At 41.1% G+C, this 144,179-nt stretch overlaps 1 pseudogene across 1 annotated transcript; it reads right to left on the reverse strand.

The window, feature by feature from the left end:
- Positions 1-4,802: 4,802 nt before the first annotated feature.
- LOC306649307 (heterogeneous nuclear ribonucleoprotein A1-like) lies at positions 4,803-5,894 on the reverse strand (annotated as a pseudogene). Its single transcript has one exon. The product of its transcript is annotated as a heterogeneous nuclear ribonucleoprotein A1-like (transcript).
- Positions 5,895-144,179: the final 138,285 nt, after the last annotated feature.

Below are 144,179 nucleotides of genomic sequence, written 5' to 3' on the forward strand. Positions count from 1 at the left end.
TCTCTGATGTGAGTAGGGAAGGCTCTCTGCGGGGTGCAGGGAAGGTTCTCTGAGGTGTGTAGGGAAAGCTCTCTGAAGTGTGTAGGGAATGTTCTCTGAGGTGTGTAGGGAAGGCTCTCTGAGGTGAGTAGGGAAGGTTCTCTGAGGTGTGTAGGGAAGGCTCTCTGAAGTGTATAGGGATGGCTCTCTGAGGCTGTTTGGAAGGCTCTCTGAGGTGAGTATGGAAGGTTCTCTGAGTGAGTAGGGAAGGTTCTATGAGTTGAGTAAGGAAGGCTCTCTGAGGAGAGTATGGTAGGCTCTCTGAGATGAGTAGGGAACGTCCTCTGAGGTTAGTAGGGAAGGTTCTCTGAGGTGAGTAAGGAAGGCTCTCTGAGTTGAGTAGAGAAGGCTCTCTGAGCTTGTAGGGAAGGTTCTCTGAGGTGAGTAGGGAAGGTTCTCTGAGGTGTTTCGGATCGTTCTCTGACGGTGTATGGAAGGCTCCCTGAGGTGACTAGGGAAGGTTCTCTGAAGGGTGTAGTGAAGGTTCTCTGAGGTGAGTAGGGAAGGTTCTCTGAGGTGTGTAGGGAAGGCTCTCTGAGGTGTGTCCAGAAGGTTCTCTGAGGTGTGTAGTTAAGGCTCTCTGAGGTGAGTAGGGAAGGTTCTCTGAGGTGTGTAGGGAAGGCTCTCTGAGGTTAGTAGGGGAGGCTCTCTGAGGTGAGTCGGGAAGGTTCTCCGAGGTGTGTTGGGAAGGCTCTCTAGGTGTGTAGGGAAGGTTCTCTGAAGTGTGTAGGGAAGGCTCTCTGAGCTGAGTAGGGAAGGTTCACTGAGGGATGTAGGGAAGGCTCTCTTAGGTGAGTAGAGTAGGCTCTCTGAGGTGAGTATGGTAGGCTCTCTGAGATGAGTAGAGAAAGCTCTCTGAGGTGAGTAGGGATGGCTCTCTGAGGGGTGTAGGGAAGGCTCTCTGAGGTGTGTAGGGAAGGCTCTCTGAGGTGTTTTGGGAAGGCTCTCTGAGGTGTGTAGGGAAGGTTCTCTGAGGTGAGTAGGGCAGGTTCTCTGATTTGAGCAGGGAGGGTTCTCTGAGGTGTGTAGGGAAGGCTCTCTGAGGTGAGTAGGAAGGTTCTCTGAGGTGAGTAGGGAAGGTTCTCTGAGGTGTGTTGGTAAGACTTTCTGATTTGTGTAGGGAAGGCTCTTTGAGGTGTGTAGGGATGGCTCTCTGAGGGGTGTAGTGAAGGCTCTCTGAGGTGGGTCGTGAGGTCTCTCTGAGGCTGTCGGGAAGGTTCTCTCAAGTGTGTAAGCAAGGTTCTCTGAGGTGTGTAGGGAATGTTCTCTGAGATGGGTGGTGATGACTTTCTGAGATGATCAGGGAGAGCACACTTCGGTGAGTAGGGAGGACACATTGATGTGGGTGGTGAGGGCTCTCTGAGGTTGTAGGGTAGCACTCTGAAATGTTTAGGGAGTGCTCTTTGAAGTATGCTGGGATGGTGCTTACTGAGCTGTGCAGGCGGCTCTTTGACATTTGTGGGTAAGTACGTAGGCCCTACCTCAGGCAAATAGGTCGAACTCTCTGAGCTGTAGAGGGAGGACATCTGAGGTGAGTATAAAGGGACCAGAGGTGAGTGGGGAGGATGCACTGAAGTGTGAAGGAAGGCTACCTTGTGTGAAGGGAGGTCTCTGAGACATGTCGAGAGTGCTTTCAATGTGTGGGAGCGTTGTCTCAGGTGTGTAGGGAGGACACTGCATGTGTCATGAGGGCTCAGTGAAGTGTGAGGGCCCTCTGAGTGAAAGTCCTCCCTGGCCTGAGTTGAGGGGCTTTCTCAGTGCATCTGGAGGGAGGGTGCTCTGAGGTGAGTGTCAAGGGCTCTCGAGGTGTATAATGAGGGGTCTCTGCAGTGAGTAGGAGGACTCTGAGAGGGCTTAGGGAGGGCACCCAAGGGAGTACATTGAGGACCCCTGAGGTGTGTAGGGAGGACTCTCTGAGGTATGTAGGCAAGGCTCTCTGAGGTGTGTGCTTAGGACACTGAGGTGTGTAGGAAATGCTCTCCAAGGTGTGCATGGGGTGCCCTTAGAGCTGCATATGGAGGTCTCTGAGTGTGAAGTAGGTTGCTAGGAGGTGGCTAGGAGGGTTCCATGTTGTGTATGACAGATCTCCCTGTGGTGGAAGGCAGGGCTCACTGAGGTATGTGGGAAACTCTCTAATATGTATAGCGTGTGCTTTTTGAGGTGAGTAGGGAGAGCACACTGTGGTGTTAATTTGACTGTCAACTTGATGGATTAAGAGATGCCGATGATTAAGAGGCTTCTGGGTGTGTCCATGAGGGCGTGTCACAGAATGACTGGCATATGGGACAGTGAATTGAAATGGAGACCCTCCCGATGTGTGGATAGCACCACCAATAGGATGGTGGCTTGGAAGGAATGAGTTGGAAAAACAGGAAGCAGATGCAGATGCAAGGCAGACTCTTCTTGAACGGGTTCTTGATTGCCGCTTGGATCGTCTGAGCATATTGGACTCTCACTTCTTCACTCTTCCAGAGTGGACTCTGCCAGTGATTCTCCATGTAGTTTCCAGAAGCCTTGGTTTTGGATTAGGTAAGCACTGTTGATCCTCCTTGTTCTTGGGCTTCCATCTCGTGGACTGAGCAGTTACTGACTCTCTTAAGGGTGCGGGGTGGGTTCCCTGAGGTGCATAGAAGGACTCTGTGGAGTTTAGTGAGGGCTCACTAAGGAGTATAGTGTGGTCTCACTGGGGTTTGTAGGGCATCTCTCTGAAGTGTGTAGGTAGGTCTCTCTAGGGTGAGTATGGAGGGCTATTCATGGTTTCTAGGAAGACCTCTCAGATGTGTTGTTAGGGCTCACTGAGTTGGGTAGGGAGGAATCTTGGAGGTGTGTTGGTAGGACTCTGAGCTGTGTAGGTAAGATGCTCCAGTGATTATGTAGGACACTCTGAATAGGGAGGCCTATTCAAGGTGTGTATGGAAGGCTTTCTGAGGACTGTAAGGAGTGCTCTCAGAGGTGTGGATGGGGGGCTCTCTAAGGAGTTTAGGGGGGCTTTCTGAAGTGTGCAATAGGGCTCAGTGAGGTATTTATTAAGGGCTCACAGAGGAGAGAAGGACTCACTCTCTGAGGTGTGTAGGGAGTACTATCTGAAGTTTGGAGGGGGTACTCTATGGTGATTTGGGAGGGTTCTCTGAGGTGTGCAAGAGGGCTCTGTGAGAATTGTAGGGAGGGCTCTCAAAGGTGATTAGAAGGACTCTGATGTGAAGTGCTGTCTCTCTGAGGTGCATAGGCAGGGCTCTTTAATGTGTTTAGTGAGGGCTATCTGAGTTGCATAGTGAGGGTTGGCTGAGGTATGTAGGAAGGGCATATTGGGGAGCTTAGGGAGAGGTATCTGAGGTGTTTAGATAGGGATCTCTGAGTTGTGTTGGGAGGGCCCTCTGATAAATGTAGGAGGGCCTCTGAGGTGTGTATGGAGGACTCTGAGGTGTGGAGGAGGGCTCCATGACCTGTGCATGATGGCTCCCTAAGGTGTAGTAGAGGGTTATCTTAGGTTTGTAGGGAGGGCTCTCTGAGATGATTAGTGTGGGATATCTGAGGTGTGTAGTGAGGACTCTGTGGTGAGTTGGGAAGGCATTCTGGGGTATGTAGGGAGCATTGTCTGAGGTGTGTAAGAGGGCTCCAGGATCTGTAGGAGGGCTCTCTGTGGTTTGTAGGGAGTAGATAGGGCACATAGAGGTGTGTAGGGAGGGCTCTATTAAGTTGGCAGGGAAAGCAGTCTGCGGTGGATAGGGAGGGACCTGTGAGGTGTTTGGTGTATTGGGAGTTCTATATAGGGTGAGTAGAAGGACATTTGGAGGATATATGAAAAACTCTCTGAGGTGTGTAAGGAGGATTCTTTGAGGTGAGTTGGGAGAACTTTCTGAGGTGTTTAGGGAAAGTTTTCTGAGTTGTGTAGGGAGGGAAATCTGAGGTGTATATGCAGGGCTCTCTGGGCGTGTAGGGAGGCCTTTCTGAGGTGTTTGGAAGGGCTCTCTGTGATGTCTAAGGAGGGTCTTGCCAATTGTTTAGGGAGGTCTAGGAGGTGTGTAGGTGGGCTTCCTGAAGTGTGTAGAGAGGGCTGGGTGAGATGATATGGAGGGTCACCTGAGGTGTGTATAGAGGGCTTTGTTGGATGCGTATGAAAGTGTCTTTGAAGTGTATATGAAGGGCTTTCTGAGATATGAGGGGGGACTCATTGAGGTTTGTAGGGAAAGGCCTCTGAGCTGTGTAGGGTGGGCTCTATGAGGTGTGTACTAGTGTCCTATGAGGTGTGTCAGAGGGCTCCTTGACGTGTGTTGGAGGGCCCTCTGAGATGAATAGGGAGTGCTCATTGAGGTGTGTAGGGAGGGTGCTCTGGGGTGAGTATAAAGGGTTCAGTGAGTTGCGTATGGAGGGACTTCTGAGGTGAGTAGGGAGAGTTCTCTGAGGTGAGTAGGGAGGACATAATAATGTTCAAGGAAGGGTTCTCTGAAGTGTGGGGGGACAGCTTTCTGCAGTGTGTAGGTACGTGAGTAGTGAAGGCTATCTGAGATGTCTAGGTAGTGTTTTCTGAGGTGTGTAGGAAGGGCATTCTTTTTATTTTTTTAAGACAGTTATTCAGCATCATGATCAGACTATAACATTTAGCAATCAACAGCAAGGGTGCAAAAAAACAAGAAGTCTACATTAAAACCCTTTGTTGGAATGCTTTGCACTTTCCACAGAACAGAAACTAAAATAACCTGCTATACAATTAGTCACAAATACAGTCCTTGAGTTTTTTGCCCTTACACATGAGCATTGTCTAAACCATGTCTTCTTTGTAGCAGCCAGGCCCTGCCACCACTGTGCTGGCTGAGTTCACAAATCTGTTGTAACCTGTAGCTTCCCTGTCACTTCTCTGGCTCTCCTTTCCTACTAAGCTTTGTTTCCTGGCAATATTAAAACCTTCTGCCACTGCCATAGCTACTGCTGCTGCTGGAACCGCCACAGCCACCTTGGTTTTGTGGTTTGGCAAAGTACTGGCCTCCACCACCGTAAGGTCCAGAGCTTCTGCCTCCAAAGTTTCCACCCTTCATGGGTCCAAAATTTGATGACTAATTGTTGTAATTGCCAAAATCATTGTAGCTTCCACCACCTCCGAAATTGCTTCCATCATTACCAAATCCATTGCAGCCATCCTGCTGCCACCATATCCACCACCACCATAGCTGCCACCAAAGCCACCACGACCACTGAAGTTTCCTCCATGACCAAAATTGTCATTTCCACCAAAACCACCTCTGGGACCACCACCAAAGTTTCCAGAACCACTTCGACCTCTTTGACTAGATGAGGCACTGGCCATCTCTTGCTTTGACAGGGCTTCCTCACTTCACCGTTGTGGCCTTTCACAGGATGGTATTTCTGAATGACAGTCTTATCCACAGAGTCATGGTCGTCAAAAGTTATGAAAGCAAAGCCCCGCTTCTTTCCACTGCCTCTGTCAGTCATGATTTCAATAACTTCAATTTCCCCGTACTGTTCAAAATAATCTCGTAGATGATGTTCTTCAGTGTCTTCTTTAATGGCACCAACAAAGATCTTTTTCACAGTTAAGTGGGCCCCTGGTCTCTGAGAATCTTCTCTTGAGACAGCTCTCTTTGGTTCCACAGCTCTTCCATCCACCTTGTGAGGTCTTGCATTCATGGCTGCATCCACTTCCTCCACAGTGGCGTAAGTGACAAACCCAAAGCCCGTGGAGCACTTGGTGTTTGGGTCTCTCATTACCACACAGTCTGTGAGTGTCCCCATTGCTCAGAATGGCTTCTCAGACTCTCATCAGTTGTTTCAAAGCTCGACCCTCCGATGAATAGTTTCCACAGCTGTTCGGGCTCTTTAGGGGGCTCTGATTTAGACATGACGGCAGCAGGAACAGAGACTTCAACGATGCTTTCTCGGTGGTGTCCATGGGCAGAAAGGAGTAAGCTAACGAACATATCCCAGAAGGGTATTCTGAGGTTTGTATTAAAGGCTCTGTGAGATGGGTAGGGAGGTCTCTCTGGGGTGTGTAGGGAGGATTCTCTGGGGTGCCCAGGGAGCATGTTCTGAGGTGAGTGGAAAGGGCTCTCTGAGGTGCACAGGGAGGGTGCGCTTAGGTGAATAGTGTGATCTCTCTGAGATGAGCAGGGAGAACACACTGATGTAGGAGGGAGGGCTCTCTGAATTGTGGAGGGAGGACTCTCTAAGGTGTATAGGGAGGACACACCAAGATAAGCAGAAAGGACAAAATGAGGTCTATGGGGATGGCACTATAATGTGAGAGTGAGAGGTCTTTGAGATGAGTAGGGACAACACATGAGGTGTTAAAGGAGGGCTCTCTGAGGTATGTGGGGAGGACTCTGGGGTGTAAATGAAGGGCTTTCTGAGGTGTTTGGGGATCGCTCAATGAACTGCAGAGGACCCACTCTAAGGTCTGTATGGATGCCCTTTCTAGGTGTTAGAAGGGCTCTTGATGTGAGTAAAAGGGGTTTCTTAGGTATGTAGGGAGGTGTACTTGAGGTGTATAGGAGGAGATGTCTGAGGTGCGAAGGGAGGGTGCTCAGGTTTGGAGAGAGAGCCATCTGAAATCTGTAGGAGGACGTTATGATGTGTGGGAGGCCTACTTGTCATGGGTTCGAGTGCTCACTTAGAGGAGTAAGGAGGGCTCTTCGATGTGTATCAGGAAGGCCTCTTTGATGAGTCTAAAGGGCTCTTTGTGTGATGAGGACTTTCTGAGGTCAGTAGATGGAGCCCTTAGGTGTTTAGAGAAGGCTTGCAAAGCAGGATAGAGTATTCACTGAGATGTGTATGGACAACCCTCTGAGGTAAGGATCCCCTGAGGTGAGCAGTGAGAGCTTTCTGAGGTATAAGGACCGTCTGAGGTGAGTAGGGGGACGCTCTGAGCTTTGTGGGGAGAGGATCTGAGTGGTGCAGGAGGGCTCTGTGAGGTGTGCAGGAGAACTGTGACAGTGTCCGAGGGCTTCCTGACATTTGTGGGAGGGCCCCCTAAGTTAGTAGGGAGAGTTAACTGAGGTGTACAGGGCGCATGCTCTGAGACGGGTGGAAAGGGCTAGTGAGTCCGGTATGGAGGACTGTACGAGGGGAGCAGGGAGGGCTTTCTGAAATGCACAAGGAGGGCACTCCGAGTTGCACAGGCAGGGCTTCCTTAGGTCTGTATGGTGGGCTCTCTGAGGTGTGTAGGCGTGCAGGTGGGATCTATGAGGGGTGTAGGTGGGCTTTTGATTGGGTAAGAAGCTGTCTTCCTAAGTGAGTCATGAGATCTTTCTGATGTAAGGAGAACAATCTGAGGTGTGAGGGGAGGGTCTTCTCGGGGAGTGAAAGGAGTCTCTTAAGTGCTAAGGGGAGGCACTCTTGGGAGGGCTCTGAGGTGTGCAGGCACTTCCCCTGGGGGTACGTAGGGAGGGCCACCTGAGATGTGCAGGGATGGTTTTCTGAGGTGTGCGGCATGGGCAACCTGAGGTTTGACATGAACACTTTCTGGTGTGTGTAGGGGTGGCTGTCTGGAGTGTGTAGTGAGGGCTTTCTAAAGAGCTAGGGGTCACACAACGAGGTGTGGAGGAAGTGTTGCTAAGGTGTGTACAGAAGACCACTTAAGGTGTGTGGGGAGGGCTCTTGAATGAGCAGGCAGGGGTTTCTCAGGTGTGTAGGAAGGTGTCTGAGGTGTGTAGGGATGAGACTCTAAGGTGTGCAGGAGGGGCTCTCTGAGGTGTAAAGGGAAGGCTTTCTGAGGTGGTCGCAGGGCTACTTGTGAGTGAGAGTGCTCATTTAAGAGTAAGGAGGGTATTTGAAGTGTAAAGGGAGGTCTCTGTGATGCGTCTGAAGGGCTCTCTGAGTTGTGTATCGAGAGCTCTTTGAGATTAGTAGACGGGCTCTCTGAGGTGTTCAGAGAAGACTTGCAGAAGAGTCGAGTTTGTGCTCAATGAAGTATGTAGAAGCACGTCTGAGGTGTGGAGGGACCGCACTTGAGGCGAGTAGGGAGGGCTTTCTGAGACGTGTAATGGGAGCCCTCTGATCTGTGTAGGGAGGGCTCATTTGGTGTGAAGAAGGCACTGTGAGGTCTGTCAGAGGGTTCCTTGGTGTGAGGGGGTGCACCCGAGGCGCACAGGGAGGAATCACGAGGTGTATAGCAGGTGCGTCCTGGGGTGCATACAAAGACTCTGAGTCGCGTCCTCAAGGCCACCTGATGTGAGCAGTGAGCTCCCTGAGACGCGTAGGGTGATACACTGGTGTTGAAGGCAGGGCTTTCTGTGGAATGTGCTAGTGCTCTCTGAGGCGATTGGCAGGTTTTCTGGCTTCGTAGTATAAGTACTCAGCGTGTAGGTAAGCCTTTCGAGGTGGTGGGGATGGCTGTCTGAGGCATGGGAGGAGGGCTGTCTGAAGTGCAGGAGGTGTCTATGAGGGGTGAGGAGGGAGTTTTGGACTGGGAATGAGTGCCCTGTCAGTTGTGTAGGGAGGGCCCTCTGCAGTGACCGATGTCTCCGAGGTGAGTAGGGAAACACACTGAGCTGCAATGGGAGGGTTCCTTGAGGAGAGTAGGAGAAATCTCTGAGGTGTTCAGGAAGGACACGCAAAGGATCACTGCAAGGGCTCTGACTCACGTAGGTTTGGTCTCAGAGCTGTGGACGGGGGATGGACTATCAGATGTATAGGTAGGGTTTTCTGTGGTGTGCAGTAAGGGCATCTGAGGTTTGTATGGAAGGCTCTCTTAGATATGAAGGGAGGACTCCCTTGGGTTGTAGGGAGGAATCTTTGGGGTGTGTGAGGAGGACTCTCAGGTGTATACTGAGGGTGCTCTGTAGTGAGTAGAAAGGACTCACAGCCTTCTAGTGTGAGTAGCGAGAGATCTCTTTGACAAGTAGGTAGAGCACGACGACTGAAAGAGGGCGCTATGGTATGTGCATAGGTCTCTGTAGTGTGAAGGCAGTTCTCCGAGGTGGTTAGAGAGGGTGTGTGCAATGTGAAGTGAGGGCTCTCTGAGGTGATAGGAAAGGCATCCTGAGATGTGAAGCAATTGCTCAATGAGGTGTGGAAAAGAATGTCTCTAGGGTGTGTGTGGACTGCCCTCTGAGGCATCTAAAGAGGGCTTGATGTGAATAGGGAGGGTATGAGGTATGTAGGGAGGTGTGTTCGAGGTATGTAGGAAGGTGATTTTGAGGTGTGGAGGGGTGTGTAGGAAGAGCTCTCTGAGGTGTATAGTGTGGGCCCTCTGAGGTGTGTAGGAGGGCTTTTTTTTGGCAACATTTACTATCTTTAAAAATATTTTATTTTTACAAACACATTTTGATTCATTGTATACAAATGGGGTACAAATTATTTTCATTTCTATGGTTGTACATAATGTAGATTCACACCATTCATGTAATCATATATATATATATGTTAGTAATACTGTGTGTTTCATTCTATTGTTTTTTCATTCTCACCCCCTCCCACCCCTTTTCCTCTACACCCTCCAAAGTTCCTTCATTCTTCTCTTCCCTCCACCACCCCCTATCATTATATAGTGTCAATGCACTTATCAGAGAAAACATTCGACCTTTGGTTTTTTGGGCTTGGCCTATTTCACTTAGCATGATATTTTCCAACTTCATACATTTACCAGCAAATGTCATAATTTTACTCTTCTTTATGGCTGAGTAATATTCCATTGTGTATATATACCACAGTTTCTTTATCCATTCATCAATTGAAGGGCATCTACGTTGGTTCCACAATCTAGCAATTGTGAATTGAGCTGCTATGAACATTGATGTGCCTGCATCACTGTAGTATGCTGATTTTAAGTCCTTTGGGTATAAACCAAGGAGTGGGATAGCTGGGTCAAATGGTGGGTCCATTCCAAGCTTTCTGAGGAATCTCCATACTGATTTCCAGAGTGGCTGTACCAGTTTGCAATTCCACCAGCAATGTATGAGTGCCGTTTTCCCCACATCCATGCCAACACTTATTTTTGCTTGTGTTCTTGGTAATAGCCATTCTAATTGCAGTTGGATGAAATCTTAGGTTGGTTTTAATTTGCACTTCTCTAATTACTAGGGATGCTGAGCACTTTTTCATATATTTGTTGATCACCTGTATATCTTCTTCTGTGAAGTGTCTGCCCATTTCCTTAGTTCATTTATTGATTGGGTTCTTTGTATTTTGGGTGTAAAGTTTTTTGAGTTCTTTATAAACTTTGGAGATGAGTGCTCTGTGTGTGTGGAAAAGATTTTCTCCCACTCTGTAGGCTGTCTTTTCACATTATTGATTGTTTCCTGTGCTGAGAAAAACTTTTAGTTTGACTCTATCCCATTTCTTGATTCTTGCTTTTATTTCTTGCGCTATGGGGGTCTTGTTAAGGAAGTCTGGTCCTAAGCCAACGTGATGGAGATTCAGGTCTACTTTTTCTTCTATTTGGTGAAGAGTCTCAGGTCTAATTCCTAGATTCTTGATCCATTTTGAATTGAGTTTTGCGCAGGGTGAGAGATAGGGGTTTAGTTTCATTTTACTGCATATGGATTTCCAGTTTTGACAGCACCATTTGTTGAACAGGCTATCTTTTCTCCATTGTAAGGTTTTGGCACCCTTGTCTAGTATGAGGTTACTGTACTTATGTGGGTATGTCTCTGTCTTCTATCCTGTCCCATTGATTGTAGGAGGGCTTTATTAGGTGTGAAGTAGGGCTTCTTGACATGTGTGGGAGTGCTCCCTTAGGTGAAAGGAGTCACCTGCACACTATATGAGATGTGTGGGGAAGGTCTCTGGTGAGTAGAAGGGCTCTCTGAAGTGTTTAGTGAGGGCTTTCAAAGGAGTATGGTGAGGACTCACTGAGGGATGTAGGGAATGCTCCTGTAGTTAGTAGTGAGGGCTTTCTGAGATGTCTAACAGTTCACTCTGAGTGTGTAGGAAGGGGTCTCAAATTTGTAGGGAGGTGCTGCTGAACTTTGCAGGGAAGGTTCTATGATCTGTGTCAGAGGTTTCCTTGATGTGCGTTGGGAGGATCTCCTGAGGTGAGTAGGGTGGGCTGACTGAGTTCCAAATGGAGGGCACTCTAAGATCAGTAGAATGGGCTCAGTGAGTTGTGTATGGACAGTCATCAGAGGTAAACAGTGAGGGTTCTCTAAGAGACTGGGGAGGACACACTGATGTTGATGGGAGGACTCTCTGAGTTTTGTAGTATAGGTCTCTGAGGTGTGTAGGTAGGTCCCTCTAAAGTTTGCAGGGTGGTCTCTATGAGGAGTGTAGGAGGACTTTTTTGTCAGGGTCTTAAGCCCCCCTGCTCTTCTCGACCAGCAACAAGGGAAGGGAACACTTCCCAACAAGGCCAGACCAGGAAAGGTAAGGCCGACTGACCGCCCGCTCCCAGCCCTCCGGGCGGAGGACAATCAGACGCGACAGGGAGACCAGTCACAGGAGGAACTCGTTTATTGAGGAAGTCACACACTTTTATGTAGGGTAGGGGCTAGGCGGGAACCAATCAGCTTAAAGGTTCATGCAGGTGAGAGTCCCATAGGACTATATGGCAAGCACGAGCTGATCACGTTCGTGGAACTGTTGTTAACCAATCCCTGACGGTGGTCCGATTTATCATCATTAACTTTTGAGACCGCCTTTGAGGCCTTGATCTTGCTCACCTGCCAGGGAGTAAGGAGTCAGACTGAGTTAGTTAGCGTGTCATTAGTCTCAACACTTTTTGTCTAAGTAGTAGTGCTATTTCAGGTGTGTACAGATGGCCCTATGAAGTGAATAGTGAGATACCTTTGGGATGAGCAGGGACAACACAGTCAGGTGTGACGTTGGGGTTCTTTGAGTAGAGTAGAAGTCATCTCTGAGGTGTTAGGGAGGGCACTCAAAGTACCACTTCGAGGTCTGCCTGAGTTGTGTAGGTATGGCCCTTGGAGGTGTGTAGCGAGAACTTTTGCAGTGAGTAATGAGGGCTATCTGAGATGTGCAGGTAGGGTTTTTGAGGTATGTAGAGAGTTCTGAGATCTGTATGAAAAGCTCTTTGATTCATAGGGAGAACTCTCAGTGTTGTGTAGGGCAGACTCTGGGGTGTATAGGGAGGGTGCATTGAGGTGAGTAGAAGTGCTCTGTGAGTCGTGTATGGAGGGCCTTCTGGGCTGAGTAGTGAGAGCTCTCTGAGACGAGTAGGGAGTCCACTGATTTTGAAGGGAGGGCTCTCTGAGTTGTGGATAGATTGCTTTCTGTGGTGTTTAGGTATGACTCTGAGATGATGTGCAGGCCGGCACTTCAAGGTGTGTAGGAGGTGGCCATGACCAGTGTGGGAGGCTCCCTGGGCTGAGTAGGGACCTCTCTCTCTCATGTATGGAGGCAAAGATCTCTGAGGCATGCAGGGAGGGCACTGTGAGGAGGAAAGGAAGGGCTCACAGACTTTGTAGGGAGGGCTCTCTGAGGTGAGCACAGGTACTCCTAAGGTGGATCATGAGGACACACTGATGTGGGAAGTGAGGGTCTCTGAGGTGAGTCGGGAGGGTTTCTGAAGTGTGTTTGGAGGGCACTCTATTTGTAGGAAGGACTCTTTCAGGTGTAGGATGATTTCTCCGAGGTGAGTAGAGAGGGCCATCTGAGTTGTGTAGGAAGGGTTGTCTGAGGTGTGTAGGGAGAGCAGTATGAGGTGTGTTTGGGGTCTCTAGGTGTGTGCAAAGTCTCTCTGAGATTTGTAGGGAGGGCACTATTAGGTGTGCAAGTGGGCTCTCTATGAGGTGGGTTGGGGGCTCCATGATGTAGTGGGATGACTCCTTTTGGTGATTAGGGAGGTCATTCTGAGGTGTGTAGAAAAGACCCCCTGAGATGTGTAGTGAGCACTATCAGTGGCGAGTAGTGAGGACTTTCTGGGGTGTGTAGGAAATGCACTCTGGTGGTTATTTAGGGCACTCTATTGTGTCTAGGGAGGTCTCTGAAGGCTGTAGTGTGGGAACGCAGAGGTGTGCAGGGAGGGCTCTCTAAGGTGCTTATGGAGGGATCTCAGAGGTGTGAAAGAAAGCATTCTAAGTGTATAGTGGGTGTTCTCTGAGGGGTGTGATGTGGGCTCCCTGAGGTGTGTAGGAACAGCTCTCAGCTACGTGGGTAGTGCTCTTGTGTGAGGAGTGAGGGCTTTCTGAGATGTATAGGGGGGCACTCTGAGTTGTGCAGGGAGAGCGCAATGAGGACTCACTGCAGGACTCCTTGTGGTATGTGGGAGCTGTGCATGGTGACGGTAGCAGGGCTCCCTGAAGTGAGCAGGGATTGGGCTCTGAGGTATGTAGGGAAAGCTCTCTGAGGTATGTAGGAAGGGTTTCCTGAGGTTTCATGTAGGGTGCTACCAGGAGAGAAGGAAGGGCAGACAGTTGTAGGTAGGGTTCTATGAAATGAGTAGGGAGAGCTGTCTAAAGTGAGAAGGCAGGACAAAGTGAGTTGGGGAGGGAGAGCTCTATGAGGTACATAGAAAAGGTTTTCTGAGGTGAGTCAGAAGGGCCTTCAGAGGTGTATGTAGGGCTTTCTGAGATGTGTAGGGAGGGTTCCTGCAGTTTGCAGCGAGGGCTCTGTGAGTTATGTAGGAGGGCACCATGAAGTGTTTAGGAAGGCTCCATGATGTGGGGCTGTTTGAGAGATATAGAGAGTGCTCTCTGAGGTGTTTAGGTAGGGCTCTGAGGTGTAGGGAGGGCTCTCTGAGGTGTGCAAGAGGGTCCTACCATGTGTAGGAGTGCTCTCTGAGGTGAGTAGGGAGGGCTATCAGGTATACAGTTGGGACTCTGACACGAGTGGGGAGGTGTGAAGGGAGTGCTCACTGAGGTGTGTAGGATGGCCTCCTGGAGGTGATTAGAATAGGTTCCTTTGCCACAAACTGCATGGCTGATCCCTAAAGACAGATGGGGCAATGTGTGATTAAGAAAGACCCACAATCATTTACAAAGAGAAAACTGGGATCAAGTGGGACATTGACTTACTAGAGGAACAGTGTCCCAGAGTTAGCACAGCATGTTTGTTACATTGGATTTATCATAAAAAGATTATTTGTGGGAAAGTTTCTGCAAAGCAGGCAGGCTTGAAGTTCACAGACATTGTGAGATTTTGTTGTATCTTGTTATGCTCAGAATTCTGTATCCACAGCAGCTGGTGTCTGAGCTCAAGGTCAAGATTGTTATTGTTCCACACCTTTGCACAGAACTTCCTCCTGCAGGATATTACCACAGCTCCTGGGCAATCTCACCCTACACCTTTGCTCCAAAGTTCCCAGGGCAAAGCACAGTCACAGCTATGAAGCAGTCAAAGACCATGGTCCACTCTTCACATCTCCCCTTTAAAATTTTTAAATGTTTAAAATGCAACCAATGCATGTCTACCCTGAAGTGCTGGAACTGGGTTCAGATGAGCTTGCTGCTGAGTATGAGAAAACAACACAAAATTAAGAGTAAGGAAATAAGTCCTAAGAGATACCATCCAGTATGTCTTAGCATATTCCAAGGATTAAAACCAGTCACGTCATCCAACAGCTTTCCCACAAAACTGGCATGAGATAACATGGAATTCTGGCTTTCCTGCATATCTTGGAGGTGATGGTGTAGTTGCAAGATATCTAAACTAACATTGTTATGATTCCAAATTCCTAATAGATTCATCTTTATCTTTTCCCTCTTCCCATTGGGAGTTATTGTATGGAACAGATGTTATACAAATAAACTGATAAGTGACATGGCATCATAATCATCTTTCCTTAAGACATTGTATTGGATCACCCTAGCCCACTCTAAGGCATTCAACTTAGCCTTAAGTTTATTATCAGTAGCCTTATCTTGGAGCCAAAGCAATGGTTTTGGGGAGTGTTATGTACCCATTTCCCTTTCTCTGTTAATTGGCTATGTGCCCTTTGGCCTGGCCTCATTCCCTGCTCTAATTAAGCAAACCCTTACTGCTCTAAGGGGAAATGGGTAATGACTGCTCTGGCTGCTCCAGGCCAAGAGGGTGCCATGTATGGAAAGCAGTTTGGGTATTCCTTTTAGAATGTTTTGTGTTAGTCAAGTGGTCCATCATAAAAGTGGTTCAGAAAGAACAGGTTATCAAGTCATCTGGCAGGTGGGTGCTTATAGGAGAAAACAAGACACGACTATGGGAATGAGATTAAAACAAAATAAATGCATATGTTGATGATAATAGGGACCAGAAAGTTTTTCACCAGGAGGTGCAGGAAGCCATCCTTATTTAGCAGAATCAGACTAGGTTGAGCCATGTGATGCAGAGGCCTGGCTTCCAGGAACTGCTGGGAAGTATGTGGCACTGTGTGGGAGTGGTTTTCTGTCTCTTTCTAGAATTTTCCTCCTAAGAGGATGGTTTCCCTAACTCTACCCTATTCTGTCCATCAAAGAAGAAACTCCTCCTGGTCCTTGCCCCTTTTACCTATCTGTCTATAAATAAGAGTTGGGTGACTCATTGTTGTAAGAGGCCAGAGTTGGTATGGCCCAGACCTGCCACACCCCCTCACATAAAAAGAGTATTAGCTCTTGTGTGTTTATTGAGTAGGTAAGTTTTTTGAGTAACAGACAGAAAAACAGCCAACATCCTCCTCCAGCAGTCAACCCTTTCCTCCTCCATGTGGGACATAGCAGAGAGAACCCCAACAAGGAGGTATAAGAACTTAGAAGTTGTTTCCATGATAAGGCTGGTGAAGACAGGGCCTTGATTTGGAAATGTAAATTTAAATGGTGTTAGTTACATTGTCAGAGGTATCAACATGTAAAAACAAAACTTAGTTTTTATAATTCACAGATACCCACATAAGATGTAGTTAAGATATCTAATGTCATTTGATTTTTGTAAAATGCCTTTTAATGAGCATATCCTCTGTGTTTAGAAAAGTTTTCTTTATTTTTGTCACTTAGGGCTAGATAATCATACTAAACACAGATTAAGTCTGCCTATGTAGCAGGTTAAGAGGATTCGTAGGCCTTAAATGAACTAAAATATAAATTAACTTAAATTGACTTAAATTTGACTCTGATAGACTTTTGATATTTATCAGGCACCTCTAAGAATCCCTGTTTCATAGCCTCCAGTTTTATTTACTTTTGGTGGGGCTGACACAAGTGTTCATCTTAAGTTACATTAAAAGAACTATTGTCTTTTCTGTTAAGTACACAGGTGTGGCACTGTTTTGGCTACAAATTGTTTTGTTAGGTGTTTAAGACCAAACTGGTAAAAATGACCTTGTTCTTATCTACAAGTCAGTTGAGCTTTCTCAGGGGTTCACCCTTGGGGATTTGAGAGAAGCCTCTTAGATCCTCTAATGCCATCTACTAGAATAGGTCAGGGTCTTCATGACCACGTGGCTTCTCTTGGAAGCATCAGGGACATTTTTCTCCATGATAACCCTCCTCTTGGCAGCTTGCACACTGGTTGGCTTTCTGTTCTCCCGGGTGTCATTGATCCCCATGATCAGGAGTTCATTTGGCCCATAGTTGCAAAGCCCTCAGAGAAGTCCCCTTGTTCCCTGGGTTCAAGCTGACTCAGGACAAGAGCCAAATATTGGCTCTTTTCTTCCTTTTACTTCCTTAATTTTAGTCTCCAAGTTTGGATGTTAAACATCCAGCAAGCCAGTTTCACCAATCTGAAAATAGGAGTACTGGGGTTTTAACTTTAATGTCTAGGACTTTACAATTATTTACCCCCACCATTTAATTTGGGTAAGTATTGGTACTAGAAGTTAGCCCTACATCTTGTGTCCTGTAAGTGATGACCTATTCTTTCAAATTAACTCAGATTTTATTTCAGAAGTTGTACATTGTAAGGCAGTAACAGACAATAAAGTTTACAAGAAAAATACAAAATGAAATTAACAAGCATAGGAACATATTGAGTTTGTATCAGCTATGAACCAAGAAACATAATTTTTATAATCCCAAATCTTTACTTCACATTTTAGTTTGGAGAACACTATCTTGACAAAATGTTCTTCTAAACCTTATATTTTAAAAGATTAGTACTTGGAAGATATACATCCAGTATACAAAGAAGCCAGAAACAGCACCACAATTACACCAATGTTCTTATAAAAACCAAGTTTGACCTTTTAAAAAAATTGCAATCTGAAGTGAAGTATACTAGTCTAAAACAAGTTGCTGTTTAGCTAGAATTGTACAAACCCTAGTTTCTTTAAGGATAGTTTCTCTAAATTACCACTCTTCTAGGATTAAGCTGGACAACTTGTCATTATGTAGAGTGTAATAAGGCAGCGTTTCGAAGGAGCAGGTTTTCCAAGTGGTTTGTCCTGCTGCACAAGCATTTTCTGGAGCCAATTACTCCCTAGAGGGTCAGATGTGGAGTCATATGTTCCAAACTACTATGCATAACTTCAGTGCTCTAAAAAAATAAATTAATTAAAATAAAATTCACAAAAAATGAAATCTTTATTACTTTAGCACATAGTGGATTAAAGTTTGGTTTTTATCACTCAGGAAGGGCATTACCATAGCTCCTGGGCAATATCATCCTGCATCTTTGCAGGGCAAAGCACCGTCATAACTGCAAGGCAGTCAAGGGCCATGCTTCAAGTCACTCCACACTCACTGAGGTGTGTAAGGAGTGCTCTCCTAGGTGAGCAGGGAGAACTCTCTGAGATCTACAGGGAGGGCTCCCTTTATGAGGGTACTCTGAGGTGTGTAGGCAAGACTTTTGAAGTGTCTAACTGTGGACATGGGTGTGTAGGATGGGCTTTCTGAGGTGTGTAGGGAGGGTTCTCTGATGTGTGTATGGAGTGCTCTTTTTTGTGTGTATGTGGTCTTTGTGATATGTGCAGAAGGGATCTGTGGGTGTAGGGAGGAATATCAAATGCGAGCATGGAGGATTGTGTGAAGTGTGTCTGAGATCTGTTATGCATGTAGAAGGGCTATCTGAAGTGTTTAGGGAGGACGCCCTGAGGTGTATGCAAGAGAGCTCTGTGGTGTGTAAGAGGTTCCCACAACAAATCTGGGATGGTTCTCTTAGGTGAGCACGGAGTGGATTTGGAGGTGTGTAGGGAGGTCTCTCTGAGGTGTGTACAGAAGGCTCACAGAGCTCTTAGAAAGGCTCTTGAGAGTGTGTAGGAGGGTTCTCTGAGGAGTGAAGAAAGGGCTCCGTGGGTTATATAATATGAAGGTCCTTCGAGGTGCATAGGAGGGCTCTATGAGGTGTATAGGGGTACTCCCTGAGCTGAGGGCGAGTGCTTCATATGTCGAGTAAGGAGGGAATTTGAGGTGTAGAGGGAGGGTGCACTGCGGTGTACACAAAGATCTCTCTCTCTCCACAGATAGTGAGGGCTATCTGAGGTGAGTAAAGGGCACACTGAGGTGTTTAGGTAGGAGTATACCAGCAAAGCAGTATAGTGAGGGTTCTCTGAAATGTGTAGTGACGGTACTATGAGGTTTGGGGTGAGGACCCTTGAGGTGAGTAGGGATGGCACTCTGAGATATGTAGGGAAGGCACTCTGGTTTGTTTAGGGAGGGATCTCTGAGTTGTGTAGGGAGGGCCCCCTAAGCTGTGTAGGGTAGGCCCTATGTGTTGTGTCAGAACTCTCCTACATAATATTTTAACTTGGCCTCTGACACTAACATAATATGCTCACTGTGACCCTGAAACTCATATAATACCCTCACCGTGGCCTCTGACATTCACAAAATATCCTACTGTGGTCTCTGACACTCACATAATACTCTCACTGTGGTCTCTGACACTCATAGAAATACCCTAAGTGTGATCTCAGATACTCATATAATACCATAACCGTGACCAGAGACATCCACAAAATATCCTACTGTGGCCTCTGGCACTCACATAATATCCTACATTGGCTTCTGACACCAATATAATATCCTCATTGTGACCTTTGATATTCACATAATACTCTCAGTGTGACCTCAGAAACTCACATAATATCCTCTTATAGTCCCTGACATTCACATAATACCAACATTGTTTTCTCAATATAACCTCTAACACTCAGTAACACACTGTGGTCTCTGACACTCACAAAATACCCTCACTATGCCCTCTGACATTCAAAATCTATCCTCATTCTGGCCTTGAACTCTCACATAAGACCCTCACTGTGGTCTCTGACACTGACATAACACCCTACTGACATAATAGCTTCACTTGTCCACTGACACTAATACAATAACTCACTGTAACTCTAGACAATCATGTGGTACACACACAGTGGCCTCTCATACTGACATAATATACTCACATGGCCTATTACATTCATACAATCTTCAATATGGCCACTGACACTCACATAATATCCTCACTGTGTCCTCTGACACTTATATAAATCCTCACTGAGAATTTGACACTCAAATAAAACCCTTACTGTGTCCTATGACACTCACATAATAAAAACGTGGTGGCCAGTCAGGTACAGTGACACATGCCTGTAATCCCAGCAGTTCAGGAGGCTGAGGCAGGAAGATTGCAAGTTCAAAGTCAGCCTCAGCAAAAGGGAGGCACTAAGCATTGCATAATACACTCCCGTAGCCTATACATGAACGTAATACCCTCACTGCGGCCTCTGTCACTCACATGATATCCTCATCAGACCTTTAAAAGTGGCATAATGTCTTCACTGTGACCTCTGAAACTCATACTGTGCTCACTGTGGCTTGTGACACTCACATAATACCCTCACTGTGGCCTCTGACACTGACATAATGCCCTCAGTGTGACTTCAGACACTTACATAATACCTTACTGAGGCTTCTGGAACTCACATAATATCCTCACTGTGGCTTCTGACCCACTCATAATGCTATCCTATGGCTTCTGACACTCACATAATACCCTCACTGTGGCCTCTATACTAGCACAATACTCTCACTGTAAAATCTTACACTAATATCCTTTAACTGTGGCCTTGGTCAATCACCAAGTGACTACTGACGCTGACATAAACCTTCACTGTGACTCTGACACTCATATAATACCCTCACAGTTGCCTCTGACATTCATAAAATATCACTGTGACTCTGACATTCACATAATACCCTTATTGAGGTCTCTGACACTCACATAATATCCTTACTCTGTCCTCTCCCAGTCACATGATATTCCATTTTGGCCTCTGGCACTCACATATTACTCTCACTGTCCTCTGATATTCACATGATGTTCTCACCGTAACCTCTGATATTCACATAATATTCTCACTTAGACCTCTGGCACTTAATACCCTCACTGGGGCCTCTAACACTGGCATAATACTCTCCCTATGGACGTGGGTATTGACATAATACCCTCAACTTGGCTTCTGACATTCACAAAATATTCTTACTGTGGCCTCTGACACACACATAATATCCTCAGAGGGTCTGTGACATTGACATAATATCTGCACTCTGACATCTGACTCTCACATAACAACTTCAGTTGGCCTTTGACACTGACATAATACCCTCACTGTGGCCCATGGCACTCAGCATGCTCACTGTGGCCTCTGACACTCACATACCATCAGCATGACCTCTGACACTCACATAATATACATACTTTGACCTCTGACACTCACATGATACACTAAAATTGGCCTCTGACATTCATAAAATATCCTACCTTGACCTCTAACACTGGCGTACTATCCTGTGACATCTGATACTCGCATGATACAATCACTGTGGCCTCTGACAGTCACATCATATCCTCACCTGACATCTGACACTTGTATAATTTGCACTATGTTTAAGTTTTGGAATAAGTTTAGCATTTTAAAAGAATTTGTATGAGAATATTCATAAATATATTCATGAATTTTTATGTGAATACATGTAAAATTATGTTCAGAGTTAGGGTTAGTGTTAAAGTTAGTTTCAGGTTCAGGGTTGGATAATGTATGCGTGTTTGTCAGTGTTTTTGCTGCTATGACTAAATGACCTGACCAGCACAGTTATAGAGGAGAAAAGATTTATTTGAGGGCTCATGGTTTCAGAGGTTTTAGTTTATATAAGGCTGGCTCCATTCCTTGGGGTTCAAGGTGAGGCTGAACATCATGGCAGAAGAGTGTGGCAGAGGGAAGCAGCTGGCATCATCAGAAAATAGACTGTACTCTCCAGATACAAAATATATACCCCACAACCACATCCCAATTCCCACCTCCTCCACCCATACCCCACCACTTCAATTAATCACTTAAGGGATTAACTCACTGATTGGGTTAAGACTCTTACAACCCAATTGCTTCTTCTCTGAGCCTTCCTGCATTGTCTCACATGTGAGTTTTTTGGGGACACCTCACATCTGAGCCATAACAATGAGTATGTAAAAATATATACATAAATGAACATGATTGGAAACATGTATGTATTTATTACTATGTATGAAAATACAAATGAATATATATATACACATATATTTATAAACATACATAAGTATATGGTTATGTTTAGGACTAATTGTAGAATTAACATTATTTGTCCTTTGGGTTTAGAAATGTTTGAGTAAAGAATGTATAGGCATAGGTGTATTGTATATATAGGTATATATTGTTAAGAAGTATGGTTAGATTTAGGATTTAGATAGAATTAGAGCAGCTTTAAGTCTTTGTATAATATTTTGAATTAAGCACCTAGAGTTATAGTTGTGAATTTGGGTTGAAGTCATAGGGATTAAGTTTTATTGTTTAATATTAGGAATATTGGAGTTATGGTAATAGTAAATATGAATATATAAAAATATGGATAGATATTTATGTATGTGTATATAAATATATATATAAAAGAATGATAAATTTATAAATATACAGGAGTATGTTTAGGGTTTTCAGTTGCTTTACAGTTTGATTTAGAAGTAAGATTTGGGTTTCTTGTAACAATAGGATTATGGGTAATGTTAGAGTCATAAATACATATATATACACAAATGTATATAATGATATATTTGGATACATATGTTAAAATATATATGGATATTCAAAGTAATATTTATAGTTTATACATAAAAGTTTTTGGTTGGGTAGTGTAAGGTTTAATTCTGAATTACAGACTAGCATTGGGGTTAGAGTTATGGATTGAATATATATCCAAATATATAAATATAAATATGAATATATAAGTAAAATTATTTGTGAAAATATATAACTATATGTGTTTTTATCTATGGTTATGTTGATGGTAAGGGGGATTGTTAGGTTTTGTTAAAGATAGGGTATGCCTATAGAAATGAACATATATGAATGTATATATATATTTGTATGTGAATTTATAAATATATATCTCATAATGTATAGGAATATTTATGAAAACTATTCTGGTTTATATGTAAAGAAATTTCTGTTTAGGGTGTTAGTAGGGATAGAACTGTGTTTAGATATAGGGTTAGGGTTAGTGTTAGGTTTTGTACATTTATATCCATACAAATATAAATATATACATGTAAAAAATACATAAAACATAAAAATGTACATGGTTTTGTACATCTTTATTTTTATGTTCAATGGGTGTTTACAATTTGGTTCCAAGTTAGGTTATAAATAAGTTAATAAATGTACATCAAAATACATAAATATTATGAAGTGAATATATAAATATATGTATGGATGTTCATATAAATACAGGTGATATTACCCATGAATATTTTCTAGATAGGGGCAGTGATATGTTTAGGAGTATATTTAACTCTTAGATTAAGTTTAGGGTTTATAATATGTGTATAAATGTACATGGATATATTTGTGAAGGTATATATATATGATTATATACAAGATTATATATATAAATGTGCTGCAACCATTGAGACTGAACTCTTGGGTCCAGTGAAGGGCTAAGGGAGATTTGAAAATAAAGATTCACAAACACAGATTTTGAAGATTAAGCTGGGATCAGGTGGACCTCTGCTCTCTGATGGAGATGAAGATCTAAAGAGTTATGTCAGAAATCTTTATTTATATATGTCTCATTATTAGGATGAAGACTATGCGATGATTATTCTTTGTATTCAGAAGGTTACAGAAACTAGGACATCTATGTAGCTTTTCCACAGTTGCAATACACAGTTGCAAAGTGCAATGTGAGGAGCTTTGTGTAGCTCTCAAGAAAGTCCACTGTTAAAAGTTACTGTAAAGCAGGCAGAAACCAGAGAAGGGGAGCTGGTGAAACATTGTGGTTGTCTAGCACAAGAGTTCCCTCCTTCCTAGGAGCTGTGTGCCTAAGATCAAGGTCAGAGGTGATAGGACTTTTGTACAGGCATTGCCACAGCAGTTAAGCATCCTGTGCCCTTGCACAGGAACATCCCCAGGTACTGGGCATGCCACAGCAATAAGATATTAGAGATCCCCCAGTCTCAGTAACTGCTGTCCCATCCTCTGTCCCCACTCTCCATGTCTCTTGCTTTTATGCTTTTTAAATGCAAGTGATGGGTTAAGACTTGGAGTCACTGGATTTCTCCACAGATTTGTCATCCTATTGTTGCAACAGAGAAGAGAATTAGTAGCAAAGGTATAATTCCAAAAATGTACCATGCTGTATGTTTTAACATATTCCAGAAATTAAAGTCATTTTAATCATTAAGTATTTGTTTGGCAAGCCATGTGGGATCCACAGAATCAATTTGACTTTCCTGAATGTCCTGGATATGATTATGTGACTCCATAAGATCCAGGCTAGCATTATTTCTCTTCCAAATGCCCATTAAATGATTTTTAACTTTCTCTCAATCCCATTGAGAAGCATTATACTTTGCTGCTGTGACACAAACACATCTGTAGTTGGCATGGCAGTGGAGCTTTTGTCTAAATTTAAGAATGGCAAGTTTATTTCCAAATGCTTCTAAAGCATTTAATTCTGGCTATAACATTATTAATATTTGCATGATTCTGTAAAACTTTAGAAGTATTCTGAGCAAATTATTAATAAATTGATCATTTTGTATACTTTTGGATAAAGCTATAGTAGTGGTCATAACAAAAACTAAAGTGGATACCAAGACTACTCCAATTATAACAAGGTCAAGAGCATGATGATGTCTACCTACCAGGGCATGAATCTGCTGTAGAACTTGAACTGCAGTATCAGAATACCAGGGCTCTGAAATATTAGCTGAAGTCACAATAAAAGGAGGTTGTCTTGGCACACGTTTTGCTTGTCTTCTATTACACCTAGTAATATAATTGGTCAAATTACAGTTACAACAAGTTACATGATACTTTCCTCTTATCCTTATGTTTACTTTTATATTTCCAATAATTAAAACATAAGGGGATTGTTCACAGGCTCATAAGCCATAATGAGAAGCCACTATACAATTCTTATTTACAAGATCAGGTAAGGGAGTACTAGTAAAGTTAACAAAATCTAAGGCCACTATCAAATGCCAAGGATCTCTTTGTATGCCACCCCTACTGAAGATCAAAAAATTACTTATAAATCCTCTAGGGGTCATAGATTTTTGACACAAGTGCCTCTCATCAGCTTTATGAGACCAATCCAAAATGTATGAATTACTGCCATAGATATTATGACATACTGGCCAATTGTTGGCGCACTTCATCCATTTAGGAAAGGCACCCAACCTTGTAGTAGTAATGCAGTAAGGTATTGGTGGATATTGGTATTCTGTGGAAGACACGGTTATGTTTTTGGGTAGTCCCAATCTCAGCCACTGCTGTCCCATCCTCTGTCACCACTCTCCACATAAGTGTATCTGATTATAGATAGAAATATTTCAGAATTAGGGTTATTGTTGATGATAGTTTCAGGTGTAGGGTGTGATAATGGATAGGTGAATGGGAACTATAATGCATTTTTTTATTAAAATATTTTTTATTTTTACAGACACATTTTGATTCATTGTACACAAATTGGGCACAATTTTTCATTTCTATGGTTGTACACAATGTAGATTCACACCATTCATGTAATCATACATATACATAGGGTAATGCTGTCTGTTTCATTCTACTGTTTTTCCATCCCCACCCGCTTCCACCCCTTTTTCCTCTGCACCATCCAAAGTTCCTTCATTCTTCTCTTCCCACTGCTACCCCCTATCATTATATATTGTCATGCACTTAGTAGAGAAAACATTCAGCCTGTGGTTTTTTGGGCTTGACTTATTTCACTTAGCATGATATTTTCCAACTTCATACATTTACCAGTAAATGCCATAATTTTATTTTTCTTTATGGCTGAGTAATATTCCATTGTGTATATATACCAAAGTTTCTTTATCCATTCATCAGTTGAAGGGCATCTAGGCTGGTTGCATAATCTAGCAATTGTGAATTGAGCTGCTATGAACATTGATGTGCCTGCATCATTGTAGTATGCTGATTTTAAGTCCTTTGGATATAAACCAAGGAGTGGGATAGCTGGGTCAAATGGTGGGTCCATTCCAAGCTTTCTGAGGAATCTCCATACTGCTTTCCAAGTGGCTGTACCAATTTGCAACTCTACCAGCAATGTATGAGTGTGCCTTTTTCCCCACATCCATGCCGACACTTATTATTGCTTGCGTTCTTGATGACAGTCACTCTAATTGGAATTAGATGAAATCTTAGGGTGGTTTTAATTTGCATTTCTCTAATTACCAGGGATGCTGAGCACTTTTTCATATATTTGTTGATCACCTGTATATCTTCTTCTGTGAAGTGTCTGCCCATTTCCTTAGCCCATTTATTGATTGGGTTCTTTGTATTTTGGGTGTAAAGTTTTTTAAGTTCTTTATAAACTTTGGAGATGTGTACTCTGTCTGAAGTGTGTGTAGAAGAGATTTTCTCCCACTCTGTAGGCTCTTGATTGTTTCTTGTGCTGAGAAAAAACTTTTTAGTTTGACTCTATCCCATTTCTTGATTCTTGCTTTTATTTCTTGCACTATGGGGGTCTTGTTAAGGAAGTCTGATCCTAAGCCAACATGATGGAGATTCAGGTCTACTTTTTCTTCTATTTGGTGAAGGGTCTCAGGTCTAATTCCTAGATTCTTGATCCATTTTGAGTTGAGTTTTGCGCAGGGTGAGAGATAGGGGTTTAGTTTGATTTTACTGCATATGGATTTCCAGTTTTGACAGCACCATTTGTTGAAGAGGCTATCTTTTGTCCATTGTAAGTTTTGGCACCCTTGTCTAGTATGAGGTTACTGTACTTATGTGGGTATGTCTCTCTGACTTCTAGCCTGTACTATCGTTCTACTTGTCTATTTTGGTACCAATACCATGCTGTTTTTGATACTATTGCTCTATAGTAGAGTTTAAGATCTGGTATAGTGATACCTCCTGCATCACTCTTCCTGCCCAGGATTGCTTTGGCTATTCTGGGTCTTTTTTCCTCCAGATAAATTTCAAAATTGCTTTTTATGTTTCTATGAGTAATGTCATAGGGATTTTAATTGGAATTTCATTAAATCTCTATATCGCCTTTGGAAGTATGGCCATTTTAATAATATTGATTCAGCCTATCCAAACATGTGAGATCTTTCCATCTTCTAAGGTCCTTCTCAATTTCTTTCTTCAATGTTTTGTAGTTTTCATTGTAGAAATCTTTTACCTCTTTGGTTAGATTGATTCCCAAGTTTTTTTTTTTTTTTTTGAGGCTATTGGGAATGGAGTTGTTTTCCTCATTTCCCTTTCAGATGTTTCATTGCTTGTGTATAAAAATACTTTAGATTTATGTGTGTTGATTTTATAGTCTGCTATTTTGCTGAATTCATTAATGAGGTCTAGAAGTTTTCTGCAGGGGTTTTGGATCCTCTAAATAGAGAATCATATCATCAGCAAATTGTGGCAACTTAAGTTCCTCTTTTCCTATTTGTATCCCTTTAATTTCTTTAGTCTGTCTAATTGCTCTGGCTACTATTTCAAGGACAATGTTGAAAAGAAGTGGTGAAAGAGAGCATCCCTGTATTGTTCCCATTTTTAAAGGGAATGGTTTCAGTTTTTCTCCATTAAGAATGATGTTGACAATGGGCTTGGCATAAATAGCCTTTACAATTTCAGGTGTGTTCCTACTATTCCTATTTTTTCTAGTGTTTTGAGCATGAAGGGGTGTTGTATTTTGTTGAACGCTTTTTCTGCATCAATTGAAATAACCATATGATTCTTATCCTTAAGTCTATTGACATGATGGATTATGCTTTTTGATTTATGGGTGTTAAACCATCTTTGCATTCCAGGGATGAACCCTACTTGATCATGGTGCACAATTTTCTTGATATGTTTTTGGATACAGTTTGCCAGTATTTTGTTAAGGATCTTTGCATCTATATTCATCAAGGATATTGGTCTAAAATTTTCATTCCTTGATGTGTCTTTTCCTGGTTTGGGTATGAGGGTGATATTAGCTTCATAGAATGAATTTGGTAGGGTACCCTCCTTTTCTATTTCCTGGAATACTTTGAGAAGTATTGGAATGAGTTCTCCTTTGAGGGTTTTGTATAACTCAGTTGAGAATTCATCTGGTCCTGGGCTTTTCTTGGATGGTAGGCTTTTGATGGCTTCTTCTATTTCATTGCTTGATATTGATCTGTTTAAATCGTGTATGTCCTCCTGGTTCAGTTTGGGAGGAGCATATGTCTCTAGAAATTTGTTGATGTCTTTGGTATTTTCTATTTTTTTGGAATATAGACTTTCAAAGTAGTTTCTCATTATGTTATGTATCTCAGTGGTGTCTGTCATGATATTTCCTTTTTCATCACAAATTTTAGTAATTTGAGTTTTCTCTCTTCTTCTCTTTGTTAGTGTGGCTAAGGGTTTGTCTATTTTGTTTACTTGACAAAGAACCAACATTTTGTTTTGTCAATTTTTTGAATTGTTTCTTTTGCTTCAATTTCCCTGATTTCAGCTCTGATTTTAATTATTTCCTGTCTTCTACTACTTTTGCTGTTATTCTGTTCTTCTTTTTCTAGGGCTTTGAGCTGTAATGTTAGGTCATTTAGTTGTTGATTTCTTATTCTGTTCTTGAATGCGCTCCATGCAATTAATTTTCCTGTAAGTACTGCTTTCATAGTATCCGAGTGATTTTGATATGTTGTATCATTGTTCTCTTTGACTTCTAAGAATTTTTTATCTCCTCCCTGATGTTTTCTGTTATCCATGTTTCATTCAATAGCATATTATTTAGTCTCCAGGTGTTGGAGTAATTTCTGTTTTTTATTTTGTCATTGATTTCTAATTTCATTCCATTATGATCTGATAGAACAAAGGCAGTATCTCTATTTTTTTGCATTTCCTAAGGGCTGCTTTGTGGGATAACATATGGTCTATTTTTGAGAAGGTTCCATGTGCTGCTGAGAAGAAAGTGAATTTGCTCGTCGATGGATGGAATATTCTATATATGTCTATTAAGTCTAGGTTATTGATTGTGTTATTGAGTTGTATGGTTTCTTTGTTTAGTTTTTGTTTGGAAGGTCTATCCAGTGGTGACAACAGGTGTTAAAATAACCCAGAATTATGGTGTTATGGTCTATTTGATTCCTGGAATTGAGAAGGATTTGTTTGATGTATATGGATGCACTGTTGTTTGGGGCATAAATATTTACGATTGTTATGTCTTCCTGATTTATGGTTCCCTTAAGCAGTATGAAATGTCCTTCTTTATCCCTTCTGACTAACTTTGGCTTGAAGACTACTTTATCTGAAATATGGATGGAAACCCCCACTTTTATATTGAGTCCATGTGCATGGTAGGTTTTTCCCATCCTTTCACCTTTAGTCTGTGGATGTCTTTTTCTATGAGATGAGTCTCTTGCAGGCAGCATATTGTTGGGTCTTTCTTTTTAATCGATTCTGCCAGTCTATGTCTTTTGATTGATGAGTTTAGGCCATTAACATTCAGGGTTATTATTGAAATATGATTTGTATTCCCAGTCATTTCGGCTTATTTTTGGTTTTTAACTTGGCTTGGTTTCTCCTTTGAATGGATTTTTCTTTAAGGTAGTTCCTCCCTATGCTGACCTCCATTGTTGTTTTTCATTTCCTCCTCATGGAATATTTTGTTGAGAATATTCTAGCATAGGCTTTCTATTTGTAAATTCTTTTAAGTTTTGTTTATCATGGAAGGATTTTATTTCATCTTCAAATCTGAAGATTAGTTTTGCTGGATATAGGATTCTTGGTTGGCAACCATGTTCTTTCAGAGCTTGGAATATGTTGTCCAGGCCCTTCTAGCTTTTAGAGTCTGGGTTGAGAAGGCTGCTGATATCCATATTGGTTTCCCCCTATATGTAATCTGATGCTTTTCTCTCACTGCCTTAAAAATCCTATCTTTATTTTGTACATTCGGCATTTTCATTATAATGTGCCTTGGTGTGGATCTGCTATGATTTTGTGCATTTAGTGTTCTGTAAGCCTCTTGTAATTGATTTTCCTTTTTATCCTTCAGGCTTGGGAAATTTTCTGATATTATTTTATTGAATAGGTTGTTCGTTCCTCTGGTTTGTATCTCTGTGCCTTCCTCAATCCCAATAATTCTTAAATTTGGTCTTTTCATGATGTCCCATAGTTCTTGGAGATTCTGTTCATAATTTCTTACCCTCTTCTCTGTTTGGGCAACTTTATTGTCAAGATTAAATATTTTGTCTTCATTGTCTGAGGTTCTGTCTTCCAAGTGGTTTAGTTTTTTGGTGATGCTTTCCATTGAGTTTTTTATTTGGTTTATTGTTTCCTTCATTTCAAGGATTTCCTTTGTATTTTTTTTTTTTTTGAGAATATCTATCTCTTTGTTGAAATGATCTTTTGCTTCCTGCTGTTGCTCTTTATGATCATTCATTGCCTGCATTTGCTCTCTTGTCTCATCCTTTGCTTCACAAATCATCTTAATCACGTATAATCTGAAGTCCTTTTCTGACATTTCTCCTACCATAGTGTCATTGGATTTTATTAATATAGAATCTAGATTTGTTTGGATCATTTTTTTCCCTTGCATTTTGATGTTGTTCATGTATCTTCCCCTGTAGCAGTGCAGATCTGGGGTATTGCAGATTCCCACCTCTAGGCTATAGAGACTGTATAGGTTTCCAAATATTTTCTTTAAGGGGCAGATCAATATTAGCAGTGCCCAGTTCAGACAGTATACAATCCTAGACCAAATAGCCCCTATGAGAACATTAACAATATTGTCATAATAAACAGAATGAGTTCAATTATTATCTTCAATATAACAAAGTGATTTGCAATAAGGTCTGCAGTTTCTAATGGCGGACAAAGAGGATGCAGAGAGATGTAGGATGTAGCTGTTAATGGGATAAGAAAAGAATATACAGAAGTTCTAGGTAATAGAAAGGGTGAGATTATAATAAAAAGAAATTGAATGTTAGCATGCAAAAAGGTAGAAAGTTACTCTCTCTGAGGGAACAGGTAAACAAAAGGAAAAGAGAGCAAGAAAAGTAAAGAAATAAAAACTTAAAATTGTTCAATAAGGAGAAAAAAGAAAATCTACACTATAACAGTCATATAGTATTCAAACCTCCCAGTGTTCAGTAGCCTGATGCATGAGAGGTACCTGACAATGAACTTCAAGTCTCCAACACGTGTCTCAGGATGGGATTTGCCCTACCTAAAGACTGGAGCTACGGCTTCGAGGATTATCCAAGATGGCCACTGTGGCTTCCAAATGTGTTGGCAAATGGGGAGCTGCATCTCAGGGTGTGGGCATGGATCACTGGAGGTCCTCATGGTGGGACGTAGTTGGTCAGGCAGGGGTTCTGGAGGTGGGGTGTGTTCAGTCTGGTTGCAGGATCCCGGAGGCCGGGTGTAATCAGTCAGTCTGGGGATCCTGGTGATAGGGCGCAGTCAGTTGGTCTGGGGGTCCTGGTGGCAGGGAGCAGTCAATTGATATGAGAGTCTCAGAGGCAGGGAGTGATCGGTCAGGCTGAGAGATCCTGGAGATGGGGCTCAGACAGTCCAGCCTGGGGTCCTATGGGGCCTGGCTGTTGTCTCAAAATGGCGGCAACCATGTGTAACCAAACCTGCAGGTACTGTAACAGTGAACTTCTAGGCAACAGCCGGCAGCTGGCACTCCACTGACAGTCAGTTGCCAGTTTGCTGACTGCTGTCAGATGATCAGGAGTTGACCCTCAGGTGGTGGATGATGGATAGGTGAAAGGCAGGCGATGAACAGGCAAGAGGCAGGCCAATAGGTGGATGATAGGTGCCTGACAGTGAGCAATCTGCACTCAAAAAGATGTCAATATGTTGGCTGACTGCAGGTGATCACAGCAGACAAATGGGGTAACAGAAGTGAATTGATAAGCAGCAGAAACTGCCTCATTAAGAAACAGATATCCTCTGCTTGAAACCTGAGTTATGGAGCAACAAGGAATGCAGCCTCCCTCTAGTCTGCTATCTTGGATCCCTTACATTTCTCATCTTATATGCATGAAAATACTAATGAATATATATGTACATATTTATAAATATGTATAATTTTATGGTTATGTTTATGGGAAATTATAGAGTTAATATTAATTTTCTTTGTATAAATATATTAGTGTAAATGAATATATGCATTCATTTGTTGATTGTAGTGTTAGATTTAGAGTAGGGGTAAAATTAGAATAGCTTTTAAGTCTTTGTATTACTTTAAGAATTTAGCATCTAAAATTAGGGTAGTGAAATTGGAGTTTAGTCATAGGAATTTAATCTTGGTGTTTAAGATTAGATCTCATGGTAGTAATTTGTATATACTTATGAATGTATATGTATATATATGAGTGTTTATGAATGTGTATAAAATATTTATTAAGAGTATTTTTTAAAATTTATAAATATACACCGGTATTGTCAGTGTATTAACTTGTATTAGGGTATGGTTTTGAATTAATATTTGGTTTCATTTAGGGGTAGAAAAATGGTTACCATTCATGTGCATATAATCCTATGAATTATACGAAGAAATATATGAACGAAGTTTAAAAATATTGTTATGGTTTGATGTGGTGTCCCCCAAAATCTCACATGTGAGACCATGAGAGGTTTGGAGGAGGAAGGATTGGGCTATAGCCTTAAACTAATCAATGAATTAATCCCTAATGAGGTTAACTGAGTGGTAACTGGAGGCAGTGGAGTGTGACTGGAGGAAGTGGTTCATTGAGGGCGTGACTACCGGGTATATATTTTGTCTCTGGAGAGTGGAGACCTCTCTCTCTCTCCTTCCTGATCATCCTGAGAGCTGCTTCCCTCTGCCACACTCTTCTGCCATGTTGTTCAGCCTCACCTTGAGCCCCTAGGAATGGAACTGGCCTTCCATGGACTAAAACCTCTGAAACTATGAACCCACAAATACATTTTTTTCCTAAAATTGTTCTAGTCAAATCTTTTAGTCGCAGCAGTGAAAAAGCTGACTAAAAAAAAATATATGCAGATATTTGAAGAAATATATAATTTATCTATAAAGGATGTAATTTATCTATAAAAGTCTTAAAGTTAGGTATAGTATTAGGATTATTTGTGAGTTATGAAATAGGTTTCAGTTTACTGTTTCAACATATATATCTATATATATGTACAAATATATATAAAAATATATAAATATTAGCCTTAATATATGGACTGGATTATGGGAAGGGGGAATGTTGTGTTTTGTGTTAAAGATAGGGTGTGCATACAGAAATAAACATACCTGAATGTATACCTGGATTTGCATATGTATTTATAAATATATATCTCATAATGTATAGGAATATTGATGAAAACTATTATGGTTTACATGAAAAGAGATTTCTGTTTAGGTGTGTTTGTAGGGATAGGACTGTGTTAATATATAGGGATAGGGTCAGGGTTAGGGTCAGGGTTAGGGTCAGGGTCAGGGTTAGGGTTAGGGTTAGGGTCAGGGTCAGGGTCAGGGTCAGGGTTAGGATTAGGGTCAGGGTTAGGGTTAGGGCTTGGGTCAGGGTTCTGCCTTGAAGCTCTCACTCTGGAAAGCATATTGACCTTGAGCTGAGAGGATGGCATATGCCAGGGGTCATCTCACCAGGCCCCAACTTGCCCCTTAAGTCTGCATAGCATCTGGGGCCCACTGTGTGACCATACCTGGTAGGCTTCCCCTCAGCCCGGCTGGTGTCCCTGTAGTGGGTGCAACTTCCCTGGGTACCTGCCAGGAGAGCCCAGGAGGGGCTGGGTGGATGATTGGGGCACCGAGCTTCCATGGCTGCAAATTCTCTGCTGTGAGGGTGAATAGGCAGGACACTAGGCTACATTGCCCATAATTCTTGGGGGCCTGACTCTCCCAGAGGCCATCATGGTGAGGGCTGCATGGGCAGAGCACTGGACTGCACTTTCAGAATCCCTGGGGACACCCAGGGGAATGTGCCTCCTGTGGCTCCTAGGGACCAGTGGTGAGGGTTATGTTGGTCGACACTGAAGTATAATATCCAGGAGCCTTGGGGTCAGGAGGAATTGGTGGACATAAAGACAGAATATATTCCTGAGAATCACTAGAGGACGGTTTCCGGGTGATGTGAGGGCTGTAATGGTAGAACACCAGAGTACACTACCCAGAGTCCCCAGGGGTCAGCAGCTTCCAGAGACCACCACAGTGAGGACTGCATGGGCAGAACATTGGACAACCACTACTACTGTCCAGGAGCTGTGGGGATGCCCAGGAGGGTGTGCCCCTGTGTCTCCTGGAGGCCTCTGTGGCGTGGACTACATTGGCAGAGCACCGAGGCATACTACCCAGCTTCCTTAGGTTTGCACAGCTCCTAGGAGACTTTGGGGTGAGGGTGGGAGGAGGCATTGGTGGGCAGAACATCCCCTGTGGGGGCAGGGTCCAGATTAATGTGAGGGCTGCATTGGTAGAACGCCAGACTGCTCTACCCAGAATCCCCAGGCCCACAGCTCCCTGGAACCTTTGGAGTGAGGGGGGCAGTGATGTGTAGAACTGCATTACCCAGAACCCTCAGGGGCCTACCGAAACCAGGACCATTTGCAGTGAAGTAGGAGGCAGTCACAGGCAGGGCGGACTGTACTCCCCAGGACCCCTGAGGCACAGGGAGGGAAAACATGTAGCCCTCAGCTCCCAGAGGCTTCTGGGTGCAGGTTCTCCTCACCTTAACAGTGGCCACTGTTGACTGCCATACCCTGAGGAGGCAGTCCTTGGCAAATTAACTCTGTCTCAAAGACTACACTTTCCAGAGGCTTCTGTGGCAGCTTTGTTTCTGGTCTGTGGCCCAGTCGTTTTGGGTGCACAGAAGACAAGTGCATGGCACCCCGTGGACTGGACAATCAGTCCAGTGCATCTGCTGAATGTGGTTTCTCTGCCTTCCTGCTCCACATGCTGCAGCTGTGCTGGAATGACTGAGTCAGAGGATGGAGCTCAGGGAGGTGGTCTCTATGGAGCTCAGGGAGGTGGTCTCTATGGAGCTCAGGGAGGTGGTCTCTTGACTCCCTTTGTCCTCTCCTGAATGTCCACTTGCAGTGATGTCACAGATAAATACAACAAGGTATCAGGTAAAGCAGTGGGAACAGATTTTATTTGTCGTGATCTGTGTAGAGGTGATTTGAGCATTTTAAAGGGGAAAGGAGGGAGAGGGAAGAGTATGAGTTTGGGAGTCAGTAAAGTAAAAAATAGTTGGTCATCGTAAATGTGATTAGGCCAGCTGTGTTTTTGGCAGTTGTCTAAGGATTCTGCCTTCCCACAGAGACTGCTCGATGATTATATTTCAGGGAATGGCTCGCAGGTTCTGAGAGAGGCCCTTCTGAGTTGTAAGAGATGCATATTGCCAATTGTGAGCCCTTTCTATTAAATGCTTATAGACAGGAAGGTCAGGGGCCTGTTATCAGGTGTTGGTTAGGACGTAGCGCGTCTTCCTGGCAGCCTCGAGATTTCCTCAGGCAGTTGTTTTAATGGAGGTGGTGGAGGTGGGGGTGCTGCACATAAGGCACAAACTATGCTGAGTCCCTGAGCTCAGGGGATTTCCTCAGGCTGTTTTAATGGAGGTGGTGGAGGTGGGGGTGCTGCACATAAGGCATAAACTATGCTGAGTCCGTGAGCTCAGGGGATTTGCTTCCAGCAGGATGTGTGTACTGGGGGAACAACCATCTGCCTACCTGCCTCAGGAGGACTGGTCCCATGCATCTCCCACCAGGAAGGCTCCTCCAGACTCAAAGGGGCAGAGGCTGTGACTGCTGTGCCTTGGTTTGCTATGGGGAGTGCCAACTGTCAGCCTCTGAGGAAACGCGCACAGTGCTGTACCATCCCTGTCTTGGCCTGTGGCCTTTTCTGTAACCAGAAGGGCCTGGAGTCCTGGAGAGCAAGGAGATGCCCATAAGGAAGACACAGTGGAGGCAGGAGCTGCATGGAGGCGTTTTCTTCCTTGTATGCTTAACAGGGAGTGTGCTAGTCCCGAAAGACAGCATCCTGATTTAGCCAGCTGGATCATGCCCACTTTGGTTAAAATGGACCGAAGTCTCTGAAGCTGACCCTTGGCTAGGACTGGCCCTCCTGAGAAGGGGTGCTTGTGCAATTATCAGAGGCCCTGGATGGAGGCAGGAGGTCCCTCCTCAGCCCCTGCACTCAGCTCTTGTGGGTGGAGATATCCACCCTCAGCATCCTGACAACCAGCCTCCCTCCCTTCCCCCTTCCCCTTTCTGGCTTTGTTCAGGCTTCCCGAGAAGAGGAGTTTGACTCCCAACCTGTTCTACCCTCATTCCCTTAAAGGGCCAGTTGGGCCCAGTGGACACAGGTGAGATGACTTGACCAGATGCACATCTTCTTCTACGCCTTTCTGAGGGACCCTCCCTGCTGAGGTTAACAGGAACATTCTGGCTGTTCCAAACTGTGGATAGCTGAGAGGGGGGCTGGAGAAGATGTGAGGAATGGTTTGTCCAGTTCTGGGCTTTCTGGACTCCAGGACTTTGGGAACTTGAAATGTGGAAGGCAAACATTCAAGCCATAGCATCATCCTTTCAGATCAAGGCATGGGATGGTGGGCTGTATTTCAGCTTAAATGTGCAAACTTATGTCATAGAATAACCAGAACAGTGAATTTCAGAGGTTATGCATCAGGACTAGGCAGTTGCCCAGCTCTCTGCAATGCCAAAGAAACAAAATCCTGTTCAGCATGCAGTTACTGCTTGTGGAAATACAGACAAAAGTTGTGTTGGAGGAATCAGGTGCAGTGCAAGGTCCCCCACGCTGATCAGAGGTGGGTCCTAGGAGCTGCCTTCAGATTCTACTTGGCAGATATGGCTCTGTGGGCCTCCTGCCATTGCCTCCAGGTCTGGGTGTCCTTCCCCAGCAAGTTCCTATGGCAAAGCTGCAGACCTAGGTCTTTGTTCCTGCATTCTCCTGATTTTATCATCTGTGTCTACAGGTGTTTCCATATGGAACACACTTTGCCCCACTATGAAACACAGGGTATGGGCAAGCCAGGTAGCCCAGGTGTGGACCATACCAGAGGCCTGGGGGAGCTCAGAGACCCCAGGCCTCCATGGCATGAATGTTCTGCAGTTCTGTTATTCACTCACCTATTGAAGCACATCCTGATTCCTGAAGCACTTGGTCATTGTGAGCAGAACCACTGTGTGTAACTGCACGCTGCATTACACATATATTTTCAGACCTATGTTTTTGAGACAGTTGTGTCAATTGTTAGGATAATGAATGTTGAGTCCTATTGTAAGATCACATTTAACTCTGGAAAACCGCTAAGCTCTTTCTTAAGTGGTGAACTACTGTACCCTCCAGCAGAAATACACACGAATTCCTATTTTTCACACAATTGATATTGCATCATGAAGACTTTATTCATTGAAAGGTATCTTCGTTACCTTGTTCTTGCATCATTTCCTATGCTGCTTTGCCATCTGTGTATCTTCTCTGGTGGAATGTCCCTCCAGACCTTCACCCATTTCTAAATGGAGTGCTCGTTTTGTTGTTATTAAATTTTTACTCTATTTCACATAGAAGTCTTTTTTAGTTATGTACTTTCCAAATGTTTCTTTTTCTTTCCTGAGTGTGACTTTTTCACCAAGTAAACATTTTTATAAAGTTCACATTATCAGTTTTCTTTCTGGTGCTTTGAATCTGTACCTAAAAACTCATCATGAAATGTGTAGTCAGGCATGTTTTCTTCTGGAATTTTTAGTTTCACACTTTAAATTTAAGTCTATGGACTGTTTGAATAAGGTTTTGTGTAATTTGTAGCTCACCCTTGTCCATTTCCCCACGTTGTTTCCAGTTGTCCCATCACTATCTGTGGAACAGAAATTTCTTGCTCCATCAGAGGCCTTTGTCCCTTTAACCAAAAACGACACATACATCTACACCTGATGTTTGAGTTTTGATCCATCAACTTTTCTACATTTTTCAAGTACCTTAACACTGAAGAAAATGAGCCCATTGAACAGTATGTGGGTGGGTGTGTTTGTGCTCTCCGTTAGTTTCCGTTCCTCTCTGTCTCTTCCTTCACAGCAGAACATTTTCTCCAGTGCGTCAGCTCTCTGACTGGTTCTGGGATCCAGGTGTGGAGTCTCGGGCTTGTCCTCTTGCACTCAGTGTCATCCGTTCTGGGCTTAGAGAGTCTTCTGGGAAGTGGGTATCGCACTGAACGTGCAGATCAAGCCTGACAGAATTTCATCTACATTGAGTCCAACATCCTGATCAAGGAGCATCTGTGCACTTATTTATATTTAAGTTTATTTCTTTCTATTGTGTTTCAAGTTTTTATGAAAGAACATTTGTACTTTATATTTAAGGACTTCAGGTTGGGGGATTCTCTTATAAGTGGAATTGCTTTAAAATTTTCTTATTCTAGTTTTCAAAGTCAATTTCCTATGCATTATTGCTGATACATAGAAAAGCAAAGGATTTTTGTCTATTGGCATCATACTTTGATTCTCACTGTCTCCATTCATTCTGATGAAAGGTGGGCTATATTTCTGCTTGATTTCTAAAATTATGACCTGCAGTAATCATAAGAGTGACTTCCAGAGCTTCACGGGAACTGCCACAGGGGGCGTAGGGTAACCAAGTGTCCTGCAGTGCCCACAGTGGCCAGCAGGAAGCAACTGGAGCCACTTTTCCTGACCCCCTTGAACCTCCCTCTTACCAGGGTTGTGGATAATGTAGTCCAGGATTAGGACTGGAGATAATGCAGTCCCAGGGTTTGCCTGCATATTGTGGGGGACCCAGGAGCTTCACCCCCATAGAGTTGTCAGTAGTGCAGTCCCATAGATTGCCCAGTTTGTTTTGTCTGGAGTCACATGGAATCTGCTTGCCCCAGTACCCTGAGGATTCTGAGCAGTGTTAGGGATAGGGTTAGGATTAGGGTTAGGGTTAGGCTAGGATTAAGGTTAGCAATTTGCCTGCTGTCTGCTGGGGATCCTGACAGTTTCTGCCACATAGAATTGTAGGCAATGTACTCCTGCGTTTTTCCTGCTAACCTAGGGGGACTCTGAGGACTTCTGTTCCTTGGCATTGTGGGTAACAGTTCTGAGTTTTGCTGACCCACCTTTTTTTGGAGTCCCGTGGAACCTGAAGGTCATATGCTTACCCTGGTAATGAGGATTCTCAGCAGTGCTAGGGTTAGGATTAATATTAGGACAAAGCCTAAGGCAGGGTTAACATTTTGCCAGCTCTCTGTTGGGGGTACTGTCAGCTTCTGCCTATAGGGTTCCGGTAATGTAGTTCTGAGTTTTGCCCACTCAGTTCTGCCAGGAGTTCCACGGAAGCTGAAGGCCACATGTGTACCCCAACATCCTGAGGATTCTGAGTAGTGTTAGCGTCAGGGCAAAGGTTATGGTAGGGTCAGCGTTTGGCATGTTGTCTGCTGGGATCCTGGTGGCTTCTGCCATTTAGTATTGTGGGTAACATAGTCCTGTGATTAGCCCACTCACTGAGGATGATCCTAGGAGATTCTTTGCCCTTGGGAATGGGGGTAATATCCTTTGAGGAATTAAATGCCAGGAAGAGGCTGCTGGGACTAGGGTGATCTCAGGAAAGAGATGAGCCCTGCACACCATCTGAAGGATGGGTTACCCACATTTGCTCTGATGTTTGGGGATTTTTTTTTTTATTTGAGGGCAAACTGCTATTTTTGAAAGAGGGAGGCTGGAGGGACTATTAGAGCTTTCAGAATCTGAGGAAAAGATTTCGTGTGTATATTCTGAGATGGCAAGTCTATAAATTGGGCAATATGCAACCTCACGTTCTGCAGAAATTCTAGTCTAGGCCTATGACTCTTGCGGCCTTTCTCTGGATAGCATGAATCAGGAGGCTGTGGTGGGAGATCTGTCACCAGGAAGCTGCCCAATACTACCAGTTCACCACTTGGGCCTGGATCCTCCTCCAGGCACACTCTGGTGATTGCCGCCACATGGGTGGGTAAATCCTGCAAGCAAAGAAATTCCTTAACCCACTGGAGGGAGGAGAGAGAACAGTCCACATGTGGTACAACTCAGCTTCAAGTAGGAAAGCAGATACCAATCCAGCTGGCTTGGGCCACCTGAGCCATGTTCATCACCCCTGTGCCTCAGCCTTGCTCTCTGCACCCTGGTCTTCAACTAAGGAAGGAGTGGAACTGAGCAGGTGAGAGGGCCCTACTGCCTGAGGGGATGAGAGCACCTGGCAGCCTCCAGATTGTGTCTTCTCCAGGAGACTTTTGCTGTAAATGCTATAGGTCTGAGGACTGTGGCTCTGTAGAGTATAATTTTGGGGTCATCTAACATTAGTGATTGTGGTTGAGACAGGTTTAGTTGGCTCTAATGGGTCAGCAATGAGTGGGTTTGGGGACAATGACCAAACCAGAGGGTAACAGCAGACATCCTTGTCTTGTTTTGATCCTGAAGGGAAGAGGCTTTATCTCGTTCATCCAAATCTCCTTTATTGGGAAAGGGGGTCCTTGGTCAATAGTTCCCTGTGCAGCGTTTAGCTGAAGTGCAGCTGGCCCCCTTGTCACTCACTCACTACATGGTAAGAGCACCCAGGACCCTGCTTCTCCTCAGCTTAATGGCCTCCCTTGCCTAACCCTGGTTCAGTTCCTCTGTCCTCTCTTGACCACTGAACTGAGCTTGCCCCAAAGCAACACTTCCTGTGGTCCGACCTGACCCTGATTATCAGCCTTGCACTCTCCTTGCACCTTGAGGCCACCCTCAATCTCTCCTAACCGCCCAGTGGGCGCCTGCACTCAGCCTCCCTCAGTCCCTCTTCACCCTTTACTCTCCTTGCACCATAATGCCAGGTAGCATCCAAAGCTACCAGGATCCCCCTCAATAAAGAGGCACATGACAGACAACATTCCCCACAATCTGAAGTGCAAACCCTGTCCCTTGCACTAATCCTGGTCCTAACCCTAACACTGCTCAGAATCCTCAGGGCACCAGCGTAAACATGTGACCTTGAGCTTCAGGTGACTACTAGCAGACATGTGGGGGTAAAACTCAGAACTGTGTTAACCATCATGCTAAAGGATAGAAGTTACCAAGGTCCTAACCCCCATAGTGAGTGGGCAGAATGTGGAACTACATTATCCACATTTCCAAAGGGGGAGAATCTCCTAGGTTATCCACAGTGAGTGGGTTAATTATAGGACTACATTATCCATGATACTAAGTGGCAAAAACCACCAGGATTCCCAACAGACGATCGGCAAAACTCTAAACCTTGGTGTACACCTGTAATTCCCAGCAGCTTAGGAGGCTGAGGCTGGAGGATCACAAATTCAAAACTGGCCTCAACAACTTAGCAAGGTCCTAAGGAACTGAACAATGCCCTGCCTCCAAATAAAAAAAAATAAGATATGGTTCGTGGTTAAGTAACCTTGGATTGAATCTCCAGTACCCAAACAAACAAACACTAAACCTACATAGCCCTAATCCTGACTCTGACACTACTCAGAATCCTCAGAGCACCAGGGTATGTGGCTTTCAGCTTCCGTGGGACTGCTGGCAGAGGTGAGGGGGACAAACTCAGAACTACGTTACCCACGATGCCAAAAGGTGGAAGCCACCAGGGTTTTCCCCTCCTTGAGCAGAGAGCTGACAGAATTTGGGCATGTGAAGGTGGGCTCTATTTCAGCTTAAATGTCCAAATGTTGTTGTGGAATAACCAGAATATTTCACCAGGACTTGGCAGCGGCACAGCACTCTCCGCAACACCAAACAGGCTAATTCACAAAATCCAAGCTCAGGATGCAGTTGTTACCTGTGGAAAGAGATGAAATCAATAGTTGGGATGGGAGTATAAAGCTGCTGCATAGGGGCCTCCAAGGTGATCAGAGATAGCTCACAGGGTCCTGAGAGTAGCTGTTAGGAAAAATGAAAGAATGCAAAAATGCAGCACCAGATGTTAGGGGCAGTTGTGGCTCGCCGATAGCTCCCAGAAGAACGCTCCACAGACACGAGGTCTCACACAAGGGACTTTATTTAGCGGCCCGCTCAGGTAGGAAAGAAGGGGCGAAAGAGAGAGATGGCGCGTGGCTTCTCCCAGATATTGGAATCTTGCGGGCTCGGAGGAACCAATAGCATGTTAAGACATAACATGGGAGGCAGGAAGATGGCGACAGCTGAAGCTGGAAATTCCTGTAACGGAAAAGGCGGGCGGAGTGCAGATTGACAAGTGGTAGGGAGGCGGGAAATTCCTGTAACGGGAGAGGTGGCAGCTTTATACCTTACAGTAGCCAGTCCAGGTTCTCTCTGGCCCCTGTGGTCTTGAGGGGCTCCTGGAGTTGCTGCCATGTCTGGCTCTTTCTCCAGGAGGCCTCTGTGGGCAAAGATGCAGACCTGGGTTGTTGCACCTGAATTTCCCTGAGATTATCAACTGTATCTACAACTTAAAAAAAAATCTCTTGATAGGCAGCAACTGCATCCTGAGCCCAAGCTTTTCAACTTCATCTACAGGTGTTTCCACACAGAACTCACTTTGTCCCAGATTGGAAAAAAAGATCCTAACCCACATATGGAGGGTGAGGGCTCGGGAGTTAGCAAGATGAGGAGTTAGGAAACTCCTTAATTTTTAGGGTTCAGTTTTTTTTTTTGCAGTGCATTGAACCCAGGATCTTCTGTATGCAAGGCAGGAACTCTACCAACTGAGCTACACCTCCAGCCCCAGGGTTGAGGTCTTGAAGCCGAGGGGGTTGCTAAAGATGTTCAGGTGTGAAGTGTGGCTATCACTGCACCGAGCTGTAGGAGGATGTAAGCACTCACTGGCATTGAGAGGTTCAAGTTTAGGAAAATCACCACACTGGCATCACCAGGCAAGACAGGGGTTTGCGTAGAAGGGGTGTGTCTGCAAAATTACTAAAACAAAATGGAAGGCTGATCTGGCAGGCTTTAGGGTATGAGATTTGAAATTGCTAACACACTCTGAAAAGCTCAGAACATATGCTGCCGTAATTGACTTCTAAATGATTTTCAAACTCATTTCTCCGTTTTACAAATGAGAATGATAGCACAACTTCTACAAAATACTACATGGTAATAAATTACCTAGTGAGGACTTGAACTTACTTGGCAAGCATAATGGAAGATACACAAATATGAGATTAAGTTGCAATACCTGTAAGCAAGACTGTTAGGGCCTTAATTGTGTTCAACAATTGATGTGTTGTGCTTTGATTAACCTGCAGGGAATGGTTCCCAGTGTCTCTGTGAAGCCAATACTGGGGACAGGCAGTTAGTGTAGAAATAGGGGATCGGGTCAAATCGAGGTCATGAAGGCCATGAAAACTATCTGCATCTGGAACTTGGAGATGAGACTGCCCCTGGGAGAATGGAATGTCAAGGATCTCCAGAGCCCCTTGATTACCAAATTCACCTGTCCTTGTCAAGGACTGCAGGCAGGGAGCTGCTAATTAATGCATCCTGGGCCCTTACCTGCCTGAATCAATTTGGCCCTCCCCCTGCCATCTGCTGCTCACATTTTTTGCTATGTCACAGGCAACTCCTGGGTCTTGTCAGGTAGGCAGGAAGGAGAGAGAAGGTGGGGTGGGGGGGAGAGAATTGGAGAACAAAAAGAGACCTTAACCTATAAAAGATGTAGGGTGCGCTCACTTCTTGGGAATCTAGAACATCAGCCATGGCCCTCTTCTCCCTCCTGGGAGAAGTCTGTATTATTACCTTTAAATAAAACCTGCTTAATATGCTTGCCTTGGTGTGCTTCTCTAGTGTTCAAACTTCAACATTTGAGGAAGCAGAACTGTCACCGGTAATCGGCGGTATCATCTGCATGGGTTCATCTCCCAGCCCACCCTTGATTGCGGTTTAGAATGCTTTCTAAACCAGGAGGGGTGTGGAAGAGGCTGCCGCCGCTTTTGCAGCGCACAGCACCTCCCCAAAGTGGGCCCATTCCATTGTCTACACAACTCGGCCAGATCGATTCCTTCCTCCATAATCTCCAACCGTAGGAGACAGCCGGGCCACTTCTTCCTTTAGTTTTCCAGAGTCCACTTGGCCGTGCAACACAGGCCCCTAGGCGGCTCACCTACGTAATCAGGCTGCGGAACTGCGCAGAGCGCGACCTGGACAGAAAGCCCGCCCTGCGCCTGGTGGAGAGGGAAGGATGCGGGTGTGGGGCGAGGCCATGCGTGCGCAGTGTCCTGGCAGAGCGAGGTAGGCGCGCTCGTCCTGCCTGTCTGGCGCTGACCGTCCTGTTCCCGCGTGCACCTTTCACTCCACTGGGATGCTGCGGTCCTGTCAGCTGTCACCTGTGAGCGTCTCCACCCAGGTGAGCGCGGGCTCCCCGAGAGCGCTTGGGAAGCAACTCGAGGCTGCGGAGCGCGGGCTGGCCGAGCGCTGCGACCGCGGGGCTGCGGGTCACTGGGCTCTTGCGGCTGCAAACCCAGGATGGAGGCGCGCTCGGACGCGCCGTCTATGGCCAGCTTCGTAGCCTGGCTCGGGTTGAGCGCGGCGGGTCCCACCGTGGAGGGAGGGCGGAGAACTACAGCTCCAGCCTGACCGCAGGCGGCCGGTCGCCTCCTTAACGCAGAGGGGTCAGCGCTGCCCGGAGCCCGCGGCTTAGGGATCAATGCCGGAATTAGCCGGAGGGACCCTCGGTGGCTGAGAACACCTCGGAGCAAGATCTTCTTCCTCTACAAAGGCAGAGTTGTCGTCGAGGGAGCTTGAACTGGTACTTGATTGAGGAAGGACAGACGTTGTGACCTTGTGCTCATTTCTGAGATTAGCCTAGGGATCCGTGTCTCCAGGCACTGGGGCGAGCCTGGGCGCCCAAGTTGTGTTTTGTTTATTGTTTTCTCTTTTTAAAATTTTGCATAGCTCTCGAAGTAACTTTCTAAAATTGAAAATAAGAAACTTATTTCCATTACTCAGGGTTTTCAGGAAATTGTCTTTTTTGTAGAATGTTATATTGGAGATATATGACCCCCAAGTTTGCTGGGTTCTATGTGGAGCTCCGAGAGTTTCTGTGGTGATAGGACTTCCAGTGTTTCTGGGTCCCTTATGAAATTTGGCGATTTTTTACTCTCTGATGGAAGGACTTCCAGGTTTATTTGACTGTATCTGGAGTGCCAGGGAATTTGATTTCTATGCTATGACTGTATGCAGTGCTGCTGAGCTCTGTGCAGACATCAGGAATGCAGAGCCTAGAATGACTGGATACACTGGGCTGGTGGACACTGTGGAACAGCAGAGAACGAGGTTCTGTATGGTGGGACTCACAAGGGTGCTGACCTGTAGATGAAGAGAGGGCCCAGATGTTAAGGATGGGGGACTCCCAGGGCTGCTGGGCTCTACCAGGAGTGCCAGGAAAGTGGATTTCTGTGATAACAGTACTCAGTTTTGTTGACCTCTACGCGATCGTCAGGGAGCTGGACTGTATGGTCACCAGATATACTGGGTCGTTGAAAGAATGGGGTTTTTATGGTGGTGGGTTTTGCAATCCTGAGGGTATGCAGAGAGTGAAGGAACTGGATGTCAGTCGTTTCAGGACTCCCAAGCTGCTGGGATTCACGTGGAGGTTCCAGGGAACTGGTGTTCCATGAATTCAGGAATCACAGCTTTTCTCTACTCTTTGAGGAGAGAAAGGGAACTGGATGGTCACCACTTCTGGGATCCAGGAAGAGAACCAGGGAACATTATTTCTTTGGATGGCAGAATTTCCAGGGCATGTGGACTGTACTCAGAAAACCATGGAAGACAGGTACTTTGGATTTTGGGATTCATGGGGCTGCTGAACTGTATGAAAGGTGGAATGTAAATGGTGTTTTAAGATGACAGAATGCCCAGGTCTGCTTAGCCCTATGTGGAAAGTCAAAGTTCTTGGATTCTGTGATTACAGAATTCCAAGGGCTACAGTAATCTACATGGAGAATCAGGAAAATGGGGTTCTATAATGACAGAACACACAGGAATCCTGGTCTGTATGTATGGTGACAGGGAAATATGTTTTTATGGTAACAGGACACTGAGAGCTGGTGATCTCTGCATTCCGAGCTGTAAACTGGAGTTCTATGATATCAGGTCTCACAGGATGCTGGGCTCTTGGTGGAGAGATGGGGATTCTAATGAATGTGCAAGGATGTTGAGTTCTTTGTGGAGTTCCATTGGACTAATGTTCTATGCTTGCAGGAGTCACAGGGCTGCTTGGCTCTACATGGTGAATCAGGATGCTGGAAGTTTATTATGGTTTGATACTCTCAGATTGCCAGAGAACCGGGGAGCTGTTAATTCAGGACACCCAAGGCTACTGGAGTCTCTTTAGAGATCCAAGGAGCTGGGATTTTATGACAGGACAGAGTAATCTGCTAGGCTTTATATGAAAAATCAGGGAACTGACTTTTTAAAGTTGCAGAAGTTATAGAAATGCTGAACTTTTTGTGTAGAGACAGAAAAATCCAGTGTCTAAATTGGAAGGAAACAGAAGGCTGGACTCTGTGAAAAGACAGGATATTGGTTTTCTATTGATGGCAATATTCACAGGGATCTGTACTTTTTTGAGTCAGGGAAATGGAGCTTTATGATGCAGGACAAGCAGTGCTGAGATTTATATGGAGAGAAGGGAATCGCTGTCTCTAATCTCAAGACACCTAAGCCTGCTTTATCTAGATGTAGAGTCAGAATATTTGTGTTCCATAATGGAAAGAATCACAGCTCTTCAGACTTTGTGCGGACAGCCAGAAAACTGAGATTCTACCATGGCAAGTCTCCCAGTTCTGCTGGAATAATGTTGAATGCCAGGGAAATAGAGTCTATGATGTCAGGACTCACATGTTGCAGGGTGTTTTATGCATTTCCATGGAACTGAGATTCTATGATGGCAGGACGTGCTGGGCTGCTGAGTTCTATGTGCAGAGGATGGATATGGATATCTATGATAGAAGGACATTCAAAACTGCCAGACTTTGCATTTAGATGCAGGGGTTTATAATCCTATAATGCAAAGACTGCCATGGATGCTGCTTTCTGTGTGGAAAGCAAGGAACTGGATTTTTCGGTTAGCTGAACTTTCAGAGCTGCTGGATTTATGTGGAAATTTCTGGGAACTCTGAATCTCAGACGGCAGGATATGCAATGCTACTAGACTTTTATGTTCAAGCAAGGAAACTATGGTTCTATTGTTGGCAGGACTCACAGGCTGCTGGACTCTATGTAGAGATCCAGGAAAGTGGGCTTCAATGATGGCAGGATGTGAAGTGCCACTGGTATCTACATGGAAGATCCAGGGAGCTAGTGTTCTAAAATGGCAGAATTCACAGTGTTCCTGGACTCTATGTGGAGTCTAAGGAAAATTAGTTTTATGAATGGGGCTCTTCCTGGACTCTGTGCAGAGTCCCAGGTAACTTGGATTCTATGGATTGATGACAGAACTTATAGGGCTGCTGAATTCTATGTCAGGAGCAGTAAAGTGGGGTTCTATGATGGCAGGATACCCAGGGCTTCTAGGCTTTACATGGATAGTCAAGGAATTGGGTTTCTGTTTTGTCAGGACTCCATGGGATGCTAAGATTTATGTGGAACTCCCAGGGAACTGGGCTGTATGATGTCAGGATTGACAGTGTTGTTGATCTCTTGGTGGAGAGCCAGGGAACTGGAGTTCTATAATTGCTAGACCCACAGTGCTGATGAACTCTATTTGGAAACAATTTGGTTTCTAGTAATGGTAGAATCCAAGGGCAGTCAGGTTCTACTTAGACACAGAATAAGGGTTCTATGGATGGAAAGATATGTAGGACTGCTGAAGTCAACAGGCAGAGTCACAGAGTCACATAATTGGCATTCAGTGATGGTAGCTGTCCCAGTGGGGCTGCACTCTATCTGGAGAGATAGGGAACTGGAGTTCTATGATGGAAAGACATAGTGTGGCTGCACTATTTGGAGAGCCAGGGAACTAGATTTTCATGATGACAGGGAAACTAGGACTGCTGGGGTACATGTGGGAAGTCAGAAAACGGAACTTCTATGATGAAAAGTCTCCAAGGACTGCTGGTCTCTACATGGAGAGTATGGGAGGGTAACTGGAGTCTAACTGCAGGAATCCCAGGGCTGTAGGACTTTGGATATTGAACGAGTGAAATGGGGGTTCTATGATGGCAGGATCTGCCGGACTCTTGGGCTATGTGTGCAGAGTCAGAGAACTTGAGTTTTATGATGGAAGGAGTTCCAGGACTGCCTATGTCTTCTTTTAAAACCAGAGAACTGAAATCTATGAGCACTGGATTCCCAGAGCTGATAGGCTGTTTGTGGAGAGTAGGGAAGTGGGGCTCTATCATAGCAGTGCTCACAGGTCTTCTGGACTTCATGTGGAGAATTGGAGAACTGTGGTTATTGTGAGGTTAAGGTTCTCCAAGTTGTAAGCGAGGGCACTTGAGTGTTGATGGCAGGGTTTGTAGACTTTTTGGCCCATGGGCTGACAGTCAGGGAACTTGAGTTCTATGATGGCAGGACATACAGTACTGTTGGGCTCCACCTGAAGAACTTGGAAATTGGGGTCTACGATGGTTATACAAACAAGGTTGATGGGTTCTTTGTTGAGAGCCAGGGAAATTGGGTTCTATTGATGGCACAACGGACTGTGTGTGGAGAGCAGGGGAACTGGTGTTCTATTGTTGTCAGAACTCCCAGGGCAGAAAAGCTTTACATGGATGGCCAGGAATCTAAACTCTTTGATGGCATGTCTAACAGGGTTTCTGAGCTTTACATGGACAGCCAGTGACCTTGGGTTTTATGCTTTTAGGATTTGCAAGTCTGCCAGGCCTTTGGGAAATAGTCAGGGATCTGTGGTGTTATAGACATCAGGTCTCATGACTGATAGGATCTATATGAAGAGTCTTGGAACTAGAGTTCTATTGATGCAGGAGTTGCACAATTGCTTGGCTTTTGGTGGAGAGCAAAACTGGGTTTCTATGATGAAAGGACTTTTAGGATTGCTGTGCTCTATGTGGAGCACAGTTCTATGAAGGGAGGGCTACCAGAACTGCTAATCTCTACATGTATCTGGCTATTTTGAGTGTAGGACTCCCAGGTCTGCTGGGCATTATTGGAGAGATCTAGGGTATCTTGTTCTGCAATGGCAGGTCATTCAGTTCCACAGTTCATTATGTGGAAAGCCAGGAAACTTGTGTTCTTTGATGGCAGGATATATAAGGATGCTGTTCTTTTGGTGGAGAGCCCATTAACTGGTCAATGGTTGATTGATGGTGGGTTTCAGAAGGCTACTGGACTCTGAAGGATCTGTGAACTGGACTTTTATTTATGGTAGCGGGCCACCATGCTCATAATGGAGAGAGAAGAACCTGGGGTTCTATGATGAAATGGTATCAGGACTGTCGGGTTCTATTTGGAGAGCCAGGAAACTGGAGTTGTATTCATTTCACCAGTCTCAGGGATCCTGGGTTCTACGTGTAGAAACAGGAACCATGGTACTATGATGGCAGAACTTTCAGGGGTGCTGAACTTTATATGGAGTGCCTGAGAACTCAGGTTTAATGATGACAGGGCACACAGGGTTGCTATAGCATGCGTGGTGATCCATGAAACTGGGATTATATGATAATAGATTTCCCAAGACTTATGGTCTCTGCATAGTGAGCTGGGGCTTCTGAGTTCTGTTGCTGGCAGCACACATAGAGCTTTTGAGTCATGCATGGAGAGCAAGAGACTTGGGTTATATTGATGTCAGTATTGGAGGATTGCTAGAATCTATGTGAAGAGAGGGGTTACTGGATTTTGCTAGAATCTATGTGAAGAGAGAGGTTACTGGATTTCTATGATGTAAGGACTCTCAGAACTGCTTTTCTACAGGTGTGGATCCAGGTTATATGATGGCAGTACTGAAAATCTGATGGACTTTAGGTGGAGAACCAGGGACCTGTGGTTCTTTTTGATGGCAGGGCTGCTGTGCACTCTGTGGAGCAATAGGGAACTGGAATCTATGATGACAGGGCTCAAAGTGTTTCTGGGCTCTGTGTTGAGAGACAGGGTACAGAGGTTCATGATTCAAGGATATGCATGACTGCTGGACATTTTATGGAGAACTAGAAACTGAGTTATATTGATTTCAGTGTTCATAGTGCTACAGGACTCTTAGTGGAGAGCCACAGAATTGGAGTCTATAATGGTAGGAATCACAGAAGTACTGAGTACTATGTGGAGGGTCAGGGGACTTGGTTCTATTGATGACATGATTGCAAGTCTGCTGGGGTCTATAATTGTCAGGGAAATGAAGTCTATGGAAGGTCATGTTGAATTGGTACCCTTTATATTGAAAAGAATTTGGTTCTGTGATAGCAAAAATTGCAGGGCCACTCAGCTATATGTGGAGATCTACGAAACTGGGATTATATGAAAATGTAGAACTACAGTGCTTCTATAATCTATGTGGAGAGCCAGGTTACTTAGATTGTATGATGGAAGGACTTGTAAGGCTCCTCAGCTCTAAATGAAGAGTAGAAGATTAGTAGTTTTATGAGGATTGGACACACAGAGCTGCTAGACTGTACATGGAGAACCAGTGAGCTACAGTTCTATTATGGGAGGATTCCAAATTCTGCTGGTCTCTCCTTGGAGAATCATGGAAATGGAATTTCATGAAGGCCTTCTTCTAAGGGCTTTTGCCAACTATGTGGAGAGGCAAGGTGGGTTTATTGTTGGAAGATCATACAGAGGTTCTGGATTATATATGGAAAGCAAAGGAAGTAGTATTTTACTGCTTGAATCACTTGCAGTGCCCCTGACCTCTACATGGAGACAGGGATCTGGGTTTATGACGGACTGGATCTCAGAAGTGCTCAGAAGTGTGGAGAGTCTCTGATGGCAGGACTTAGAGAACCACTGCAATTTACAAGGGAACAAGAGAATTGGTGTTTTATGATGGCAAGTTTTGCAGGATTGTTGTGCTCTACATGGAGAGCCTTGGGACTGGAATCCATGATGGTTGGATTTAAGGGCTGCTGAGTTCTATCTGGAAAACCAGGGGACTATGCCTTATGATGGTAGGACTCCCAGGGCTGCCAGGCTTTATATGGTGAGCCAGTAACCTAGTGTTCTCTTGATGGGCCTATACCCAGTGCACGTGGACTCCATATGGAGAGCGAATTAACTGACTTTATATGATTGGACTTGCAGGACAGCTAGTTTATGGATGGAGAGCCAACAAATTGTAATTCTTTGATGGTAGGTTTCTCTGAGCTGTTGGGCTCAACACAGAGAGCCATGAAAGTTGAGTTCTACTGATGACAGAATATGCAGGGATCCAGTGCTCCACATGGAGAGTCACAGAAATGAAGTATATGATGGCAGAGCTGCTCACCTCTATGTGGTGAGCCAGGGGACTGGGTCTCTATGATGTCAGGATGCCCAGAACTGTTTGTATTTACATGGAAGTCAATAAAGTGAGTGTGGTTATTTCAGTGCAGGACACTCAGGGCTGTTGGTCTCTATGTGGAGAGTGAGGCGACTTGTGTTCTGTGATGGCAGAATGCCCAGGGCTGCTCTTCTCTAAATGTAGAGCCAAGAACCTGGGGTTTCATTGATGTCGGGATGTGCAGGGCTGATGGATTCTACCTGGAGAACAGGGAAAATAAGTTCTGTAATGGAAGGTCTTCTGGAGCAGCAGCAGGGAGTTACATGGAGAGACGTGGAGGTGGAGTATGTGATGTTATGCTTCACAAGTGATGATCTCTACCTGAGAAGGCAGAGAAATGGAGCTCTATTGTAGGACTCCAGGGCTGATGAGCTCTACAAGGACAGCCAGGGAACTAGTCTCTATGGTGACAGGACTCGGACAGGACATGTAGGTCTGCTAGACTCTATTTGGAGAGTCAGAATACTTTGGTTCAATGATGGAATGAGTCTACTTCTGATGGGATTTAGACGGGGAGAAAACGAACTGGGGCTTTTTGACATGGGGACATCTCGAGATAAAGGGCCATGGACTCGATTTCAGTGATGGAAGAACTGGAATCAGGGATGCTTGTGTGTACGTGGAGAGACAGGCAACTTGTGTCCTATGATGCCAGCTCTCCAAGTGAGCTGGAGGTTGTGTGGAGAGCCAGGGAACTGGGTTTCTATAATGTCAGAACTGCTAGGGATGCTTTTCTGTACATGGAAAGATAGCTAACGGGAGCTCTGTCAGGGACAGGATGTGTAGAGGTACTAGTCTCCACTGGAAAACCTAGAAAGTGGTTCTAAAATGGCAGCATTCACAAAGCTACTAACAGCTATTTGTAGAGTTAAGGTACCAAGGTTCTATGATGACTAAACATACAGGCCACTGGTTTCTATGGAGAAAGCCAGAAAACTGAGATTTAATGATTCTAGCAATAGAAGTCTTCTTGGCTGTATGTGGAGAGTGGGGGAAATTAGACTCTGTGAAAACCAAACTCAGGGGCTGCTGGGCCCCTGGCTTACTAAGATGGTAGGACTCCAATGGCTGTGGCTTCTCATGTGGAGTCATGTAATTGGGATTCAGTGATGGCAGAAGCCAACGCTTTTGGACTGTATGTGGATTTCGAGGACTTTCCCAGTGCTTCCGGGTGCTTCCTGGAGAAGCACACAACTGAAGTCCGTGATGGAGTGCTCTTTTCACAATAGCTGGGAACTGTTTGTTGCTGTCAGGACTCTCGCAGCTCTTGACCTCTGTGAATACCAAGGCATTTGGGGATCTAGCATGGCAGGAATCACAAGGCTGATGCTATTTTGTGCAAATAGAACACATTTTCCCAGGACTTTCTACGAATTCAGAGTTGCTGGTGGAGAGCCAGAGAACTGAGTCTGTGTTGGTTGGACCCCCAGCACTGATGGCCTCTGGGATGATGAACGTGGAGCTTGGTTTCTGCTGACTGCACTGTACCCAGGGCAGATTGGTTCTGCTTGGAGAGCTGCAGTAGAGCTTCTGTGCATGAGGTGATTGCAGGACTGTGGAACTCAATAGGAAGAGCCTCGTAATTGATGTTCTGTGATGGCAGTACTTCCAGTTGTTGAGCTCTAAGTGAAGAGCAGGGGTGTGATGGCAGGACACAGGACCTGTTGGAGTGCATGCTGAGAGCCAGGGAACTAGTGGTATTTGATGGGACAAATGTAAGACTTCTGGGCTGTACTTGAGAGCTAGGCAAAGGAGTTTCTGTAATAAGAGGAATCAAAGAGTTTTCTGGTCTCTGTGCAGAGATCAAGGGAGCTGAGGTCTTGTGATGGTAGGACTCCGTGATCCTTTGCTCTGTCCAATAGCAGGTAAATGAAATGGAACTGGCATTTGGGATGGAAGGAATGACAGAGATTCTGGGATCTAGGTGGAGAGTCAGGAAATTGGGATTGTATGATGTTAGGTCTCACAGTGCAGTTGGTGTCTGTGTTGAGAGCAAGGAACCTGTGTTTATGTGATTGTAGGACTACCAGGGTTGGTTGTCCATACGTTCAAACCAGACATCCGGGTTTCTTTGATGGTAGCCTGTGGTCTGGGATTCTAGAACGGCTGGACGAGCGGGCTTCTGGACTCTGTGAGTTGACCATAGAACTGGTGTGTTTTCTATGTACACACAGTGATAAAACACAGGGAATTCCCACATTGTGTACGACAACAGGGCCAGGACCCTAATTAGAATAAGATATTCTTTTTTTTATTGTTTTATTTTTTTTTAATTTTATTGTAAACAAATGGGATACATGTTGTTTCCTGTTTGTACATGGCGTAAAGGCATACCATTTGTGTAATCATAAATTTACATAGAGTAATGTTGTTCGATTCATTCTGTTATTTTTTCCCTTTCCCCCACCCCTCCCACCCCTCTTTTCCCTCTATACAGTGCTTCCTTCCTCCATACTTGCCCCCTCCCTAACACTAACTCTAACCCTAACACTAACCCTTCCCTCCCCCCCATTATGTGTCATCATCCACTTATTAGCGATATCATTCGTCTTTTGGCTTTTTGAGATTGGCTTATCTCACTTAACATGATATTCTCCAATTTCATCCATTTGCCTGCAAATGCCATAATTTTATCATTCTTTATGGCTGAGTAATATTCCATTGTATATATATATACCACAGTTTCTTTATCCACTCATCAATTGAAGGGCATCTAGGTTGGTTCCACAGTCTGGCTATTGTGAATTGAGCAGCTATGAATATTGATGTGGCTGTGTCTCTGTAGTATGCTGATTTTAAGTCCTTTGGGTATAGGCCAAGGAGTGGGATACCTGGGTCAGATGGTATTTCCATTCCAAATTTTCTAAGGAATCTCCACACTGCTTTCCAGAGTGGCTGCACTGATTTGCAGCCCCACCAGCAATGTATGAGTGTACCTTTCTCCCCACATCCTTGCCAACACCTGTGGTTGCTCGTATTCTTGATAATCGCCATTCTAAATGGGGTGAGATGGAATCTTAGGGTGGTTTTGATTTGCATTTCTCTTATTACTAGAGATGTTGAACATTTTTCCATATGTTTGTTGATTGCTTGTAGATCTTCTGTGAAGTGTCTATTCATTTCCTTAGCCCATTTGTCGACTGGATTATTTGTATTCTTGGTGTAGAGTTTTTTGAGTTCTTTATAGATTCTGGAGATTAGTGCTCTATCTGAAGTATGATTGGCAAAGATATTCTCCCACTCTGTAGGCTCTTTCTTCGCATTGCTGATAGTTTCCTTTGCTGAGAGAAAGCTTTTTAGTTTGAATCTATCCCAGTTATTGATTCTTGCTTTTATTTCTTGTGCTATGGGAGTCCTGTTGAGGAAGTCTGGTCCTAAGCCGACATGTTGAAGATCTGGACCTACTTTTTCTTCTATAATTTGCAGGGTCTCTGGTCTGATTCCGAGGTCCTTAATCCATTTTGAGTTTAGTTTCGTGCATGGTGAGAGATATGGGTTTAGTTTCATTCTGTTGCATATGGATTTCCAGTTTTCCCAGCACCATTTGTTGAAGAGGCTATCTTTTCTCCATTGCATATTTTGGCACCTTTGTCTAGTATGAGAAAATTGTATTTATTTGGGTTTGTGTCCATGTCCTCTATTCTGTACCATTGATCAACATTTCTATTTTGGTACCAATACCATGCCGTTTTTGTTACTATTGCTTTGTAGTAGAGTTGAAGATCTGGTATTGCAATACCCCCTGTTTCACTCTTCCTGCTGAGGATTGCTTTAGCTATTCTGGGTTTCTTATTCTTCCAGATGAATTTCATAATTGCTTGCTCTATTTCTGTAAGGTACGTCATTGGGTTTTTAATTGGAATTGCATTGAATTTGTATAGCACTTTAGGTAGTATGGCCATTTTGACAATATTAATTCTTCCTATCCAAGAACATGGAAGAACTTTCCATCTTCTAAGGTGTTCTTTAATTTCTTTCTTTAGTGTTGTATAGTTCTCATTGTAGAGGTCTTTCACCTCTTTTGTGAGATTGATTCCCAAGTATTTTATTTTTTCGATGCTATTGTGAATGGGATAGTTTTCCTAATTTCTCTTTCTGAAGATTCATCACTTATGTATAAAAATGCGTTGGATTTATGGGCATTGATCTTGTAACCTGCTACTTTACTGAATTCACTTATGAGTTCTAAGAGTTTTCTGGTGGAATTTCCAGATTCCTCTAAATACATAATCATGTCATCAGCGAACAGGGATAGTTTGAGTTCTTCTTTTCCTATTCGTATCCCTTTAATTTCTTTGGTTTGTCTAATTGCTCTGGCCAGAGTCTCAAGAACGATGTTGAATAGAAGTGGTGAAAGAGGGCATCCCTGCCTTGTTCCATTTTTTAGGGGGAATGCTTTCAGTTTTTCACCATTTAGAATGATATTAGCCATGAGCTTGACATAAATGGCCTTTACAATGTTAAGGAATGTTCCCACTATCCCTATTTTTTCTAGTGTTTTGAGCATGAAGGGGTGCTGTATTTTATCAAATGCTTTTTCTGCATCTATTGAAATAATCATGTGATTCTTGACTTTAAGTCTATTGATATGGTGAATTACGTTTATTGATTTCCTGATGTTGAACCAACCTTGCATCCCTGGGATGAAACCCACTTGATCATGGTGCGCTATATTTTTAATATGTTTTTGTATGCGATTTGCTAAAATTTTGTTGAGAATTTTTGCATCGATGTTCATTAAGGATATTGGTCTGAAATTTTCTTTCCTTGATGTGTCTCTGTCTGGTTTAGGTATCAGGGTGATATTGGCTTCATAGAATGAGTTTGGGAGGGTACCCTCCTCTTCTATTTTATGGAATACTTTGAGAAGTATTGGAATGAGCTCTTCTTTAAAGGTTTTGTAGAACTCGGCTGAGAACCCATCTGGTCCCGGACTTTTCTTTGTTGGTAGGCTTTTGATGACTTCTTCTATTTCAGTACTTGAAATTGGTCTATTTAAATTGTTTATGTCCTCCTCGTTCAGTTTAGGCAATTCATATGTCTCTAGAAACCTGTTGATGTCTTCGAAATTTTCTATTTTGTTGGAGTATAGATTTTCAAAATAGCTTCTAATTATGTTTTGTATTTCAATCCTGTCTGTTGTGATATTTCCTTGTTCATTCTGAATTTTAGTGATTTGGGTTTTCTGTCGTCTTCTCTTTGTTAGTGTGGCTAAAGGTTTATCAATTTTGTTTATTTTTTCAAAGAACCAACTATTTATTTTGTCAATTTTTTGTATTGTTTCTTTTGTTTCAATTTCATTGATTTCAGCTCTGAGTTTAACTATTTCCTGTCTTCTACTACTTTTGGTGCTCGTCTGTTCTTCTTTTTCTAGGGCTTTGAGCTGTAGTGTTAGGTCGTTTATTTGTTGATTTTTACTTCTTTTATTGAATGCGCTCCATGAAATAAATTTCCCTCTAAGTACTGCTTTCATAGTGTCCCAGAGATTTTGACATGATGTTTCTTTGTTCTCATTTACCTCTAAGAATTTTTTAATTTCCTTCCTAATATCTTCTGCTATCCATTCATCATATAATAGCATATTGTTTAATCTCCAGATGTTGGAATAGTTTCTGTGTTTTACTCTTTCATTTATTTCTAACTTCAATCCATTATGATCTGATAGAATACATGCTAGTGTCTCTATCTTCTTGTATTTGCTAACATTAGCTTTGTGGCATAATACATGGTCTATTTTAGAGAAGGATCCATGTGCTGCTGAGAAGAAAGTGTATTCGCTCTTGGTTGGATGGTATATTTTATAAATGTCCATTAAGTCTAAATTATTGATTGTGTCATTGAGATCTATGGTTTCTTTGTTCAATTTTTGTTGGAAGATCTGTCCAGTGGTGAGAGAGGCGTGTTAAAATCACCTAGTATTATTGTGTTATGGTCTATTTGGTTTCTGAAATTGAGAAGGATTTGTTTGACATATATGGATGAGCCACTGTTTGGGGCATAGATGTTTATGATTGCTATATCTTGCTGATTTATGCTTCCCTTAAGCAGTATGAAATGACCTTCTTTATCCCTTCTGACTAACTTTGGCTTGAAGTCCACATTATCAGAAATGAGGATGGACACTCCAGCTTTTTTGCTGAGTCCATGTGCATGGTATGTTTTCCCCATCCTTTCACCTTTAGTCTATGGGTATCTTTTTCTATGAGGTGAGTCTCTTGTAGGCAACATATTGTTGGGTCTTTCTTTTTAATCCAATCTGCCAGTCTATGTCTTTTGATTGATGAATTCAGGCCATTAACATTCAGGGTTATTATAGAGATATGATTTGGTTTCCCGGTCATATGGTTAATTTTTTAAATTTTATTTATTTATTTATTTGACACTACTTTGTTCCTCCTTTATTTGACAATTCCTTTAGGATAATCCCTCCCTTTGCTGATTTGCTTCTTTGTTTTTCATCTCTTCCTCATGGAATATTTTGCTGAGAATATTCTGTAATGCTGGCTTTCTTTTTGTAAATTCTTTTATCTTTTGTTTATCATGGAAGGATTTTATTTCGTCAAATTTGAAGGTAAGTTTTGCTGGGTATAAGATTCTTGGTTGGCATCCATTTTCTTTCAGGGCTTGAAAAATGTTGTTCCAGGCCCTTCTAGCTTTTAGGGTTTGAATTGAAAAATCTGCTGATATCCGTATTGGTTTCCCCCTGAATGTAATTTGGTTGTTTTCTCTCACAGCCTTTAAAATTCTGTCTTTATTTTGTATGTTAGGTATTTTCATTGTAATGTGCCTTGGTGTGGGTCTGTTGTGATTTTGTGTATTTGGAGTCCTATAAGCCTCTTGAACTTGATTTTCCATTTCATTCTTCAGATTTGGGAAATTTTCTGATATTATTTCATTGAATAGATTGTTCATTCCTTTGGTTTGTTTCTCTAGGCCTTCCTCAATCCCAATAATTCTTAAATTTGGCCTTTTCATGATGTCCCATAGTTCTTGTAGATTCTGTTCATGATTTCTTACCATCTTCTCTGTTTGGTCAACTTTGTTTTCAAGGTTAAACATTTTGTCTTCAATGTCTGAGGTTCTGTCTTCCAGGTGTTCTATCCTATTGGATATGCTTTATATGGAGTTCTTAATTTGGTTTATTGTTTCCTTCATGTCAAGGATTTCTGTTTGTTTTTTTTTCAATGTCTCTAACTCTTTATTGAAATGATCTTTTGCTTCCTGTATTTGCTCTTTTAATTGTCGATTGGTGCGATCATTCAATGCCTGCATTTGCTCTTTCATCTCATCATTCAGTGTGTGCATTTGCTTTTTCATCTCATTGTTTGCTTCCCTGATCATTTTAATTATGTACATTCTGTCATTTCTGTCATTTCTTCTGCCATGCTGTCATTTCTTCTGCCATGCTGTCATTGGGTTTGATTGATGTAACATCTAGATTTGTTTGCGGCATTTTCTTTCCTTGTTTTCTCATATTGTTCAGGTATCAGAGGACCGCTGAGATATTGCAGATTTCCTCTATTGACTTACAATGTCCGTGAAGATTTCTATATATATCCCCCCTTAGCCTTCAGTAGGCTGAAGTCTTGGAGGAAGTTGATAGTGCGGTGCTCCACAAGGAAGCTGCCTCTCTAGGAGTGGTGGCCTTCAGGTGGGGTATAATCCCTGCTAGTGGGCAGAGGTGCCTCCACTTGTTGACCAATGGTCATCCAAAGGGGACCTAGGCTGCGGGCTGAGGCAAGGCCTGTTTGGGCCTGAGTCTCTGGTTTTACCGTCCTTGTGGGCAAACCTCACCCAGCAGGGAAGACTCACCCGGTGTGGAGGTCTCGCTGGTCAGTTCCCTCCTAGAGGTTCCCCTCAATTTACAGCTACCGCCTGGGCTGGGCTGCCTTCCTCTGCAAAGTTCCCAGGGTCCCGGCCCTACCTCCTGGGCCTGGGAGCCTCACCCTTTGCAGATGAATCTCCTTAGGCTGCCCCTCCTCAGAGGATCTGCCTGCAGTCCTGGAATCTTCGCTCCGCCCTAAGCCTGTCTCTGTGTGGCTCTTCCACCCAGAAGCCTCCTAGATCCTGGGACCCTGCTCTGCACCTAATCGCCTGGCTATGCGGCCCCTCCTCTGAGCAGCCACCTGGGGCCCCATACAATCACTCTGAGTCCCAGAGACTCACCACATGCCTCTTCCTCCAGACAGCCGCCCAGTATTCCAGTGCGGTCACTAGGAGTCCAAGCAACTCACTGCGTGCCTCCTCCTCCCACCAACCACCCGTAGCCCGGGGCAATCAATCACTCCGAGTCGAAGTGACCCTCCCTGTTCCTCCTCCTACTCCAGATAACCCCCCGGGTGTTCAGGAGCGGTCGCTCTGAGTGGCTCTGAATCCACGTGACCTGCTGCACGCGTCCTCTGGCCAACTGCCCGCAGCTCTGGTGCGGCCACTCAAGACCAAGCGACCCACCGCGCTTCTCCTCCAGGCAGCCCACTTGTGTTCAGGAGCTGTCACTTTAAGTACAAACAACTCACCAATCGCCTTCTCCTCTGAGCAGCCGCCTGGAGCGCTAATGCAGTCACTGCGAGTCCAAAGGACCCGCCGCGCTCCTCCTCCTCCTCCTCCTCCTCCTCCTCCTCCTCAGGGCAGGCCCCGGTGTTCTGAGTCCACACAGCTCTCCTCGCCACTCCTCCCCTGGGCAGCCACCGGAGCCCCAGTGGTTGCTCCGAGTCCCAGCACTGTGCCGAGCGGCCTCCTTTACGGCGCTCCCAGTTGTCTGAGTTCACTGCTCCAGCGGGGGGAGGGGTGTCTCGCTGGCAGCTCTTCTTCACAAATGTCCCTGCGTTTCGGGACCACCGTCCCATCCGGGACGCCTCCCCAATGGGAGAGACTCACCCGGGTGCTTTGAGTTGGTCCCAAGTCTCTCAATATCTCCTCTTTTGAATCCTGAGTCCTGGAGCAACATGAAATGCAGCCACCCTCTAGGCCGCCATCTTGAAACGCCCAAGATATTCTTCATGTTTGTACAAATATGTCAAAATATGTGTGTCCTGAATAACTAAAAAGAACAAATAAAACACATAGAACCAGTCAATGATAATTTTCTGAAGTGGAATTAACAAAATTATTTAAAAAGAGACCCTTATACCTTCTAGGTAAGATAGCTCTCTGCAAACTACAAAAATGCTGACAGATCTAACGAATTACATTTTAATATTCCATGTCCAAAAATAACTAAAGTATTTAAAATACTCTTCTGTTACCTGGGATTCAACCCAGGGGCAATGTTCACCTAGGCCATAGCCCCAATTGTTTGTTTCTTTAGTTGAGGATGGGGTCCTTCTGAATTGCAGGGACTGGACTCATTCTTAGGATTCTTTTGTCTTGTTTTCCTGAGTCACTGAAATTATAGGCTTGTGCCATCACGCACACCAAAAGGTCTTCTGAGATAAAAGCAAACTGAGATGAGGGTGTTGAAATAGACACTGAACAAACATTTTAACCACGATTGTAATGAAAATATGAAGCAATATTTATATTAACTGAATAATTTTTAATAATAATATTGGGTGTTGCATAGGAAGGAACACAATAGATGAGACTAGGAATCACAATTATAATAGGCTATGAGATGGCATTTGTTCTTTCCATGTTTGTGAAGAGGGAAATTGGAATGTCAAACAGAATGAGTGGGGATAATCATCTCTTTGTTATTTGGGATTTATATACTAAGTTTCAACCGTTGAAAATCTTTTTTCCATATACATTGAAGGTCACATTATCTATTTTAGCTGATTCTATGGAATCTACATTATCTGACTTATTTGTGTGAAAAACTGATTTAATTTGAACTTGTTTTTGTTTTCGCACGTCTCTTCCTCTTATAGCTATTTCATGGCAATGAATATTATGCCTATGGAAATTTAAGATGTTGTTGCTGAAAGAAAGTGTGCCCAATAAAGAAAATTTTATTTAATGTTATGCTTTTTTCATTTAGTCACTCTTTTTTACAATACTGTAAATTGAGCCCATAGACTTTAAAACTGATCTACATCCCCAGTTATTTTGATTTGATATTTTGTGACAGCAACTTGCTCAGTTACTGAAACTAGCATCAAACTTGTGATTCCTCTATATCAGATTCCTGCATCACTGGGATTACAGGTACTTGACACTGTACATGACTCTTTTAGTAGCATTTTTAAAATTAGCGTTTACAGAATAGTGTTGGTGGCATATGATTTTAATCTCAGCAACTCTGAAGGCTACCCCAGCAATTTAGCAAGATCATGACTCAAAATAAAAATAAAAAGGTCCGTGGATGTAAGTCAGTGGAAAAGCACCCCCTAGATTTAGTGCCAAGGGAAAAACTATCTTTGTATTTACAAGTTTGTGTCTAGTGGTACACACAGTCATAATTGCTATTTGAGTCACATTTTGATTACATTGGTGAAACTTTGTAACACAAGATAAGGTTAATTTCCAACTTATTCTGTATAGTCACAAAATCTAATTAGTGCTCTTTTAACTTATTATTATGTAATTTTTAAGGTAAAACTTGAACTGCAATCTAAGCAAAAATATAGATCTCTAAAGACTGTGTGTATATATAACTTGATTTATTCTGTGTATATATGGGTTTTTATGAAGAGGTCCAATTATTTTTCCTTTTTTCTTCTTTTCTTCTTGTTTCAGTATTTTGACCACCTGAAGCCAGCGTTTAGTTCTTTTTCTATTTGATAACTCATGGTGTGGACCATGTTGAGGGTGACAGGAAATGTAAATGTGGAGCATATACATTTGCTAGGATTACCATAATAAAACATCACAGAGAGGGTCATGTAAAACACAGAATTTTATTTCTTACATTTATGGAAGTCAAGTTTCAAGATTAAAGTAGTAGCATGATGGTTTCCCTTTGGTATCTCATCTTGACTCCTGGAGAGGCCCCTTCTTGATTCATCCTCACATGATCTTTCCTCTGTCTGTGTGCATCTCTGGAATCTCTCCTTACTAAGACATCAGTCAATTTGGATTAGGGCCAAAACCTTAAGATCTCTTTTGACTTTTATTACCTCCTTAAAGATCCCTTCTCCAAATTTCTTCACATTGTTGGCAAGGAATTCAATATGTAAATTTTGGGAAATATAATAAAATGAGAAAGTGTCATTTGGTCTTCACTAGCAGTCATGTCTGAGAAGAGCTAATTTTTTGAAGTAAGGGTCAAGATTCCACAAAGTATTATTTTTGATGATATCTTTGTCCAATATATTCAATCACCTGTGTGCACACACACAAGTACATGCATACACATACAAATCTAGAATGAAAATGTGTGAGAGTAATATAAAGAACAATCAATAGTTAAACAAACCAAAAACACAGAAGAAAAAATTAGAAAATAAGATTATGATAAATGCAAAAATGTTTTATAAATTTTAAAACCATTGTGAAACAAAACAAAGTCATGGAAATTATTTTATAACATATGGCAGTTATTTTATCTAAAATGTGAAAAATTAATTCCAAGAAACAAAACTCATAGCAATAGAGAGTGCTCAACATGAATTTTGTTTTACTAAAATTCTTGCAAAGTTTATGTTGCTACCCAAGAATAGAACTTGGCCTTATCTGGCATATTGGAAAGAAGATTCCCAGAAAGCATAAATCCACTAATACTATATTAACAATTTCATTTCATGCTTATTTTTATTTTCTCACCATTATCTAACAAATTAATTTTATAGCTAATGGCAGTTTTTATTCAACTCTTATTATATTATATAATATTAAACAGTTCTGATTTATCTTGAGGTTCATCTTTCAACACTTACATTAATTGTACCCAGGTAATAAATATGTGGTGACTATTAAAGTATTTAAAATAAAATCATTAAATATAGTGACAAAAGTAGTGTTAGAATCTTCAAAGATTCTAATATACATAAGAAGTGTGACTCTATTACAGGATACTGACAACTGGAATTTCATGTTTTCTAATGTGTTATTACTATGTGATAATTACAAATAATTTAAAAGCCACTCAGTCATTTATAATTTCTAGAGAGACTTATGGCTTTACATGTTGAGCAACTTTATTAAACCACACATTATATTGAACAAAAATATTCTGAAATCAAACAAAGAAAACCACTGAAATTCTTTCTATGGACTAAAGGCATAGCTCAGTGGAAGAGCACTTGACTAAAATGCTTGAGGCCATTGCTTCAATTCTCAGAACTGTAAACATAATAATATACAGATAAACAAAATAGTTGTTGTATGTAAATGGTTCCAAGGATTTACAGCCAATTAAGAAAATCCACTACTGTAGAGTAAAAATTTTAAGATTCATTAGTATTTAAATTAAGGTCTGCTTCCTCCCTTTATCATCCTACTCAGTAAAATGGGACCATCACACCAAGAACCCTGAGCTTCATCTCCTGCCAGCTACCAGTTGGAAAAGTATATTCCTGATGTAGCAAAATATAATTTTCCCCATAACCCTCGGTCCCCATTCCTGGGCCTATGTTCTGTGTCCATATATTTGAGAGGTAGGACTCCAATTCCTGCAGCTTGGAGTCTGTCATACTTTGGGATGGTGCTGCTGAGAACTTTTAGACTCCATCATTTATCATATGTAAAGCCAGAACAGAAAAAAATCTATAGAAACTGAGAGCAGCCAATTTCCATTTGAGTGCGTACTGTTAGGGAGAGAGGGTCAAAGTACATGTTTCTTTAAATAACAAAAATTTTCATTAAGTGATATGTGATGGTTTCACAATGAATATTTGAGTTGAACAGTACAACCTTAATTTTTGAACTTTAGAATAATTGAATTATATCTTAATGAAGCTATTTAAGATGTTCATATTCAGTCAAGTTTTGTGTCATATTTTTGATTCTGTTTTCAAAACTGTCATCTACATAAAATTTGACTTTCCTCATGCATGATGCAATATAAATATGCCAACATAGATATAAATGGAGGGAAATGTCTGAAGCATATTAACTGGATGAATAATGATGGTAACTCACAGGAATGAACTTCAGAAGTTTATGGAGAAAGGTGAAAAATATATACATATCTTTTTGAAGGACATTAATTAAATCAATACAAAAATCATAGATATCACAATATTCTATTATATATCTTAATACACAGAAGACTAACCTTGAGGCTCAAACCTTGCAGAATTCTAATTTTGACTTGCTTCTAATGCTTTTATTGTTATCACAGGGACTCTATTACATCAAGTGTTCAATACAAATTAACATTTGGGAGTCCTGTCACTGAATAGGTGCTCAAAATTATGGTCACTCCATGCACAGAATATGTAAGACTCAGAGAGAAAATGCGTTTTTTAAGGTTATTCAAAAATAAATTGGTATATTATCCCCACTGCATTTTCTCAGGAGTATACTCCTCACGATGTCAACATCTCCAATCTCAGTATAAATATTTCCTTTTGGTAGAGCTATGTATACTTTCATCCCAGTGGTAATCAGTACAGTAACAACAATTTGTGGAAAAGATATGATGAGAGGCTAAAACAGTGTACCAACCTAGTTCCTTTATTCTTACAGACATTTTTTCCCCCAGGAATATGACCTGGAGACCTGTATATGAATAACACAATTTCTTCTGTGTCCTGGGATGGAGGTACTTATGTAAGATCAAGGCTGAGGTTACTTGATTGGCAAAATAATGTCACTAATATATCAAATTTTCTTATACATTTATGTGCTGAGGTGCACCTAGGTTCATTTCATTCATATTTTGAATTGAATTTCTATAAATATTGATGTGGCTGCATTAATGTAGTATGCACATTTTAAGTACTTTTTATATATAACTAAGCATGGGATAATTAGATCAAATGATGGATCCATTACAAATTTTCTAAGAACTCTCCCTACTGCTTTCCACAGTGGTTGCACCAAATTGTAGTCCCACTAGCAATGTATGATTGTAAATTTTCTCCACATACTTTGTTCTGTTGTCCCTGACAATCTTAAGTGTTACTTGTGTTCTTTATAACTGGACAATGGGTCATTGATTTTGGAATCCTAGTCCCAGAATACTGAGAAAAATACATTGTATTATTATAAATTGCAAGACCTGTGACCGACAGTTATAGTAGCACAAATGGACTGAGACAGACCCTGAACAAAGAAAACTTTAAACAGAGCAGAGCTGAAAACATCAGACTTCCTGATTTCAATATATATTACAAAGCTATAGGAATTAAAACGTATATCTCTGAAATAGAAAGCAACATGCAAACTAATGCACATCAAGGAGAACACGGATAGGCCCAGACATATGCTGTCAGCTCCTCTTTGACCAGGGGCCACTAATATACATTAAAGAAAGGATAACCTGTTAAAGAAATGTTGCTGAGAACACTGCATATCCATGTGCAGAAGAAAGAAATCAGAACCTTATCTTACACCGTACGAAAGCATCAGCACAACAGCAATTAAAAACATAAATATGGGATGGAATCTATAAAATTCCTAGAAGAAAATATTGGAGTCCCATTTACCAAACTCTGCCCATCCTCCTAAGATGACTAATATAATCTTCACTCTGATTTGATCACCACATAGTACTACATGTATCAAAATAGCACGCTATACCCCATAAGCAGGTGAAGTTATTATGTTTCAATATAAAATAAAGGAAGAAATAATAAACTTGTGAGGAAAATATAAAAAGGAAAACCACACGAAAACCTTCACAAGATTGCTTTAGGAATGTTTTCGTGGCTGACACTGAAAGAACAGGGAACAAAATCATAAATAGGCGAAACTTCATTAACCAAAAGCTTTTGCACTGCAAAGTAAAGTGTAAGCAGAGAAAAGATTTAACAGACAGACTGGGAGAAAGTTCTTAAACATCAACTGAGAAGAGAAAAATGTCCAAAATATATAAATAATCTCTAGCACTCTATAATAATAGCTAATTAAAAATTAGCAAAGGAGCTGTATGCCGTAGCTCTTGCTTGTAATCCTAATGCCTCAGAAGTCTGTTCCAGTAGTATCCTAGGTTCTAGGCCGTCCTCAGCAACTTAGTGAGACTGAAATCAACGTGTTGAGACCCTTTATCAAAATAAAAATAAACAGGGTTGATTATATGGCTTAGTGTTTAAGCACCTTAAGTTCAAGAGCTGGTTCCAAAAATAAACAAAAACAGCAAAAGATCTCAAAAGACATGTCTCCAATGAAGACAAACAAATTCTCCACAGGCATTGACAGATTCTCTTTATAAACTAATCATCATAGAAATGCACGTTAAATATATGAATGTAGATATCGATCAAATTGATTCAGTAAAATCACTTTGTATTGGAAAATTAAATGCTTCCTGCTGATGATTCTGACAGCTCTAATTTGTCCATGAGAAACACTAGAAAGAAAACCAGTTCAAGGTATCACTACTCTCCTGTTAGAATGGTGATTATAAACAAAAGAGGAAAAAGAACTGCTGTAGAAATATGGAGAAACTGCTGTTCTCGTATGTTAGTGGTGGGAATGTGAAATGGTACAGCAATTAAGGACACCATCATGAAATCTGCACAAAAAATTAAAATCAGAATGATCATACGTCACCACCATCTCTCTTCAGGTTATACAAATTGAAATCAGGATTTCTAGGAGATATTACCACTTGCATGCCTATAACAGCATCATGGACAAGAGCCAAGGTATAGAAACAATTTATATTCAAATCAGCTGAAGAATTAAAGGAGTATATTATTTGGCCCTTAGAAATATTTGAAACCTGGCATTCGAGACAACATTGAGAAGACCAGAATTATGGTGGTTGGAAGTCAAATACTGTGTAATACCACTTACATTAGGTATTTAAAAGTGTCAAAATCATGGAAACACCCTAGCAACTGGAGAGGCTGAGTCAGAAGTATCATGAGTTTGAGGTCAGCCTCAAGAAATTATCAAGTTCCTGAACAACTCAGTTGAGGCTCTGTCATTAAATACAAAAAATTCTGGGAATATGGCTTAGTCATTGTCACTAGGTACTGTCTCTGGCACACACACACAAAAATCATGGAAACACAAAGTAGCCATGTTGGTTGCCTTGGTATTGGGTTAGGGTGAAGTGGGGTGCTGGTCTTCAATGGATATGCATTTCAATTATATAAGATAAAGGACTTCTAGATATTTTCCATATAATTCTTTGCTTATAGTTTATAATACTGTAATGTGCACTTATAAATGTTTTTGAGTAAAGAGATCCTATTAATATTCTTAATTCTATGGAAGGAAGGGAAGGAAGGAGGGATGGAGAGAATAAGAGAGAGAGGAGGAGGAAGAGGATGAGGAGGTAGAAGGTAGGCAAAGGAGGACTAACCCCACAGTGTTCCTCCTACACAGTCTGGGTCCTTGCTCAGAGTGGCCCTGTCCATCCATGAATAGCTGGCTACTGCTATTATAAAATTTTATTGATTGTATCTTTTTGCTTATGTTTCATGAGTGAATTCCAAGAACATAATGGGCCACATGAATGAACATAGCACATACATGTAACCACATGTGAAGGATCATGGAAAGTAATATTCCTATAAAACAGCTCCCCAACAAAAATGGACGGATGGTGTGACTTGGAATGAGGGAGGAGAAAATTGTTCAGTGTGTTCTCTCCTGATAACAATGGGTCTGGGGGTAAAGGGCAGACACTGAGTGCTGGGCCCTAAACCTTAACCTTCTGCCATGGCCAACGAGTCCTCTATGACTAGGGACAAGATGTAAGTACTCATCATCAGGGTCTGGTTTTAAGCTGTCTAACTAGCCCCTGACAGTCAAAACTGCATGTGCATGGTTTCCAATGGTTGCATCATCCTAATTTTACCCTATAAAACCAAAATCCCCTCTGTAACTGATGGTCATTTTTTCTCACCTGGCAAATGGGCCCTGAGAGCATCCGAGTCTATGAAGGAATAAAGCCTTCTCTGAATCTGTTGAGGTCTGCTTCCTTTTGCACTTACATCATGTTTACTGCATCGGGCCTCCTTGTTGGGGGCTATGCCATGTGGACTACTCCAAGAGGCGCCTGGCAGCCAGCCAGAAGTTGTTTTGATCACATGGGCAGTGAGGAAGTCGGTTGGCGTAAACACACTCAGGTGCTTTATCATTGGCGGTATTCAAGTGAGTCCACGCACACAACGGGTGCACATGTGTTCCCGAGTGCTCCTGCTTGTGCCTGCTTGTTTTGACCTTTGCCATGATTGGGCAGCTGGCTCCTCGCCTGATCTTTGCTTAACTGGCGTGGCACTACCCTCCGCCTCCTGGAGGAAATATAAGCCGGCAGAAGGCAGATGGCAGATGGCAGATTGCAGAGCGGAGGACTAAGAACACACCTCTAGGTCATAGATCACAGATCGCAGTATGTGTGACGCACCACAAAGAAGCACCTCTGATAGACAGCACCTTTAGCATGCACCTCTAGCATGCACCTTTAGTTCGCAGGATGCAGGACGCACCTCTAAGAAGCAGCAGCAGAACTCTAAGAAGAAGTAGATCTCTGAAAGCGTAGCAAGCCTCTTTCTCTAAAACTCCCTCTCAAAGCCTCTCTTCCTCTAAAATCAAGCAAGCCTGTCTTCCTCTATAAGCTAGAAAATAAGCAAGCAAGCAAGGAAGCAGCTCAGGAATAGAAGTAGTTTATTTCCAGTCCACCTCCGATAAATACCCGCGCGATTGTTGTAACAAATACCCGCGGGATTGTTGCTGCAGGCGGCAACACTCCTCATGCATATTAAGGAGTTTTAATTTCCATCAGTACAGAAGTCCAGTTGGTCCAAAACTATGGGAGCAGAGAGGGAATGGGGGTATAAGATAGGTGTGTTCCATCTTCCAATAAATACACATGGGAAGGTACTGAATCCCAGAAAGGCCATACTGTGGGGTCCGATGAGAACTAGATTCAAATGCACAAGTAAAGCAGTGTATTCTTCACCAAGAACCAGGAACCCTGTCTTCTCCTTTGACACTCACAGTACTTAATTGTGTCAGCCCATCTCTCCAGTTGAGGATGTGAAGGGAAAGGGAATGCAGGTCAGCCTTCAGTCAGGTTCCTTTCAGTTCTTTCCAACTCACTAACATATCAGTGGTAGAAATTGTGAGCAGTCACCAATGTGTAGTGAAAACTATTGCATTTGTTTGTGTTTCATTTTCACTTTTCAGGAATGAATAAACTCAACATGGGTGTGCAGTCTATAAAATATGCCTTCTTGTAATTTTCCATTTACAATTGACATTGCATAATAAATGATGTTAAAAGTCTTACTAAAAAAAGTATAATGCTGTTATTTCTGTAATGATAAGTTCAATAAAGGAAAAATAAAATGCACCATGACATATGAGGAGATCTCAGAATCCCTCTGTAAATTGGGGGGGTCATCTTTACACCCAGAAAATTGGTCCTCCCATGCCTGATCAATGGACCTTGCTGCAGAATAAAGGAAAGCTTGCTGATCCAAGGTTTGTTTACAGTCCTGCCTCTGTCATTTATGGGTTATGAGCTTATAGTAATGACAGTTCCTTTCTTAGTTGGAGAATAATTTTATTAATAAAATTAATTAAGAGTTTAAAGAAAGTATAGGCTTCTTGCAAAACCAGTACTGAAAGTCTCTCTAGTATTGAAAATTTCCATTAACCAAGCCAGCAGACAGATGGGCAGATACTGTTGGACTCTAGAAAAAGTCAAAGTATAGTTCTACCATGCTCTAGCCTCTAATTAGGAATTAGTACTTCTTACAAGGGAAAAACAGAGCTGTGTACTGGTGGAGTGAGAGAGATGCCCTGGAAATATCTGAGATAAATGGAGAGATGCTACTGGAGAAGTAGGTGAGGGCCAGTTTCTGAAGGAGGCCTTTATCTCACAGGTAGGAAGGATTGGGGGCAGCTAAGTGACATGATGAGGGTGTTATAGAATAACTGAGCAGGGTGAACATTGCTATGGATGGTGACATGAGGTCAGACCCCTAAGGGGGTCATGATGCTGAAGCCAGAATTGGGGACAGGCAGTTAGCGTAGAAATGGGGGATCGGTCAAATCGAGGAAATGAAGCCATGAAGCCATCTGCCTCTGGAAGTTGGAGACTGCCCCTGGAAGAGTGGAATGTCAAGGATCTCCGGAGCCCATTGATTATCAAATTTACCTGCCTTTATCAAGGACTGCAAGCCAGGAGCTGCTAATTAATGCCCCCTTGGCCCTTACCTGCCTGAATCACCTTGGCCCTCCCCCTGCCCATGGCTTCTCACTTAATACAAAACCAGGCCTAGTCACGTAGGCAGGAAGGAGAGATAATGGGGAGAGAACTGGAGAACAAAAGAATTTAACCTATAAAAGATGTAGGGTGCGCTCACTTCTTGGGACTTTAGAACATCAGCCACGGCCCCCTTCTTCCTGCCGGGAGAAGCCTGTATTATTACCTTTAAATAAAACCTGCTTAATGTGCTTGCCTTGGCTGCTTCTCTAGTGTTCAATCTTCAACATTAGAGGGAGCAGAACTGGTCACTGTTAAACGGCGGTATCAATGCAAGCATTCAACATAGGCAGTCAGTGTAGATAGGTGATGAGGTTCTATCAGGAAAGATGTTGAAGTCACTCTCAGAGCTATTGAATTGTCAATGCCTCCAGAGTCCTTCCCCCACCCTTACCAAGATAACCTGCCCCTTCTCAACCTGTTGCTAAGATAACCTGTCCTAAGAATTGTTCCTTATTGCAGGGAATTGTAAAACTTGCTAAATAATGCCTTTGGGGCAGCTATTTCCTGGGTTACTCTACCTTGGCCCTTCAAGCCCATCTGCTTCTCAGCTTTTGACCATCACACCTGCATTTCCTCAATCTACAGAGGAAGGAAAGAGATACGGGGTAAGAGAGTTGGAGAGCACAGAAAACCAAAATATTTAAAAGCAGCAAGATGTTCTCACTTCTGGGGATACCAGGACATCAGCTATGGCCCACTTCTCCCTCTTGGGGGAAGTCTATGTTACTATTACTTAAATAAACTTTGCTTTCTACACTTGCCTTGGTGAGCTTCTCTAATGTTCAAACTTGCACATTTGAGGAAGCACAAGAGCTCACTGATAACTGGGGTTTCATCAGTGCTCTGTGCCTTTTAGTGTCTTAATTCTTGTGCACACCAGTGGAACAGCAGCCCTCACAAGGATTGAAGCAGGAATCACTGAACATTTTGTTCACATCTGTCCTCCATTTCTAGAACAGAGCCCTATCCATAAGAGTTTTATTTTAAAAGACAAAGTGATAAGTTTCCATATGGAAAACTAAATGTTAAGAGTCATAATGCAGATTCCCTACCTACCCATTCCAAACTTTTAGAGATTTACAAAACTGGAACTTGGCCTTACACCAGCCTCAGAGACAGGCATTGCTCCTTGTACTGCTTCACAGACACAGTGAGACCCCCAAGGTTGCTCCTGGCAAATGTCATGGCCACCTCCCCAATCGATGCTTATCTCACTGCCCAGGCACCAGGAAGCCCCTGCACCATGGGTGAGCGAGGGGGGCTGTGACATCTGACCTAGGCTCCAGTGACAGCCACACCACATGCTTACCATCTTTGGACCTCCACATTAAACCATCTACACAGCACGTACCAGGAGAAGTCTCTGTGAACACACCTCCATCAATGGTTGCTTCGAAAAAGCAAAATCTCTATGCAAACATTCACCAAGACCCTTCCCAGAAATCCCATGGATATCAAGTCACCTGAACGCACGGAAAGTTGACAGCAACCAGTGAGAGGAAAGAACTAAGGAAGGCTTCACCGTGGCATCTTCTTCCTCACTCCATTCCCTAATTGTAAATGTGAGAAACAGAGGCTCCAACAGAAATGACTCTGAGCTCACATACAAAGCAGGGAAAGACCAAGGGCCCTGGTTTCTAATTTGGCCCAGAGCAATGTTCAAAATTATTTCCAAAGCTTCTGTGCCTCTCTGGACTCCCTGGGCATCCTTTGCCTGCTGAAAATGCACCCACCACATTGTCTACTTAACTCCCGTCCTCCTTGTTTCCAGACTGAGCTTACCTGAGCTGCCCTGAACCAGCTGCTCACCCCAATTTTTTCCTTGAGGTTGGGGACTGGGATTTAGGGCTCCAATGAGCTCCACTCTGCTGGCTTCAACCATTTTCTGGACTCCACTGAGCATCACATGACTTCACAGGACCCTACATGCCCATCACTTCAGGCTCCACTCAATTTATCACATAGGCTACTCCCAAAAGTTGGGCTCCACTTGGCTCTGATTTGCAGAATCATACCCACTTCATACCCTTGTTTCACTGCATTCTGGCCATTGGTTCCTCCTCTTCTGACCTATTTAACATACTGGAGTCTCATGTTTCCCTTCTAGCCCTGAAAACTTCTGATGTCTGGCTTGAACCACTTCCATATACATCTAATAGCATCCCAAATGGCTCTGTTCTTCTTTATCCACAAGGCTCTTCAGTGAATCTCACTTGTACATCTGCCATCCCTTCCCCAACTGGCTGCTTAAAAATCTCCTGTAGAACTCCATCTGAATGGAATGAAAGGGTTCTTGCAGAGTTGCCCATTGGTCCCATACACTGATTTGGTTGAGGGACAAATTAACTTGGGGTCTGTTCTTATCAGTAACCCATATCACCAATGAATGATCTTGAACCACTTTGCTCACCTGAGTCAGTCTCACCATTTAAACAGTACAGCTGATGGTAATACTTTATTAGCATGAAGGTGGGCACAATTTGAGTGCTATCTGTGTGTCAGGCAGAGTATGGAAACAGAGGAGTACAGTTGAGCACATAACAAGGTCCTTGCCCTGCTTGTGGAGTAGTCTAGCCAGTATTTGCTAGTCTAGCCTGTGTGTTAGCACAGGACCCACCATTTGCTTTTCTGCATCCCTGGGGCATTTGGCATCGTTCTTAGCCTTCCAGAACAGGATGGGCATGGCTACTTGGCAAAAAAGAATCATCTGTATTGTCTTGACCAGCTAGTCCAGGGCTTCTCAGAATGAGGCATGTGTGTCTGACCATGACCTTCTTTCTCAAGGTTGGGTCTCAGAGACTCTAAAACAACCTCTGTGTAACTACTGTTTATTCTGTCAGACTGACTCAATGCAGGGGAGACAGGACAGCAGTTGTTCATATACACTACAAGTTGCAGAAACAAATATGGTTGCTTTAAATAAACCAATATGTTAGAGGACACTGGAGAGATAACAGGAAACTGAGGGTAAAGTTCAAGAAAGGAGGTGCTTGACTGTGCCAGGTGATCTCAAAGTCCCAAACACCTGCATCAATCTCCATAGGTACTGCTGGTTCATGACAAAACTCTTGGGTGTTTCTGCTCAGGTTCTAAATTTCCAGAGAATCTGATGGGCTGTGTGTAAGTATTGGGAAATTCTTCCCATTCAACTAAGAATTGAAGGATGAATAGAGGTTTTCTAAATGTCAAAAGAAAGGACATTCTAGGTAAGAACAATATGTAAGTCCCTACAGAGAAACTGGGGCATCTCAGAATAACCCAGTCACACTATGCCAGGTGCTTTCCTTATCATGTCTTCCAATACTCAAATCCCTTCTAAAACAGTGCTAATATTTTGGAAACAAATCGTATTGTATTCTAAAAGATCCAAAAGCTCTTATGAAGAATACAATGTATACAGCAGAATACTGGAGAACTGGTCAGGGGATGGGAACCACAACAAAATTAGGTACCCCAAACACCAGATTAAAGGTGACATGATTACAGATGCCTTTCAAGTCACATATATGGGAGGAATGGAAAAGGGAGGGGGCAGAAAAAAATAATTTGATGAAAAAGAGATCACATGTGTATGATAATTTTTACTTTTGTTTTAGTTGTTGATGGACCTTTATTTTATATTTTATATGTGGTGCTGAGAATCGAACCCAGTGCCTCACACGTGCTAGGTAAGCTTTCTACAACTAAGCCACAACCCCATCACTATGGAATTTCACAAATTCAGGTGAAAGAGAAGTAGTTGCTAACTTGACATGTTTCTTTTGTGACCAAAACTATCATGTGACACAGGATCACCTCGATGGTGTCATAAAATTTTTGATATCAAAGTACATTTTAATAAGAGCATTTTTTAAAAAGAGTGACCTCAAAGTTGCAATCCTCCTCCCTCAGCCTCCTGAGTCCTTTGGATTAGAGGCATCTGCCTGTGTACCTTGCTATTTTAATTTTTATTGTTTTAGGTGCTGGGGATAGAATCCAGAGCCACACATAGGTTAAGCACTTGTTCTATCACTGAGCTGCACGTTCAGTCCCAAACCTGTCATTTGCAAATGCTAACAACAGATAATTTTTTTTAAGTGTAAGGACTCCATGAAACAAATGAGTGTTGTCTGGAGCTAGGCCGGAGCAACCAGCACTGCTGGGGTGTCTGTGCAGAAGAAAGAGTGCATGGTATCAGGGGCATGCCTGGATGGGCAGCAAGTGAGGATAGACCCTGGATTCTGATCTGAATGAGCCCTGATGGGCTGTTGAGGGAGGTCAGGGAGTAATGGCCGCGTTGAGACAATGTTGTCTCATGTGCAAAGGATGAGTGCATTCAGGAGCTTAAGCAATGAACCACGTCCCAGCCCCTTTTATTATTCTGAGGAAGGTTCCAACTAAATTTTTCAGGACCTTGCTAAGTTACTGAGGATGATTTTGAACTCCCAATAATCCTGCCTCAACCTCCCAAGCCATTGAAATTACAGGCATCCACCAGTGTGCCAAGCCTAAAGCAAATTTTAAAGTTATTTATCCACACTAATGTGGACTGACTTAAATTTATACTATAAAAATATACATATAATATTTTGACTAATGTGGAATAAATTTAAAAGAATGGGCATATGACATTTATATGTACATAGATACCACAAAATAAGAGAAATGTGTTTTAGTGGTCAATTGTGATTGATAAAACCTTGGAAACTTATGGACATTTGATTTATATATTTGCTTTTATATCTATTGTCGGGACTTATCATGGGAGACAACCCCAAAAAACAGAATGAGTGAATGGAGAAAATTGACTCACTTTAACTGATCATTACTTGTAAGACAGAATCTCAGACAATGAAGACAGAATATTTAATTTGGAAAACAAAGTTGACCAAACAGAAAGGATGGTAAGAAATCATAAGCAGACCCTCCAAGAAAAATGAAACATCATGAAAATACCAAATTTAAGAATTTTGGGGATTGAAGAAGGCACAGAGATACAAACCAAATGAATAAATAATGTGTTCAATGAAACAATATAAGAAAGTTTCCCCAACCTGAAGAATGGAATGAAAAACAAAACACAAGATGTTTACTAAACAACAAATGTACAAAATTACCATAGATCAACTAAGGTACATTATAATGAAAATGCCTAATATACAAAATAAAGATAAAAATTTAAAAACTGCAAGAGAAAAGCAGCAGATTATATATAGGGGGAATCCGGTACCAATATCAGCAGATTTCTCAGCACAGACCATAAGAGCTACAATGGCTTGGAACAACATATTTCAAGTTTGGAAAGAAAATGGAAGTCCACCGAGAATCTTATACCCAGCAAAACTAAAGTTCAGATTTGAAGATAACATAAAATCCTTTCATGATAAACAAAAGTTGAAGAATTTACAAATAGAAAGCCTGCACTAAAGAACATTCTCAGCAAAGTATTTCATGAGGAGAAAGTGAAAAGCAACAATGCAGGTCATCAACGGGAGGAACTACCCTAAAGTAAAAACCAATCAAAGGAGAAACCAAGTCAAGTTAAAAACCAAACATAGGGCCAAATGTCCGAGAATACAAGTCATATCTCAACAAAAACCCTGAATGTTAATGGCCTATAGTCATCAAACAAAAGACACAAAATGGGCATTTCAAGATGGCGGACTAGAGGGTGGCTGCATTTCATGTTGCTCCAGGACTCAGGATTCAAGAAGAGGAGATATTGAGAGACTTGGGACCAACTCAAAGCTGCCCGGTGAGTCTCTCCTGTTGGGGAGGCCTCCCGGATGGGGTGGTAGTCCCAGAACGCAGGGAACTGTGTGAAGTAGAGCTGCCCAACGAGACACTCCTCCCCGCGCTGGAGCAGTGAACTCAGAAACTGGGAGCATCGTAGAGGAGGCTGCTCAGCATGACGCTGGGACACAGAGCAACCCACCTGAGCTCCGGGTGGCTGCCCAGAGGAGGAGGTGCACGGCGAGCTGTTTGGACTCAGAGCGACCACTCCTGAACACTTGGGGGCTGCTGGAGGAGGAGGAGGAGCACTGTGGATCGCTTGGACTCGGAGCAGCAACACCAGAGCTCTGGGTGGCTGCCTGGAAGAGGAGGCAAACGGCGGGCCGCTCCTGAACACCAGGGGCGGGGGGCTGCCTGGAGTAGGAGGAGGAGCGTGGCGGGTCGCTTGGACTCGAAGGGACTGCACCAGGGCTACGGGCGGCTGTCAGGAGGAGGAGGTGCGCAGTGAGTTGCTTGGACTCGTGGTGACCGCACTGGAACTCCGGGCAGCTGCCTGGAGGAAGAGGCATGCGGCGGGTCTCTGGGACTCAGAGCGACTGTACGGGGCTCCAGGTGGCTGCTCAGAGGAGGGGCCGCATAGCCAGGCAATTAGGGGCAGAGCACCTTGGCAGCTTCTTGGTGGAAGAGTCATACAGAGACAAGCTGAGGGACAGAGTGAAGGTTCCAAGACTGCGGGCAGATTCTCTGAGGAAGGGCAGCCTAAGGAGACTTGTCTGCGAAGGGCAGGGCTCCCAGGCCCAGGAGGTAGGGCCGGGCCCCTGGGAACTTTTCAGAGGAAGGCAGCCCAGCCCAGGTGGTAGCAGTAAATTGAGGGGAACCTCTAGGAGGAAACTGACAAGTGAGACCTCCACACCGGGTGAGTCTTCCCTGCCGGGTGAGGTTTCCGCACAAGGACGGTAAAACCAGAGACACAGGCCCAAACAGGCCTTGCCCCAGCCCGCAGCCTAGGTCCCCTTTGGATGACCATTGGTCAACAAGTGGAGGCACCTCTGCCCACTAGCAGGGATTATACCCCACCTGAAGGCCACCACTCCTAGAGAGGCAGCTTCCTTGTGGAGCACCGCATTATCAACTTCCTCCAAGACTTCAGCCTACTGAAGGCTAAGGGGGGATATATATAGAAATCTTCAGGGACATTGTAAGTCAATAGAGGAAATCTGCAATATCTCAGCGGTCCACTGATACCTGAACAATATGAGAAAACAAGGAAAGAAAATGCTGCAAACAAATCTAGATGTTACATCAATACAATCCAATGACAGCATGGCAGAAGAAATGACAGAAAAGGAGTTCAGAATGTTCATAGTGAAAATGATCAGGGAAGCAAACGATGAGATGAAAGAGCAAATGCAAACATTGAATGATCGCACCAATCGACAGTTAAAAGAGCAAATACAGGAAGCAAAAGATCATTTCAATAAAGAGTTAGAGATATTGAAAAAAAAAACCAAACAGAAATCCTTGATATGAAGGAAACAATAAACCAAATTAGAACTCCATAGAAAGCATAACCAATAGGATAGAACACCTGGAAGACAGAACCTCAGACATTGAAGACAAAATATTTAATCTTGAAAACAAAGCTGAACAAACAGAGAAGATGGTAAGAAATCATGAACAGAATCTACAAGAACTATGGGATATCATGAAAAGGCCCAAATTTAAGAATTATTGGGATTGAGGAAGGCCTAGAGAAACAAGCCAAAGGAATGAACAACCTATTCAATGAAATAATATCAGAAAATTTCCCAAATCTGAAGAATGAAATGGAAAATCAAGTTCAAGAGGCTTATAGGACTCCAAATACACAAAATTACAACAGACCCACACCAAGGCACATTATAATGAAAATACCTAACATACAAAATAAAGACAGAATTTTAAAGGCTGTGAGAGAAAAGAACCAAATTACATTCAGGGGGAAACCAATACGGATATCAGCAGATTTTTCAATCCAGACCCTAAAAGCTAGAAGGGCCTGGAACAACATTTTTCAAGCCCTGAAAGAAAATGGATGCCAACCAAGAATCTTATACCCAGCAAAACTTACCTTCAAATTTGATGATGAAATAAAATCCTTCCATGACAAACAAAAGCTAAAAGAATTTACAAAAAGAAAGCCAGCATTACAGAGCATTCTCAGCAAAATATTCCATGAGGAAGAGATGAAAAACAAAGAAGCAAATCAGCAAAGGGAGGAACTATCCTAAAGGAATTGTCAAATAAAGGAGGAACCAAGTCATGTCAAAAAAATAAATAAATTTAAAAAATGAGCCAAATGACCAGGAATACAAATCATATCACAATAATAACCCTGAATATTAATGGCCTGAACTCATCAGTGAAAAGACATAGACTGGCAGATTGGATTAAAAGGAAGAATCCAACAATATGTTGCCTGCAAGAGACTCACCTCATAGAAAAAGATACCCATAGACTAAAGGTGAAAGGATGGGGAAAACATACCATGCACATGGACTCAGCAAAAAAGCTGGGGTATCCATCCTCATTTCAGATAATGTGGACTTCAAGCCAAAGTTAGTCAGAGGGATAAAGAAGGTCATTTCATACTGCTTAAGGGAAGCATAAATCAGCAAGATATAACAATCATAAACATCTATGCCCCAAACAGTGGCTCATCCATGTATGTCAAACAAATCCTTCTCGATTCCAGAAACCAAATGGACCATAACACAATAATACTAGGTGATTTTAACACGCCTCTCTCACCACTGGACAGATCTTCCAACAAAAATTGAACAAAGAAACCATAGATCTCAATAACACAATCAATAATTTAGACTTAACAGATATTTATAGAATATACCATCCAACCAAGAGCGAATACACTTTCTTCTCAGCAGCACATGGATCCTTCTCTAAAATAGACCATATATTATGCCACAAAGCTAATGTTAGCAAATACAAGAAGATAGAGACACCACCATGTATTCCATCAGATCATAATGGATTGAAGTTAGAAATAAATGAAAGAGTAAAACACAGAAACTATTCCAACATCTGGAGATTAAACAATATGCTATTATATGATGAATGGATAACAGAAGATATTAGGAAGGAAATTAAAAAATTCTTAGAGGTAAATGAGAACAAAGAAACATCATATCAAAATCTCTGGGACACTATGAAAGCAGTACTTAGAGGGAAATTTATTTCATGGAGCGCATTTAATAAAAGAAGTAAAACTCAACAAATAAACGACCTAACACTACAGCTCAAAGCCCTAGAAAAAAGAACAGAACAGCACCAAAAGTGGTAGAAGACAGGAAATAGTTAAACTCAGAGCTGAAATCAATGAAATTGAAACAAAAAAAACAATACAAAAATTGACAAAATAAATAGTTGGTTCTTTGAAAAAATAAACAAAATTCATAAACTTTTAGCCACACTAACAAAGAGAAGACGACAGAAAACCCAAATCACTAAAATTCGGAATGAACAAGGAAATATCACAACAGACAGGATTGAAATACAAAACATAATTAGAAGCTATTTTGAAAATCTATACTCCAACAAAATAGAAAATTTCGAAGACATCAACAGGTTTCTAGAGACATATGAATTGCCTAAACTGAACGAGGAGGACATACACAATTTAAATAGACCAATTTCAAGTACTGAAATAGAAGAAGTCATCAAAAGCCTACCAACAAAGAAAAGTCCGGGACCAGATGGGTTCTCAGCCGAGTTCTACAAAACCTTTAAAGAAGAGCTCATTCCAACACTTCTCAAAGTATTCCATAAAATAGAAGAGGAGGGAACCCTCCCAAACTCATTCCATGAAGCCAATATTACCCTGATACCTAAACCAGACAGAGACTCATCAAGGAAAGAAAATTTCAGACCAATATCCTTAATGAACATTGACGCAAAAATTCTCAACAAAATTTTAGCAAATCACATACCAAAATATATTAAAAAGATAGTGCACCATGATCAAGTGGGTTTCATCCCAGGGATGCAAGATTGGTTCAACATCAGGAAATCAATAAACGTAATTCACCATATCAATAGACTTAAAGTCAAGAATCACATGATTATTTCAATAGATGCAGAAAAAGCATTTGATAAAATACAGCACCCCTTCATGCTCAAAACACTAGAAAAAATAGGGATAGTGGGAACATTCCTTAACATTGTAAAGGCCATCTATGCTAAGCCCATGGCTAATATCATTCTAAATGGTGAAAAACTGAAAGCATTCCCCCTAAAACGTGGAACTAACCAGCGATGCCCCCTTTCACCACTTCTATTCAATATCATCCTTGAAACTCTAGCCAGAGCAATTAGATAGATCAAAGAAATTAAAGGGATACGAATTGGAAAAGAAGAACTCAAACTATCCCTGTTCGCTGATGACATGATTATATACTTAGAGGAATCTGGAAATTCCACCACAAAACTTTTAGAACTCATAAGTGAATTCAGTAAAGTAAGAGGATATAAGATCAATGCTCATGAATCTAATGCATTTTTATACATAAGTGATGAATCTTTGGAAAGAAAAAGTAGGAAAACTACCCCATTCACAATAGCATCAAAAAAAATAAAATACTTGGGAATCAATCTCACAAAAGAGGCGAAAGACCTTTACCATGAGAACTACAGAACACTAAAGAAAGAAATTAAAGAAAACCTTAGAAGATGGAAAGATCTTCCATGTTCTTGGATAGGCAGAATTAATATTGTCAAAATGGCCATACTACCAAAAGTGCTACACAGATTCAATGCAATTCCAATTAAAATCCCAATGACGTACCTTACAGAAATAGAGCAAGAAATCATGAAATTCATCTGGAAGAATAAGAAACCCAGAACAGCTAAAGCAATCCTTAGCAGGAAGAACGAAATGGGGGTATCGCAATACCAGAACTTCAACTCTACTACGAAGCAATAGTAACAAAAACGGCATGGTATTGGCACCAAAATAGACAGGTAGATCAATGGTACAGAATAGAGGACACGAACACAAACCCAAATAAATACAAATTTCTCATACTAGACAAAGGGGCCAAAAATATGCAATGGAGAAAAGATAGCCTCTTCAACAAATGGTGCTGGGAAAATTGGAAATCCATATGCAACAGAATGAAACTAAACCCATATCTCTCACCATGCACGAAACTAAACTCAAAATGGATTAAGGACCTTGGAATCAGACCAGAGACCCTGCAGATTATAGGAGAAAAAGTAGGTCCAGATCTTTAACATGTTGGCTTAGGACCAGACTTCCTTAACAGGACTCCCATAGCACAAGAAATAAAAGCAAGAATCAATAACTGGGATAGATTCAAATTAAAAAGCTTTCTCTCAGCAAAGGAAACTATCAGCAATGTGAAGAGAGAGCCTACAGAGTGGAGAAAATCTTTGCCACTCATACTTCAGATAGAACACTAATCTCCAGAATCTATGAAGAACTCAAAAAACTCTACACCAACAATACAAATAATCCAATCGACAAATGGGCTAAGGAAATGAACAGACTCTTCACAGAAGAAGATCTACAGGCAATCAACAAACATATGGAAAAATGTTCAACATCTCTAGTAATAAGAGAAATGCAAATCAAAACCACCCTAAGATTCCATCTCACCCCAATTAGAATGGCGATTATCAAGAATACAAGCAACAACAGGTGTTGGCACGGATGTGGGGAGAAAGGTACACTCATACATTGCTGGTGGGGCTGCAAATTAGTGCAGCCACTCTGGAAAGCAGTGTGGAGATTCCTTAGAAAACTCAGAATGGAAACACCATTTGATCCAGCTGTCCCACTCCTCGGCCTATACCCAAAGGACTTAAAATCAGCATACTACAGAGATGCAGCCATATCAATGTTCAGAGCTGCTCAATTCACCATAGCCAGATTGTGGAACCAACCTAGATGCCCTTCAATTGATGAATGGATAAAGAAACCGTGGTATATATACACAATGGAATATTACTTAGCCATAAAGAATGATAAAATTATGGCACTTGCAGGCAAATGGATGAAATTGGAGAATATCATGCTAAGTGAGATAAGCCAATCTCAAAAAACAAAAGGACAAATGATCTTGCTGATAAGTGGATGATGACACATAATGGGGGGTGGAAGGGATTAGTGTTAGGGTTAGAGTTAGGGTTAGGGAGGGGGGATGAATGGAGGAAGGAAGCTCTGTATAGAAGGAAAAGAGTGGTGGGTGGGGTGGGGGGAAGGGAAAATGTAACAGAGTGAATCCAACAACATTACCGTATGTAGATTTATGATTACACAAATGATACGCCTTTACTCCATGTATGGACATGTATCCCATTTGTTTACAATAAAAAAAATTTAAAAAAAAACAAAACGGCAGATTGGATTAAAAGTAATGTCTCAACAATATGCTGCCTTCACGAGTCTCTCATCTCATAGAAAATTATACCGATAGACTAAAAGTGAAAGGATGGGAAAACACATACCTCGCACAGGAACTTTGTGAAAATGAAAGGGTTTTCATCCTTATATCAGATAAACTGGACTTCAAGTCAAAGTTACTCAGAAGGGATAAAGAAGGACATATCATACTGCTTAAGGGAACCATAAATCAGCAAGATTAACGATAATAAATATTTATGCCCCAAACAATGGTATATCCATATACATCAAACAAATCCTTCTCAATTCCAAAAATCAAGTATACCACAACACAATAATACTAGGTGATTATAATACACCTCTATCGCCACTGGACTAATCTTCCAAGCAAAATTGAACAAAGAAACAATAGAACTCTATAGCACAATCAATAATTTAGACATAACAGACAAATATAGAATATTCCATTCATCAAAGAGTGAGTACACTTTCTTCTCAGAAGCATATGGACCCTTCTCTAAAATAGTTCATATGTTATGCTACAAAACTACTCTTAGCAAATACAAAAAAAAAAAAGATACTTCCTTGTATTCTATTAGATCATGATGGAGTGAAATTTGAAATCAATGATAAAATAAAAAACAGAAACTACTCCAACACCTGGAGACTAATTAATAGAATGTTGAATGGTTCATAGATGTCATAAGATATCAGGGAGGAGAAAAAATTCTTAGAGGTAAAAGAGAAAAACACTACAACATATCAAAATCTCTGGGACGCTATAAAAACAGTACTAAGAGGAAATTCATTGCATGGAGTGAATTCAATAAAAGAAGAAAAAGAAACAAAAATGATCTAACATTACAGCCCAAAGCCCTAGAAAAATAGCAGATCAACATGCAAAGTAGTAGAACACAGGAACTGACTAAAATCAGAGAAGAAATCAGGGAAATTGAAACAAAAGAAACAATTCAAAAAATTGATCAAATAAAAAGTTGGTCCTTTGAGAAAGTAAACAAAATAGATAAACCTTATCAACACTGATGAAGTGAAGGAGAGAGAAAATTCAAATTTCTAAAATTCGTGATGAAAAAGGAAATGTCACACAGAAACCATTGAAATACAAATCATAATTAGAAGATATTTTGAAAATCTATACTCCAACAAAATAGAAAATCTCAAAGTCATCTATAGGTTTCTGGAGACATATGATCCAACCAAAGTGAATCTGGAGTACATACATGATTTAAACAGATCAATTTCAAGCAATGAAATAGAAAAATCATCAAAAGACTAACAACCAAGAAAAGTCCAGAACCACATGGATTCTCAGCTGAGTTTTATAAGACCTGCAAAGAAGAACTCATTTCAATATTTTTCAAGTAGTTCATGAAATACAAAAGGAGGGAACCCTTCCAAACTCATTCTGTGAACCTAGTATCACCCGTACACCAAAACCAAAGACACATTGAGGAAAGAAAACTTGAGAACAGCATCGCTAATGAGCATGGATGTAAAAATTCTTAACAATGTTTCAGCAAATTGCGTACAAAAACCATATTAAAAAGATAGTGCACCATGATCAAGTGGGTTTCATCCCAGAGTTACAAGGTTGATCAACATACAGAATTCAGTAAATGTGATTCGCTACATCGACAGACTTAAATTTAAGAATCGTATGACTATTTCAATAGATCCGAAAGATATTTGATGAAGTACAAAACCCCTTCATGCTCAAAACACTAGAAAAATTAAAGAGAGTAGGAACAGACATGAAAATTGTAAAAGTCATCAATGTTAATCTCATGGCAATGTCATTCTAAATGGAGAAAACTGAAAATAGTCCCCTAAAAAAGGAGCAAGGCAGGGATGCCATCTTTCACCACTTCTATTCAATGTCCTCCCCTCCTTGAAACTCTAGCCAGAGCAATTAGACATATTAAATAATTTAAATGGATACAAATAGGAAAAGAAAAACTCAAATTATCACTATTTGCCAAAGACATTATTCTCTAACTAGAGGATACAAAACATGCAACCAAAAAACTTGTAGAACTCATCAATGAATTCAGCAAAGTAGCAGGATAAAAAATAAACACTCATAAATCTAATGTATTTTTATTCATAAATGATGAATCCTCTGAAAAAGAAATTAGAAAATCTACCCCACTCACAATAGCCTCAAAAAATAAAATACTTGGGAATAAATATTAAAAAATGTGAAATAAATTTACAATGAGAACTATAGGACACTAAAGAAAGAAATTAAGAAAACCTTAGAGATGGGAAGTTCTCCCATGTTGTTGCATAGGAAAATTCCAATGATGTAACTCATAGAAAAAAGAAAGCAACCATGAAATTTATTTAAAAATAAGAGACCCACAAATGTCAAAACAATTCTTAGCAGGAAGAGCAAAGCAGGTGTTATCACAATATCAGCACTTCAACTATACTACAGAGCAATAGTAACAAAACAGTAAGGAATTGGCACCAAAATAGAAAGGTAGACCAATGGCATAGAGTAGAGGACACAGAGACAAGCCTACATAAATACAGTTTTCTCATACTAGACAGAGGTTCCAAAAACAAAAAATGGGGAAAGATAGCCTGTTCAAAAAATGGTGGTGGGAAAACTGGAATACCATATGCAGCAAAATGAAATTAAACCATATTTCTCACCATGCACAAAATTCAACTCAAAATGGATCAAGAATCGAGGAATTAGAACAGAGATTCTGTGCCAAATAGAAGAAAGCCTAGGCCCAAATCTTCATCATGTGTTTAGTACCAGATTTTCTTAACATGACTCCCAAAGACAAAAAATAAAAGGAATCAATTAATGGGATTGATTCAAACAAAAAGCTTTCTGTAAGAAAAGACAAAATAAAAAATGTGAAGAGAAAGCCTACAGTGTTTGAGAAAATCTTTTCAAAACACAGTTGAGATGGAGCACTAATCTCCAGAATTTATAAATAACTCTAAAAACTTTACACCAAGAATACAAATAATCCAATCAATAAATGGGCTCAAGAAATGAGCAGATATTTCACTGAAGATCTACAAGAAATCAATATATGTATGAAAAAATGTTGAACATGTCTAATAATAAGAGAAATGCAAAACAGAACTAACCTAAGATTTCACTTCACTCCAATCTGAATGTCTGTTATCAAGAATACAAGCAACAGTAGATTTGGGGAGGACGTGGGGGAAAATGTACACCCATAAATCGCTGGTGGGGTTGCAAATTGGTGCAGCCACTCTGGAAAGTAGTATGGAAACTCCTTAGAAAACTTGAAATGGAATCACCATTTGACACAGCTCTCCCACTCCTTGGCCTATACCCAAATAACAAAATCAGAGTAATATAGTGATGCAACCACTTCAGTGTTATAGCAGCTCAATTCACAATAGCTGGATTGTGGAACAAAACTAAATGTCCTTCAATAGATGAATGAGTAATGAAACTGTGGTATATAAACATAATGAAATATTAAACAGCCATAAAGAAGAGTAAAATTATGGCATTTACAGGTATATGGATGGAGTTGGAGAATACCATGCTATGTGAAATAAACCCATCCCAAAAATCCAAATGCTGAATGATTTCTCTGATAAGTGGATGATGATGCATAATGGGGTAGGAGGCAAGAATAAAGGAAGTATGGATTGTATAGAGAATAATGAGGGGTGGGGAGGAGGTGGGGGAAGGTAAAATAATAGAATGAGACAAATATCATTACCCTATGTACATGTGTAATTACACAAAATGTGGATATACCACATGCACAACCAGAGAAACAAAAGTTGTACCCCATTTATGTACAATGAATCAAAATAAAAATGAAAGAAAGGAATCAAAAGGAAAAAAATATAGATTTCACTAATCCAAATAGACAATTTGTATCACCTGATGTACGTTCAGCAAAATGTGGTCAATATTCATTCTCCCCCATGAATAAAATCTTTAAAAGCTAAAAAACAAAGTGTTTGGTAAAGGAAAAGGAATCCAGCTGGGGACTTTACATCAGGAAGGAGGGAGGGATGGGGGGAGAGAGAGAGGGGGGGGGGGATATTAATCAATTAATATTGTCTGGGACAAAATATATACCCAAAAGTTAAACCCCAAATGACCAAGCTTCTCTAGTCACAACCTGCTTGCCTAAAATTAACGTCTATTAATTCCTACCAGGGGATTAATGTACTGATTATATTAAAGCTGCCATAACCCAGTCGTTTCACTCTTAAATTTTCTCATACATGATTTTTGGGAATGCATAATATCTAAACCATGACAGAGGTTAAATAAACCAAAGAGGTTATTCTAGTCATACATTCTACAAAAATATAGAAGGCATGCACATTTAAAGGCTATTCAGGCATGGAATGTGCACATGAAGTAGAGTCTACACACGTGAGAGATGCTACACACACTTGGTTGTACTCAGGTTACAGATTGTATAGCTCACATTGGCTATGCAGTTCATAGAGTTTTAAAAGTTCATGAAGCATAACCAAGACTCAGAGGCTATGCAGGCCTTAGAGGATTCTATGACACGGACTGCACAGGTGATAGCACTTAGAAACATACAGATCATGTGGGCTACTATGGCAATAAAGGATATGCAGTTCATAGAGGCTAAGCTTGTCAGAAAAGAGCTCAGGTGATAAAGCCTACACAGCCTTAGAGGCTATATAGTTCAAAGAGGAAATTTAAATCATTAATGATATGCAAATCACAGTGGTTACAGAGACCATAGGGGTTACGCAGGCCACGTATGCTAGTCAGGATATACATGTAATACAGGTTGTGCATGTAATACAAGTTATGTTGGCTATAGGGGCGTTGTTGTCCATAGATGCAACTCCAGTCTTATATGCAGCTCATTGTGTCCACTAAGTTTATTTAGGCTAATAAAGCCCAGTAAGCTTTGTGCATCCTTTAGTCTTGTCAGAGTATAAATGCGACATGAGTCTTAGAGCCAATCTTGTCTTAGAAGATATGAAGTTCATTAGAGGACAATGAGAACATTTAGTCTCCTAATTCCAGAAAATGTACATAGGTCACTGAGACTGTTTAGGAGTTGTATAGTAATCAGGCCTCAGATGCTATATTTGTCAAAGAATTTACATAGGTCACCAATGCAACTCTGGCTTTTGCTACTACACAGGTCACAGAGGCTATTCAAGTCATGGAAATTTTGTAGATTTTAGAGGTTTTTCTACATACAGAGGCTACCTTCACAGGTCAGTCATTGTACAGGTCATGCACAAAAAAATTTCATATAAACTCATCAGGTTACTGAGGCTACTCAAACAAGTAGGGTTATTCAGGTCATATAACACACTCAGAACCTAGAGGCTATCCATGTCATAGTATCCGCTAGGTAATAAATGTTACTAATTGTAATTTAGGTCACTCAGGCCATAAATTCCACACAGGTCTTAGTGTCTGCAGAGGAACTAGAGGCTATTCTTGTCTTATGGGCTATGCAGAATTCATAGAGACTGTACAGCAATAAAGTTTGCAGGCATATGTAGATCCTGAAGCCATAGATGATACACAGAACTAGTTGTTGTGCATGTCAAACATGCTACACAAATTATAATTCTGTACAAGTAATAGAAAATATCTAGTTCAGAGTCAACTCAGTCCTGAGAGGCTACAAAGATCCTAATGGACACTGTACATACAGCTGCTTAGGCCTGTGAGGCAACTCCAGTCACATATGCTACACAGATCATAGATGCTCCTTGGTTCCTAGAGGCCAATGAGGCTATGGAAGTTATGGACATTAACGAGGTTTTGCAGGGCACACCTGTGCACATAAAATTCAGGTTATGCAAATCCTCTGTGTATAAAATCTACACAGATCAAAGTGAATATTAATGCTATCTAGGAAAATCATATCCTAAAGGCTACTCAGGTCATAGAAATGACACAGATTATAATGGTTAGGATTGTCATAGAGGTTCTGCTGCTCATGGAGGCATGCAGGTGTTAGAGGTATTCTGATCTTAGAGGATACTGAGTTCCAAGGTGCTAGTCAAGTCATGGAAGATACACAGGCAATATGTCCTACTCACAGATCCTAGAAGCTACTAAGACTGAATAAGATACAAAAGTCATAGAGGCTATGCAAGTTAAACATTCTAATCTGGTCACAGATGCTACCCAGGCCTTACATGCTAGAAAAAATATACAGGATACTCTTGTCAAAGAGGCTATGTGAGATGCAGATGATATGCAGGTCATAGGGCTTGTAAGTCATAGAATATTACCCATTCTATGAAGCTTAAGAAGGGATGAGCACTGAACAGATCATAGAAGTTTAAGATGCTTTCCCTGCAAATAACCCAATCGACAAATGGGCTAAGGAAATGAACAGACACTTCACAGAAGAAGATCTAGAAGCAATCAACAAACATATGGAAAAATGTTCAATATCTCTAGTAATAAGAGAAATGCAAATCAAAACCACCCTAAGATTCCATCTCACCCCAATTAGAATGGTGATTATCAAGAATACAAGCAACAACAGGTGTTGGCAAGGATGTGGGGAGAACAGTACACTCAAACATTGCTGGTGGGGCTGCAAATCAGTGCGGCCACTCTGGAAAGCAGTGTGGAGATTCCTTAGAAAATTTGGAATGGAAACACCATTTGACCCAGGTATCCCACTCCTTGGCCTATACCCAAAGGACTTAAAATCAGCATACTACAGAGATACAGCCACATCAATGTTCGTAGCTGCTCAATTCACAATAGCCAGGCTATGGAACCAACCTAGATGCCCTTCGATTGATGAATGGATAAAGAAACTGTGGTATATATATACAATGGAATATTACTCAGCCATAAAGAATGATAAAATTATGGCATTTGCAGGCAAATGGATGAAATTGGAGAATATCATGCTAAGTGAGATAAGCCAACCTCAAAAAACTAAAGGACGAATTATCTCGCTGATAAGTGGATGATGACACATAATGGGGGGTGGGAGGGGTTAATGTTAGGGTTAGAGTTAGGGTTAGGGAGTGGGGCAAGAATGGAGGAAGGAAGGACTGTATAGAGAGGGAAAAGAGGGGTGGGAGGGGTGGGGGGAAGGGAAAAAACAACAGAATGAATCAAACAACATTACCCTATGTAAATTTATGAGTACACAAATGGTATGCCTTTACTCCATGTACAAACAGGAAACAACATGTATCCCATTTGTTTACAATAAAAAAAGATGCTTTCCCAATTCTAGAGACCACTCAGGCCTAGAAGATAATCAGGTTACTGAAAATATTCAGGGACAAAGGACTACATAGGTCATAGATTCTGAACAGTTTATATATGTTATGCTAGTCAGAAAATTTATTCAGGCAATGAGGGCTATGTAAATCACACAGATTATGTTGTTTGTAGATGAGACTGAGTTCCAAGAGGCTATTCAGGTCACGGAGTGTATGGAAGCAATGCAGGCCTCTGCAGACATGGATGCTGCATATGTCATAGGAGCTACTCAGGACATAGAGATTTCACATGTAAAAGAGCTGTGCAAGTGCAAGTCATCAAGGCTAAATATCAGAGATTACTCAGAATTTAGATGCTACATAAGTTATAGAGGCTACTCATATTCCAGAGCATATGCAGATCATATTAGCTACTAAGGTCATTAAGCTATTTTGGCCACAGAGGCTACACAGATCACAGAGACTTTGCAGTGAATAGAGATTATGATGGTCATCGAGATGACAGAGGTTATTGGGGCTCAAAAGTTATTTTGTTTAGTCAAAACATAGAGGAAACACAAATCATTTAGGCTATTTTAGCCATAAAGGTGAAAAAGGTCACAGTGCACATGTGATAGAGAATACTCAGTCCAAGTTGAACAGATATTATGAGGGCCTCTCAGAAATTGGCAAGATCACACTTAACTCAGACTCAAATAAAAATTTCTTTGAGAGGACACAATGGAGACCCTGCTTACAGGGGAATGGGGATGTTTTTTCACAATGCTCTGCCTTTCACACCATTCAGAAGTTGGGTACAGTTGCAGTCCCAGGAGGATTTTCTAGTGCCTGAGATGCTGCAGAACTGGAAATCTTTTGTGTTCCACAGGTTATACAGGCTACAGAGGCAATTGACTCTAGCTGGACATAGAAGTAACTAGGGTTAAAGAGGGTGCACATTTTGTAGAGGCTACACAGATCATAGAGGGTGTGCAGATAATAGTGGATTCAGGATAAAAACATTACAAAAGTCATAAATACTACTCAAGTCATAGGGTGAATGAGTCATGAAGAACCCCGAGATCATAAGTTCTACTCACGCCATGGAAGGTACACAGATTACAGGTAGTATAAACACCATTTAGTCTACAAAACCGTAAGACTATGCAGGTCTGTGACACTCGTAGAGGCTATGCGTGTCTTAAAGTCTATTCAGAAAATAGATGCTAAGCAGGCCATTGAGGATACTCACCATAGATTCTTTTTGAATCTTTGTATTCATTCATTTTAGTTATACGTGGCAGTAGACGGTATTTTGACTTGTCATACATACGCGAATTATAACTCCCCCCTGTTTTTTTACATGATATGGAGTTACACTGGCCATGTATTCATATATCAAAAAAATAAACTTATATGTGATTCATTCTACTGGTTCCCAACCCCATTCCTTCTCCCTGCCCTTCACTACTTCCTGTCCAATCTGCAGAAACTCCTCTCCTCCCTCGGCCCCTAATTTTATTGTCCTTTATGAGTGAAAATTATTCCATTGTGCATATGTATCCCATCTCCTTTATTCACTTATCTCCTGAAGATCACCTATTCTGGTCCCATAGCTTTGTAAGCACTGATGTGGCCATGTCACTATGGTATGCTGATTTAAGTCCTTTGGGTGTGTGCTGAGGAGTGGAATACCTTGGTCAAACCGAGATTCCGTTCTGTTTCCTGAGGAATCGCCATACTGAAGAGTGCTTGCACAAATTTGCAGTCCCACCAGCAATGTATGGGTGTAACTTTTCCCAACATCCTTGACGAAATTTGTTTTTATGTGTATTCTTTATAATTGCCTTTTTGACTCCAGTGAGTTGAAATCTCAGTATATTATTAATCTCCCTTTTTCTAATTGCTAGAAATTTTGAAGAGTTTTTTTTTTTCAGTGCTGGGGATCGAACTCAGGGCCTTGTACTTGCGAGGCAAGCACTCTACCAGCTGAGCCATCTCCCCAGCTCCCTTGAAGAGTTTTTAATAGATTTTTCATTCATTTTTCTGTGAAGTACCTTTTAAGTTCCTTTGCCCATTTATTTATTGGGTTATTAGTTGTTTTTTGTTAAGTTTCCTTAGTTCTTTATATCCTGAGGTTAATGATCTATATGAGGTTAAGAAGGTAATAATTTCCTCCCATTCTGTAGGTTCTCTGAACATGTTCTTGACTATCATTTTGTTGAGAGAAAGCTTACTAGTTTGATAGAATCACATTTATTGATTTCTGATATTACTTCTTTAATTTTAAGTATTTTGTTAAGAAATTCAGTTCCTAAGCCAACGTGATGAAGATTTGGAACTACTTTTTATTCTAATATAAGGGACACATATCATTTTATTATATATGGATTTCCAATTCTCCCAGAACCATTTATTGAAGAAATTATTTTTCTCCAATATGTTTACGACACCTTTGTCTATTATAAGGTAAATCTGTTTATGTGGATTTTTCTTGTGTCTTCTACTCAGTACCATTGGTCTTCATGACAGTTTTAGTATGAATACCATGCTTTTTTATTACTCTAGGTCTGTAGTATAATTTGGCTTTTGGTATTGTGTTGCATCCTGCTTCACGTTTCTCTATAAATAATTTTTTGGTTATTCTGGGCATCTTATTTTTTCACATGAATTTCATGACTGCTTTTCCTATTTATATGAAAAATGTCATTGGAATTTTCACATGAATTGCTTTAAATCTTTTGGTACTATGACCAATCTGATAATTTTAATTCTGTCTCTGCAAAAAATGGGGTATCTTACAATCTTCAATTTCTTTTAGTGTTCTGTACTTTTCATTGTAGAAATCATTTTCCTCTCTTGTTAGATTGATTACCAATGCTTTTATGATGGTTATAGTGAATGGGATAATTTTTAAAGTTTCAGAGTAGTCATCACTGATTTATAGAAACTCATTGATTTATGGGTATTAATCTTTTATCCTGCTACATTGCTGAATTGATCTATGAGGTCTAGAAGCTTTCTGGTTTTTTGGTCTTCTAAATATAAAATAATGTTGCTGGCATATAGATACAGTTTCAGTTCTTCTTTTCCTATTTGTATCCCTTTATTTTATTCTTCTGTGTTATTGCTATGGCTAGAGTTTCCAGAAAGCTATTGAGTGGAAATGGTGAAAGAGGATATCCCTGCCTCTTCCAGTTTTGAGAAGGACTGTTGTGAAAATTTCTACATATATAATAATGTTGGCTTTGGGTTTAGAATATATAGTTTTTGAAATGTTCTTGTACATTCCTACTACCACTAATTTTTCTAGTGTTTTCAACATAGATGGATTCTGTATTTCGTCAAACACTTTTGCAACATCTGCTGAGAGTAGCATATGATTATTTTTAGAAATTTTATTGATAAAATAAATTATATTTATTGATTCCCATAGTTTGAAACAAACTTGAATCCCTGGGATGAACCCACTTGATCATGGTGCATTATCTTTGTAATACATTTCCTTATGCAAATATTTCCAGTATTTTATTAAGAATTTTAGCATCTATGTTCACCTTTAATTGTGGTCTGAGGTTTTCTATCATTTACGAGTTTTTTTTTTATTGTAAACAAATGGGATACATGTTGTTTCTCTGTTTGTACATGGCGTAAAGGCATACCATTTGTGTAATCATAAATTTACATAGAGTAATGTTGTTCGATTCATTCTGTTATTTTTTCCCTTCCCCCCACCCCTCCCACCCCTCTTTTCCCTCTATACAGTACTTCCTTCCTCCATACTTGCCCCCCTCCCTAACCCTAACTCTAACCCTAACACTAACCCTTCCCTCCCCCCCATTATGTGTCATCCTCCACTTATTAGCGATATCATTCGTCCTTTGGCTTTTTGAGATTGGCTTATCTCACTTAGCATGATATTCTCCAATTTCATCCATTTGCCTGCAAATGCCATAATTTTATCATTCTTTATGGCTGAGTAATATTCCATTGTATATATATACCACAGTTTCTTTACCCACTCATCAATTGAAGGGCATCTAGGTTGGTTCCACAGTCTGGCTAATGTGAATTGAGCAGCTATGAACATTGATGTGGCTGTATCTCTGTAGTATGCTGATTTTAAGTCCTTTGGGTATAGGCCAAGGAGTGGGATAGCTGGGTCAAATGGAGGGTACATTCCGAGTTTTCTAAGGAATCTCCACACTGCTTTCCAGAGTGGCTGCACTAATTTGCAGTCCCACCAGCAATGTATGAGTGTACCTTTCTCCCCACATCCTCGCCAACACCTGTTGTTGCTCGTATTCTTGATAATCGCCATTCTAATTGGGGTGAGATGGAATCTTAGGGTGGTTTTGATTTGCATTTCTCTTATTACTAGAGATGTTGAACATTTTTCCATATGTTTGTTGATTGCTTCTAGATCTTCTGCTGTGAAGTGTCTATTCATTTCCTTAGCCCATTTGTCCACTGGATTATTTGAATTCTTGGAGTAGAGTTTTTTGAGTTCTTTATAGATTCTGGAGATTAGCGCTCTATCTGAAGTATGATTGGCAAAGATATTCTCCCACTCTGTAGGCTCTTTCTTCGCATTGCTGATAGTTTCCTTTGCTCAGAGAAAGCTTTTTAGTTTGAATCTATCCCAGTGGTTGATTCTAGCTTTTATTTCTTGTGCTATGGGAGTCCTGTTAAGGAAGTCTGATCCTAGACCAACAAGGTGAAGATTTGGACCTACTTCTTCTTCTATAATCTGCAGGGTCTCTGGTCTGATTCCGAGGTCCTTAATCCATTTTGAGTTTAGTTTCGTGCATGGTGAGAGATATGGGTTTAATTTCATTCTGTTGCATATGGATTTCCAATTCTCCCAGCACCATTTGTTGAAGAGGCTATCTTTTCTCCATTGCATATTTTTGGCCCCTTTGTCTAGTATGAGAAAATTGTATTTATTTGGGTTTGTGTCCGTGTCCTCTATTCTGTACCATTGATCTACCTTTCTATTTTGGTACCAATACCATGCCGTTTTTGTTACTATTGCTTTGTAGTAGAGTTGAAGATCTGGTATTGCAATACCCCCTGTTTCAATCTTCCTGCTAAGGATTGCTTTAGCTATTCTGGGTTTCTTATTCTTCCAGATGAATTTCATAATTGGTTGCTCTATTATTGTGAGGTACGTCATTGGGATTTTAATTGGAATTGCATTGAATCTGTATAGCACTTTAGGTAGTATGGCCATTTTGACAATATTAATTCTGCCTATCCAAGAACATGGAAGATCTTTCCATCTTCTAAGGTGTTCTTTAATTTATTTCTTTAGTGTTGTATAGTTCTCATTGTAGAGGTCTTTCACCTCTTTTGTGAGATTGATTCCCAAGTATTTTATTTTATTCGAGGCTATTGTGAATGGGGTAGTTTTCCTAATTTCTCTTTCTGAAGATTCATCACTTATGTATAAAAATGCGTTGGATTTATGGGCATTGATCTTGTAACCTGCTACTTTACTGAATTCACTTATGAGTTCTAAGAGTTTTCTGGTGGAATTTCCCGGTTCCTCTAAATATATAATCATGTCATCAGCGAACAGGGATAGTTTGAGTTCTTCTTTTCCAATTCGTATCCCTTTAATTTCTTTGGTTTGTCTAATTGCTCTGGCCAGAGTCTCAAGAACGATGTTGAATAGAAGTGGTGAAAGAGGGCATCCCTGCCTTGTTCCATTTTTTAGGGGGAATGCTTTCAGTTTTTCACCATTTAGAATGATATTAGCCATGGGCTTAGCATAAATGGCCTTTACAATGTTAAGGAATGTTCCCACTATCCCAATTTTTTCTAGTGTTTTGAGCATGAAGGGGTGCTGTATTTTATCAAATGCTTTTTCTGCATCTATTGAAATAATCATGTGATTCTTGACTTTAAGTCTATTGATATGGTGAATTACGTTTATTGATTTCCTGATGTTGAACCAACCTTGCATCCCTGGGATGAAGCCCACTTGATCATGGTGCACTATCTTTTTAATATGTTTTGGTATGCAATTTGCTAAAATTTTGTCGAGAATTTTTGCGTTGATGTTCATTAAGGATATTGGTCTGAAATTTTCTTTCCTTGATGAGTCTCTGTCTGGTTTAGGTATCAGTGTGATATTGGCTTCATGGAATGAGTTTGGGAGGGTTCCCTCCTCTTCTATTTTATGGAATACTTTGAGAAGTATTGGAATGAGCTCTTCTTTAAAGGTTTTGTAGAACTCGGCTGAGAACCATCTGGTCCCGGACTTTTCTTTGTTGGTAGGCTTTTGATGACTTCTTCTATTTCAGTACTTGAAATTGGTCTATTTAAATTGTGTATGTCCTCCTCGTTCAGTTTAGGCAATTCATATGTCTCTAGAAACCTGTTGATGTCTTCGAAATTTTCTATTTTGTTGGAATATAGATTTTCAAAATAGCTTCTAATTATGTTTTGTATTTCAATCCTGTCTGTTGTGATATTTCCTGGTTCATTCCGAATTTTAGTGATTTGGGTTTTCTCTCGTCTTCTCTTTGTTAGTGTGGCTAAAGGTTTATCAATTTTGTTTATTTTTTCGAAGAACCAACTATTTATTTTGTCAATTTTTTGTATTGTTTCTTTTGTTTCAATTTTTTGATTTCAGCTCTGAGTTTAACTATTTCCTGTCTTCTACCACTTTTGGTGCTGTTCTGTTCTTCTTTTTCTAGGGCTTTGAGCTGTAGTGTTAGGTTGTTTATTTGTTGAGTTTTACTTCTTTTATTAAATGCGCTCCATGAAATAAATTTCCCTCTAAGTACTGCTTTCATAGTGTCCCAGAGATTTTGATATGATGTTTCTTTGTTCTCATTTACCTCTAAGAATTTTTTAATTTCCTTCCTAATATCTTCTGTTATCCATTCATCATATAATAGCACATTGTTTAATCTCCAGATGTTGGAATAGTTTCTGTGTTTTACTCTTTCATTTATTTCTAACTTCAATCCATTATGATCTGATAGAATACATGGTGGTGTCTCTATCTTCTTTTATTTGCTAACATTATCTTTGTGGCATAATATATGGTCTATTTTAGAGAAGGATCCATGTACTGCTGAGAAGAAAGTGTATTCGCTCTTGGTTGGATGGTATATTCTATAAACGTCCGTTAAATCTAAATTATTGATTGTGTTATTGAGATCTATGGTTTCTTTGTTCAATTTTTGTCTGGAAGATCTGTCCAGTGGTGAGGGAGGCGTGTTAAAATCACCTAGTATTATTGTGTTGTGGTCTATTTGGTTTCTGAAATTGAGAAGGATTTGTTTGACATACATGGATGAGCCACTGTTTGGGGCATAGATGTTTATGATTGTTATATCTTGCTGATTTATGCTTCCCTTAAGCAGTATGAAATGTCCTTCTTTATCCCTTCTGACTAACTTTGGCTTGAAGTCCACTTTATCAGAAATGAGGATGGATACTTCAGCTTTTTTGCTGAGTCCATGTGCATGGTATGTTTTTCCCCATCCTTTCACCTTTAGTCTGTGGGTATCTCTTTCTATGAGATGAGTCTCTTGCAGGCAACATATTGTTGGATCTTTCTTTTTAATCCAATCTGCCAGTCTATGTCTTTTGATTGATGAATTCAGGCCATTAACATTCAGGGTTATTATTAAGATATGATTTGGTTTCCCGGTCATTTGGTTCATTTTTAAATTTTATTTATTTTTTTTTTTGACACAACTTGTTTCCTCCTTTATTTGACAATTCCTTTAGGATAATTCCTCCCTTTGCTGATTTGCTTCTTTGTTTTTCATCTCTTCCTCATGGAATATTTTGCTGAGAATGTTCTGTAATGCTGGCTTTCTTTTTGTAAATTCTTTTATCTTTTGTTTATCATGGAAGGATTTTATTTCATCGTCAAATTTGAAGGTAAGTTTTGCTGGGTATAAGATTCTTGGTTGGCATCCATTTTCTTTCAGGGCTTGAAAAATGTTGTTCCAGGCCCTTCTAGCTTTTAGGGTCTGGATTGAAAAGTCTGCTGATATCCGTATTGGTTTCCCCCTGAATGTAATTTGATTCTTTTCTCTCGCAGCCTTTAAAATTCTGTCTTTATTTTGTATGTTAGGTATTTTCATTATAATGTGCCTTGGTGTGGGTCTGTTGTAATTTTGTGTATTTGGAGTCCTATAAGCCTCTTGAACTTGATTTTCCATTTCATTCTTCAGATTTGGGAAATTTTCTGATATTATTTCATTGAATAGATTGTTCATTCCTTTGGTTTGTTTCTCTAGGCCTTCCTCAATCCCAATAATTCTTAAATTTGGCCTTTTCATGATATCCCATAGTTCTTGTAGATTCTGTTCATGATTTCTTACCATCTTCTCTGTTTGTTCAACTTTGTTTTCAAGGTTAAATATTTTGTCTTCAATGTCTGAGGTTCTGTCTTCCAGGTGTTCTATCCTACTGGATATGCTTTCTATGGAGTTCTTAATTTGGTTTATTGTTTCCTTCATGTCAAGGATTTCTGTTTGGTTTTTTTTTCAATATCTCTAACTCTTTATTGAAATGATCTTTTGCTTCCTGTATTTGCTCTTTTAACTGTCGATTGGTGCGATCATTCAATGCTTGCATTTGCTCTTTCATCTCATCATTCAGTGGGTGCATTTGCTCTTTCATCTCATCGTTTGCTTCCCTGATCATTTTAATTATGTACAATCTGAACTCCTTTTCTGTCATTTCTTCTGCCATGCTGTCATTGGGTTTTATTGATGTTACATCTAGATTTGTTTGCAGCATTTTCTTTCCTTGTTTTCTCATATTGTTCGGGTATCAGTGGACCGCTGAGATATTGCAGATTTCCTCTATTGACTTACAATGTCCCTGAAGATTTCTGTATATATCCCCCCTTAGCCTTCAGTAGGCTGAAGTCTTGGAGGAAGTTGATAGTGCGGTGCTCCACAAGGAAGCTGCCTCTCTAGGAGTGGTGGCCTTCAGGTGGGGTATATTCCCTGCCAGTGGGCAGAGGTGCCTCCACTTGTTGACCAATGGTCATCCAAAGGGGAACTAGGCTGCAGGCTGTGGCAAGGCCTCTTTGGGCTTGTGTCTCTGGTTTTACCGTCCTTGTGGGGAAATCTCACCCGGCAGGGAAGACTCACCCGGTGGGGAGGTCTCGCTGGTCAGTTCCCTCCTAGAGGTTCCCTCAATTTACAGCTACCGCCTGGGCTGGACTGCCTTCCTCTGCAAAGTTCCCAGGTGCCCGGCCCTACCTCCTGGGCCTGGAAGCCTCACCCTTTGCAGATGAATCTCCTTAGGCTGCCCCTCCTCAGAGAATCTGCCCGCAGGCCTGGAACCTTCTCTCCACCCTAATCCTGTCTCTGTGCGGCTCTTCCACCCAGAAGCCTCCTAGATCCTGGGACCCTGCTCTGCACCTAATTGCCTGGCTATGTGGCCCCTCCTCTGAGCAGCCACCTGGGGCCCCGTACAATCACTCTGAGACCCAGAGACCCGCCACATGCCTCTTCCTCCAGACTGCCGCCCAGTATTCCGGTGCGGTCACTAGGAGTCCAAGAAACTCACTGCGTGCCTCCTCCTCCCACCAACCACCCGTAGCCCTGGGCAATCAATCACTCCGAGTCGAAGTGACCCTCCCTGTTCCTCCTCCTTCTCCAGATAACCCCCCGAGTGTTCAGGAGTGGTCGCTCTGAGTGGCTCTGAGTCCATGTGACCCGCAGCATGGGTCCTCTGGGCAACCGCCCAGAGCTCTGGTGCAGCCACTCAAGACCAACCGACTCACCGCGCTTCTCCTCCAGGCAGCCCCCCTGTGTTCAGGAGCTGTCACTTTAAGACCAAAGAACTCACCACTCACCTTCTCCTCTGAGCAGACACCTGGAGCGCTAATGCAGTCACTGCGAGTCCAAACGACCCGCCGCGCTCCTCCTCCTCCTCCTCCCCATCCTCAGGGCAGGCCCCGGGGTTCAGAAGTGGTCTGAGTCCAAACAGCTCGCCACGCAGCCCCTCCTCTGGCAACCGCCTGTAGCTCTGGTATAGTCACTCCGAATCCAAGTGGCCACGTTCCTCCTCCTCCTCCTCAGGGCAGGCCCCGGTGTTCTGAGTCCACACAGCTCTCCTCGCCACTCTTCCCCTGGGCAGCCGCTGGAGCCCCAGTGGTTGCTCCGAGTCCCAGCACTGTGCCGAGCGGCCTCCTTTACGGCGCTCCCAGCTGTCCGAGTTCACTGCTCCAGCGGGGGGAGGGGTGTCTCGCCGGCAGCTCTACTTCACAAAGTTTCCTGCTTTCCGGGACCACCGTCCCATCCGGGACGCCTTCCCAACGGGTGAGAGTCACCCGGCTGCTTTGAGTTGGTCCCAAGTGTCTCAATATCTCCTCTTTTGAATCCTGAGTCCTGGAGCAACATGAAATGCAGCCACCCTCTAGGCCGCCATCTTGAAACCTCCTATTATCTGATTGTTATTTTAAATCCTTACTATTCTGATATAATGAAAAAAAAAGTTTTAGAAAAATACTTTTTAATAATTAAAATTCCAATATTTCTGCCAGGAACAGTGGTACACACCTGTAATCTCAATGACTCAGGGGCCTGAGCACAAATTCAAAGCCAGCCTCAGCCGAGTTTTTTTTTTAATCAGGGTGAAATTGTTTCACAGAATGAGTTTGAAAGAGTTCCTTCCCTTTTTTTTCATGGAATAATTTAAGAAGGATTAGTGGTAGTTCCTCTTTGTATGATTGGTGGAACTCAGCACAGATTTAGTCCGGTCTTCAGCTTTTTTTGTTGATAGAATTTTGATGGTGTCTTCAATTTATTTGCTTGAAATTGATCTGTTGAATTTTCCATGTCCCCGTTGTTCAATTTGGGTTGATTATCTATCTCAAGAAAATTGTCAATGTCTTCACAATTTTCTCTTCTTTTGAGTATAAATTTTTAAATTAGTTTTTGATAATCATCTGTATTTCAGTGATGATCATAGTGATATTTCCTTCATTGTCTGAAATTTTAGAACTTTTAATTTTCTCTTTTTCTTTATTAGCTTGGCTAAAGGTTTATTTTTTCAAAAGTCCCCTTTGTGTTTGTTGAATTTTAGAATCATTTCTTTCTTTCAATTTCATTGACCACAGCTTAGATTTTATTTATATTATGGTCGTAGATTCTAAGGTGGTCTAAAAAGCTATTCAGATAGTAGGGGCTGCTAAGGACACTTAGGCTACTCAGTTCGGAGAGGCAACTCAGATGTTTATATACTCATGCCATATAGATTAGGAAGATCATAAAAGGCTACATATGCAGAGCCCTCTAAGGTTCTTGAGGCCACTCAGCATATAACAACTCCTAAAATCCTGGAAAAACTCAGGTAATAAAGTCTACTAAAGCAATAATGGCTATGCATGTATCCCTGTCTACAGAGGATATAGAGGCTAATTAGACTATACAAGCTACTCAGGTATAGAAGTGATGCAAGTCACAAATTGTGCAATTTATAAATACTATGCAGATCATAAAGGCTATTGAAGGCTTTGAAGCTTTGCCGGTCATTGAGGCTACAAAGATCAGCTAGGCTTCATAGGATATAAAAATCTTGTGTTAAAGTGTTTGCTCAATTCACAAAGACTACTCAGGTCATAGAGTTTACACAAGCAATGGAAGCTAGTAAGTCAGTGGATTGAAAGCTGGTTATAGGAGCTACTGAGGTCAATGAGTCTATGCAGGTCCTACAGACTACTCAACCTGGGTGTATCTTATGACCACAGTATTCACTTCATCTTTGAAACATCTGTGACCCCAGTAGTCAGTATGTCTATGGAGGTCACACAGGGTTTCTAAGGTCATTTTCCTTTCTCAGGCCATAGAATATGTGCAAGTCATAGAGGACCCTTAGAATCCAGAAGGTACAAATTTCAAATTGGCTACAAAAATCACAGAGGGTGTCCAGGTCATAGAGGATTTTGGATTTCTCAATGCCAGAGCAGGGGTAGCAGTGCAGGCCCAGTGGTGCTGGGCAGGAACCCAGACAGGTAGTGTTATTTAGGCCTCTCACACAGTACACAGCAAGACTGTGCCCTGACACTTGGGGGTCCTGGAGGAGTAACCCCTGAACTGCAGACACAGTCCTGTGATGAGGCCCTTTGCCACTGGTAGGCCCACTGGTTCACTTGCCATGCCTGGAGCACAGCAGGGACACCAGCAGGGAAGTAAGATGTCCCTCATGACTGCAGGGTGCTGACTCATGCAAGGTCCTGACTAGCAGGAACCCCAGCCTCAAGTGAACAAAAACAAACAAAAAACGTGTGTTAATATTTTGAGGACTCTAATTTTCTTTAACAATTTTAAATAAGCCATTTTTCAGAGATCCTGCTATGTTATAATCTGAACCATGAGTCACAGCAACAGGATAACTTATGTTCCAAGTCTGTGAAAGGACAGTCCGACCCCAGTCATGCCATGGCTGGCTCAAAGAAGCTGAGGCCATGTGATCACAAGTCTCAAATTTAGGATTCTCTGTGAAGTCTTCATAGAATGCTTCAGTGCCCAGTTGATGTGAATTGTCTTTCTTTATTTCTCTGTGATTACACACGTAGGTTATCTGGGAAAGCAGATTCCCATTCAAGGGTGTAAGTGTGTTAACTTGTGGATTGGGAGGCAGTCCCCTAAAGAACTTGGAAAACCATAGCTTACAGTGAGGGAGCAGAGGGCATGAGAGACAAAAGTCTCCCTTCAGTAAAAAGGGATCTATCATTTAAGTGTGCAAAACCAGAAAGTGAATGTACCAGTCAAATTCCCCAAACCCATAAGCACAAAATGACAAATCAAGGCAGCTGTGGATATCCTGGCTGAAGTTGCTCTGAAGTTCCCTGCAGTCAGCTCAGGTGGGTTTGCCCTGCAGTCAGTTCAGGTGGGTTTTGGGGCAGCTGTGTTTCCTGGCAGGAACTGGTGCAGCAAGGGTGCCAAGGTCCTATCTCTGGCAGAGCTTGGGGCAGTGAGTGTGCAACTGAACAGTTTCCTTTCTATTCTGGCACATGTGTCAGGATGCCAGAATACCAGGTTTGTAGGTGACTCCCAGATTAGGGCCACCACACTGTAGGTGCACCAAGAAGCAAGTTACATGCTTCTGAAATGGAATTCTGTCATCACCAGATAGGATTCCGGGAGGTCCCCAGTAGGGAAAGGAGACTTCAATCCACCCCACAGATGCTTGACATGCTTCATAGAGGGATTTCAGGACCTGCCAGCAGAGACACAGGCAAAGAATCATTCAGAAAGACAAGGCACAGAGACGAGGCACACCTTTGAGGTATGATCTCTCAATGAAAGGAAAGCTGTAGATGGTGAAGATGAGGAGCAGGCCTGGATGTCGACCTGGTGGCTCCATTCCAGAGGTTGTGGGGTGCAGTCTGGGTGAGCATCTGGTTTCCACTCGGGACCTGGGGCTGATGCTCTCTAGGGAATCGGCAGCTCCTAAACTGTGCCCACACACGGGGTCTTGGACAGTTCCTCTCCAGGCTTCTTGTACTCACTCTGCCAACACACTCTTTGAAGTAGCCCTGTTGCTCTGCCTCTCTCCTCTCTTCTTCTCAGTGGTGCCACAGTCACAAAGAAACACCCACATGTCCCTTTTGGAAAAACAGTTCAAAATGATCCCCTCAGGACTGGAAAGATGGGCCCCAAATGGGCTCAAGAAGAGACACAAGGGCAAGTAACAGGTAGGAGGGGGCCCCGTGTACCTGCTGAGAAGGATTTTCTAGATTTGAACTTTGGGACCAGAGTCATAAAAGTCATCTTTTTATCTTATCAGGAGCAGTGATGGACTCAGCACTGCCTTTGAGGTACAGTGTCAGGACAGAGAATGAGCTTTGTAGCTGCAGGGACCATCTTCACCTGTCCCTCATTCTGGGCCAGCAGCCCTGGGATAGGCCCTGGGTACTGTATCCAGTGACTCCAGCAGAGGACTCTAGTCCCACCAGCCTGGCAAAATTGTGTCCTTGGCCCAGGCCACAGCCTGAACCTGGGTTCCCACTGACTGGACTCTTGCTGGGGTCCAGCCTTAGCAGGGGCCATGGCAATCTCAGGTGAGGGAGTAGATGTTGGCACAGTGGAGAACAAAGCAACACAGACTCAAGGAATGGAGGCTAAGTTCTAAATTTTATTTTTCCCAGCCAGCTTTTTATACGTTAAAAGGTTGGCAGTTACACATGTTTTTCCAGAACAGATAAAGGTCACAAGGGAAGAAACCAAAACTATCTTGTGTAATCATTACTAGACTAGGCAATGAAGTATTCTAATTATTCTTAGTAATTTTTTATTTGTGACAAAACATAACTAAACAATAAGACACATTAATATTGTTTAACTGATCATAAAGGTTAAAGCAAGTTCAGCAGGGTTGAGTGAACATCAGTCATGTGACTACTGCTGTGGTTAATAAGTGCCTCCCTCTGGGAAGATGTCATGGTTTTTCATTAATTAAATAAGCATTGCCATAAGGTGTTTTAGCTGTAGGAACTCTTTTTTCTTTATTTCTTCTGTTCCTGTTAATCATTCCTGATGGGGTTGGAGTTATATGCCTATGTGCTTCAGGTCATCTGAGAGTAGTCAACAGGGGATCAGCAGCTAGAATCTGTTTTTGTATTTTCTCATTGCATTCTTGGTTACTCAGAGTTTCATTGCAAATGACTAAATCTGAAATCACTGCTCCATTAGAAGTCTGGTTTTATGTTAAGACCCCTGTTTTCGGGGAAAACACATAAAATATTAATAGTAAACCTACACATATTAAGCAAGCAAGGAAGGAAAACCCGCAACCCAAATTCCCAACAAGTTGAGACTTTGCAATGTCTTTATTACTCAGCGGAATCCTTGTCAAGCACTGAGGGAAATTGCAGGTGGTGTAACACAAAGAGAAGGACTGTAAGGTAATCTGGGATGAGTATCCCATAGCCTATGATAGGGGACCAGTCGGAGGACAAAGGGAGCCTATCTTCCAACATACAAAGAGGTGTGTAGGATCCAATGTCTCGTGGTTAGTGAGGAACTTCCGTGGGTCGTTCGTTCATGGCCATATACCCTCACGGTGTCTCCAGTAGAAATCTCCACAGAGGGAGATCTGGTTCCGAATTCTGGGAGGATAAAACTTTATGTGAATTTGCTGAGAGACCCAAAAGTGAAAGTAGAGCCACTGGTGGAAAGACACCCGATTCCAGCTGCGGTGTGTGCCTGTTCTCGGGGATCAGGACAAATCAAGGAAGAAGGGGGGAGAGGGGTCCTGTGCTCACACTCACAGGACCTGTCAGCACACCAAACACACAGGGGCCCTTACCGAATCGGGGGGACTCACCAATCGTGATGTGTGTGAGCAGTCAAGGCACGTTGGGGGCCAAATGTAGTTTCCCTTGTGCTGGGCTAGTTCACATGCAGGGTAAGGGCTCGGAGTCTGCAGGCTTGTGGCAAACTCCCTTATTGCAGGAGCATCTATACATGTTATAGGTTTCTTTCACAGTCACAATGTGCCACAGGGGATCAGACCACCAGGTTCCTGTACGGGTCTCCTTGGTAATGTTGAGTCAATTTGGGGCAGTTTTTTACTTTCCTAGGTAGCCAAAGTGGAACGCTCCTCCCTGCAAGTTTTCCTTACACACTTGAGATATTCACTGATGTCAGCCCAGAACTAGGATTTCTCCCAACAAGGAAAGAGTTGTTCTCCTACGGTAAACAGAGGAAAGCTGGATGAAAGGCAAATAAATGATGTTTTTTCCTCAGTCCATTGTAGGATAAATATCAGAAGGTGAAAAAATAAAGTGGTACTTAAATACTAAAACTGCAAGAGACACAATCCTCAAGCTTTTGATTGCACCCCAAAAATCATGTAAACTAGTAGAATTAAACCAGTATTTTTAAGCGAGGCTAAAAGCTGATGTGTAAATGGGAAAATGAAAATGGTAAACCTTTCAGTCTACAGACATAGGGTCCATATTACTTTACATGTTTTGTCAAGAAAAATTGGGAAGGGCTATTGTTACAGATCAGTGATAGAACACTTGCCTTCCATGTGTGAAGCACTGGTTTCGATTCTTAGCACCATGTAAAAATAAAAACATAAAGCAAAGTTGTTGTGTCCATGTACAACCAAAAATTTTTACTTTTTTTAGTTTTAAAAGAAAAAAAATGCAATAAATAATCAAAGTATGTATGAGAAAAAAGGTTTTGAAGTGAGGAATTCCAGTAATACATAATAAAAGTTCAAGCACCACCACCAAAAGAGAATTCATGGAAGAACACAAATGATTAATAACACGTAAGGGTATGTATTCAGTTTTTATAACAATGAAAATAATTCTAAAACAAAACCAAGATAATTCTCTTTGGCATGCATTTTGGTGAGAATTTAAATATGGTAAATAGCAAGATATCATGTATGAAAATTTCCAAAACACACACTCTGTTTAACGTCATTGTAAGGTGTCTCCTTAAAGCTTATAGAAATGTGAAAGATAACTGTCTAAAACTATGCCCTTATAACAATTATATTCAATCACCCTTATGTACACTGCACATTTATTTGCCCCTCTAAAGTACACGAGTATACTCTATGTCTTACATCTCTTTCTTAATACTTTGAGCACATTCATATATGCAGGAAAAAAGGTGTTGAATTAGTTATGATTGTGTGTTCTTTGATGACTTTTTAAAATTTCTCTTAAAGTCATTACCACCTTCATCAAAAATCATTTGGGTGCTGAAAATACAACACAAACAATGAAAAAAATAATGTGTAATTGTCCTTAGGATCATTGAGAGATTTATGTTTTATATACAGAGGTAGGTAGTAGGATCCATATAAGAAGATAAATCACATTGCAATGTAGCATGTACTGAGGGCTGAAGGAATCAGGAAAAGGCTCAACAGAAGGCATTGTCTTCTACCACTGGAGTATGGAGTTTTGTTTTCTTATGTCAGTTACATGAAACTTGTTAATTGTGTTTTGAATATTTTCTGTCTGATTAATCTCTATTTTGAGAAATATTTAAAAATCTCAATTTTTTAACTTATCTAATTTTTGTTCTATCACTTTTTACTTACATACTCAGAAGCTATTTTACTAGGCATGTGCACATGTATAATTGACATGCCATGCTTTTGTCTTGATAATATGTTTTCACATTTAGTAATATTTCTGTGTTAGAGCCTACTTTGTTAATAATTTACCATCTTTTTTTGTTTACTGTTTGTATGATTTTTTTGTATCTTCTCGCTTTTGACTTTTTTATGTCCTAACATTTAATTTTGTCACTTATAAGCAAAAGATGATTCGATTTTTAAAATCCAATATAATACTACTGATCTTTTAGTTAGAATATTTAGTCCAGTGATATTTAATATAATTATTGTGATGGGCTGACAGATCTGGTTCCGTGAGAATGTTATAGGCCAGACTATGGGGGAAATGACTGAAAAGACTCCAATTTGCTCGGAGACTCCATGTTATGTAGGAAATAAGCTTCTACCATGGGAAGACCCGCCTCTGTACCCATCAAAAATTGCTTAGTTTCTACCATGGGGGCACCCCTCCTCTGTGCCCGCCACTGGTTGCTTAGTGTGGGCATACATGTATCGCTACAGTACAATGACTTTAATTCTCTATAATAAATATTGAGTAGTTGTATAACTGGGCCATATGTCAGTTCCATTCCTTTATTTCTGAGGAATTCCCATAGTGATTTCCGCAGGGGTTGTACTAATTTACAATCCCACTAACACAGGGACAAGGGTTTTCTTTTCTCCATATCCTCTCCAGCATTTATTTTTCTATGTATGGTTGATGACTGCCCTTCGGACTATGATGAGATGAAACCTCAGTATAGTCTTGATTTGCATTCCCTAATTGGCAATTATGTTGAGCATTTTTGGGTATTTGTTGGTCATTTTTTTTTCTCCTTTTGAGAAGTGTCTGTTACATTTGTTTGGCAATTTATTAATTGTGCTATTTGTGTTTATATCTTGTTTTTTGAGTTATTTGTATATTCTGAATATTAATCCTCTTTTATAAGAGTAGCTAGCAAATATTTTCTCCCATTCTTTTGGTTCTTGCTTCACATACTAAATTGCTTCCTTTGCTGTGCAGAATGTTTTTAATTCAATGTCACCTCCTTAAATTTAGTATTACTTCTTGAGCTTTAGATGTCATATGAAGAAAGCCATTGTCTGTGCTTATATGTTGGAATACTGACCCCAAATTTTCTTCCAGGGGCTGCATAGTTTCTGGTCTAATTTCTAGGTTTTTACTCCATTTTGAATTTACATTTTTGTAGGATAAGATATAAGGGTCTGCATTCGTTCTTCTACATATGGATAACCATTTTCCAACCTAATTTCTTTGATGGTCTGTGATTTCTTAACACTATGTTTTTGACTACTTTATGACTTCTGAACCTCAAAGTCTTCTATATCCTCTCTAGTCTGTGTGACCTCTTTGATCTGCATAACATCTCTTACCTGTTTATTTCCACGAATTGTGTAGTCACTATATCTTGTACACCTCTATGAACTGTGTTGCCTTTATGCCCTGAAAAACGTAAATAAGCTTTATTGTGTATATGAACTCAATATGCATCATAGCTTCTGAATCAATTACGTCCTGAATAGCCTATATGTCCTATGAAGCCTCTACGAACTGTGTAGTCTTTGTGATCTGAGTAACCTAAGGAACTTAGGAGGCTCCGTGTTCTCCATGACCTCTATGGTCTGCACACTCTGTAACCTGCATCTCCTTAGTAAACATTGTGGCTAGCTTAGCCTCTATTACTTGAGCAGCCTAAAAGCCTCTGTGACCTCATTAGGCCCTATGCCCTACATAAACACTATGATATGAGTATCATCTAAGACTTTCAAAATGCCTGTGGCCTGCTTAACCTCAATGTCTATTGTAGACTTTGTGTTCTCTGTAGCCTCTGAGACCTGGGCAAAATAAATAACCTACATATCTCCATTGACCTGTGTTGCCTCAATGAGTATTTTCTGTGATCTGTCCAATTTCTGTTATCTGCTTAGACTTGAAGGCATGTGTAGCCTAAATGAAGTGAGTATCCCCATTGCCCTGTGTAGCATCTATGTTCTAATAATCTCCGTAGTCTGGTAACCTAAACGACTTTTACAGTCTATGTGGCTTGTTTAGCCTCTCTAACCTGAGTAGGCTCTAGGACATTCCAAGTCTGTATGTACTGAGTAGCCTCTATGACCTCTGAAGTATTTATGAACCACAAAGAATTTATAGACAGACAAGTATCAAAAAACTTAGTAGCATCTGTGATTTCAGTAGCCTCCTAACTTTGTGCCAATTGTGACCTACTATGCATATATGACCTTGGTTGCCTGCATCACCCATATAACCTCTATGCTCTGAGTAGCCTTTTTTACCTTAGTGTCTCCTGACTAGCATGAGTTCTATCCCATTTTTAGCTAGTAGGGCCAGTGTAACCTCTATAGACTGTGAAGTCTCTCGACCTGCTTAAACTGTATGGTCTCAATATTTTGAATGACCTGATTAGCCTCCTGGACCTAATAGCTTCTATGAACTGCTTAGCCTCAGTTACAAAGAACCTCTATGACATATACAGATATTTTTTTGCCAGAGTAAACAAAATGACCTAAGTAACCTCCATGACCTGCTTATTCTCTATGAACTGACTATGACTTAGTAGCCACTATGACTTAGTAGTGCACTAAGGTCATTACCTTAGTAGCCCCTATGACTTGTATAACATCTAAGTCCTCTTCTATAACATGCACAGCATTTATAAACTCATAACCTCTATGACCTTAGTAACCCCCTTATCCTCCTAGAATTTATTACCTCATCATGTTTATGGCCTGAGTAATCTGTTATATTAATAGTCTCTAAGATCTCAATATCCAGTACAACCTTTGCAGTCTCTATGGCCTAAGTAACTTCTAGAGACTCCACATATCCTAGGACCTGAATATACACTATGTCCTGAGTATTCTTTATTGTCTGTGTAACTTCTATGTTCTGAGTGGGCTCTATGACCTACATAGCCTCTATAGCATGAGAACACTCTATGTCCTGTGTAGCCTCCATGGTCTGAGAAGCCTTTGGGAATTGAGTAACTCTAATAGCTAATTGAGTAACTCTTAATAGCTACTATGACCTGTATTTTATCTATGACCTGAATAGCCTCTATTTTCTGCATATACTCTATGACCTACATAAACTTTGTAAACTGTCTAGCCTTTGCCAGTAAGGTCTGCACAGCCTCTATGTCCTACATAGCCTTAAGGCCTTTGTACACTAAATGACATCAATAAACTTCATATCTCAGTATCCTAGTCTCTGTAGTCTGAATAACCTCTATTACTTGTGTAGCATCTGTGGTTTCTGTAATACACAAAACCTTCATAGCCTTTATGCTTGAGTAGCCTCTATGTCCTTCACACGATCTACATCCTTTGTCATTACCTGTGTAGCCTCCGTGATCTCTGGTGTCTCTAGGGTCTACATAGCTTCTATAACCTGAGCTGTCTCTGTGACTGGAGTATTTTCTAACAACTGAATACCATTTGACTTGTGTTGCCTCTGTGACATATTAGCCTCTATAAACAGCGCAGCTTCTATAATCTCTGTAGACTTGAACTGAGCTGCATAAGTGACCTGTTTAGACCGTATGTCCTACCTTTATTTCCTGCATAGTTTCTATGACAGGTGCAACCTATATAACCTGCATAGTCATTCTGTCCTGAGTAACCTCTGAGACCTATATAGCTTCTCTGGCATGAGGAACACCTTTGATCTCTGGCACCTCTATATCCTAAACAGGCATGCAACCTACTGAGTAGTGATATGGAGCAAATATCTTCTGTGCCCAAGGTAGCCTCCAAGACTTGAGTTTCTTCTATAAAATGTATAGACTCTATGACTTTTGTGGCTTATATAGACTACATGGCTTTGTGACATAGAAGCTCCTCTGAGAAGCAGCTTAGATTTTATGACCTGAGTAGCTGTAAAGAGCAGTTACTTGGACCGTGGTCTTAGAATGCCTCAGAACTATGGATAAGATTTACTCTGGGAACATTCTGTACAAGGATAAATGATGAGGTTTCCCAGGAGCTATGGTAGTATTCTGCCTGAGTAACTGAGTAGAAAGTGTTTCATGCATGGAAAACAACAGTCTTGGCCTTATTTTCAGACACTAGGTTCCAGGGACAAAGTTCTGAGCATTACAAGTATCTTGAAGTTGCAGTGACCTTCAAGCCTACCTGCTTCACAGAAACATTCCCAAAAATAAAATTTGGTGATAAACCCTTATACTAAATATGCTCTGCTAGCTCTGGGTCATAGTTCCTCCACCAGAGAATGGTGTCTTGCCTGGTACTAACTTTATTTTTATAAATATTTGTGTCTTTCTTAATGTACCATCACCCCTTGCCAGTCTCCAGGTTTTGGCCCCACTGGTCATGACAAGCAGGCTTTATGGACTTCCTAGAAAAATGACCTTAGTGATTCATATGACCTGAATAGCACCTGAAGACAGAGTGGCCTCTAATTCCTGCCTGCCTTCCATCACATGAATATACTTTGTGAGCCCAGTAACTTCTATGACCAGGGTAACTTCTAGGACTTTGATACTTCTAAACCTGCATAATCTTTGTAGCCTGAGTAGCCACCATGTTCTACATAGCTACTATGACCTATGTCACCTTTATAGACAGCAGCTTAAATGATCAATGTCATCTCTAAGATCTCAATAGCTAATATGCCTTGTTACTGTCTATGATCTCTGTAGTCTTTATGGCCTCAGCAACCTAAATATCCTTCATAAGCTTTATGGCATCTGTAGCATTTATGCCCTGAGTTGCTTAAATATCCTTAGTGGACTGTATGATCTCATTAGCCCAATGACCAATATAGTTTCTATGACCTATGCATCCTCTATGACCTGAATAGCCTGTATGACCTGAGTATCCCCAGTAGCATCTAAGCATCTACAGTAAATTCAGATGTTATGCCCTACATAGCCTTTATCACCCATGTGGCCTCTTAAATCTGAATGTCCTCCATGACTTCTGTAGCATTTTTGGCCTATGCAGTCTCTATGACCTGGATAGCCTGCATATTCTGAGTAGTCTCTATGACCTTCAAAACATCTTTGACTTGTATATTTCATGACTTGTGCTGAATCTATGGACACACCTCCAATATGATATGCATCACTTTCAACGTCTGAGTAGTCTCAAGAACTTCTCTAGTAACTATACACCCAGGAGCCACTGTGACCTATGTAGACTCTGAGGTCTGTGGAAAGTCTACAAACTGCATGGCCCCTATGTTCTCAGTGTCCTTTAAGACTTAAGTAGCCATGGTTTCCTATGAGTTTATTTTTATCTTATTTTATTTCTTTATATGTGGTGCTGACAATCGAACCCAGGGCCTCACACATGCCAGGCAAGCGCTCTACCACTGAGCCACAACCCCAACACCTCCGATGAATTTTAAATAGCCCAAATGTGCTCTATGATGTGATGTGTCTTTGGTCTGAGTATCCTCTATGACCTGCCTATTATTTATAACATTAATAGCTTCTACCATAATCTGAGTATCTTCTGTTAGGTGAGTGCTTTATATATTTTGGGTGGCCTCTACTGCTTGTGTACCCTATATGAACTGAGTGAGTAGCCTCTATTACCAGTTTAACCTCTGTGACCTGTATAACCTCTATTTCCTGAATAACCTCCAGGATCTGCATAACATCCTGATGCCTGTGCCTTCCATTTCCAGAGTAGCCTCTATTAATTGAGTTTTGACTATGAACTGTGTAGTATTTAAGACCTGAATAGATTCTATGACCAGCTTAGCCTTTATGCTGGATCATCCTCTATATACTATGTATCATCTATGACCTGCCTAGCCAAAATAACCTTATTTGACCCTGTTTGATTGTACCTATTGTATGAGAAGTCTCTGTAAACTGAAAATCTCTGTGGCCCAAAAAACCTCTATGAACTACTAGTCTACATGATCAATGTAACTTTTATGACCTGAATATCCTTTATGACCTGCACAGTCTCTATGACCTGCAAGATTTCTGTAACTAGTGAAGCATCTATGCCCTGGGTAACCTTTATGATGTGAGTATGCTAAATGACTTGAAGAGTCTCCATAAATACAGTGGCCTCTATAAACTCATTTAGCCTCCACGTCCTGAGTTAACTACATGTCTATGGACTGAACGATTTGCATTGCTTCAATGGACTTAATAACATCTATGACCTAAGTAGACTTTATGAATTGCATAGCCTCTATCATGTGCATAGCCTTTATGACCAGAGTATCCTGAAGGACCTGAGTAGTTCTATCACCTGTTTCTCTTCTATGACCTGGGTAGCTCTTATGGCCTTGGGTACCCTCCATTGCCTGAATACCATTCATGGCCTGAGTGTCCTCTATAATCTGTACAGTCTCATTAACTTGAGAAGACTCTTTGATCTGAGAAGCCCATATGGTCTTTCTGGCCTATAAGACCTGAGTAGCTTCCATGACATGCATAGAATCTGTGCCCTAAGTGTCCTCTATGATGTTAGCAGCTTATATGATCTGCATATCTTCTATCGCCTTTGCACTTTCTATGAACTGAGTAGACTCTGTGGCCTGCATAGCCACTGTGGTCTCTGCAATATCGATGAATCTCACAGCCTCAGTATCCTGCATATCTCTTATGTTTCATGGCCTCAGTATCCTGCATATCTCTTATGTCCTGAATTACCTAGATTGTGTGAGGAGTATGTCCTGAAGAGCAGCTATGACTTGAGTAGCCTATGATCTGTGTAGAATTTATTATTTATGACATCTTTAAGGCCTAAGTAGTATTGATGCCCTAAGTAACCTCAATAAACTATGCATTCTTATTTTTGTGGTGCTGGGGATTAAACCTGGGCCCTTGTTCTTGCAAGGGAAGCATTCTACCATCTGAGGCATATCCTTAGTCCAAACTATGCATTCTTTATAATCAAAATATCTACTGTACTTTAGTATTTCCGTGATCTATTTAAATTCTATGTCCTGTGCAGTCTTTATTACCTACCTACTCTTTATGACCTGAGTAACTTCTAAACCCTCAGCAGTACATATTACTAACCAATATTTCCTAAACTCCATGATCGAACAGCCTCTTTTATCTCATCACCTCTAAGCTCTGAATAACATCTATTGCCTGGGTATCTTCTGTGGCCTGATTAGGTTACATAAGTAGGGTAAACTTTAGGATTTGTGTAGACTTTGTAGTCTGGGATAGCTCAATGACCTGAGTAGAACCTGAGCCCTTAGAGGTCCAAGAGATCTTACTGGACTCCGTTACACAGATAGCCTCTGTGACTAAATTAACTCAAATGTCCAAGTATATATGGCCTGAGTAGTCTCTATGAACTCTGTAGCCTCTGTGTCTTGTACAGCCTTGATAAACTGCCTATCTTCTATGGTCAGTGTATCTTCTATGGCCTAAGTATTCTGAAGCCTGTGTAGACTCTGCATTGTACATTATCTCTATGGCCTGAATATCTGTCATGCTCTTCATAGACGACGTGAACTGAGTGCCCTCTAGACCTGTATACATGTACAATCTATTCATTCTCTTTTTCATGGGTACCCTGCATGACCTGAGGTGCTTGCACAACTTACATAACCTCTAGCAGCATGACTTCCATCACCTCCACAGAGTTTGCAATACCTGAGTAGCAAAAAACAGCTGAGTATCCTGTATGCTGATAATCTCTGTGATCTGCATATCATCTATATTCTGCGTATCCGGACTAATCTCTGTGGCTTAGTATAATTTATCACCTGAGTAGCCTCTAGGACCAGTGTTCCTTTGTATGCTACATTTCCTCTGTCATCTACATCATACTCTTTATGACCTGAGTAGTCCACTTTAGTTACCCCTTTGGCTCTGGAGCCTCCCTAGTCTATGTAGTCTCCAGGGTCTGAGTATCCTCTAGAACCTGCTTACTTTATTTGATGTGAGTTGATCCAATGAAGTCCAGAGGCTCTATTTCCTGTAAGCCCTCTATGATTGGAGCAACCTCTATAAACTCAGTAACCTCTATGATCTCTGTAGAATGTATGAACTGTGGTAGCCTTCATGGACACTTCTATGACCTGCAAAATATTTAAAGACTTAGCCTTTGTGACCACTGTAGCCTACAGGACTTTAGTAACCTATATGATTTCAGTAGTTTTTATTATCTCCTTAGGCACAATAATCCACTTAGCCTCTATTATCAAGTAGTCATTGTGACCTGAACAGACTCTATGACTTGAGTATCTTCTATGAACATTTTCAACTTTTTGATCCACATAGTCTTTATTGTCTTAGTAGCCAAAATGACTTGAGTAACTTCTACAGTCTTAATAGTCTATATGACCATAGTAGCCCATGACCTGTCCAGACTCTATGACTTAGGTAGTCACTCTCATGTAAGGAAATTTTATTTCCTTCAAAGGTTATTGCTCATAGGCATAGTGCCCTCTAAATCCTGTGTACTTTCTATGATACAAGTAGCTTCCATAACTTGCATGACTTCTATGGCCCCAGTAGTCACTAACTAGGGTAGCTTCTAAGATTGGTGTTGCCTTTATGACTTGAATAGCCTCTGTGTACTGCTTAGCATTTATGACCTCAGAGGACTTTATGTCCTTTATACATTCAATGACCTGAGTAGCATGTATGCACTGAGTAACTTTTATGACCAGCATAATTTTTAAGACATGCCTAGCCTTCATGTCCTGTGTATCCTCTTTGTTCTACATATATTCTATGACATAAATGACTTCCATGGAATGAATAACTTGTATTTTCTGCATAATATCGATACTTAGGTATCTTCCATGACTGTGTAGAATCTATAACATGCATAACAACTAGGACCTGAACACCATCAATTATCTACGTAGTATTTATGTCTTGAGTAGTCACTTAGATCTTAGTAGGCACTATGATCATTATAGCCTGTGATCATGTACTATGAACTTATCTTTTGCCCTGCATAGCCTGACCATATGGCATTAGTAGCCTAAAACAAACTAATATTCCCTATGACTTCAGTTTGTATGACCTAAATAGTCTTTATGGTCTGGATAGCCAACATAAAATTAACCCCTAAGACCTGCATAGCCTTAATAAACTGCACAGCCTATATGACCTAAGTATACTTTATAATTTTCATAACTTGTGTGTCCAGAGTCATCTTTATGATGCACATAGCCTGCTTTAGATTTTAGCCTTATGACATGAGTAACATCTCTGATTTCTTTAACCTAGATGGCTTGAGTAGCCTGTAGGACTTACATAACTTCTTTTACCAGAGTAACTTCTATGATTACACTCTCATCTATTCCTGAATGGACTTTATGTCTTGTACATCTTTCATGGTATGATTAGCATTTTGACCAGAAGATTATCCATGACACCCAGAGACTCAAACACTTGAGTCGTCTTTAAGATGCATTTATCCTCTATAACCAGTGTAACCTCTATGACCTGCAAAAACTGTATGGTCTGTATATCCTCAATAACCTGAGCTTCTGTTTTCTTTGTAACCTAAATGACCCTGCTATACCCTATCACCTGCATAGCTTCTGTGGTCTGAATAGCCTCTATGACCAGATTAGCCTCTGTTAACTAAGTATGCTCTGTGCCCTAAAAGCCCGTATGATGTGCGTAGAATCTATGACCTGGGATGCTTTCATGACCTGCGTAGCCTCTTTGTTCTGTTAACTTTTAGGACCTGAAAAGCCTCTATGATTTTTTATCCTTTGTAACCTAAGTAGCTTCAATGGCCTATATAGCCACACTTTCCTGTGTAATCTCTGTGGCCTGAGTAGCCTAACATGAATAGCCTCCACAAACTGAGAAACCTTCCAGAAGAGAGTAAACATTACAATCTGCATAACCTATACACCTTGTGCAATATCTGTGATCTGCATAATCCCTGTGACCTATCTAAGTTCTGTGGATGGTATTGAGATGATATGAAGGACAAGTAGTAAGCATAGGTAGTAAATTATTGGGTGTAAATGATGAGAAAAGGAAATGGGTTACTAACAACTAACCTCTGGGATTTTACTTCACTTCCCAATGGGTTGCTAATACTTCTGATCCCATTTCCCTTCTCAGCTGGCCGCTAACACTTCCAGGGTTTGTACTTCCCAACACAAGTGATTCTCCTCTGGGCTGCTCTTTCCTGCTCTTGGGCATATATGTGAAGAAGAAACAAAAGCTTGGTGGATTCTAGGATCTATAAAAGAGGAAAGGCACCCAACTCTGAACACCACTTCTCTCTGGAAATTCTGCACCTGTCCCTCTCATAAATAAAACTTGCTTTCCATGACTGGCCCAACATTTCTTCAACATTGGAGGAACAAGGACCTGATCCTGATTTCTAAGACCAACATTAGTGTAAACGGTCTCTGTGATCGGTGTAGCCTTTATAACCTTTATAGCCTTTATTCCAAATGATCTTTTAAGTTTTTTTGACGTCAGTAACCATTGTAACCTGCATAGTTTATTACTTAGTTACCCTTTGACCAGGTAGCCACAGTGACATCTATAATATTTTTCACAAAAACTTATACTTTATTTTGAATTTCACAATTTCTATTGTATGTTCTTTCATAGGTACACATCTTTTAAAATATGTTCTAATTATGTATACATGACAACAGAGCACACTTTGAAACATCACCTATAAATGCAGAATAATTTCTCATTTTTCTGTGTCAAGTGTAGAATCACAGCAGTCATATAATCATAACTGCTCAATGTATAACTATGTCCAATTCATTCTAATATACTTCCTACCCCCTGGCAACCTCCCTCCTTTTGCTCCCCTCTCTCTAATCTAAAGCAACTCTATTTTTCCCCTAGACTCTCTTAATATGAATTATTATCAGAGAAATACTGATATCAGTATCACATATCAGAGAAATACTCAGAATTTGGTTTTTGGGTATTGGATTATTTCACTTAGCTTGATACTCTTCAGATTCATCTGTTACCAGCAAATACCATAGTTTCATTCTTCTTTAAGTTGGATAAACTTTCCATTGTGTATATGTAAAATTTATACATCTGTCTGCTGATTGCTCCATAGGTTATCAATTGTGAGTTGAGATGCTGTCTCTGATGTGAGTGTGTTACTATGATATGCTGTTTTAAGTCCTTCGAGTATAAACTGATCAGAGGGACAGTTAGGTCAAAAGGTGGTTTTATTCTAAGTTTTCTGAGGAATCTCCATACAGTTTTCCATAATGGTTGCACCAATTTGCAGTGCCACCAACAATGTTTTAGTGTACCTTTTTCCTCACATCCTGGACATCATATACTGTTGCTTATGTTCTTGATAACTGTCATTCTGCTTGGAGTAAGATGAAATCTTAGAACAGTTTTGATATGCATTTATTTCATTGCTAGAGATGTTGAATATTTTTCATATGTTTATTGACGAATTATATTTCTTCTGTGAAGTGTCTCTTTTTGACAAATACAGAACACTTCCATGTTCAAAACAATAGAAAAACTAGGGAAGGTAGGAACATAACTCAACATTGTGAAAGTTATATATAACATCTGAAAACCAACATAATTATAAATGGATAAATATTGAAAGACTTCCCACTGATACCTGGAATAAGACAAGTATGTCCTCTTTCATCACTTCACTTCAACATTGTCCTTGAAACTCCAGCTAAAGCAATCACGCATAAGAAAGAAATTAACAGGGTATGAATAGAAAAAATTGATCAAACTATAACTATTTGCTGATGACTTGATTCTATCCAACCATTCCCCCTCTAAGCCATCTAATATTTTCTCACACATGAGTTATTTTTGAACATTCTACATTCAAACCACATTACCAGTGCATGTTCTATGACCTGAATAGCATATGTGACCTGCCTAACTTCTAAAAGCAGTGAAGCATCTGTGATCTTTGGGGGTTTTATGACCTAAGCATCCTAAATTACTAGAAGACCCTCAAATAATTTCATATGCAGTCTTTATGTTCTACGTAACCTAAAAGACCTGAGCAGTTCTATCAAGGGATTAACCAACTCATTAAATTAAAACAACATGATATAATCATTTTACCTACGACCATTCTCAAATTTTGGAACATATGAACTTTTGCATGCCAGCACCCAAAAACTCATGCCAGTATCACAATTCAAAATGCACTTTGTCCTTTTCCAACAGTACCCATTCTTCACAGTTCCATCACTGCCAAAAGTCAAACCAATGTCTCCTCTGAGATTCCAGGAATATTCTCAGCATGAGTCTCTGTAAAAATCAAAAATTGTTTCCAATATATAAAGGTATGGAGGGTACATTTCCACATGAAGAATTAGGAGCAGAGGATTATGAGGTGAGACCAATGCAAGTTTGAATTCTAGGTGGAAAAAAACATATACTGTAGATCCACCTTCAGTATCTGAGACAAATGACATCATAATGTTATCTGCAAAGATTTTGGGCAGCTTCACATTTATGGCTTTGCTGGTTGCAGCCCACATGAGCCGTCTCGTGGCTTGTCTCTCCTTCATTCCTGCAGGTTTCCTCAGAAGGTGATCCCTGATATTGGCATTTTATAATCTTGGGAATTTTCCCTGCAGCTTTGTCTTCCACCTCATATCTGCACACATTCCCTCTTCAGGTGCAACCTGCAGAGATGTCAAATCTGTTCTAAATTTTCTGTCCTCTCAGGCCTTTCTTCAAATTCTCAGTGGAATTTTTTCTGACCCCCTGACTTTGCCAATCTCTATTTCTGCAGATGGAGAACCACTTGATTTCTGCCAAAAATCTGTGCAACTCTAGCTTTAGTCAAGCTTCCTGGGATCACATCTGCATCAGACTCAGAGGGCCTTAGTGGTTCAGCACCATGAAACACCTTCCTAGACCTCCAAGCACAAACAGGGTGCTCCACTAATCTTTCTACTGATCTTAAACACTTAAGAATGAGAGGGTGTGGTCTTGCATATTTCTGAGATATACACAAGCCATATTTTCTATTTCTCAGAGCAAATATTTAGTATTTTTTTAGTAGCTCTAATATCTTTAACAACCACACACACCTTATTTACTGTTTTATTCAAGGTTTCTGGCCCACCTGCAAGTTTTTCAAATCTTTCTGCTTTGATTTCTTCTTATTATTATCACAATAAATTTGACTAAAAGCTACCAGCAATATTAATGACATCAATTAAATATACTATGCTGTCTAGAAATATATTTACAGATAAATAAGTCCTCATGTTTAAGTTCAGCCTCACCAAAAGTCCCAGGTTCTGTCGGTTTCAAAGTTCTCAGTACCTTTGACTAAATTCCTCATGGCTTGAGATGAAGCAAAGCACCATGGCAAAAGTGTGTGACAAAGAAACATCAGCTACTTCATTCCCATCAGGGAATTCATGTACTAATTAGATTAAGGAACTCAGAACCAAATCATTTTAATGAAAACACTCATGCATTGTATCACACATGAGCTCTTTGGGGACACCTAATATCTAAGCCACAAAAGGTTAAAACAGTCAAAGAGGCTCTTCAGGACACACATGTTACAAAAATATAGAAGCTGCGCAGGATATGAAAAGTACACATGGAATGCAGGATATCACATCAGAGCTGGTACACAAACTAAATTTTACTCAGGTCATAGAGATTTTAAAGTTCATAATGGATATGCAGATCATAGATTTTTCTAAGTTCATAGAGCATACTCGAGACAGAGGCTATGCAGGCGTTAGAGGCTACTTAAGGCATAGAGACTACAAAGGTCATAGAGGCAACAATGATAGAAGCTGTGCACTTCATAAGGGTTACACAGCAATAAAGGCCATGCAGGCCAGCGGGACTAAGCTGCTCACAGACCTGCTCAGCTGATAAAGTCTGCAGAACTCAGAGAGTCTACCTAGGGAAAAAGGAAAATGAATTATTGGAGGGTATCCAAATCATAGTGGTTACAGAGGCCATAGAGGTTACACAAGGCACATGCAGGTCATTTATTTTACTCAGGATATAAACGTAAAAGAGTTCATAAAGACTGTGTATGTAACAAATCATGCTGTTCAGAGAAGCTTTGTTTGTCATTGATGCTATGGAGTCATAGAGGAAAGGCACATTATTTGGTCTACAAAAATTATACAGTCTAATAAGGTGCCATAGGCTAGGTGCATTATTTAGGCACCTCAGAATATAAGGGCTGCATATGTCTTACAGCTACTCTGTACATAGAAGCTATGAAGGTCATAATGACTACTGAGCTCACAGGTGATAATGAGGTCATTAAGTCTACTCATGTCATAAAATTCACATAGGTAATTAAGACTGTTCAGGAAGTACATTCCAGTCAGGACTTTGAATCTATTCTGACTTTAGCTACTACAGGGGTCATAGGGCATCCTAAAGTCATGGAGACTTTTTAGTTTTTTGAAGGTCCTCTATACACAGAGGTTACCTACTAATGCCATGGTAGATAGATAGGTCATATACTCTAAGAAAAGCATAGAACATATTCAGGTAACTGAGGCTACTCAGATAATTCAGGGTATGCAGGTCACATAGCATATGCAAAACATAGAGGTTCCTAAGTCATAGAGGTTACTCAGTTCATATTATCTGCAAGGCAATTTAGGTTACTCATGGAATTTAGGCTAGTCAGGCCATTAATGCTGTGCAGGTTTTAGTGTTTATACAGGACATGGAGGATATTCGTGCCATGAAGACTATGTGGGTCATGAGGGTACAGAGGCAGGAAAGTCAGGAAGGCATTTGGAGAAAGTTAGGTCATAGAGGAAACACAGGACTAGATGTGTATGCAATAGGTTCTACACAAATCAAAGTTTTGTAGAGAATATCTAGTTCCTTGAGTCAATTCAGTTCTTACAGGCTACAAAGATCTTAATATCTACTGATGGAAAACAAGGTAGTATCTCTGTCTTTTTGCATTTGCTAAGAGTAGCTTGGTGGCATATCATATAATCTGTTTTAGAGAAGGATCCATGTGCTGCTGAAAAGAAAGGGTATTCACTCATTGATGGACGGAGTATTCTGTATATATCTGTTAAGTCAAAATTATCATTTGTGTTATTGAGATCTATGGATCTTTTGTTCAATTTTTGTTTGGAAGATCTGTTTGGTGGTGAGAGAGGTGTGTTAAAGTCACCTAGTATTATTGTGATATGGTTTATTTGGTTCCTGGAATTGAGAAGGATTTGTTTGATGTTCATGGATAAGCCATGTTTTGGGTATAAATATTTATGATTGTTATGTGACTATGATTGTTCATGCTTTTCTTAAGCAGTATGAAATGTCCCTCTTTATCCCTTCTAAGTAATTTTGACTTGAGGTCTGCTTTATATGATATGAGGAGGGATACCGCCACCTTTTTACTGAGTCCCTGTAAATGGTATGTTTTTTCCCACCCTTCAACTTTAAACTGTTGGTATCTTTTTCTATGAGATGAGTCTCTTGAAGGCAGAAAATTGTTGGGTCTTTCTTTTTAATCCAATCTGCCAATCTATGTCTTTTCATTGATGAGGTCAGTCCATTAACATTCAGGGTTATTATTGAGATATGATTTGTAAACCCAATCAGTTTGGCTTATTTTTGGTTTTTAGCTGGACTTGGTTTCTCTTTTATTTGTTTATTCCTTTAGATTAGTCCTCCCTATGCTGACTTACATTGTTGATTTTCATTTCTTCCTCATGGAATTTCTTGCTATGTTCTGTAATGCCGATTTTCTATTTGTAAATTCTTTTAGCTTTCATTTATCATGGAAGAATTTTGTCAACAAATCTGAGAACAAGTTTTGCTGGTATAAGATTCTTGATTGACATCTTTTTTCTTTCATCACTTGAAAAATATTGTTCCAGGCGCTTCTAGCTTATAGGGTATGGTTTGATAAATCTGCTGATATCTATATTGTTTTCCCGTGAATGTAATTTGATTTTTTTCTCGTAGACTTAAAATTATATTATTATTTTGTATGTTAGGTATTTTCATAATAATGTGCCTTGGTGTGGGTCTGTTGTAATTTTGTATATTTAGAGTCCTATAAGCCTCTGGTACCTGGTTTTCCATTTCTTTCTTCAGATTTGGGAAATTTTCTGATATTATTTCATTGAATAGATTGTTCATTCCTTTGGTTTGTTTCTCTAAGCCTTCCTCAATCCCAATAATTCTTAAATTTGGCCTTTTCATGATATCCCATAATTCTTGTAGATTCTGTTCATGATTTCTTACCATCTTCTCTGTTTGGTCAACTTTGTTTTCAAGATGAAATATTTTGTCTTCATTGTCTGAGGTTCTGTCTTCCAGGTGTTCTATCCTATTGGTTATGCTTTCTATGGAGTTTTTAACTTGGTTTATTGTTTCCTTCATTTCAAGGATTTCTGTTTGGTTTTTTTTTTTCGTATCTCTAACTCTTTATTGAAATGATCTTTTGCTTCCCATATTTGCTCCTTTAACTGTTGATTGGTGCGATCATTTAATGCCTGCATTTGCTCTTTCATCTCTTCCTTCAATGCCTGCATTTGCTCTTTCATCTCCTCGTTTTCTTCCCCGATTGTTTTAATCATGTACATTCTGAACCCCCTTTCTGACATTTCTTCTGCTGTACTGTCATTGGGTTTTATTGATATAGTATCTAGGTTTGTTTGGGACATTTTCTTCCCTTGTTTTCTCATATTGGTCAGATATCAGTGGGACTCTGAGATATTGCAGATTTCCTCTATTGGCTTATGGTGTCCCTGTAGATTTCCAGTATATCACCTCCCAGCCTTCAGTAGCCTGAAGTCTTGGAGGAACTTGATAATGCAGTGCTTCCGAAGAAAGCTGCCCCTAGTCCACTACTGGGTCCAGGGCTGGGGGCTGGCTCTGTGCAGAAAAGCTCTTACTGGGCAAGTCTGCTCCGAGGAGCTGGCTGTAGATCGCACCTGCCGCCAGAGGGAGCAGGGCTGCTTGGGGAAGTCTTTGGCTGCCCTGCCCTGGTCCCAGAAGCCACCTGTGGGCCAGGGCCCGCCACTGGGTCTGGGGCTTGGAGCTGGCTCTGTGAGGAAAAGCTCTCACTAGGTGGCCTGCTCCAAGAAGCTGGCTGTGGATCGAGCCTCCCACCAAAGGAGCGGAGCTGCTTGGGAAAGACTCTACCTGCCCTGCCCTGCTCCAAGAAGCTGCCCCTGTCTGGGCCTGCCGCCCGGGCCAAGCTTTACCCGGTGGGAGAGACTCACCCTGCGGCTCTATGTTAGTCCGAGTCTCTCAATGCCTCCTCTTCTTGAATCCTGGGTTCTGGAGCAACAGGAGATGGAGTCACCCTCTAGTCTGCCATCTTGGATCCTCCCCAATAATTCTTAAATTTGTTCTTTTTACGATATTCCATAATTTTGGATCTTCTGTTCATGATTTCTTACCATATTCTCTGTTTGGTCAACTTTGTTTTCATGATTAAACATATATTGTCATCAATGTCTAAGGTTTTGTCTTTCAAGTGATCTATCCTATTGGTTATGCTTTCTATGAAGTTTTTAATTTTTTTGTTTTCTTCATGACAAGTATTTCTATTTGGCTATTTTTAAGAATCTCTATCTTTTTATAAAATGCTCCTTTGTTTCCAGCATTTGCTCTCGTATCTCATCATTTGCTTCTCTGTTCATTTTAATTATCTACATTCTGAATTCTCTTTCTGACATTTCCTCTGCCATGCTGTTTTTGGATTTTATTGATGTAACATCTAGGTTTGTTTGGGACATTTTCTTCCCCTGTTTTTTCATATTGTTCATGTATATTCCCCTCTAGGAATGGAAATCTGAGGTATCACATTGTCCCCCTTATTGCCTTACAGTGTTCTAGCAGGTTTCCAGGACCTCATCTTGAAGTGAGAGATTAATCAATATTAGCAGCACATCATACAACCAATAAGAATTCTTAACTCAAATTGTCCCTTTTAAGATATTAACCATATTGTGTTAATAAACAGATATTATGAGTTCAAACTGTTTTTACAGTTTAGTCAATATGTTTCACATAAACACCTTGATTTCTAAAGGTGGACAAAGAGGATAGGGAGGGTTGTAGGAAACAACATTAATGAGACATGAAGTGTGCCTATAGAGGTACTGTCAGAGAAGTAGAGAAATTGAAGTTAAAGAAATTGGTTGGTTGTTCTTAATCTGCACTGGAACTCCTGAAGCTCATTTTACATGTAACCATAAATAATTAGATGAATGTTTATGAGTGTTATTGCTATGTACCTGAATTTCAATGGAGTAATGAATAACATATTTATGTGCAGTGATCAGTACATCCATCTTATGTACAAAATCACACTTGTAAAACAAACTTTGAAGCAATCCAAATGGTAAAAATGTATATTCACATGTTATCTTTGATATTCACAAGCATATATTCTTATGAATATTCATGTTTCCTGATAAAACTATTCATACCCTAACCATATCCCTAGATCTCCTGTGATCCTAGTTTCATTGCCCAGGAGCAGAGGAGCCAGGGAGTGTTGGGGTTGTGGCCCTGATGGCCTTGATCTAAACAACTCCAAGGGACCCCACTGAAGGTTGACGGTCCACAGTCAACCCACCTTTTTGATCTGTCCTCATTTGCCTGTGCCAGGCATAATGGCCACCTGCCCCAACTCCACCCTGCCTCACGTAATTACTCCCCAACAGGTCTACTGGATTGGGAGAGGATGGAGATGTGTGGGAGGGCTACTGAGGCTTCAGCTTTTCTAGGACCTGTGGTTACTATGGTCTGAGTATTTATTCACTGTGTATTTTCTATGATCTTTGTAAACAATATCACCTTAGAAACCTCCATCACCTGTATAGCCTTTATAACTAGGGTAGCCTAAATGTTCCCTCTAGCCTATATAGATTTATTAACCTAAATTAACTTACTAGTCTCATTACCTGCATAGATTTTATGACCTGTATAACTTCTATGATCTGGGTTGTTTCTATGGCCTGTTTAACTTCTCTGACTTAGTTAAATTCTATGATGTGTGTAGGCCCTGTGACCTACAAAGTTTCCTTTTTTGAGGAACTTTTAAATTATTCAGAGTTCCTAAAGCCAGAATAACCTCTATGACCTGCTAGCCTTTATTTCCTACAATGGTTTTATGTATGTGTAATCTCTATGGAATGAATATCCTATTTCCTTGTAGTCTCTTAAGACTGGAGACAAATTTTAATTGGTATTTTCTAAAACCTGTGTAGCCTCTGTGATCTTTGGAACTTCTTTAGCCTAAGAAAATTCTATAGTTTGTGTAGCATCTATTTTACAAGGAAAAATATTTTGCCTAACTTGAATGGCCTTACTAGGGTAGCTGCCACACCTTCCCTGACTTGAGTACCCTGTGGAACTCAGTATCACCAGAACTACCATAACCTCTCTGACCAGCGTAGCTGATATGACTTGTGCATCCTCTATGACCTGAGCATCTCTTAGGGCCTGAATAGCCTACATGACCCGAGTATCCTCAATGTCCTGCAGAACTTCTTTATCCTGAGGAACCTCTAGGACATTTGTAGGCTCTTGGTAATGAAGAGCATCTATAACCAATGAAACTTCATTGACTTTCTTAGTCTCTGTTACCTGTGCAGTCTGAGAGATGTGCTTAAATTCTTTGGCCTCAGAATATGACCTATGTAACTACATAGCATTAATAGCCTGAATGAACTGAGTATCCTCTATGACTTACTTATCAGAGTAACCACTATGGCTTCAATAGTTTGGATGCCTTCATTAGTTTCCAATAACTGCAGAGACTGCATGACCTGTGAAACCTTTACAACCTGAGTAGCCTAAAGGACATTAATAGATTTATGCCTCGCTTATACTCTATAACCAGTAAAAACTCTATGGCATGAGTATCCTCTATGAAGTGCATGTCCTCTGTCCTGTCCTATCTTCTTGTAACTTGTATGGTCCTGTGTTTTCTCTATAGCCTATGTATCTTCCATCAACAGAGTAGTCTATCTTCTGCATACCTCTGTGAATGGTGTGGGCTCAATGACCCAAGTAATCTCTAAAATATCCATGTTCTCTTTGACCGCAGTAGCCTCTATGATTTTTGTAGCCTTTCATCTGAGTAGTTGCTATGATCTGCCTAGATCCTATGGCATGAGTAACCTTAATTGACTTAATACCTTCTATAATAAGAGCAGTATTAAGGAATGTAGCCTTTTTGAACACTATAACCTCTATTGCGTGTAAAGCCATTACGGCCTATGTAGTCTCTATGGCCTGAGTAGTCTCTGAACTTTATCGTACCTAGGGCTAGAGATTCTTTGATGATCTCTGTAGCATCTGTGAACTGAGTTGCTTTTATGGTCTGAACTCCATGACAGGAGTAAGCTCTACATCCTGAGTAGCCTTTAGGACCTGCATGGTCACTATGACCTGTGGAACTTCTATGAACTGGGTAGTATGAATGACCAGTACAGCTCCTATTACCTGCCTAGCTTCGATGGTTTGAGAAGCATCCATAATGTGCATCTACTCTATGACATGAATATCTTCTACAAACTTATTACCCTATGTATTCTGCAAAGTTACTATTTCCTAAGAATTCTCCTTAAATATATTACCCTCTATGATTTTTTAAGCCCCTATATCCTGCATAGCCACGAAGGTCTGTGTAGACTCTATGGCCTACAAAGCCTCAGTGGCCTGAATGGTATTTACGTGCATCCTACATATAATCTGTGACCCATGTCTCCTCTAAGTCCTGTGTAGTCTCAATGTGCATATACCCTAAGTTACACAAACAACCTCCATATTTTCAGTAGCCATTATGACTTGCTTAGCCTCCATATTCTGTGTAGCTTCTATGACCCAAGTAACCTGAATGGTCTGTGTAAATTTTATGATTTGATTGACTTATATAACCTGAGCATCATATAAAACCTGCATAGCTGCTATGATCTAGGTAGATTTTAGAATCTATTACCCTTCATGGACAGAGTACCATCTGTGGCCTGTGACATTTCTATGGCCTAAATTCCCTCCTTTACTTGGGAAACTTCTATGAGTTAGCTAGCCTAAAAAATATACAGTCACCATGATGTTCATAGCTTCTGTGGCCTGAGCATCATATATGCATTTCAAAGTATATATGATATGCATAACATCTACTTCCTATGTACTCTCTATGACTTGAGTAGTCTCCATGTACTCAGTGGACTGCACCACTAACATAACCCATATTACCTATGTAACCTCTATGTGTTTCATACACTCTATGTCCTGTGTATCTTCTATGCCCTTGTGTTGCCAGTATTGTCTATGTTGTCTCTATAAATTTCTTTACATATACTACCTGTACACATTCTTTAATGTTTATATCCATGGAGAATTTATGTCCTTACTTATCAAATTCACTGACAATCCTACATGCCTGTATTAGCCTCTGTGATGTGCATGGACTTTGCAACCTGTACAAAATCTATGGCTTTTGTTACCTCTATAGCATGAATATTATTGGTGACCTGAGTAGTCTCTGTGAACTGTATCCACTCTATAACTTAAGTAGCCTTTATGGTGTTAGTAACAAAAAGGAGCTAACCACTTTTGTGACCTGCTTAACATCTATGATGTGTGTAGCCTTACTGGCCTGAGTACCTTTCATGGCCTAAACACCCTCTATTCCATATCTGCATAGCCCCTTATAACTTGAACAGCCTTCATAGTGTGCATAATTTCTGTGGCCTGAATATAATCTATGACCTTGGTAGCCTCTATTTCCTGCAAAATCTCTATGTTCTGAGATGCCTGATTGACATCCTTAGCGTCTATGACCTTTGCATCCTATTTGACCTACATTGTCCTTATGGCCTGAGGAGTACCTATACCCTGAGAAACATCATTGACCTTCATTCCTTCCAGTCCTTCTAGTAACTGCATAACATATGACCTGTGAAGCATATATGACTTAATTATTCTCTATTTCCTCAGTTGCCATTGTGACCTGCTAAGTCTCTGTGATCTACATACCTTTTATGATCTGTATTCTCTATATGATGTTAATAGACTAAAGACCTGAGTAACCTCTTTGACTAAACACATCCCTATGATTTACATAGTTTTTATGTCCTGAGTACCCTAAATTACCTGAGAAGGCCTCTATAAACTGAACTGTTTTGATGACCTGCATAAAAACGTGACTTGTGTAGCTTCTGTGGCCTAAGTACCCAGTATTACTTTCATAGCCTGAGGTCCCGTGTAGTAATCATAGCTTGAATATTCTTCATGTTGTGAGGAGACTAAATTACCTTAGTATCTCCGCTCTGCATTGTACTTATTTGACTCACTGCGTGAGAATCCTCCGTGCCCCTTCAGCCTCTATGAACTGATAGTGTCCACGATCAGTGTGAGTTCTATGACCTGGTATCTGTTATGATGAACATAGCCTCTATAGGCTAAAAGACTTCTATAACTGACAATGTACCAATAACCTATTTATCCTTTAATTCATAATTCAATAATTCATAAATGTCTTGAAAATCTCAGTAACTTCAGAAGCCTCTATGATCTTTTAGACTCCATATCTTGAGCAAACTCTATGACCTATATAGCCTGAATGACCTGAATAGCTCCTATGGACTGAGTAGCACCTATGACCTGAGTAGCCTCTATGAACTTCACAGCCCCTATGACATGTATAAGTAACCTTTAACCTGAGTACCTTAAAGGACCTGAGTAATTCTATCAAGATTGATTAGTCATTAGATTACAACTATCATAATGTAATCAGTCCCCTTCTGACAATTCTCAGATTATATTGCACATGAGCTCAGAGAGGATGCCAAAATATAAAGAATGACATTGTCCCTATGACAACCATAGACTTTATGGCAGGAGTAACCTAAATATCAAAATCTGTATGACCTCAGTAGGGCCCATGATCTCCATTGCTTTTGTGTCTTTTAGAGTCTTGATGAACTGCACAATTTCTCAGACCAGCATGTCCTCCATGTCCTGGTAGCCTAAGTAATATGCATAGTTTCTTTTGTCTGAATATATTCTATGGTCTCCATAGACTCTGTGAACTGAGTACTTTCTAGAACCTGCATAGTCTCTGTAGTCCATGTACCCTCTTGTATCCTGTATGTCCTGAAGTACTTGTACAATCAACATACCTTTAATACCAGCATACATTCTCTGACCTACATAGAATTTGCAAGACCCGAGTAGCCAAAATGACCTGAGTATCTTCCGTGTTGAGTATTGTCTGTGGTAAGTTTATCCTCTATGTTCTGGGTAGGTTTTTAAAACAGCATAATATCTTTGACCTATGCAGACACTGAACTGCATAGCTTCTGTGTTCTACACAGACTCTGTGACCTGCAAACACTTTATAGAATGAGTAGTGTAAATGGTCTGAGTAGCATCTATGCCCAAAGTCACTTCTATGAGCAATACAGCCTCTATGACTTAGAAACCTCTAGAACTGCATATAGTCTATGACCTGTATAACCTCTATGGGTGAGTATCCTTGATGTCCTCCACGCCTTCCATGGCCTATGTAAACTCTGTAGCCACTCAAGTCTTTAAGGTCCACATACAATTTTCAGCCTCATGGGTGCAAACTACCTGAGTAACAATTGTGGCCTTAGTCGGCCAAATGACATTATTAGTCCTATGATCATCATTGTCTTTATTACCTGAATAAGATCTATGGCATTCGTGGCCTCTATGGCCTGGTAGCCTCTTTGACCTGTGTAGTCGCTATGACCTGCATATCCACATGTAAAGAGTAACCTCATGATCTGAATGTCATCTATATACTAACAAACCTCTGTTACCTTCATACCCTCTGTGACCTGAATACCTTCTGTAAGCTGAGAAGTGTCTAAGCCCTGAGTACCACCTACGAAACCTGAAACCTCTGTGACTTCCATATTCTTCACAGCTTGCGTATCCTCTGTGGCCTGCATGGACTCTCTGGCTTGAATAGACTCTATGACCTGCAGAGTCTCTATGAACTCCAAAGTCTCTTAGGCCTCAGTCATCTGCAATATCCTCAAAGCCTATCGGTTTGAGTAGCCCCTTTCTGAGTGGCATTGGTGACCTGCATATTCTCTGTGATCACCTTCTCCCTGTGACCTACCTGTGACCTTCTATTGTATTAGTCAAAACTATGGCCTTTTCAGTCAGTTTTGTGACCTGCATATCCCCTTTAGTCTGTGCAGTATCTGTAGACCTAGTTGACTCTACTACCTACCTTTCTTCTATGTCCTGAGTGACCTCAAATAACTGAGTGACCTTTATGATCAGGGTGCTACTATGACCTGAGTAGCTTACATGGAAAAACCTGTATGGCCTAAGTAACCTGTAATATCTGCAAAGAAGCTCCGGATCAAGCAGTTTACTTGTTCTGCACACACTCTGTTTCCTGTGTGGATTTTGGCATGTCTATGCCACATGGCATCAGTAGCCTTGAGGACCTATGCAATATGACCTGCATAGGTTCTGTGACTGAGTATCTTCCATGAGTGGTGCAGCCTCTGTATCCTGAGCATATTCTCTGGTCTGTGTATCATCTATTGACTTAGTAACCTCCATGACATGTGTGATCGTTATGATCTGCATAGACTTTGTGGCCTGTGGTGCTTAATTTACATAACCTCTATCATCATATTAGCCTAATTACCAGTTGCCTTTATGGCCTGCACATAACTGCTTGAGCAGCTTATAAGAACTGGGAAGTCTCTACTGCATAAGTATTCTCTGTGGTTTGTGTAACTACCATGGTATAACACTCTGTACGACTTGAGTAGTCTCTTTGGTTTCATAAACTCTATGGCCTGCATAAACTCTGTGGCTTTGACAGCCTCAGTTGGGTGGAGTGGACTTTATACCATTTTAGACTCTTGTAAATGTAAATGATATTTGTAACCCCTATAACCTAAGACAGCCCTATGACCTGTGAAACCTCTATGACTGATATAGCCTTTGTATCAAAGTCATATGAAAAGACTCTATGGCCTGAGGTCATCTACAATCTGCTGGGTCTCTGGCCTGAGGTCATCTATAATCTGCTGGGTCTCTATTACCTAGGTCATGTCTATGTCCTGCATACAGCCTATGACTTGCATAGCCTCTATTGGAAGGATAGCCTCTATAAACTGCATTGCCTCCATTGCCTGAGTGAACTGTGTGACCTGCATAGATTCTGTGGTCTGTACATTCTCTATTTTCTGAGTGCCTTATGGCCCGAGGCAATTTTATCACCAGAGTCTCCTGTTAGCAGCACAGACTCTATTCTATGTCATATGTTGCCTTGTATCCTAAGTAGATTAATGACTTGAGTATCTTAATCAATGGTCTGAGCAGTTTCTCTGGCCTGCATATCCTCTTTTTGCTGAGTGACTCTATGACCTAACTAGCATCTTTGGTGTAGATTGTATAACTTAACTGGAACTGAATAGTCACCATGATCTGTATAGCTTCTATAGACTGAGTAAATCTGATGACCTCCATGGCCTCTGTGGCATGCAAAACATCTCTTACACCTATACTCTCTGTGATCTCAGTGGCCTCTTTGAACTGAGTAACCTAAAGTACCAGCAAAACCTGTGATTTCTCTAGCCTCCATGATCTCTGGTGCCTCTCTGAGACCTGTATAAATGTATGACCTGAGTAACAGCTCTGACCTGCACTGTCTCTATGACCTTTATAGTTTCTGTGGCTTGAGCATCTTCTAAGAACTGAATAACCCTTCAACTGGCATAGATATGACTAGTCTCTATTTTCTGTGTACCATGTATGAATTGAGTATCCTTTATGTATTGAGTAGCCTCTGTGACCATGATAGCCTCTATGAACTAGGCAACTTTATGAACTATGATCTATGCAAACTTTGTGACCCGCATAGCCTTTAAGAACTGAGTAGATCATATGACCTTTAAAGCATTTATGATCTTACAAAATTTCATTGCCTGTAAATTCTGCTTAGCTTCAAAGTCTGTACACATGCCATCCCATGAAGGCTCTATAACGTGAGTGGCCTCTATCACCTGTAAAGATTATATGACCTGCAAACCTCTTTGAGCCTCTATGACTTGCTCACCCTCTGTGATTGAGTAGTCTGTATCACCTGAGTAGCCTCTAGGACATGTGATGACTCTGTATAAAACATAGCCTCCATCATCTACATGCTCTGTATGGCCTGAGTAGTACAAATAAAATAAGTTGCCACTTTGCCCAGCATAATCTCCATGACCTAAGTAGACTTTGTGACTTGTGTAGTTTATATTATCTGAGTTGATCCATTGAAATTTATAGACTCTGTATTCTGTTAACACTTTATGAACTGATTAATCTATATGAACTTAGTAACCTCAATAACCTGTGTAGTATTTATGAACTGTTTTAACTTTTATGAATATCTCTATGATCTGCAAAACACCCATAGTCAGTAAGCTTTATGACCATGGCCACCTCTATGAACTGAGTAATCTAAATGATTTCAGTATCCTGTATTACCTCAGTAGCCACTATAAACTGACTAACATGTATAATCAAGTAGACTCTGACCTACAGTCTCTATGGCCTTAGTAGTTTGATCTTTAAAATCTGCATAACTTTATGACCCTACTAACCTAAATGACTTGAATAACAACTATGGGCTTAATAGCTTCTATGGCCTGGGCAGAATTTATGACATAAGTAGCCAGAATCACCTGAGAAAGTTTTTTAACCTTCATTCATTATCCTTCATAAGCATACTACCTTCTATGATGTTTGTAGATTCTATGACTCTAGTAGACTCTAAAACCTCCATGGCTTACCAGGCTGTAATAGTCACTACAACCCACACAGCCTCTAAGATTTGTGTTACCTCTATGAACTAAATATCCTCCATAATCTGAAGCCTCTATAACCTGCCTGTATCTATGGTCTTAGTAGCCTTTGTTTCCTGTGAACCCTCAGTGACCTGAGTTTCCTCTGTGAACTGTTTGCCCTTTATGACCATCATGACTTCTATGACTTGCATAGATGTTATGTCCTGTGTATATTCTCATATGTTCTATGACCTACATACCTTCTGTGGAATGAGTCACTTCTATGACATACACAGCAGCTATCACTTGTTTCTTCCATGATAGTGCAGTACTGATAACATATATAAACTACATACCCTGCACAGCATCGACAACCTTCATAGCACTTATAACTTGAGTATTATTTTTTATTTTATTAGGCACTATGATCTTTCTAGGTTTTCTTTGTACTATCTGTGAACTGTGCAGTATGGACCCTCTGACATATAGATCTTCTATGCCCGGCTTACTGTTATGAACTTTGTAGCTTCTATGACCTGCATGGCTATAATGACTTTTGATGCATTACTGTACTTTGCATCTTCTGTGATCTGCTTCCCTCTACAACTAGTATAACCTCTATTACATAGGTGCCAATTTTGCATTGAATAGCCTGAATGACCTGAATAACCATATGACACTAGTAGCCTCTATTCCAAGATATAACCTATGGTCTGCTTAGCTTGAATGTCCTAAATAGTCTTTATGGCCCAAGCAGCCAAAATGAACCTAGTAGGCCATAAGCCCTTCATAGACTCAATGTCCTGCATAGCCTACATGGTCTAATTATACACTAATATTTTCATAAATTCTATATGCTAAATAGCCTCTGTGACCTGCAGAGCTTATATGAATAATACAGAATAATTAACTCTGTATCCTCTCATGTTCCATACCCTATGTAGCCTGAGGATCCTGAATGACCTGCCTAACATTTATATTTTGTGTTTTCTAAATAATCTGAGTACCATCTTAGATGTTTGTAGCCTAAATGAGCAGAGTGGAACTTATGACTTTGTATTCTCTATGGTCTTGGTAGACTCTATAAATTTAGTAGTCTCTAGGGCCTAAGCATCCTCTATGGAGTTTGTAACCTCTATAACCTGATTACTCTATGGCATGAGTTGCCACTATGACCTTCATGACCCCTATCACCTGCACAGATTCTATGGTCATATTAGCTTCTATGATAACCTCTATGACCCAAGTATCCTCTAACATTTTGAAAAACTGTATGACCTGCATACCATCAATTTTATGATCTGCATATCTTGTCTTTGCAATCTGTAGAGCCTCTATGACCTCCATAGCCTCTTTGGACTGAGAAGCCTCTATTGCCTGTATACCATCCAACAGGAAAATACCCACTATGAACTAAATATTTTCTTTTACTTCAGTAGAAATCATGGTCGTATAGCCTCTATAACTAAATGACTTTTGTAATCTGCTTAGCATCTATGATAAGAGTAGTCTTTTTGGCATAAGTAGCCTAGATTACCCAATCAACAATTGACGTTTTTATCCTGTGTGAGCTGAGTAGTTTCTATGACCCAGAAGCTTCTATGCGATGTGTAGATCCTATGACCAACATAGATTGAAAGAACTGTGTAGCCTCTATGACTTATGTAACCTCTCTGATCTGCATAAATACTTAGGGATTTGTTAGCCTAAATGATATTATTAACCCCTTTGAACTGCATAGTGTGTATATCTTGAGTAAACCTATGTCCTAGGTGCTTCTATGACTGAAATTTCTGTGAACTGAGTAGTATCTATGACTGAAATTTCTATGAACTGAGTAGTATCTATGGAGTGAATGGCCTATGTTGCTGGTTAACCCTCTATGTCCAGAATGACTTCTGTGTTACTTAGTAGCCTCTATGTCCAGAATAACCTTTACGACCTGTTTAGCCTATATGTCCTCAGTATCTTCTTTAGGTAGCATATATACAATTGTATAAAACGTATGACTAGCAGCATCTTTATGTTCTTCATAGTCTTTATGACCTATGTAACATCCATCACCTTCATAACATGGAGTCTGAGTATCTTAATTGACTTCGGTAGCCTGCATGTCTTCATTGATCTGCATAGACCCTGTGACCTTCACAAATTGTAGGACCTGAGTAACCATTTGGGACTTTGCAATACATTACCCATTTCGTACTTAAGAAGGTTTTAGCCTAAATAACCTGTGTATACCCTATGACCTCAGTATCCACTTCATCCTTGAAATGTCTGCAACCTCAGTAGTAAGTATGACCTTTGTAGGCACTATGGCATAGTAGCCTATAAGAACTCCCCAGCATCTATAACATGGGTAACTTTATGACACGACAATCCTTAATGAATGCTGTAGCCCTTAGGCCCTATGTACACTCAATGCCCTTAGCAGCCTAAATAAATTTACTAAGTTCTATGGTCTAAGTAGATTATATGGCCTTAGTAGCTTATATAACTCTACAATTGAGTACTTCTATAACCTGCAAACCTTCATGGCTTAGTTTTCTAAATGTTCTGAGAAGCCCCTATGTCCTGTTTAACCTCTTTGGCATGAGGAATCTAAATTAGATTAGTATCCCTTACGACATATGTAGCCTCTATAAATAGAATACCCTCTGTGACATGTGGAGCCTCTAAGAGATCTGTTGCTTCCACGGCTTGGATAGCCTTTATAATTTACAAAGCAATTATAAGCTGTGCAACCTTTAAGGACAAATAAGGCTCTGCCTTTGATAACCTCTAAGACCCATGTAGATGTTATGCCCTGAGTAGCTCTATAACCAACACAGCATCTATGTACTGAGTAGTTTTTATTAATAGAAAAACCTCTATATCCTATGATGCTTGTATAACCTGCATAAATTCTTTGAACTTTGTAAACTCATTGATCTGTTTAACTTCTGTGAACTGAGTAACTTCTATGAATAGTGAAACCACCACAACCTGCCTTTGGTCTGAGTAGCCTCAATGATCTCAAAGAATATATGGCCCATGTAGCATCTCTGAACTATGTACCCTCTAAGTGCCTGCATAGCCTAAATGATCTCAGTACCCAGTTAGATCTTTGTAGTCCCCATGAATTTCATAAATCCCTGTCCAAAGGGACATATGTTATGCTCTGGCACACTCATCTGGAGGGTCTCATGTCACCGTCCAGCGGGACAAAATGACACGTACACCTCAGATTGTCATGAAGGAGCTTCTTTTTTATTCAGATAACACCCTCTCTATATAAACAGTCTCATGCATAAGCAATTTCGATCAGATATGTCCACCCAATCCTGTTAAAGGTCAAGCAATCACGAATTCAAGCATACAGGTAGCCAATTGTAACAGCTTCCTGTTTTTCTCCAGGCATACCAAGCCGCCCTTTGGCTCCCTGCCAGCCCACATCTCCCCCTGATTGTTTATAAAAAAGACCGTGCCTGTCTTAGGTTGTCCACGACAGAGCAACATCCTTACCCGTCATCGGAAAATGAAGCTTATGTCTTCATTCCCTGTCTTAGGTTGGTATGAGCTCTTCACGAATCTTACCCACCTCTGACTACTGGTCTAGCATAGCCAAACTTGGGACGATGTTTCCACACAACCTGCTAAGTCGTAGGAGCCATTTGGGAAGGGTGCTAAGTCAGGAGAAAAGGGTACGGTAGGTAACCCTAATGTGGAATTAGTGGTAAGAATAGGAGGATATAGATTGGAAGAGTTAGTAAGGGGCAAAGGGCAAGGCCACATCTTTACTATCCCCCACAGGTAATGCACGGCTCCTCCATTAACATGGTGAGGGATCATCAACAACAGCAGTTGGAGGAACTTCTACATCTTCTTGTTGTTCTTGGTTTTCTATTGAGGAAGCCTTGACCAATCTTTCAGGCACCCAAATTGGCAATTGTGCGTCCTGCGGGAAAACACAAACAGACCCTCTGGTCCAGATTAATACCGGATCCAGGCCTTTCCATTGTCCCGATAGAATGTCCTTCCAGAACATTTGAGGTAGATGTTTTTTATTAGACTCTGAATGACGGTCAGCAGCCGATCAGCCCTCAGAATCGAGATTTAAAAAATTTAAAATGAACAAGGCAACAGACAATTTGTCTTTTGGGGATCTGTATGATGCCCCTATTCCCCCTTTTTGTTTATAAAGCATGTTTTTAAGTGTTAAATGGGCACGCTCAACAATGCTTTGCCCAGTAGGATTATAGGGAATTCCTGTGACATGTTGAATGCCAAAAGTGGAACAAAATTGTTTAAAGGCCTGGGACGTATATCCAGGACCATTATCTGTTTTAATTTGTTTGGGAACTCCTAGGATGGAGAAAGAGTGTAAACAGTGTGTTATTACATCTTTGGTTCTTTCCTCCAGCGTGAGCAGAGGCCATAATAAATCCTGAAAAGGTATCTATTGACACATGGATGAATTGTAGTTTTCCAAATTCTGAATAATGAGTTACATCCATTTGCCAAATATGATTGGGCTGAAGCTCTTTTGGATTTACACCTAACGAGGGGTTAGGAATAAGCATAGCACATTTAGCACAAGACTTGACTATGTCCCGAGCTGTTGCCTTAGTAATCTGATAGCGTAAACGTAGAGTAGAAGCATTTACGTGAAATTTGGAATGAAAATTTTTTGCATTTTCAAGTGCATCAAAGATATGTGGGTCTCTGGTGGCCATGTCTGTTAAATCATGGTGTAAACTTAGAGGACCTGGAAGGCCAGTATGAGCCTGAACATGGAAGTGAGGGGGAGCAGACCAGTTAGTTCTAAATTTTGATTAGCATCAACAACGCATTTGCTATCAGAGAATAGGTTAAAGGGCTCATGGTGGGTTCTGAATACTTCTATAGCTACTAATAGTTCGGTTTGTTGTGCAGATAGAGTATTAAACAGCAATGTTTCTATAACATTATTTACAGTAATAGCACCTGTACCATTTTTTGATCCATCAGTAAATATAAGGGTAGCTCCTGTAATAGGTTCTTTTTGGATGACTTTGGGGAAAATTATAGGATGTTGACTCCAAAATTGTAGAAGAGGATCAGATGGCAAATGATTGTCAAACACAGCAGAAGTACTACTGAAGACTATAGCCCATGAATTTGAATTATTAATAAGATATTGTATCTTATCAGTAGTACAAGGAGTGATTATTGTCGAGGGATTTGACCCAAAGGTGGAAAGGGATACTTTTAATGTCCTAAGGATTAATTCTGCCACAGATTCAGTAAACAAGGATAAGACCTTGTTAGGGGCATAATTCATGTGAACCCATAGAATAGGACCCTTTTGCCAAAACACTCCTGTGGGTAACTTATTTGTGGCCAAGACAATGAATGATAAAGGCTTAGCTAGGTCAATACAATCAAGATGAACCTTTTCCATAGCTGTTTCAACAAGGTTGAGAGCTGTTCGAGCCTTAGGGGTAAGCACTCGCTTAGAAAGAGGGTCAGAATCACCTTTAGGAGTGTCAAACAGGGGGCCCAAACTTGAGGTGGGTAAGTGAAGGTAAGGTCCAATCCAGTTAATGTCACCTAATGCCTTTTGAAAGTCATTCAAAGTCTTAAGTTGGTCTACTTGAATACTAATTTTTGTGGGTTTAACCATAGTTGCATTTATAATAGATCCCAGGAAGTTTTTGGTGTCTGTCATTTGTGCCTTATCAATGGCAATATGTAAGCCCCACCTTTTTAGTGACTTTATTAAGGAACTATAACAATTTTCCAAGACAGTTTTTTTCTTTATGAGCTAACAAAATATCATCCATATAATGATAGATTAAAAGTTGAGGGTTTGCTAGGCGTATGGTTCAATGGCCTTGTTTACATATATTTGACACATAGTGGGGCTATTGGCCATGCCTTGTGGGAGAACTATCCATTCACATCTTTTTTTTTTTTTTTTTAATTTTATTTTTTTTATTTTTTATTAGGAGAACTGTTATTAAGTGAGGGCACGGTAAATGTGAACCTTTTGGTGTCTGAGGGATGTAACGGAATGGAAAAGAAGCAATCTTTTATGTCAATTACAATGGAGAGCCAATTAACTGGGATAGTCAATAAAGTAGGTAATCCTAATTGAATAGGTCCCATGGGCTCCATTATAGAATTACTGCTCTTAGGTAATGTAATAGCTTCCACTTCCCTGATTTCTTTTTTATTATGAATATTGGTGTGTTGAAAGGAGAGGTGGATGGTTTGATGTGTCTGGCCTCTAGTTGTTCTTTAATCAATTGTTGGGCCGCTTCTAAATTGCCTTTTGAGAGTGGTCACTGAGGGACCCAGACAGGTTTATCAGATTTCCATGTTATTTTAATTGCTTCAGTGGCCCCTAATGAAAATCCAATCCCTTTCTATCTTGTTTTAGAGTAACTAAAATGGGTGAAGTGGGCCCTTGACTATTTTTCCCAAGACCTTTTCCCCATATGTGTCCTTGGGCTAACATCATTTGATTAGCTTTTGGATTACTGTATGGGATCTCGGATGTGAGATGTAAATCCGTCTGTTCCATGATATCTCTCCCCCACAAGTTTACAGGGAGATGTTCAAGGACGTAAGGTTAGATGGTACCACTATGACCTTCTTCATCCTTCCATTTTAATATGGCTGTGCTTTTGTTAGGATTGGAAGCTATACCCAATCCCCTTAAAGTCTGATCTGCCTGTTGAAGTGGCCAGGCTTTGGGCAATTCTGTAATTTTGATAATACTTTTGTCAGCCCCCGTATCTAATAAGCCCTCAAAACTTTTGCCTTCTATCACTAACTTTGTCATAGGTCTATCTTTTAAATCCAATGTTAACATGACCATATTTTCACCAGTAAAACTTAATCCTTTATTTCCCCTAATAATATTCTTTGATGGATATTGATCATGGCAGCTGGGTAAGACCAACAATTGTGCTATGCGATCACCCTGAGCTATTATTGCTATACCTCTTGATGAAGAAGCAAGGATTTTTATTTCTCCTGTAAAATCAGGCTCTATAACTCCAGGGACAATACTTAATCCTTTTAAAGCAGAAGAACTCCTCCCCAGAACTAGTCCCACTCTTCCTTTAGGTAATGGGCTGACAACCGAAGTTGGTATTGGTTGTACTCCCATCTCTGGAGTTAATACTGCTCTGGCTGAGGAACAGAGGTCCAATCCTGTGCTTCCTCTTGTTAGTTGGGGAGTCAAGGGGTAATCGGTCCGAGGTACAGACTGGATAGCCCCGTATATTTGTGGGCCCCAAGGCCTGGAGCCCTGATTCCCATTTTTTGGAGGTAAAGGGTTACCATCTTTGTCTCTAGTTGACTTACAGTCACTTGCCCAGTGTTTCCCTTTTTTACATCGGGGACAATTTTGGCACAGGACCCTGCAGGCAGTCCTTTTTTATGTGTCCATATTGTTTACATGGATAACACTGTTGGCCTGGGTGGGAGTTGGCATTGCCTCTAAGACCCTGTGCAAGTGCTGCAGCCATCATCACCTGACTTTGAATAAAAGCCTCATTAATATCCCTACAAGCCTTTAAATGGGCTCCAAGATCTTTGTTTTTCCAAGTTCTTATTGCTTCTTTACACCACTTATTTGCTTGCTCATATGCAAGCTGTTTGACTAAAGGCATAGCCTGGTCTACATCTCCAAATATACATCCTGCTGTTTGAATCAATCTGTCTACAAAATCGGCATAGGGTTCATTGTTGCCTTGAATAACATTAGATAACAGTCCTTGAAGATCGCCAGCACCTGAAAGCGTTTTCCAAGCTTCAGTGGCAGCAGCACTAATTTGTTGATACACACCGGGGTGGAAATTAATCTGATTACCTTGCCCTTCATATGGTCCTTGGCCTGTCATCATGTCTAGATTCCATTGAGGATTTCCCGCAACTGCATTATGTCGGGCAGTATCAGAACATAACTCCTGGATGGCCACCTTCCACATAAGATATTGTCCCCCAGATAAACATGCCTTTGCTAAATTACCCCAATCAGTCAGAGTAAGATTTTGACTTGCAGCATTCTCTAATAAAGAAATGGTAAATGCAGCTTGTACTCCACAGGACATAACTGCCTCTTTTAACTGTTTTACTAATTTTATATCTAATATTTGATGATATCTCTGATTGTTTTGATCTTCAAATACCGGAAATAGTGGGAACACTGATCAAGATTCTACATCAGCCCACTGTCTGAGGGCCAACCCTGTGCAGCAAGTACATGCACCCCTACAACTTGGAAAAGTGTGATGACCTGGATTATACACCAGAGGGCGCCATGTGGTATGGGCTAACTGCCACTGAGAGAACCTCTTTTCTAGCTCTGTCTCAGATAGTTCCTGTTCTTCAGAGTCGCATCCCTGTTCTGAGTCTGAACATCTACTTCTCTTTCAGAAGCTCAACTTGATTGTTCTTCTTTTACAGTTTCTAATATCTCTTCCCCTTCTCTTAGCTGTTCTTGAAATTTTGGTTTTTTGCAAGTCAGACAGAAATGAACTAATGTCCATATAGGCAAAGTACCAAGAGGGAGAGGTGTTTTTTCATTTTGTTTACAGAGGTCCTTTCCCAAATGCTCCCACTGAGGGATGGTAAGGAGCCCTTCTTCTAAGAAACAAGGACAGGCTTCTTCTATAGTTTTAAGGAACATCCACACAGTTTTAGACTTTAACAGAGTTCCATTTTCTCTTAACAATGCCTTAAGTGAGCCTTCCATGCAAATCTGTGAAATTTCCGATCCCATGGCTATATATGGCCTCTCTGATCACCACCACAACAACAAACAGAAACCAAACAAGAAAAAGTAACAAAAATATTAACACAACTAACACCTTACACACATTCATTTACTACAGAAAGTCCTTTGCTGTCTCTTGGGACAGACTTCTGTTAAGTTCCCTCACTAGGGGAGCCTTCCGTTAGTACCTTAAGGCCACTGTTTCCTCAAATAGGAAAACCTGCTAGTTGACTGCTAGTTGACTTTGCAAGTGAAAAATTTTATCCTTTATTACTTAGTTGAGCGCTCACCATTCCCCGTACGGGCCACCAAATATCGCCGTCCAGCGGGACATAAAGACATGTACACCTCAGATTGTCATGAAGGAGCTTTTTTAAAATTCGGATAACACCCTCTATATATAAGCAGTCTCTTGCATAAGCAATTTTGATCAGATATGTCTACCCAATCCTGTTAAAAGTCAAGCAATCACGAGCTCAAGCATACATGTAGCCAATTGTAATAGCTTCCTGTTTTTCTCCAGGCATACCAAGCACGCCCTTTGGCTCCCTGCCAGCCCACAGTCTCAGGCTATCTGCCATTTAACCACCTAATCAGGAATGTGTATTAGACTTGAGTTGAAAGAACTCCATCCTCCCTGGATTCCAGTGTCTATCATACCTGGACTTGTGTACAACCAGATACCAGTGCTGCCTAGTCCACAACCAGTCCCATTCTGTTGAGCAGGAGGTGACTTAACTGGCTTCAGGCCTGAGTATTGTGTCACACTTGACTGAAAGTCCTCCCAGCACATAGATTTTGGGGCACAATGTGTGCTGTGCACATAACTGTTGTAGTGACTCCGTGAAGATGGTGTGTGCACAAGTGGAGTTGGTGTGTGTGTAAGGGTGCATGAGGAGTGTTTGGGCATGTGGACAGTGAATTAGGAGTGAGTGTGTATGTGGAGAGTGCGTGAGGTGTTGAGTGTCTGTGTAGAGTGTGCAAGAGGAGGTAGAGTCTATGAGGAGAGCACACACATGGAGCACATTGCAGAAAAGAATGAAAAGTCAACAACTAAATGACCTAACATTACAGCCCAAAGCCCTAGAAAAAGAAGAACAGAATAACAGCAAAAGTAGTAGAAGACAGGAAATAATTAAAATCAGAGCTGAAATCAATGAAATCGAAACAAAAGAAACAATTCAAAAACTTGACAAAACAAAAAGTTGGTTCTTTGAGAAAGTAAACAAAATAGACAAACCCTTAGCCACACTAACAAAGAGAAGGAGAGAGAAGACTCAAATTAGTAAAATTCATGATGAAAAAGGAAATATCAGAACATACACCATTGAGATGCAGAACATAATGAGAAACTACTTTGAAAATCTGTATTCCAACAAAATAGAAAATACAGAAGACACTGACAAATTTCTAGAGACATATGCTCCTCCCAAACTGAACCATTCAATGAATTTCCTCTTAGTACTGCTTTCAAAGTATCCCAGAGATTTTGATATGTTGTATCATCATTCTCATTGACCTCTAAGATTTTTTTAATCTCCTCCCTGATGTTTTCTGTTATTATGTTTCATTTAATAGCATATTATTTAGTCTCCAGGTGTTGGAGTAATCTATTTCTTATTTTATCTTTGATTTCTACTCTCATTGAATTATGATCTTTAAGAGCACAAGGCAGTATCTCTATTTTTTTGCATTTCCTAAGGGCTGCTTTGTGGCATAACATATGGTCTATTTTCGAGAAGGTTCCATGTGCTGCTGAAAAGAAAGTGAATCTGCTCATTGATGGATGGAATATTCTATATAAGTCTATTAAGTCTAGGTTATTGATTGTATTTTGTTAAGAATCTTTGCATCTATTTTCATCAAGGATATTGGTTTAAAATTTTCTTTCCTTGATGTGTCTTCGCCTGGTTTCGGTATGAGGGTGATATTAGCTTCATAGAATGAGTTTGGTGGAATGAGTTCTATAGTTTCTTTGTTTGGTTTTTGATTGGAATATCTATGTAGTGGTAACAGTGGTTTTTAAAGTCACCCAGAATTATTGTGTTGTGGTCTATTTGATTCCTGAAATTGAGAAGGATTTATCTGATGTACAAGAATGCACCATTGTTTGGGGCATAAATATTTACTATTGTTATGACTTCCTGATTTATGGTTCCCTTAAGCAGTATGAAATGTCCTTCTTTATCCCTTCTGACTAACTTTGGCTTGAAGTCCACTTTATCTGATATAAGGATGAAAACCCCTGCTTTTTT

The sequence above is a fragment of the Sciurus vulgaris genome (genome assembly GCF_902686455.1).
Source record: "Sciurus vulgaris genome assembly, chromosome: 18".
Taxonomy (NCBI): domain Eukaryota; kingdom Metazoa; phylum Chordata; class Mammalia; order Rodentia; family Sciuridae; genus Sciurus; species Sciurus vulgaris.